Source organism: Elephas maximus, chromosome 17, assembly GCF_024166365.1.
Source record: "Elephas maximus indicus isolate mEleMax1 chromosome 17, mEleMax1 primary haplotype, whole genome shotgun sequence".
Classification (NCBI taxonomy): domain Eukaryota; kingdom Metazoa; phylum Chordata; class Mammalia; order Proboscidea; family Elephantidae; genus Elephas; species Elephas maximus.
The window spans coordinates 47,719,159-47,862,911 of NC_064835.1; the positions used below are offsets into that span (position 1 = coordinate 47,719,159).

Sequence of the window (143,753 nt, forward strand, 5' to 3'; positions counted from 1 at the left end):
AGGGCACTTTTAATCTGAGGGCTTTTGCCTTTAATTGTGGAAAATTCTCAACCAAGATCTCTTCCAGTATTGCTTCTCCCTTTTTCCTTTAGTCTCCTCTTCCAGAAATCCTATCAAACAGTTAACTGAGCCCCACAGTGCTTACCTAGTCTCAAGTTTTTTTTTCTCGTACTGCACCTGTCATTATCTCCCAGTGTTGCATTCAGTGTGAATTCCTCAGTGTTAGCTTCCAATTCAGTCATAATCACTTTAGCTGTGTCCAATCTAGAGTGTATCCTAGTTTAGAGTTTCTCATTTCCACTACTTACCATATTTGACTATTCTTGTTTAATTTCTGCATTTTTAACACATTCTTGTTCTCTTATTTTAAACTCTTTTCCTGCTGTTCCGTAATGTGTACGTCCAAACTGCTGAGTCTTCCTTTTTTTTTTTAAGTTCAATATCCTTTTATATACTTTGAATTTTGAGTATGTGTGCAGGCTCATCTTGAACAGGAATTTTTTTTAATCTCCCCCTCTCTTTACACTCCTTCCTCTTGGCTTTTTTTTTTTTTTTTGGTAGCCTCTGACTTCCAGGACCCCCTAGTCAAACCAAGCCTTACACTGGTGGCTTAAGGCTACTGTCCAGTGGCGACAATGGGCATAAGGCAGCTGTGGCCTCTGACTTGTCCTCCCACCACTGCAGGGAAGCAGCCCCATAAGAGCTGCGATGTTGGAGATGTATACAACTTTATCTGGCCTTTCTCCAAGAGAAGTTCAGACCCAAGTCCCTGTTTCAAGCAGAGAGACTGGTTCCAGCCTTCCTCTATAGGTGAAGCACTTTGGGACCCTGTAGCTACAGGAGTCAAACCCTTTGTGCCTCTGCCAACTTGAGAACAGAGCCCAGAAAGACCTTGATTCCAACCATAGTTCTATCACCACATCAACAAATATGTTTATCTTGCTTTTGAATGCAGCAACCTTCTCTCCCCTTCCTCCTTCTCCTTGTTTTACTTTTAACCATACCATTTTTTTTTTTATTGTTGTTGTTGTTGTTAACTGCTATCAAAGCAGCCCCCAGTTCATGGAGGCCCCAGATAAAATGGAATCAGATTATTGTGACCTACAGAGTTTTCATTGGCTGATATTCTGAAACAGACCATCAGGCCTTTCTTCTTGGCCTGTCTTAGTCTGGAAATTCTGCTGAAACCTGTTCAGCTACATAGTAACACACAAGTCTCCAGCGACAGATGAGTGGTGGCTGCACAATCGTCCGGGAATCAAACCTCGGCCTCCCACATGGAAGGCGATGGGTTAAAGCCCAGTATTTTACACAATCTTGGCCAGAAATTGAATGTCTCACTCTAACCAACCCCTCTCTTAATTCTTACTTTATCTCCAAACCCAACTACTTTGTAAAGCCTTTCCTAACCACTCTTATTTGAGCTGAACTCTCTCTGCCTCTTCTGGTCTCCTATATCCTACTTTTGCCTTCATTTAAACTTTACTTAATAAGCACTTCTTGAAGACCAAGTGTGTTCTAAGCCCTGTGCTAGGCACCACGGGATAAACATGAGCAAGACAAGGTCTCTTCCTCAAGGACTCAAGGGTCTGGTAGTCAAGCTAGACAGACAAACAAATCATGGTTATGCAGAATAAGTGCTCCTGTACAGGGATACCCATAACAACGATCATGAGAATGGCTTGGGACTGGGCAGTGTTTTGTTCTGTTGTACATAGGGTCACTATGAGTTCAGAACTGACTTGACGGTCCCTAACAACAACAACAGGGATACTCAATGACACCCAATGACATGGAGGAGGATATGGTCAATATTGCCTGGGAGCATGTGGAGGAAGAGGCTGAGCTCCACAGGGAGGGGATGCTTGAGGTGGACCTTGGGGAAAAACAGTTTGCTAAGCAGAGAGTAGAGGTGAGAACATTCTAGGCCAAGGGAATAGCATGTTCAATGGCACTGAGGTGGAAAGGAACAGATCCCCAAAGGAACTGAGAGCCTGTGCTTAGGAGGAGTTAGGAGGATGATCGGGAGAGGTGATAGAGCTGGAGCTTTGGAGCCAAGGAAGGGCTAGGTGTGCAGGGCCTTACCAGCAGCATTACCTCGTGTTCTCCTACAGACAGTGGCAAGCCTGTACAGGTTGAAGCAAGGGGGCTGGCATGATGAGAATTTCCCTGTGGAGGAAGCACCGGAAGAGACCAGACTAGAAGTAGGGAGCAGTTAGAAGACCATTGCAAAAGCCCAGGCAAGAGATGACAATGGCCTAGACAGCTTGGTGGTCCCAGAGATGGGGGAAAGTGAGGGTGGCAGAAGTGAGGTAAAGTTGACAAGTATTTGTGACTGTGATAATTCTAGAGTCTTAAAGGCCTTTCTAGCCCCAAACAAGCTGACTCCATCCACGGAGACCTATAACATCTTCATACCCCTGAATTGTCAAGAGGAGTCTGCAGGCAACCTCCACAGCCAGGGTTCCAAGTTGTGCCTGTAGTCTGTGTCTCCAGGGCTATGGCACAGGGCCCTGATTTGTTTCCTACCATTGCTCTGCCCAGGTATGCATTTTGAGTATGTCTTTAATTAAAGTAAATTACAGTGATTTTATTATCATGTTTTACAAAAACAAACACTGTGAGAAAAACAACCCCTACACCTCCCCCCCAAAAAAGGCCTTTAAAAAAACCCATTACTGTCAAGTCAATTCCAACTCATGGCGACTCCACATGTTACAGATTAAAAACCTGTTTAAATTCAGCATAGAAACTGGTTGCTACCTTAACCCTATCTCAATCCAGATGTTTTTAAAAATAAGGCACTTTCTTGACAGCACAGTTCTTCCCATTTCTCTGTGCCATCTCATGAAAGTGCAGCTGTGGGAGTCTGGGAGCTCACCTGGCAGCAGATGACAGACCCTCCCAGGTCTCTGCACACCTGGGCCTACAGCAAGCAAGCATCCCCAGGACCCATGCAATGGCACCTGTTCCACTGTCTGCTGCAGGGCGGATGTCATTGCGGTTACACTGAGAATCCACTGCCTTCTGTGAAAAATATCACTGGGGTCACAAAACCTCCTTGGTGGCTTCGACAAGGTGCCTTGGCATTCTCCCCCACACCTTGGTGCTCTGCACGAGGGGCTGCCACCCCCACGGCTGACTCTTTGCTTAGCTGCAAGGCTGGAAGGCCCCCAAGCCAGCTGCAGCTCACTTCCTGGATGCTGAGGTGGGCTTCTCTATCTTCAAGCATTTCACTCCAGCATCCGGCCATTGTCAGGCTCAGGGACCTGGTCCCCAAGATCCAAGTATCTGGAGGTGGACGCTGCCCCCTTCTGTGTTTCCTCCACTGGACAAGGTATACTTTTGTGTCTATTTTTAAAAAACATTTGGATCGAGGCAGGGTAAGGTAGTTACCAGTTTCTATCATCCTCCTTTGATCATCCTCCTGCTTGTATCCTTCGGCCAGCAGGGCTGTTTGACACTTCTCCCCAAAAGACAAAGCAAAATGGGAAACTGCTATCTAAAATAAGGATTGCCATCTTGGTGGCCTGTCTGTGCTTGGCTGTTTCCATGTCATTCTCATTTATGTGAGTTACTGGACCGCACACACACCATTACATGACGCCAGGGAGTCATAACCATCATTATAAAGGTGTTTTCTTCCCCAGCCTCCCTCATCTTCCATTTGAAAACGCTATGTGTTGTCAATGAGATGAGTGCATTGCATTGGCTGCAGCCACCCTGGGGATAGCAAAAAATGAGAAACTCCCTAAGGGTCCATTACGAGGGAAATTAAATGATGAAATACCATATAAAGTGTACTCATTTAAAAGAATGGGGATCAACAGCCATCCAAGGCACAACTGGTCTCTGTTCGCCTGGAGCAACAGAGGGAGAAGGAGAGTCAGGAATAGGAGGAGGATACGGAATGTGTTGCTCCTTCAACAACTGCCTCCTTTGCCATGAGACCAGAGCTGGATGGTACCCAGCTATCATTACTCAACATTTTGATCAAAGATTCTATAGAAGAAACATCATCAAAAGGGAGAAAATACAGAGCAGAATTTCAAATTCTCATGGACTTTCTGGTGGTGCCATGGAGGCCAGAGGAACACCTGAAACTATTGCCCTGAGATCATCTTTAAACCTTGAACCAAAAATAACCCCTGAAGTCTTCTTAAAACCAAACAATAGTTCAGTTTAACTAGTGAAGAATATCTGCCTTGAGCATTGTGCTCTTTCAAGATCTGTCCATATGGGATCAAACTGACAATATCAACTTGAAAGATTAGATAGGAACCTTAGGGATCAGTGAGTCTATATTAACACAGGATGAACAACTCAGAAAAGGAGGGTGAGAATGGTTGTACAACTCAAAGAATGTAACCAGTGTCACTGAATTCTACACATGTAGAAACTGTTGAATTGGTGTCAGTTTTCCTGTGTATATTCTCAACAGCAACAAAATAAATAAAATTTAGAAAAAAGTACATATATATATAAAACATATATATGTATAACAAAACAAAAATAAACAAAAGAATGGGGATCTACACGTGCCAGCATGAAAAATTCCTTCTTCTACCGTAAAGTAAGAAAGGTAAGTTGCAAAACAAGGTACACAGAGTAAAATCTCATCTTCAGGAAACAACCCCAAGCCTCTGTTTGTGCAAGATAGTGTCCGAGGCACTCACTCAGCCATGACAGTGGTTTTCTCTGGAAAGCCAATGCTTGTGAGAAAAGTGAGACGGGGCTTTCCTTGTATTCATTTTTCTATTGTCTAAAGTTTTTCAAGAACATATCCCTCTTGTAGTTGCAAAAAAAAAAAAAAAAAAAACACTTTTAAAAATGTTTCTAAGTCCATGTTCCATGGTTGAGTAGGCACCGTGGATGCTTGGTGGAAGAGGGGCACTGAAACCAAAAGAGAGAAACACTTGTCCTTCTGACATTGGAGTCTGGGCCCTGGGAGGACATTCAGTGCAGTGGCCTTAGCTCAGCTGGGGCCATGTGTGACATCTGGGGATGGCGGGCACACCATGAAGTGGAACACTGTCTTCCCCAGGCTGAACACACAGGTGGGGCAGGCACATGCAACAGACAATGCCAGGTGGCCTGACTAGAACCAAGCAGCAGCAACGCCAGCTGCACTCACCATGGGATTCACAAAGGGGAGAAAGGGAGAAGGGCAGGATGCTGGGGCTGGAAGTTCTCAGGATGGCAACAGGAGAAAAGGAAGAGGGCACAGGTGCCAAGGTCAGAAGAAGGAAATCTGCCTCTACCAAGCGTTCACCCAGACCACACACATGCCCCTGCTGAGGACACAGAGATGGATGAGGCTCAAGTCAGTGGCCTCAAGGCTTCAATAGAGGACATTTCAGGCAAAGGGAAACAGCAAATGCAAAGACGGGGAAGCACAGAGGAGCAGAGTTAGATACTTTGAGCCCCCTGAGGCTGCAGCAGCAGGTCCTGGGAAAGGCAGGGGCAGGAGACTGGGTGAAGCCAGCACCCACAGGCTCCTCAAGCCAAGCCAGGGAGTTGAGTGCCCATCACAGTGATTATCAGATGTCCTCTAGGAGAATAATTTTCACAGCAGGGTGGCTGGAGGACCGACTGGAGAGAGACTGACATGTGCGGAGGTTACTGAATGGGCCCAAGCAGGGAAGAGGCTTTGTGTTCCCAGGAGGGTTGGCGGCTGGGAGAGGGCCCTGACAAGTGTGGTCAGCAGACGACTGCCCCTTCCCCCCATGAAAGACCTGATGGAGGTGAGAAGGCCCTTTCTCGGTGGATCTGCACGAGTTCCAGAGACGGGGGCAGGTCACTAACCCCTCTTCCTTCTCAGCTCTCAGCGCCCATTTTGCAGTCAAAAAGCCCCAACGTAATAGAGTGAAAGACACTTGCTGAGGGCAAATGAAGTGGATATTCCCTTCTCCATCCCTGCCGGCTGGGACTCTTTAGTTACTTCCTCTTCGTCCTCTGTCTTTGCCACTCCCACAAGAGAGCCATTTCTCAACCACTTCCAAGGGCTGTTTTCGAGCCCTTTTCCTCATCCTCAAAACCGCAGTTCTCAACTTTCCCCGGCTGCCCAGCGAGCCTGCCTCGATGGCCCCGATTCGCGGCCTCCAGCCCCCTCACCAGGCTTGAAGGCGGCAACCGCGAAAAAGAGGGCGACTCTTTCTGTGGGGGCTTTCGGGTGACATCACATCCTCCGCGGGTCGGGTCGGGCAGCCGGCCGGAGGGCGCACCTCCCCGCCCCCGCCGGCTCCGCGCCTCCCCTGCGTCTGGGCTTCGATCCGAGCTGCTCCCGGGAGGAGCGCGCCATGGCCTTGCGCGTGACCGCCCTGCTCCTCCCGCTGGCCCTTCTGCTCCGTGAGTTTGCGACCCCCGGGGAAGGTAGGCGGGTGAGGCTGGCTGGGGCGCGGGCCTCCCTGCTCAGCTCGCTGCCTGCGGTCCACAGACGCCGCTGAGGCCCAAGGGTCAAATCAGTTCCGGATGTCGCCGAAGGAGGTGAAGGCGACCCTGGGCAAGCCGGTGACGCTGCAGTGCGAGGTGCTGCTGTCCAACGCGGGCTCAGGCTGCTCGTGGCTCTTCCAGAGGCTCGACGCCGCGGCCAGCCCCATCTTCCTCCTGTACATCAGCGGCACCGGGATCAAGAGGGTCCAGGGGCAAGACTCCACGCGATTCTCCGGCGCCAAGACCAGCAGCGGCTTCCAGCTCACCCTGAACCACTTCCAGGAGAAGGACCAAGGCTACTATTTCTGCTCCGTCTTGAGCAACTCGGCGCTGTTCTTCAGCCCCTTCGTGCCGGTCTTGCTCCCAGGTGCGGAGCGTGGGGCGCAGGGCGCGGGGCGCGGCAGGTCCGCGGGCTGGGGCTCACATCGGAACCCGCTCTTCGCTCGGACGCTCGCTGTCGAGTCTCTTAGCGCCCCTTAGATACTGTTCCCATTTTACAGACGAGGAAACTGAGGTGGAGTAGGGACTGGAGATGGCTTTCTCTGTCGGGCCGAGTTGGGCTCTCAGCTGCCGACTGCAGGCAGGGCGGGCACCAATCCGAGCTCCCGGGGCCGCAGCTCGGGCCCTGGACGGAGGCTGAGTGGCAGGCAGAGGGCCCCGCGTGCCGGTCATGGGCGCTGGCGGACCCCTGCCGTTCCCACCGGGTCCCCTCCTTCCCTTCCCCTGGCGCCGAGCTCTCCGCGGGCGGGGGCCTAGCCCGTCTCAGGAGGCGCCCGCAGGGCAAAGGCGCCGGCGTGGGGGGCGCGTGTGGAGCCCCAGCCCGACCCCAACCACGCTCCATTGCCCCTGCAGCGAAGCCCACCACCACGCCGGCGCCGCGCCCCCCGACGCCGGCGCCCACCAACGCGCCGCTGCCGGTGTCCCGACGCCCAGAGACGTGCCGGCCCCCGGCGGGCGGCGCAGGTGAGCTGGCCGCGGGGTCTGCCGGCCGCGGGGGCGGGGACTGGCGGACTGCGTGCGGGGAGTGCCCCTGCCAGAGGCTGCCTCATCCTGGAGGTGGAGGCGAGGGCTCTCCAAGTGGCGGGGAAGCCGAGACCCGGAGCGGGCAGGGGTGCCCGGAGTGGCGGGGCGGCGTGGGATGGTGGCCGGTCCTTTCCTAAATGTCAGCGTGTTCCATGTCCTCAGTGGACACGAGGGGGCTGGGCCTCACCTGTGATCTCTACATCTGGGCGCCCCTGGCTGGCACCTCTGCGGTCCTTCTCCTGTCACTGATCGTCGCCATCGTCTGCAGCCACAGTAAGTTGGAGAATCTTGGCAGGGAGGGGTTGGTCCCGCTCTGGCCTTCGCGCTGCTTGCTCCAGGCAGGCAGCCCTTGCGGGGAGACAGGGTTGAGGCTTCTGGGATTTCCGAGCTGCCCTGCTGGGCCGCACAGGCTGCTTCTTGGAGAAAGAAAGCGTGAAAGCCTCTTCCCGCCCCGCTTTCCATTTTCCAGGAGGTTTTAAGGCAGGCAGAGAGCACACCATCAGGTTTTAGGGCAAATACCCGCGGGGTAGGAGGCGGCTGGTGGCCCTGGATCAGTGCCCAGGAAGACTGGGTCAAAACCACAACCGATCTGAGGCTTGCCCTGGCCTCCTCTCCATGCCCCTTTTGCCTTCTCTGAGTCCCAGATTAGGCCGGCAGATTCTGCTCATCAGTGTTTGCAATTTTTAAACATTAATGCCTGGGAAGACTGCTGGAAAAGCAGCCCTCACCTGGGATGTCTACAGTTATAATCCCCAAAGAAATAAGAAAAACCTTATTTGAGGACTACTAGGGAGTGTTTTTTTGTTTGTTTGTTTTGTTTTTAGGGAGTGTTTTTTAGGGAGTGAGGGGAAACGCTGGTTAAGAGCTACAGCTGCTAACCAAAAAATTGGCAGTTTAAATCCACCAGGTACTCCTTGGAAACCCTATGGGGCAGCTCTATTCTGTCCTATAGGGGGGTTTCTATGAGTCGGAATCGACTCCCCGGCAATGGGTACGGAGTGGGGGGAGTCATGTTTTCCTTCTTTTTTCTTATCCAGGGAACCGACGACGGGTCTGCAAGTGCCCTAGGTGAGTCCCCTCTGAGCCCTGGTGGGTCCTGGCTTCCAGAGAAGCAGGGACTTTTCAAGAGGAAGCCACTGCAGGTGTCCTGGGGACAGGGAATGCATATAGTTCCTGAGCAATGAAAGGCAGGAGGCTAGCCACGTGGCCTGGGTCTTTGAGGAGATGGAGGCCCTGGCAGGGCTGGTGGCAAGAGCAGTGTGACTCAGTAAACCTTTATTCAGCCTGTCACCAAAAACCATCTGAGTGATCCCACTAGTTGGCCCTAGCTCCTCAGGTACCTGAGGTACTTCTTAGCTGCATCATTCCATGTGGGTTTTATTGTTCCCATAAGAACTCCTCCTCCCCCCTCACCCTCCCCTTTTTTCCCCTACTTGACTGGCCTGGTTTTTTGAGGGGCAGCCAGTCTTTTATCACTTGAACCAAATAAATAATGGCCTTTGTCTCCAATTTTCTTGTGCCAATGAAGGGCCTTGATCTGCTGCCAAGGACTGGGGTGGAGGAATGAGGGGCCAGAGGCAGGCAGGGGCAGATGAACCAGTAAGCATGGTACCTGCGGGCTTATTCGTGTTTACTTACTAATCCATAGTGCACAATTTCACATGGGTTTCACCACATCTTTGATGTAAAAAAAGGTGAAATTTTGCACTACAGACTAGAAAGTAAGCACATGCGTACCTTGCTGATGGGGAAATCCGTCCCTGGCAGGGGCAATTAGCTGTCTAGTAGCTCAGGCAACAACTCCACCCAATCTAAGCCCTGATCCTTCTGCAAACAGTCTAGAAGAGGCTCCTCTCTTTGGCCCTGAGGCAGGAGTCTGCCCTGCATTCAGCCAGCTTCTCCTCAGAGGCCAGCACTGTGATGGGGGCCACCATCTCTCTGAATCTTCAGAGCAACCTCATGTGATAGACACCATGCTCCCACCTCCCAGATCGCTGGCTCAGAGATTAGGAGACCAACTCAAGATGGCAGAGGTGTGATTACACTCAGATTGTTGATAAGAATGGCTGGATGGAAGCCTACAGCGTAATCAGTTACTTGTTTTATATGTATTTAAATTTCACATTTTGTGGCAACATTAACGTTGTTACAGTGACCTACATTTAAGGAGGAGGAAACCGAGGTTTAGAACATTTAGTGACGTGTCCAAGGCTATGCCACCAGCAAACGGCATTGCTGCAACTTCCATCCAAAGCTCTTGCTCCTTCCTGGGGGCCATGGCAGGGGCCGGAGGGGCTAAGGGTAAGCAGCTAGATTCACCAGCTCTTTTCAGTAGGTGAAAAGATTTCAGATTTTATACTTCTGGTTTGCATTTCATACTCCTTGGCACGTCTCTGCAAGGATCCAAGTTCAATGTCTTATACATGATTACTCTTAATAATGGAAATGTAACAACTTTCCAGTGCATCTGTTACAGAGGATATACCGTGGGGATAAAGTCTCTTTAGAAATGCCGAAGGACCTTTTAGCATTTTTATGACTTGGTGTGCAGATAGGAGATTTTGAAGGAAAATCATCTCTTATCTCCATCTTTCCTGTAAACTCTCATTTTGAAATGAATAATTGACTCAGAATAAAATCCTGCCATGAAACACAAGGAAACCCTGCTGGTGTAGTAGTTAAGTACTATGGCTGCTAACCAGAAGTTTGGCAGTTCGAATCCACCAGGCACTCCTTGGAAACTCTAAGGGACAGCTCTACTCTGCCCTATAGGGTCACTAGGAGTCGGAATGAACTCCACGGCAACGGTTTTTTTTTTTTTTTTTTAAATGGAACACAAAGCTGTACAGATTAAACACATTTGAGGAATCCACACACCTGAGTTAATGATCGTGGGCAGTTTAGCCTCAACAAAGAGGTTTTGGAAGACGGCCTGTGTAGACATGATGAATCAGCCGTTTTAGCAGGCTCTAGCCCAGTGCTAAATTAACACCCTTTTAAGTGTGACATCAAGTTCGGGTTGTCAGAGGGACTTTCAGATCAAGTAGCTCTACTTGGCGGATGGTGGTGGTTGGCTGCCACCCTTCCCCTTCCCTGTGATGGCGGGTGGTGGGAAGGTTGAGAATCGGGTCAGCTGATGAGTTGTCTGCCCCATTCTCTTGCCTCCGAGAAGCTAGACTGACTGGATTCAGTCAGGTTCTGGCCCAGGCACTTGCACCGTGTGAGCTTGGGCCAGTTCCCTGACCAGTGCCTCCCCCTGATGTTACTGTGAGGATGACAGGAGATGGTACCAGTAAGACCGTTAGTAGTTACCCCGTCACTCACCAAGTCCCATGCTGGTGCCCCAGGGGAATCATCCTTTTTAAAGGTTGGGGCGGGGGAGGGCTGGTCATGAACAAATACTGCATCGAAGGGGCTCTTGCTACAATGATGGTCACCCACCTCTTTTTCAGGCCCATGGTCAGACCGGGAGGCAAGATCAACTCTTCAGAGGGGTACGTCTAACCTGGATACTCGTCAGCCACTACAGGGCTTCATACTGAGATCTCCCGTCAGTAGGATGAGCACCAGCCTTTCCCTTTCGGTTTCTAGCCTGCCTTCTTTGCATATTCATTCCACTGGTATTATTTTAATGGGGTGGGAAAGGTTACTTTAAAAAAAAAAAATGTGTTTATTTTTGATTGAAGCGAAACAAAGCTACCACGTCTACAGTACACCACAGGATCACAATACCACTGTGCGTGCGCATATATTGGAGTAAAGGGTGGAAAGGGGTGGCCAGGGCTGCCACGCCAACTATGTTCTCAGAATCCTACCGGAAGAGCTGGTGGGGACCTTGGCTACGATTCAGTCCAAACTTCTCCCCGGACCATTTTACAACTGAGGAGGCTGACATCCAGAGATGGGGAACCGCTCGTCCAGCCTCACACAGCAAGTTAGGGTTGGAGCCAGAGCTGAGGGAAACCTTGACTCCCAGCTCAGGCTCTTTCCTCCGCACCACTGAGGTCTCTCTTCCGGGGGCCTCTGTCTCAGACCATAGCCACAGGGAACAAGCGTTTCATGAGCACCTACCATACACCATGACTGTGCCCACAGTTTCATAATGTACTTGAACAATAACAGACCTTATATAGTCAACCATGAAACCGTATAAAGACAGTGGGAATTCATACGATAAAGTGGAAGGGGTGAGCTGAGCAGGTGATAGGAACTGAATCTCGAAAAATAAAGTGCTCCATCGCTAAAGAAGATTTGTGAAAACCCTTGTTACTGTCGCTAATTGCTAGTTGCCCTCGAGTGAATTTCAACTCAGGGTGACCCCATGTGTGCAGAGTAGAAGTGCTCTACAGGGTTTTCAAGGCTATGACATTTTGGAAGCAGATCGCCAGATTTGTCTTCCAAGGTGCCTTTGAAATTTCTCTCCCAGTGCTTGTATTGCAGAGAGACCCAGGAAAAAGAGACCACCATTTTACAAATATGATTTGAGCCTGAGTAAAGTTGAATGGTGGAGCCCTGGTGGTGCAGTGGTTAACAGCTCAGCTGCTAACCAAAAGGTTGGCAATTCAAATCCACCAGCCACTCCTTAAACCCTGTGGTGCAGTTCTACTCTGTCCTATTGGTCGCTATGAGTTGGAACTGACTCGACAGCAATGGGTTTGGTTTTACGGGTAAAGTTGACTGGAGGGTCTTGTGAATGTTGAAATGTGAGATACCATATTCCAGAATTATCAGTGACGTCTGAGGTTTATAAACCCGCGGTCTCCCGCCAACCAGCAGAACAGACTCTAGTGAGGAGGCTTGTGAAAACTGCTCACCTACACAGGCATTTCCTCTTTCATGTTATGGCATGTGCTCAACAGGAGACAGCACTGAGATACAGAAATAGGAAGCACCCTTATTCTTTACCTCAAGTATAATCCATTGCTAATATTTTCGTATATATTCTTGATTTTTTTCCATCAATATGTAAAAGGTATGCTTTGTCTTTTTTAAAATGGGATTTCACTATGCTTTTATAAGTGGCTTTAATAAATAAACATTTATAGTAACCTTTTTTAAAAGGTGAAGAGCGTTCCATTTTGGGTTGTACCATCATTTACTCAGTTTGCTATTACCTGCCACTAAATTCTTTCACCTCCCTTCCTTTTGTTCTTTCTTGTAATAAATCACAAAAGCTACGTTCCTGAGCCTCTTCCCACTTATTTACACCCATCTGTGAACACATTGGAAACCCTGGTGGCATAGTGGTTAAGTGCTATGGCTGCTAACCAAAAGGTCAGCAGTTTGAATCCGGCAGGCGCTCCTTGGAAACTCTACTGGGCAGTTCTACTCTGTCCTATAGAGTCGCTTGCTGAGTTGGAATCGACTCAACGGCAGTGGGTTTGATTTTTTTTTTTTTGGTGAACACGTTCCTCCAAAGTGAGTCAGGTGAGACAGAAACGCCCATCTATGCAGATGAAAGAACGTGGATCAGCACACATGAGTGACACAGACACACAGACACACTCATATACTCTGGCTTCTGAAGCTGGTGATCTGATTCCTGGGCAATAATGACTGAACACATTACATTTCAACTGGGCCCTTCTGGAGGTGGGGCTGTGAGCTGATGAGGTGTCGGGGTGGGGAGCAGTGGGTAGGCAGGAGCATGGGGGTTGCTCAATTTCCTTCAGTCCCACTCCAGAAGTGGCCACTACTCCTGAGAGCTGGCCGAACCACGATGGAACCAGTCGTGGAGGCTGGGTGGCCTATGTTGGCACAGATGCTCATCCGGCCAGTGGAGACTGACTGAGTGGGTTGTGTGGAGGCTGTAGTCAAAGGCAAGTTGTGTTAGCACTTGGGTTCTTGGGAGAAAGGGCAGGCAGGGCTTTTGGACATTTAGGGAGGGGACATCTACCCACATACACACTCACTGCTACCCCCAATCCTGGCAGGCAGGTCCCAGTAACCCCTGCTAGAAAAGAAAACAGTGGGGTGGGGAGAAGAGAAAGGGAGGGAGGAAAGGACAGAAGAAGGAAAACTTAAAGAAGTCCCTAAAGTAGAATGTTAAGCAAGTCAACAGACACAGCCCTGCTCATTTATGGGAGCCCCCTGACATCAGAGATAAAGAGGGCTGTGAGGGGGCCCCTCTCAGCTGGGAGCTTCATACAGATCACACTACCTCATTCCCACCCTCTGCCAAATGGGTACCATCACCACCTCAAAGGAGGTCCCGGGCTCGTTCAGCCCCCGGCATCGTGTTGGGGGTCACGCTGATGCCCAGAGCAAGGGGGCTCGCATTGTTTCTGCTCTGCCCCCCATTTCCTGTGTGACTTGTGGGCTGCCTCTTAACTCCTCTAGACTTCTGTGATCATCAAAAGCGAGACACTGACAGCTGCCTTTTGCCGACAGCACTGTGGAGGAGGACCCAGATGCTTCTGGAGAGTGTCAGAAACAAAAGTGTCTCATTGTTATTACTCCTTTCAGCTGAATGCAGAACATCTGCTGTATTTGGTATTTTTTGTTTTTATGTTACAAGAGTCCTCTGCATCCTTTACACAGGGCCTCATGCTTTTATTTTTATTTTTTTCTTGTGGTAGGTACATATATAAGGAGCCCTGGTGGTGTAACTGCGAAGCACTTGGCTGCTAGCTGAGAAGCTGGCATTAGGAACCCATCTAGCAGCTTCGCAGGAAGAAAGACCTGGTGATCTGCCCCCTTAAAGATTATGGCCAATAAAACCCTCTGGGGCAGCCCTACTCTGTCACATGGTGTCGCATGAGTCGGAATCAACTTGAGACCACCCAACAACAAGTATATATATAGGAAAGCTTTGCCATTTCAATGTTGTTTACATGTACAATTCGTGCCATTAATTACATTCACCATGTTGTCCAACGCTCACCACTATCTTTTTCCAAAATTTTCCATTATCCTTAACAGAAGCTCAGTGTCCCCTAGGCAATGACTCCCTCTTTCCCCCTCCTTCTCGCTGTTCTCATTTTTTATACACATACTTTAAAAACATTTTTTTTTGTTGTTGTTGAAGTAAAATATACAGAGAATTGCACAAATCATAACCATACAGCTGGATGACTTGTCATGAAGTGAACACACCAAGGTCAAAAATACAACTTTACCAGCCCTCCAGAAACCTCCTTCCCACAAACAATTTTTAAAATGAAAATACTCTGAGAGAACAGAAAGCAAGAGGAAGAAGTACTCTGCATGTGGAAAAGCAGAACTGAAGGCTGAGAAACTTCCTGTGAGACAAAGACTGGCTCTTCCCCTTTCTCCCAAAGCCATCCTGCTGACCAGGAAGAGGAGGTGCCCAGAGGCCAAGGGCAGCTCAGAGCAGGCACCAGGCTCTGAGGCCTCCCTGAGAAGCAGCGCCTGGGCCGTGGGCTCAGGGATCTCTCTGGGCTTGCAGTCAGTCCCATTGCTGGGACAGGTGAGGAGGAGTGCCCCACAATGGGTCACTCCCTTCCTCATGGGAGAAACTTGTGAAGAATCTGGACCAAGGTGAAACTAGGGCAAGGGCATTCCTGTCATAAGTGACATTTCCTTTTCAACATTCAGCTTAGGTGCTGGGGCCACATTTGGGAGGCTCCAGATGCGGGCAAATCCTTACTAATTATTTTATACCCTCAGAGGGTTTCACTTACCACAAATAAAATGGCAGACAATAGTTTGGAGAATAATCAATATAGGAAAAAATATCCATTAGTGTTGGTCCTTAGGTCTGGGGTGGGGTGGAAGGGGTAGAAAGGAGAAATGAAAAGGAATCTGTAGGCCTGAGGGTCTAAACATGCTAAAGGTAGGCTGTGAATTCTGGCTCAGGGCTGGCTGGTGACCAACCCATTTGTTCCAGAGGCGGAAGGAGCAGCCAGCAGTTGAATGGTGGCAGCCTCAGGCCCAACAGTGACATTTCATTTGCCAGCTGCTAACCTGAAGCACAGGTTATATGAATCTTCATACTATTTGGAAGATGCCCACAGCACTTATTTTTGATCCTGAAAAACAGGAAGTAGCTCTGTTATGCTGTAAATTTGGTAAAAAATTGGTAGCTGGCTGCAATTCAGCTTCAATGTGGTTCATTTAACAAACATTGATTTATTCAATAAAAACAATCTATTTTTGCAGAGAAAGAAAGAGACGCAGGAACAATCTGTCACTTCTTTCTCCAGCTGTTAAATTGCTCTTGAGGAAAAAAAGAAAACCCATTGCCATCAAGTTGATTCCAACCCATAGCGACCCTACCCTATAGGACAGAGTAGAGCTGCCCCATAGAGTTTCCAAAGAGTACCTGGTGGATTTGAACTGCCGACCTTTTTGTTAGCAGCCGTAGCTCTTAACCACTATGCCACCACGTTTTCCATGCTTGAGAGAGCTCATCCTAAACTTGGCAGTCCCCCCAATCTTCACACAGTGGGTCAAGGAGAAGCAATTTTTTCAACTAGCAAGAAGCTGCCCTCCCTCCTTCCCTGGCTGTTTGTGCAACCCTTGTCTGCACACAACTTTATGACCACCTGGGGCAGGACCACTGAACCTGCTCACAAAAGCAGGCTGGAGCAGTGCTTCTCACACTTGAGTGGACTGAGGTATTTCTCCACCAGAGGAAACCAATGGAGGCCATGAGAACCTAGTGGCTAAATGCAGAGGCTCAGCTACTCATTAACTATGTGCTCTTGAGTAAGCGACTTCATATCTCGGTGCCTCAGTTTCCTCCAGGTTTTCAGTCAGCAGCTGAGCACATTAACCCAGGGACTCCTGCATGAGAGACAAGAACACCTTAATGCTTCTCTAAACAATGTGCTTTGGAGCACTGACTTAAGTGTGACAGACACTTCACCTTGCTCTACTGTTTTCATTTTATTCTTCACTCTGGTATTATCTCGATCCTCTTGTCTTGTTCATCACTGTATCCCCAGGACCTAGCATAATAGCATCCGGCACAAAATCAACACTCAGCAAACAGGAACACTCCCCTTAAGTATCTACTGTAACAGCCCCTAAATGGATCCCAGCTTCTAGCTTTGTCCCCTCCCCAACCACCTTTCATCCGCTGGCGCCAAGTGGGCCTTCAAAAATGCACAACTTGCTGCATTTCTCTCTTGAGCTCTTCAATGGTCCTCCAGTCTTCAGGGTAAGGCCATGAAGTCTTCAGCAGGCATTAAAGCCCTGCATGACACGGCCTTTGCACACCGTCCAGCTTCACTGTTCAACGCCCCTGGCCTTCTAGGTATCCCAGCCTTGCTGAGTACTCCACAGGCTCACGTTTGCCTTTGCACCCCAGTCCCCACTCCCCCATTCCCTCGTGGATAGCTTCTACTCAGGTCCAGTTTTCAGCTTAGATGTTTACTCCTCCTGGAAGCTTTCCTGTGGCTAGGCTGGGTATCCTCCCTGTGTCCCTCCATCACCCTCTAGTTGTTTAGGTCGCTGGTGGGAACTAACTGCAGTACAGGGTTTTTTTTTTTTTTTTTCCACTTTTCTGTGCTTTCCAACAGTCTGTAAGCTCCAGGAGGCCAAGGCCCCTGTGTTCTCTTAGTGCCTGACACATAGTGGGCACTTAAAAAGTCTCATGTTGAGTAAAGGTGCCAGATCGCAACATATTATTTTCTGCATTTAATATACCCAAGGCTGTTTATTAAACTAAAGGATTCTATTGCACAAGCCAATGTTTAGCATAAAGCCCTCTGCACTTTTCTAAGCTGGAAGCAGAGTTAAGTAAACCCAAGGTTCCCTGAGACATGGGAGCTCAGTAATTAGCAGCTTTAGATTAGACAATATTTTAGTGTTTACAATGTATTACATTTGCTAGCATAGAAGACTCATAGGAGCGTAAGAAACATCCCACTGTTACGAGGGAAGTTTTGTTTAGAAGAAGAAAAAATACTTTTCATCATACATGTATTGGCAGTGATCTCAAAGTAGTGCTGTGAATGGATTGTTATCATTGCATCACTGTCCCTTATTTGGGTTTTTTGAACTGTGGGTCTCCACCCTCTAATGGGTCATGAAACCGACTTAGAGTCTCGATAAGCATTAAGACAAATACTAAAAGATATGGAAGCTATCAGTAACCGCACATTGTTAGCACTGAATGCTGTTTTGTACAGATTACGCCATGAAAGTTCTTACCGGATGCCCAGGTAACAGCTAGGCCAGCCTGTCCTCCAGAAAGTGGGATTTCACTGTTTGTGGGGATATTATCGCCAAGCTTCTCTACTGGGAAGGCGGAGGGTTATCGGCTACTGTTTTGTTTCATTATTAGTCCTAATTTCCCGTTACAAAATCCCCTAGTGTGCATGTTTGGTGCTCATTCTTCCTTGTTTTGGTGGGGAGGGGTGGAAAGTCATCTTACCACACTGCAAATACAAGTTCTGCCCGATTGCCTGGATGCTTCAAGAAATACACTGATTTTCTAATAACTATTCTAAAACAGAGATCAAAGTACACCAAACAGAATTTAACTTTTCTTAATAACTCAGGTCTTCATCAGTAAGAAAACAGTCAATTTTGTTCAGTACATGTGATCCTTACCAGATACATTTTTTTAACACACACATATATATATATAACTTTTTAGATCAAAGTTTACAGAACTAGTTTCTCATGAAACAGTACACACATTGTTGTATGACATTGGTTAACAACCCCACTGGTTAACAACCCCACAACATATCAACACTCTCCCTTCCCAACCCTGGCTTCCTGTTGCCTCCTGCCTTCCAGTCCCCACCCCAGGGCTGGTGTGCCCCTTTAGTCTTGTTTTGTTCCATGAGCCTGTTCAATCTTGGCTAAAGGGTGAACTTCAGGAGTGGCCTCATTACTGAGCTGACAGGGTGTCCAGGGACTGTACGTACTCTCAGGGTTTCTCCAGTCTCTGTCAGGCCAGCAAGTCTGGTCTTTTTTCATTTTTTTTCTTTAATAGTGCTTGAAGTGAAAGTTTACAAACCAAGTCAGTCTCTCATACAAAAACTTATATACACCTTGCTATATACTGGAAACCCTGGTGGCGTAGTGGTTAAGTGCTACAGCTGCTAGCCAAAGGGTTGGCAGTTCGAATCTGCCAGGTGCTCCTTGGGAACTCTATGGGGCAGTTCTACTCTGTCCTATGGGGTCGCTGTGAGTCGGAATCAACTCGACAGCACTGGATTTTGGGTTATATACTACTAGTTGCTCTCCCCTTAATAAGACAGCATACTCCTTCCCTCCACTCTCTATTTTCGTGCCCATTTGGCCAACTTCTGACCCCCTCTGCCTTCTCTTCTCCAGACAGAAGCTGCCCACGTAGTCTCTTGTGTTTACTTGATCCAAGAAGTTAACTCTTCACCAGTATCATTTTCTATCCCATAGTCCAGTCTAAGCCCTGTCTAAAGAATTGGCTTTGGGAATGGTTGCTGACTTAGGCTAACAGGTCTGGAGGCCATGACTTCTGGGGTCCCTCTAGTCTCAGTCAGACCATTAAGTCTGGTCTTTTTACAAGAATTTGGGGTCTGCATCCCATTGCTCTCCTGCTGCCTCAGGGGTTTTCTGTTGTATTCCCTGTCAGGGCAGTCACTGGTTGTAGCTGGGCACCATCTAGTTCTTCTGGTCTCAAGCTGATGTAGTCTCTGGTTTGTATGGCCCTTTCTGTCTCTTGGGCTCATAATTACCTTGAGTCTTTGGTGTCCTTCATTCTCCTTTGCTCCTGGTGGTTGAGATCAATTGATGCATCTTAGATGGTCACATCCTATTGTTTAAGACCCCAGACACCACACTCCAAAGTGGGATGTGGAATGTTTTCTTAACGTATTTTATTATGCCAATTGACCTAGATGTCCCCTGAAACCATGGTCTCCAAACCTCTGCCCCTGCTACGCTGGCTTTCGAAGCGTTCTGTTTATTCAGGAAACTCCTTTCGGTTTAGTCCAGTTGCTCTAACCTCTTCTGTATTGTGTTGTCTTTCCTGTCACCTAAAATAGCTCTTATCTACTATCTAATTAGTGAAAACCCCTCTCCCGCCCTCCCTCCTGGCTCTTGTAGCAATCTAAGAATATTTTCTTCTCTGTTTTCCAGTTCTTATAATACTGGTGTCATACAATATTTGTCCTTTTGCATCTGAATAATTTCACTCAGCATAATGCCTTCCATATTCCTCCATGCTATGAAATGTTTCAAAGATTCATCATTGCTCTTTAACAATGCATAGTATTCCATTGTGTGAAGATGCCATAATTTATCCATTAATCTGTTGATGGGCACCTTGGTGGCTTCCGTCCTTTTGCTACTGTAAATAGTGCTGCAATGAACATGGGTGTGCCTATATCTGTTTGTGTAAAGGCTCTTATTTCTCTAGGATATATTCCAAGGAGTGGGAGTGCTGGATCCTATGGTAGTTCTATTTCTAGCTTTTTAAGGAAGCACCAAATCGATTTCCAAAGTGGTTGTACCATTATACATTCACATCAGCAGTGTAGAAGTGCTCCAGTCTCTCCACAACCTCTCCAACATTTATTATTTTGTGTTTTTTGGATTACTGCCAACCTTGTTGGAGTGAAATGGAATCTCATTGTAGTTTTGATTTGCATTTCTCTAATGGGTAATGAACGTGAGCATTTCCTCATGTATCTGTTAGCTACCTGAATGTCTTCTTTAGTGAAGTGTCTGTTCATATCCTTTGCCCATTTTTTAATTGGGCTATTTGTCTTTTTGTAGTTGAGTTTTTGCAGTATCACGTAGATTTTAGAAATCAGATGCTGATCAGAAATGTCATAGCTAAAAACTTTTTCCCAATCTGTAGGTAATCTTTTTACTCTTTTGGTGAAGTCTTTGGATGAGCATAAGTATTTGGTTTTTAGGAGCTCTCAGTTATGTAATCTCTCTTCTGCATTGTTTGTTTTGTATACTGTTTATGCCATGTATTAGGACTCCTAGCATTGTCCCTATTTTTGCTTCCATGATCTTTATCATTTTAGACTTCATACATAGGTTTTTGATCCACTTTGAGTTCCTTTTTGTTTGAGGCATGAGTCTTGTTTCATTTTTTTGCAGATGGAGATCCAGTTATGCCAGCACGATTTGTTAAATGGACTGTCTTTTCCCCATTTAACTGATTTGGGGCCTTCGGCAAGTATCACATGCTCATATGTGGATGGATTTATGTCTGGATACACAATTCTGTTGCATTGGTCTGTGTGTCTGTTGTTGTACCAGTACCAGGCTGTTCTGACTACTGCAGCGGTATAATAGGTGCTAAGATCAGTTCAGTGAGACCTCCCACTTTGTTGTTCTTTTTCAGTAATGTTTTACTTATCCGGGGCCTCTTTCCCTTCCATATGAAGTTGGTGATTTGTATCTCCATCTCGTTAAAAAATGTCATTGGAATTTGAACCAGAATTGTGTTGTATCTACAGATGGTTATTGGTAGAATAGACATTTTTACAATGTTAAGTCTTCCTATCCATGAGCAAGGTATGTTTTCCCACTTATGGAGGTCTCTATTGATTTCTTGTAGTAGTGTCTTGTGGTTTTCTTTGTATAGGTCTTTTATGTCTCTGGTAAGATTTATTCCTAAGTACATTTTACGTTCTTGGGGGCTACTGCAAATGGTATTGATTCGGTGATTTCCTCTTCAATGTTCTTTTTGTTGGTGTAGAGGACTCCAACTAATTTTTGTATGTTTATCTTGTATCCTCCCCCATGTGTCTGCCAGTTTGTTGAACTGTGGGGGCTTGCGTGTTGTTGTGATGCTGGAAGCTATGCCACCAGTATTCAGATATAAGCAGGGTCACTCATGTAGGACAGGTTTTGGCTGAGCTTCCAGACTAAGACAGACTAGGAAGAAGGACCTGGCAGCCTACTTCTGAAAAGCATTGGCCAGTGAAAACCTTAAGAAGAGCAGTGGAATATTGTCTGATATACTGCTAGAAGATAAGCCCCCAGGTTGCAAGGCACGCAAAAGATGACTGGGGAAGAGCTGCCTCCTCAAAGCAGAGTCGCCTTTAATGACATAGATGGAGTAAAGCTTTCAGGACCTTCATTTGCTGATGTGGCAAGACTCACAGTAAGAAGAAACAGCTGCAAACATCCATTAATAATCGGAACCTGGAATGTACAAAGTATAAATCTAGGAAAATTGGAAATCATCAAAAATGAAATGGAATGCATAAACATCGATATCCTAGGCATTAGTAAGCTGAAATGGACTGGTATTGGCCATTTTGAATTGGACAATCATATAATCTACTATGCTGGGAATGACAACTCGAAGAGGAATGGTGTTGCATTATCGTCAAAAAGAACGTTTCAAGATGTATCCTGAAGTACAACACTGACAGTGATAGGATAACATCCATATGGCTACAAGGAAGACCAGTTAATACAACTATTATTCAAATTTACACACCAACTACTAGGGCCAAAGATGAAGAAATAGAAGATTTTTATCAACCGCTGCAGTCTGAAATTGATTGCACATGCAATCAAGATGTATTGATAATTACTAGCGATTGGAATGCAAAAGTTGGAAACAAAGAAGGATCACTAGTTGGAAAATATGGCCTTGGTGATAGAAACAATGCTGGAGATTGAATGATGGAATTTTGCAAGACCAGCAACTTCTTCATTGCAAATACCTTCTTTCACCAACATAAATGGCGACTATACACATGGACTTCACCAGATGGAACACACAGAAATCAAATTGACTACATCTGTGGAAAGAGAAGATGGAAAAGCTCAATATCATCAGTCAGAACAAGGCCAGGGGCCGACTGTGGAACAGACCATCAATTGCTCATATGCAAGTTCAAGCTGAAACTGAGGAAAATCAGAGCAAGTCCACGAGAGCCAAAAAATGACCTTGAGTATATCCCACCTGAATTTAGAGACCATCAGATAAACAGATTTGATGCACTGAACACTAGTGACCAAAGACGAATGACATCAAGGACATTATCCATGAAGAAAGCAAGAGGTCACTGAAAAGACAGGAGAGAAAGAAAAGACCAAGATGGATGTCAGAGGAGACTCTGAAGCTTGCTCTTGAGCATCGAGCAGCTAAAACAAAAGGAAGAATTGATGAAGTAAAAGAACTGAAGATTTCAAAGGGCCTCTCGAGAAGACAAAGTATTATAATGACATGTGCAAAGAGCTGGAGATGGAAAACCAAAAGGGAAGAACACGCTCAGTGTTTCTCATGCTGAAAGAACTGAAGAAAAATTCAAGCCTCGAGTTGCAATAATGAAAGATTCCATGGGTAAAATATTAAACGACGCAGGAAGATCAAAAGAAGATGGAAGGAATACACAGAGTCATTATACCAAAAAGAATTAGGTGATATTCAACCATTTCAAGAGGTGGCATATGATCAGGAACCGATGGTATTGAAAGAAGAAGTCCAAGTTGCTCTGAAGGCATTGGTGAAAAACAAGGTTCCAGGAATTGATGGAATATCAATTGAGATGTTTCAACAAACAGATGCAGTGCTGGAGGTGCTCACTCATCTATGTTAAGAAATATGGAAGACAGCTTCCTGGCCAACTGACTGGAAGAGATCCATAGTTATGCCTATTCCCAAGAACAGTGATCCAACTGAATGTGGAAATTATAGAACAATATCCATTAATATCACACACAAGCAAAATTTTGCTGAAGCTCATTCAAAAACAGCTGCAGCAGTATATTGACAGGGAACTGCCAGAAATTCAGGCCAGTTTCGGAAGACATGGAACCAGGGGTATCATCGCTTATGTCAGATGGATCCTGGCTGAAAGCAGAGAATACCAGAAGGATGTTTACCTGTGTTTTATTGACTATGCAAAGGCATTTGACTGTGTGGATCATAAAAAACTATGGATAACATTCTGAAGAATGGGAATTCCAGAACCATAATTGTGCTCATGAGAAACCTTTACATAGATCAAGAGGCAGTTGTTTGGATAGGAAAAGGGGATTCTGATTGGTTTAAAGTCAGGAAAGGTGTGCGTCAGGGTTGTATTCTTTCACCATACCTATTCAATCTGTATGCTGAACAAATAATACGAGGAGCTGGACTATATGAAGAAGGATGGGGCATCAGGATTGGAGGAAGACTCATTAACAATCTGAGTTATGCAGATGACACAACCTTGCTTGCTGAAAGTGAAGAGGGCTCGAAGAGCTTACTAATGAAGATCAAAGACCACAGCCTTCAGTATGGATTGCACCTCAACATAAAGAGAACAAAAATCCTCACAACTAGACCAATGAGCAACATCACGATTAACAGAGAAAAGATTGAAGTTGTCAAGGATTTCGTTTTACTTGGATCCACAATCAACAGCCATGGAAGCAGCAGTCAAGAAATCAAAAGACGCATTGCATTGGGTAAATCTGCTGCAAAGGACCTCTTCAAAGTGTTGAAGGGCAAAGATGTCACCCTGAAGACTAAGCTGCGCCTGACCCAAGCCAGGATATTTTCAATCGCATCACATGCATGTAAAAGCTGGACAATGAATAAGGAAGACCAAAGAAAAGTTGACGCCTTTGAATTGTGGTGTTGGTAAAGAATACTGAATATACCATGGACTGCCAAAAGAATGAACAAATCTGTCTTGGAAGAAGTACAACCAGAATGCTCCTTAAAAGGACAGCGAGACTGTGTCTTACATACTTTGGACATGTTCAGGAGGGATCAGTCCCTGGAGAAGGACATCATGCTTGGTAGAGTACAGGGTCAGCAGAAAAGAGGAAGACCTTCAACAAGGTAGATTGACACAGTGGCTGCAACAATGAACTCAAGCATAACAACGATTTTGAGGATGGCGCAGGACCGGGCAGTGTTTCGTTCTGTTGTGCATAGGGTCACTATGAGTGAGTCGGAACCGACTTGATGGCACCTAACAACAACATCTTGTATCCTGATAATCTGCTGAACTCTTCTGTTTCAGTATTCTCGAGGATTATTTAGGGTTTTCTGTGTATAAGACCATCTCATCTGCAAACAAAAATACTTTAACTTCTTCCTTACCAATGCGGATGCCGTTCATTTCTTTATCTAGCCTAACTGCTCTGGGTGGGACCTCCAGCACAACGTTGAATGAGAGTGGTGGTAAAGGGCATCCTCGTCTGGTTCCCGATCTCAAGGGGAATGCTTTCAGAGTCTCTCCATTTAGGATGATGTTGGCTGTTGGCTTTGTATAAGTTCCCTTTATTATGTTGAGGAATTTTCCTTCTATTCCTACTTTGCGGAGAGTTTTTACCATGAATGGGTGTTGAACTTTGTCAAATGCCTTTTCTGCATCAATTGATAAGATCATATGGCTCTTGGCTTTTGTTTTATTTACATGATGGATTACATTGTTTTTCTAATGTTGAACCATCCCTGCATTCCTGGTATGAATCCCACTTGGTCATGGTGAATTATTTTTTTGATATGTTTTTGAATTTTATTGGCTAGAATTTTGAGGATTTTCACGTGTAAGTTCATGAGGGCTGTAGGTCTGTAACTTTCTTTTTTTGTGTTGTCTTTACCTGGTTTTGGTATCAGGGATATGCTGGTTTCATAGAAGGAGTTTGGGAGTACTCACTCCATCCTTTTTTATGCTCTGCAATACCTTTAGTAATAGTGATGTTAACTCTTCTCTGAAAGTCTGGTAGAACTCTGCAGTGAAGCCGTCTGGGCCAGGGTTTTTTGTTGTTGTTCTTGGGAGTTTTTAAGTTACCTTTTCAATCTCTTCTTTTGTTATGGGTTTATTTAGTTGTTCTACCTCTATTTGTTAGTTTAGATAGGTAATATGTTTCTAGAAATTCATTTCTTCTAGCTTTTCAAAATTGTAAGAGTACAGTTTTTCATAGTCATCTGAGTGATTCCTTTAATTTCAGTTGGGCCTGTTGTAATATCACCCGTTTCATTTTTTATTCGGGTTATTTGCTTCCTCTCCTGTTTTTCTTTTGTCAGTTTGGCCAATGGTTTATCAATTTTGTTAATCTTTTCAAAGAACCAGCTTTTGGTCTTGTTAACTCTTTTTCTGTTCTCTATTTAATTCTGCTCTAATTTTTATTATTTGCTTTCTTCTGGTGCCTGAGAGTTTTTGTTGCTCTCTGTTTGTTCAAGTCGTAAGGATTATTCTTTCATTCTGACCCTTTCTTTGTTTTGTAGTGTGCATTTATTGTTATAAATTGACCTCTGAGCACTGTTTTAGCTGTGTCACAAATGTTCTGACAGGAAGTGTTTTCATTCTCACTGGATTCTATGAATTTATTTCATCCTTGATGTCTTCTATAACCCAGTCGTTTTTGAGCAGGGTATTGTTCAGTTTCCAAGTGTTTGCTTTCTTTTCTCTGCTTTTCCTGTTATTGATTTCTACTTTTATTGCCTATGGTCAGAGAAGATGTTTTGTAATATTTCAATGTTTTGGATTCTGCTAAGGTTTGCTTTATGACCTAATATGTGGTCTATTCTACACAATGTTCCATGTGCACTAGAAAAGAAAGTATACTTGACTGTTGTTGGGTGGAGTGTTCCGTATATGTCTATGTCAAGTTGGTTGATGGTGACATTTTAGATCTTCTCTGTCTTTATTGAGCTTCTTTTGGGATGTTCTGTCCTTCACCGAAAGTGGTGTGTTCAAGCTTCCTACTATAATTGTGGTGCTATCTCACTTTTCAATGTCCTTAGAGTTTATGTATCTTGCAGCCCTGTCACTGGGTGCATATTTAATATGGTTATATCCTCCTGGTAGATTGTCCCCTTAATTATTACATAGTGTCCTTCCTTATCCTTTGTGGTGGATTTAACTTTAAAGCTTATTTTGTCAGAAATTAATATTGCCACTCCTGCTCTTTTTTGATTGTTGTTTGCTAGATATATATTTTTCCATACTTTGAGTTTTAGTTTGTTTGTCTGTAAGTCTAAGGTGTGTCTTTTGTAGGCAGCATATAGACAGATCATGTTTTTTAGTCCATTCTGCCACTGTCTCTTTATTGGTGCATTTAGTCCATTTACATTTAGCGCAATTACGGATAGGTATGAGTCTAGTGCTGTCATTTTGATGTCCTTTTTTTGTGTGTGTTGTAGACACTTTATTTTTCCCACTTAATTTTTTGTGCTGAGTAGTTGATCTTCATTGTCTTTTCCTCTTATTTGTTGTTGATTTTGTTTCTGCTGAGTCTCTATTATTTTCTTGTATTTTATTTTGATGAGTAGGATTCTTAGTCTCCTTTGTGGTTACCTTAACATTTACCACTATTTTTCTAAGTATAAACCTAACTTTTACTTCTTTATATCGCGTTGTCTTCCTCTTCATATGAAAGATCTATGACTACGTTTCTTAGTTCCTCTTTATTGGTTTAATGTTGTCTTCTTTTACATAATGACATTGCTGTTCCTGTTTTGAGCCTTTTTTTAATCTTGATTTATTTCTGTGATTTCCCTTATCTGGATTGACATCTGCTTGCTCTGTCCAGTGTTCCAGTCTTGGGTTGATGTCAGATATTATTGATTTTCTAACCAGAGAACTCCCTTTAGTATTTCTTGTAGTTTTGGTTTGGTTTTTACAAATTCCTTAAACTTCTGTACATCTGGAAATGTCCTAACCTCGCCTTCATATTTGAGAAACAGTTCTGCTGGATATGATTCTTGGCTAGCAGTTTTTTTCCTTCAATGCCTTATGTCAGTCATCCCACTGCCTTCTTGCCTGCATGGCTTCTGGTCAGTAGTCCAAGCTTCTTACTGACTCTTTTTGTAGGTGACTTTTCATTTATCCCTAGCTGCTCTTAAAATTCTCTATCTTTGGTTTTGGCAGGTTTGATTATAATATGTCTTGGTGACTTTAAGATCTACCTTATGTGGAATTCGATGAGCATCTTGGTTATCTTCTCATCTTTCATGATATCAGGGAAGTTTTCTGCCAACAAATCTTCAACAATTCTCTCTGTATTTTCTGTTATCCCTCCTTGTTCTGGTACTCCAATCACTCGTAAGTTATTTCTCTTGATAGAGTCCCACATGATTCTTAGGGTTTCTTCACTTTTTTAAATTGTTTTACTTGATTTTTCTTCAAATATATTGGTGCCAAGTGTTTTATCTTCAAACTCACTAATTCTGGCTTCCACTGCCACAATTCTGCTCCTCTGACTTTCTACTGAGTTGTCTAATTCTGTAATTTTATTGTTAATCTTCTGAATCTCTGATTGCTGTCTATGGATTGTTGCAGCTTATTAAATTTTTCATTATGTTCTTGAATAACCTTTTTTATTTTTTCAACTGTTTTATCTGTGTGTTCCTTGGCCTGTTCTGACATCTTGAAGAGTTCTGTATATTAATCTTTTGTATTCTGCATCTGGTAATTCCAGAAATGCACCTTCATCCAGAAGATCACTTCTTTGAGAGCTTGTTGAAGTGATCACAGTCTGCTTCTTTATATGATTTGATATTGGTTGTTGTCTCTGAGCCATCTCTAAGTTATTAGCTTATTTTATGTCCTGTCACCAGAAGGCTAGAGCTGTTATCAGGTATATGAACCTAGAGTCCATTCACTTTTCTTGTATGGGTTCAGCTCAGGTGTCCAGGTAGTTGGTCATCAAGTGTGTGGTACAGGCTCTGTCCTACAGTCTTAGAAGGGCAGGGGTGATTAGTGTGGGTACAGGTATCTGGTTGCGGCAGGGGGTCACACTCTGAACAAGGCAGGGGGCTGACAACCATCCCCTGAGTGTCTGAGAGGAAAGCGTGTCCCTGCTCCCTAGAGTGCACAGGTTGGTGGGTTCTGCAGATGGACCGTGGACACCCAATGCTTTTGGTTATAAGGACTGGGAGGTACCAGTTATCCTTGGATGTCTGTTGTGGGTGCTGGGTGACATCAGTGAAGCCATCAGTCCTTAGGTCCCCGTTGTGGGTAGGTGAGGACCCTGTTCAATAGGCAAAGCAATGTCAAACACCCACCTCTCCACTGCACAGCTGCAACAGTTGCAGTCTGCTAACAAGTGCCTATTCTCCTGACATAGGCCCACACGTGTCCATCAGGGGAAAAGTATTCAAAGTCCACAGACCATTTATGCCTGGATAGAAGCCACTTCTGTCCTGTTCTCCCCAGGTCAGTGGAGCTGACAGACTATCTTTTTCCCCAGTTGTGAATTTATTCATTCTCCAAGGCCGGGAGAATAGCTCAGAGTGTTCAGCAGAACCTATCTCAGGCCTAGGGAAATTGACAGCCATTGAAGCCGACTTGGGGGCGGAGGGGGGGGGGCGGTAAAATATATGCAGGTACTTAGCTTTTGCCAAAAGCACCGTCCTTCTCTGGTTCCGGAGGTGTGTGTAGGCTGTGCAGCTGGCTGCTTCTCCCAGAAGAAACTGCGGCCGAATGCTACCCAATGCTACCCCCCTCCCCCGCGGTTGCTCCCAGAAATGGTGCCTGAGGTTTCCCAGTGATTCAGGTCCAGCAACTCCTCTCTGCATCTGAACCATCTCTCCCTCCCCCTGCCGCTCAATCCATCTTCTGACTTTGCCTTCGATGTTCAGGACTTGTAGCTTGTCATAAATGTAACCATTCACTTATTTTTTGGGGGGTCTTTGTTGTAAGAGAGTTCACCGGAAGCATCTGACTACTCTGCCATCTTGGCCCCACCTCCTTACCTGATATTTTTAAGAGGGCAGATACTTCACAAAATGAGCATCCAAGAGGCTCCTATAATGAAAATCAGTTTTCCACAAGCCTGCCGGGTCTCTTCTATACCAACTGGGCCCTTGCCTTCCACTGTGCCTGGGTGGGACCCATACTAAGGACCCACATGGTTCCCATGGGAGGAAAACATTCTAAAATCCCAGACGAGGATGGGTCTGTCTAGAGAAATATACAAAAGGAAATGAATTCCTGGCTTCTAAAAAATTTTTTTTTTAGAAGCCAGGAATTCATTTCCTTTTGCTGGGAAGGATGACTCAGCTGCTTCTCTGGCAGTGCTGTGCCTCCCGCCCCCAGCAGCTGGGCAGCGAGCTGAGCACAGGCTCCTCCCAACCTCACACACTGGCTACCACTGTGGTGGGAACAGGGCAGGGTCTCAGCCAGCCACAGGATGGGCCTGAGGGTGCAGCATTCTGGAAGCACTAATCTCAATCTTCTCCTTAGGAACTCGGGATGCGCCAGGCCACCTCCTCTTCACACACAGCTGGTGGCCCAGTAACAGATGACAGTGACACTGATTCTTTAAGTGCTTTCTATGCAGACTTCCAACAGATGTGAGCCATAAATTTCTCCTCCCAAGCTGTACCAGCACCTTGATGCTCCCTCCTTATACCTCTGCTACCTGGCACACTTAGACAGACTGCTTCCACAGAACACTGTTTAAATGTGCATTTCTTTAATTTTTAAAAATATATACAGGAAAAGCCAGGTGTTTTACACAGGAATACACAGATTAACAAAGCATTTCTTAGTTTTCCAAAACTCTATTATATCAGTCTGAAATTTATAAATTAAATATATCAGAATTTTTTAAGTTAAAATGAAATCCCTGAAAACTACTGGATACGCTAGACTTTGTCTACGAATCAAAAGAGCAGAGCATATGAATATGGTTTGTGTTAAAGAAGGTTTATTGTTAGCTTTATTGCCTAGTTTCTACGTTGCGGCTTTATTGTGCCTTTGCAAACAGGATACATTTTTTTAAAAACTGATCAAAATTTTCCATACATATAGCTCTATATGATAGATTACAGTGCAACACTATTCTTGTTACATAATTATAGAAATACTATAGAACCCAAGAACACAGGGTAGGCAAAAAGAAATACAATCCTGAGCCATCTGAACAAGATGATTTGATGAATCCTTTTAGAGCAAATTTAGAAATCACAGAGGTGGAACAAAAATAAAATACATGCACACTGCTGTCATGAGCAAAATCCATTAGACACGCGGTCCTCCCCAGACACATGCACACACACACACACGCCTGTTTTCCTCTCCTGCTTCCTGCCCATCCCACACATTCAGCCCACCCCTTCCCAAAAGAAAAGATCAGGCACAAATCCTAGTGGACCCACAGCTGCCTGGCTGGAGAATATGAAGTGACCCTGAAGAAAGCGTGCAGGTACTCACCCACGACCTGAAACAAAGCACGTGCGCTAAGCCAACTCCAGCTGCTCTCGCCTCTTTGGAAGTAACTGGAGCATATGCCTACTACGGTGGGAAACCACAGGGGGAAATGTCTTGAAAACAAAACCTTGCTTCTCTTCCTACGTCTTGAAGTAAAATCACCCTAAAACTAATTGCCTCATCTGCTATTAAAATGCATTTGTCATTCTGCCTATTTTTGGTATTTATTTAATAGTTCAGTAAGAACAGTTCATGAACCTTGTACCTGTTTATGGTAGACACTATTAATGGTACCACATAAAACCTGCCGCAGTTGGACAGGCCTACGAAGTACAAACCTTCTGTGTGTTCCTTGCTGACATTCCCTTGGCTACAGCACCCTAGTGTTACCAAAGACAACATACACAGAGTTACGTGATGACAGGTATCTGGTCTGTGTCCTCACTTTATGCACCTCAGTGATGAAACTAACCAAACGATGTCTCCACCCTTCCCTGAAAATAACCTGAGTCAGCTGACTGAACAGAGCCACCAGCTTGGCTGTCAGCCCACTTAATCAGAGGTCGAGCTGGAAAACCAGAGGGCTAATGAAGTCTACCAGCAGTCTGTCTTGTGCAGATAACCAAGAGTTCTTGGTTTTTGCAATATCTACTGTCCCAAGGCTGAAACCACCAAAGTGGAAATAATCCACAGCATGAGGAAGGCTGAGCCTACAGTGTGGAGCCTGTGGGACCACTGGAGAGAAAAAAAGGATCCTCTTTCCCCACAGTTCAGTATGGGGTTTAGTGTCTGCACACATTAGCTGCTACAGAAAAACCCAAAGATTTAATTCATAGCTTTCTTATTTTCAATTAAATTTTCACACACTCAAAAAATACTCATACATCCTATGAATATGAGGTGGCCCTTTCCTTTAAAATTTTTAAAATTAAGAGGCACCGATACCCGTTCATCTATGTATAGAAATTTCATATAATCACCACTAAAACAATAGAAATGGCATCTGTGATCATCGCACAGAGGAGAAAAAGACTGAAAGACAACCTTAGCCGCAGATGTTTTGGGTAAGTCAGAATCTAAGGATTCGACAGTAAAGTTTCAGTGGTTCAGCAGAGTCCCATGGCCTTTGTCCACAGCTGATAAAAAGAAATGGTTCCCAAAGAAATGTAAGAAACCATTCTGAAATTCTATTTTCAATGTACACTGTTATAATTAACTGACTGTAAACACCTTGGCTGCGTCACTACCTTTTACAAGGGGAGGCAGAGACAGACATAGTGCATCCTTCCACACTGCTGAAGGGACAGCAGCGATGATGTGGTCCTGACACCATCTGTGAAGGTGCTTCTAGAACAGGAAGGACAGCACACTGTATTTCAGCATCTTTGGTTAAGGTCTGGCCTCTTCAAGTCCATCTCACCTTCAGCATTAGTCTCCAATGAGTTCTCAGCCCATGCACTTAAAGAAGGTCAGATGACATCATTTTCCATATTGTCAGATCAGCAGAATTTCAATTTTTTGGCCCTAACCCTGTCTGATTGGACAACAGGGACCCTGCAGAGGAAGCTGTATAATGACATGCTTCAGGTAAAGCGTATTCTTTAACTATTCATGTTCGGTTAAAGGAAGTTTCATGAGCTGCAGAGAAAACTGCCAACAGGATTCCCCACCCTGGAAAGGGGACAAAGCGGCTCTGGCTTTGTCTTTGGAAGTGGCCCAAGGAAACTGGGTCAAGTGTCTGGCCCGAAAACATTACCACCAGCCTCTACCTACAGCAAGGTCTGTATTGTTCAAACCCTATGTGAAGGCTAAATGTTGTGTAGGTGTTTGTGTGATAAAATCAGAATAAAGCTAAATGTGATGTAAGGAGAAATGGGTAAAAAAGATGACAGTCTGGGTTTTAATTCAAAAGAAAAAAAAATATATATATATAATAAAACAGGTTTTATACAATCAACCAGAGTATTGCCTGGAATTCTCTACCTTCTCTATGTTCTCTTCCTCCACTGCTTTAGTGAAGGGAAAGAGAATTTTATAGAAGGTTCCAACTGTGAAGCAGAAACATGGGGCAAAAGTCTGTGAGGTCGGACTGAGATTGGACAAAGCCAAGCACTAGGAACCAGGCCAATCAAGATCCCCGGCTCACCCACACAGCATGCAGCAGCCCTCAACTTAAGCCTGGCGACACACAGCAATACCTTTTCTTTCACAAAAGAATCCCAGCTCCCCCAAGTAAACGCTTCAGGAGAAACCATTCAGGCTGATAAACTCTGCAGATGCTGCCAATTTCCAATGAACTTAGCACCAAATCCATTATTCTCCTTCCCTAAACGAAGTCACTCTGTAGTTTAAAATGTGAAGCGTCACCTTCTCTTTGCTTCTGTGTTTTCTTCCTTCTTTGTTTTGTCAGGAAAGTTTTCTGATGTTGATGTTCCGTTCCATGTCAGACGAAATAAAGTTTTAAAATATTTGGTGATTTCTGTATAATATTCTTCTCGTAATGAAGTAGCCTCATGGATCTAAGTCAGCCTTTTCCATGTAGTTCATCACACAGAGAAAGACTTACACACGGCTATTTCTGGACAGTGCATTAAATGAAGATACCTTACAAGAGAAAAGATCATTACCTGTATCCATCAGAACAGTATACAGATTCACAGTCAATGAGATGATATGCTCTGCAGAAGAGAAGCACTGAATACAACAGTATACTACTCAAATACAAAAACAGCAATAAACATATTCTGCATACAGAAAATTTGCTAGCTTCTAACTTTAAAGATTTAAAGTGATGAGACTGGTAACTGCAATTTAGGACTGGAACATGCTTCTTCCCTTCCAGATACACAATGTCTGATGCTGGTACACACACACACGCACACACACAACACTGTGTATGCAATGATATACAATGCAGAAGACAGCCAAGTCCTGAAGGCAAATTTCAGAGAACAGTGCTACCAAGACCGAGAGAGCGAAGAGCAACTTAAGAACACTTCTAACTTTAGAATTTCATTTTATTGAACACACTTTTAAAGCAAGCACCTCTTAGCAATAAAAGCAAAGAAACAATAGGACTCATTCATTCCACTCTGTTCTAGTGGAAGACTTGTTACCCCAACCTGCCAATTCGTGATGGAATTTTAAACAGGCAGCCCACTGGGGCTACAAAGAGAGCCCGAACACGGGTGGTGCAAACTCCTTAGTGAGAGCTGCAGCAGAGGAAAACGGCAAAAAGCAAATTTGGAATCTATCACAGCTTTCTTCCTTAAGCAAATAAAAACACAAATTAGTTTTATAACCACAATTCCATTTATCAAACTTTTTTCTGAGTAATTTTCATTTAATTATGTATACATAACAGGGAATAACACTTCTCCACAAAATTCTCAAAGCTTACAATTATCAAGAAAACGACAAAAGTAAAAGCAGGAGAAATATTAAACACAAGGCGGGGAGGTCAACTTCTGTTTTTGCTCTTAAAAAGTAAAAAAATCACCATTTAATTAAGTACAAAAACCTGCATTGAATGACAACTGCTGGTGTATTTACTTGATCAGAAATGAAGACCAAGAATATAATAAAGCCCTATGATAACATTCATCTGGAGCACTCCCCTCAGTGTGTGTGTACTAAAATGTTGGCAAAGTTTCCGGAGCATTAGCTTATATATAAACCCGGGAGTCCTTGGTTAGCTGCATTAAATGGAACGTTCTCTTCCGAAATGCACCCACAATTCAGTTTCACTTACAAATTGCAATCTAAAGTTATTTCTTCAAAAAAATATCTGTTTGGCATCTCCTGGACTTTGTTCCATTGGACAATATGGACACTTTAATCTAAAGACAAGGGGAAAAAAAAAAATTCAAGGAACAGGACTGGTCACTCAGCATTCAATTTTCATCTAGTTATAGACAATTTTTAACAATTACACACACACACACACACACACACACACACACACCCTCTGCATGTCTGTCTTTTGCTCTGAACATTAACTGTGCTTTCCTTAATATAACTGCCAGTCTCAGAAGGGTCACAAATAAATACTACTCAAGTCAGATCCCAAACTGCAAAGCCCTTCTTCAGTGGAAATCAGTGAAAAGTATTTTGCTTTTGGGGTCTCAGAAGTAAATGCAACTTCTCCAAAGATTAGGCTGTATCTGTCTCTAAATCAATTTCAAATGTGCTGGTCATACAATCCACTCCATGGCAGCAGGTCTGATGGCAGCTGCCTAGCTCACGCCAGGAACACCTGAGATGACCCTGGAGCAGCGCACAGGCCGCACAGTGTGCACCAAGGCCAGTGACTGGGCTTGCGGGTTTCACCCCGACCTACACTACCAGGGCTGCTGCCGAGTATGCAAAGGGCACAGGCAGCTTCTTTATCAAGCCAAGGCCTTCTCATAAAAGAAGGACCTTACCATAAGAAGGCTTGAAATAAACTCCAACAAAAAATTCTCTAGCTGCCTAAGCTAGAAATATTGGAAAGAGGCTTCTGAAACTTCTTTTTTTTTAAGTTGAGCTTATTATTTATAAAAATTACAAATGTACATGCCCTTTGAATAGCAATTCTAATTCTACAAATGTATACATCATGGACAGATAAGGTCATTCACTTTAGCACTGTATAGAGAAGCAAAAAAATGGCAACATGAAAGCTCACCAATAGAGAACTGGTTAAATAAATTATCACATTTCCACATGGTAGAATACTCTGCAGCTTTTAAAAATAGAATGAGGACTCTCTATGCAGCATATAAAAGACTTCCAAGACACACCACAAATGAGGAAATCAAAGTGCAGAGGAGCATACAGCACACTACCATTTATGTGGGGAAAAAAAAAAGGGACACAGCATTGCCTCCTTTGTTAAATCACTCCGTAAAAGCTGGGGTCCTGGTGGCACAATGGCAAGTGCCCCGCTGCTAACCAAAAGGTCGGCAGTTCAAATTCACCTGCTGCTCTTTGGAAACCCGACAGGGCAGTTCTACTCTGTCCTACAGGGTTGCTATGAATTGGAACTGACTCAAGAACAGTGGGTTTGATTCTGGTTTATGTGAAAGCTAATGGCCAGGAAAGGCTTCCACCTATTATGATAAAAACAGATCATGCTTACAGATCTTATCAGCAAATCCAGGAATCAGCTTTATAAAGACTAAAGATCAGATCCTACCCACCATGCCAAATGAATAGTTAAGGAATCTACTTCTAAATCTAGCTGTATTTATCTATCCTTGTTACTTCTTATCTTTCCACAGAGTTCTAAAGAAAAGTTTTCAGTAACATTTAAAGTCAGACACTTACTTGCTACCATTAAACATTTTATTCAGGGCATCTCTTGATATAATATGACCACAGACCAATTTCATGGGTGGGTTGTTGTCTGTTGTTTGCTGACGAAGAATGGGACAGGCAAATATAGAGTGATACCAGCACTTTTTACCAAGGTCCACTTCAATCTGTTAAAAAAAAGTACAAAAGGCTACAGTTGTGTTTCAGGAAGCCATCCACATATTACTACATTTATCGAATCTACACACAAATGGAACTTTGTACAGCACTCTTCTAACTAACTCAAAGATGGTAAGTTAGGGATTCAAAGTGTTACTACTTCATGATTCAGACCAAATTCTGAGGTCTACCAGTTAGATTCAAAAAGACAAGGCAATGCTGTAGCAAATTCTCTTCACAATTAGTCAGGATATACCTACACCCAACACCCACTAGAGACCACGGCTGTTTTATAGCACGCTTAGCTAGATGATAAAATTCAGGGTAACAATTCTTTTAAAGCCAGACTAAACACGGTTTGCTTCTGTGAGAGCTGCAGACAGAGCTTCCCAGAGAAATCACTTGAAGCAAGGCCTTTCACAGTCTACACAGCAGGCTGCCCATGGCGCTTGTACAAGGTGTTTCCCTCTGCAGCAGATAGAACAACACAAACAACATCACGGAGCACAGAGGTCGGCACATGATGGAGGCTCCACAAATGTCAGCTCCAGGTTCTCTTTTTCTTCTAAATCTAAAATGGCTATCAACACAAAAGTCCATTACCCAAATTCTTTCAAGAAAATTGACAAAGGTGTAACAATAATCCTGAGAGAAAATATCATCACCAGGTCGTCACCTCCAACTGCTTTATTAGCTGGACACACAAGCTTTAGGAGACAGCTCTGTTCTGCTATGCAAATGTCAAAGACGCTCACAACATAACCAGGAAGCTGCCAGATCTTTGTCAGCACCTGCCCCGGTGGGCGAAGTGAAGGCTCCAGTTCCCTCACCAGTGTGAACCTGCAGCAGCTGAGCAGGGGGCTGCTTGTGTCCTTGTGTCCTGACCACACGCAGGCCTGAGAACACACCTGCACTTTTCATCAAAAGGAGTTTCCGATAGGAGCCTGAGGCAATCAACTGACTAGTTACCAGCTGGAAGGACAAGGTAATCACAGATAAACCTGTGCACAGGTGTGGGCAGTGAAGAAACAAGTTGCAGTCCTTCTGGGTCTGTGACACAGCCTTGACGAGAAGAATAATAATTCTAGGCAGGCGTTTTTGATCTGCGGTCAGAGGCCTGCTGGAAACGCAGAGCTTTACCATGTGGTAGCCTTTGCCACGCCATGTCATGACCAGATGATGCTCGCCACAACGAGCTGAGTACCTGCTATGTGGCCCATGTTATTCCAAGCACACCTATGCTGTCTCTAGCCTTTAATATAAAGGGAAGTACGGCCCCCATTTCAGAGATGAGCAAGCTGCTGCCTAGAGAAGCTAGAGTTGGCAAGTGATGGAGCTGGTATTCACAGTCACAGTCCTTTCCATTACAGCATTGAACACACAGCCGAGTTGGCCGCCTGACAATTTCTGCTGTCAAAGGAACGTTCTTAATTGTAACATCATGTCCTTACTTTAGCTGATATTAGAAAAATATAACCAGTGCAAACTCATGATTTCATAAATACAATAACACTAAATTCAATTAAATCAACTCACTCCTTTTATATTACAACAAAATGCTAATATGAGTAGCCTGTGGACACTGCAGAACACACTGCTACAGTATGTACAGCCCGCCCTGCTCCTGATATTTCCTTCATTAGCTTTCACAGCTACTTTAAGTCAAACTGAGCGTAAAGGTGGAGAAAATTCCTCCAGTGCCTCCAGAATGTACCTGCGCCCCATTTCTACTGTTTAATCTTATCTGTACAGGTATGTCAGGCCCTGGGTGACACAGTCAATGTGCTTGCTGCTAAACAGAAATCCCAGAGGCACCCTGGAAGAAAGGCCTGGTGATCTACTTCCGAAAAACAAGCCACAAAAAACCCCCTGACGCATAGTTTACTCTGACACACAAGGGGTCGCCATGAATTGGAATCGACTCAACAGCAACTACTACTGGTGTGTGTGTTTGCATGTGCACATTTGTGTGCATGTATATATGTACAAGAACTCCTGTCAAAAGGCTACAACAGCATCTCCTAGCTAAAAGGCAAGACGCGTATTGTAAATTCTTAACGTCCACGTTCTTCCAACAGCAGGAAAGGCAAACAGCCAACAGAAAATGGCACTCACAGGTAATTCATCTTTCTGGTTCCAAACTCCAGTGCATTGCCTCTGTTCGATCACAGCTTTGATATTAATTAAAGCTGGCAGGGCCACACAACCTGCTGAGAAACTGGGAGAGCAGAAGAAATGTCAAGGCGAGACCAGGTGTCAGACCATTTGGTCCACAGAGATGTTAATTCCTCCAGACTCCACGTGCTGGGGCCCTGGCCACTGGGCAGAGCACAGATTCCCCTGCTTTTGCCAAAAGCAAACCCAACCATTTCCATTACAAGAAAATTAACTTGTTTTCCATCCTCCCTGCCCAGGCCCTCTGGTATGTTTCCTGTAGATACTGAAAAACAACCCTTATTAAAAACAAAAAACTATGTTTACTAAATAAACCTCACCGATATGGGAGAAATTACTGTATTATAATTTCTTAATATTAAGTTAGATAATAATTACATATTTAGCATGGTCTTACAACAAAAAAATACTTTATTCTTAATATTAACTAAAACTCATTTTTCCAGTACGGTGCTTAATTGGAACTTAAATTCCTAGTAATTAAAAAATAAACATTTCTATACATAAAGAAGGGTGACTCGCTGTAGCCAGTGCTGAAAGGGAGAGTCCGTCATTAAAGGAAAGAGGCATGAAACATGATTGCAAATGCAAGAAGCAAGGATGGTGTAGGGTAATGCTACTCAGCTATATGCATCCCTCCCTAATGGAATCAGCTTTGCTCTTCCCTGAAGCATGCTGGGGATGAATTCAGGATGGACTCAGGCTAAGGTACAAGGCTGGGAGTGGCATGACTGGGCCAGTGGACAAGACCAACGAATGCCTTAGCAACAAGAAGGAAAACATCTGGGCCTGGACGTGAAGTCCCAGGGAACACTGACTGCCCAAGAACGTGGGAGAAAATGGTGAGCCTTGGTCCCAGCTGGAATGGTATATAAGCTTGGGTCCCTTGCTAGGTAGTTGTGGGAAATACTCCAGCAGGCCGCCATTGGAGAGCAGCTGCTTGCCCGTGTCAGTAAGTTTCCCTGAATAAACGTATGAATCTGGAAAGGGCTACATGTCGGTTCTTCAGATTATCTGCCAGGACACACAGCAAGGGTCTTTCCTTGCTGGAGCTGTCCCCTGACAGATGGGAAATAGCTATTGTTTTTCCAAATATGGTGGTTTTAGCATCAAGTTTGAAAGGGAAAGAAAGAGATGTTGTTAAATAGAATTTGTGGTGAAATGAGTTTCTTTATGTTGCCTATTTCCTTGGCTCTTTGGAAAAACAGCTTGAGAGATTTTTCCCCTAAACGCTGAGGAGTTACCTTTATCCTAGTTTTCTGCCCCAGAAGGTTTGTTACTTTTGTCCAGGTTGACCGGCATTTCCTGGGTAAGCTGTAAACAACCTGTGGTTTGATACTTTTTGTCTGCCCCTGGGCTGCAGCCTTCCCTGTGATTGGTATGCAACTTGAAATGACTGGTCAGTAGACTATACAAATGAAGTGTCTACAGCCTACTGTGCAAATGAAGTGTCTGTGGGCTACCAAGAGGGGATTGGTCAGTTCATGGTCCTGGTGGGAGGGCTGTGCCTTGAAATTTACAAGGAGTTTATATATAAAAATAACTAACCCCACAAAAGTCTGAGAGACAGAAAGAAGCAGGAAGAAAGAAGCAGAGAGAGGGGGCAGGGAACCTCCTAAAAGAGCTGTAACAGGGGTCAAGAGCTGTAACACTTAAGACATCAAGAGGCCCAGAAGGGGCCCAATGGCAGAGACGGTGGTAACAGAAGGCAGGGCCAAAAGGAACCTGTCCTCTTGGGGGCTGATAGATGCCTGTCCTTAGGAGGCCGAGAGGAGGACTGCACGGCTGATAGGAACTGAGAGAGCTGTCCCGCACTAAAGATGAGAGACTATGCCTACATGCTTCCTGATCCTGATCCTGAGTTGTATACCTAGTTACTTCCTCAATAAATCCCATAACCAAGTATGGTCTGTGAGTTCTGTGTGGCCTCTGAAACGGATTATCAAATGAAGCAGAGAAGCAGAGTGCCATGGGAGGGAGATGGTATCAGAATTGGTAAGAAGGTTAGAGAGTGGAAGTATGTCTGACCTCCAACTCACAGAAATCAGCTTTGGGCTCATCCTGGTCATTATCCCTCCTGAAGTTACACAGGCTCTGATGACACAATTACTACCACTCTCACCATTTTACTGAATTCTTCACTCAGCTGTACCTATGACATAACACCTTTACTATTCTCTCTTAACAGACCATATACCATCATACTTAAGATTATTTTCCTCATAAACTATTCTAAGGCATGATTATTAGAGTAGTACTAATTGAAATGGGGTAATTTTTAATGTTTTATCAAGTGAAAGGAGCGTTTTTAAAGCAAGTACGTGGTGGTGAGGAATCCACTGAGCGCCTGTGGAGTTTAGTACCACTCCCCCAACGTGCACTAAAGCTCTAGCAGTTTTACCCACCACTGCTTTTTCCCCATCTGTGCAAATGTCAACAGAGTAGAAAAGGCTCTCAGGGACTCCCAATTACACTTTGAAAACCGATGTCCTGAAACTATGTGTCACTGCCACTTATGAAGATCTAATGAAATACCAACTGCACTCTTTCCGTTATCAAAGTACTCCTGGAAACGCAGAATGACAAAAGTTCTCTCTGCGTTAAACATCAAGAAGTAGCTACCAAGTTAAGAGGAACTAACACTGTAGTACGTATTTTCATACCAAACAGTCAATCCCATACCTGACACTGAGAGGGGACTCCACAGAGAGCCCCAGGAGGGCACAGGCATCCCGTGTAAAGATGTCACAGATGTCAGCCCACTGGTTTGCGTCAAGCAGGTGAACATATGGTGAGTTCTCAATCCCTTGCCTCAGGTACACAAGGCTTCCCATCAAAACCTGAATGTCTGAACAAGAGAGGTGGCAATGAGCAGTTGTGAATGATGACACCTGAAATACAGCTTGCTTGTCGATAGCAGGCTGAGAAAAAGCAAATATACTCTGAGCTGATATAAACAAAAAAAAAACCAAACCTGTTGCCGTTGAGTTGATTCCAACTCGTAGCGACCCTACTGGACAGAGTAGAACTGCCCCATAGAGTTTCCAAGAAGCGCCTGGTGGATTCGAACTGCCGACTTTTTGGTTAGCAGCCGTAGCACTTAACCGCTATGCCACCAGGGTTTCCTCAACTGATATAGCCTAAAATAATTAACTACGTCTTTTAAAATTCTAGTCCTTAAGTTTGACTTTTCTCCCCACCCCAAATTTAAAAAAAAAAAAAAAGCATGGAGAGAAAGTGAGGCAAAGGAAAGCACGAAATATTGAACTTACAGTTTTTTCTTTCATATAGCGTAGCACGATTACCATTATCCAGAAAGGTAAAAATTAAGTCACAAACGGAACCGTCACATGTGCTTGGCTGCAGACCACACTGGCACTTGGACTCAGCTGCTGCCACCCTTGGCTCTCAGACACGTAGCTATGGCTACAAGAGCAGCTTGAGGCAAGGCAGGGGCGGGACAAGAGGGAGCCCACACCTGGCTCTTCCTCCTGTCTCCTCGCAGCTTAATATGGAATCCCAAATACCTGCAGTGTCTCTTTCCGCCTCCTCACTTAAGAGGGTTTAATGTTTTACTTTTGTTCTAGAACCAGTCGGCTCTTCTGTGATTATCATCTACAAGTGTTTTGGTTTATTAGCAAATAATATATCTGTTCTGGGAAACAAACTGCTAAATTCCACTAGTGGCTACAGCTAGATTCTACATATTGAGTACATCTGAGTTCAGACTCACCTTTTTGATGATTTAGGGCAAATGGCTGAAAATTTTTAGCATACTGTAATGCCTCTCGCTGATTTGTAGTTCCACCCATTAACAAGCTAATAAAATACAGTCTGTGTAGCTTAAATTCCAAGGAGCTGTTCTGGGCTATGAGCATTTCTCGGTTTGATACTGCCCATCTACAGAAAAAAACACAAAGGGGAAAAAATATTTTAAAAACAATTAAGAGCAAAAAACCATATAATATTAACAGCATAGGCAAGGTGTTTTAAAAATTGTTTTTAAGCTCACTACAAAGAAAAGGAAGCGATACTTCCAAATTCATTCTATGAAGCCAGCACAACCCTGATACCAAAAACAGGCAAAGACACCACAAAACAAAAATTACAGACCAATATCTGTCATAAATATAGATACAAAAATTCTCAACAGAATTCAACATCATATTAAAAAAACAATACACCACAACCAAGTAGAATTCATACCAGGTATGCAAGGATGGTTCAATATTAGAAAATCAATCGGCATAAATAAAAGGAAAGAAAAGAATCACATGATCAGCTCAATTGACCCAGAAAAGGTATTCGACAAAGTCCAACACCCATTCCTGATTTAAAAAAACTCTAACAAAATAGGTATAGAAGGGAAATTCCTCAACATAACTAAGGCATCTATGCAAAACCAGGAAATCCTGGTGGCGTAGTGGTTAAGTGCTACAGCTGGTAACCAAAGGGTTGGCAGTTTGAATCTACCAGGTGCTCCTTGGGAACTCTATGGGGCAGTTCTACTCTGTCCTATAGGGTCGCTATGAGTCAGAATCGACTCGACAGTACTGGGTTTGGTTGTTTTTGGTTTATGCAAAACCAATGGCCTACATCATTCTTAATGGAGAGAGGCTGAAAACATTCCCCTTGAGAACAGGAACAAAATAAGGATGCCCTGATCACCACTACTACTGAACACTGTGCTAGAAGTTCTAGCTAGAGCAATAAGGCAAGAAACAGAAATAAAGGGCACCCAAACTGGTAGTGAAAAAGTTAAACCGTCCCTATTTGCAGATGATATAATACTATACATAGAAAACCCAAAACACTTCACAAGAAAACTACTGGAACTAACAGAAAGAATCAGCAAAGTAGCACGATATAAGATAAACATAAAAAAGCAGTTGGATCCCTATACACCAATAAAGAGAATGACAAAAAGGAAATGAGGAAACAATGCCATTTATAATAGCTCCTAAAAAATGAAATACTTACGAATAAATCTAACCAGGGATGCAAAAGATCTATACAAAGAAAACTACAAAACACTACCACAAGAAACCAAAAGAGATCTGCATAAATGGGAAAACATACCTTGATCATAGATAGGAAGACTCAACATTGTGAAAATGACCATTCTACCCAAACTGATTTACAAATACAATGCAATCCCAATCCAAATACCAACAACATTCTTTAAAGAGATGGAAAAACTAATTATTAACTTTGTATGGAAAGGGAAAAAGCCCCGAATAAGTAAAACACCATTGAAGAGGAATAAAGGAGGAGGATTCGCACTACCTGACCTCAGAACCTACTATATACAGCTACGGCAGTCAAAACAGGCTGTTAGTGGTACAATGACAGGTACACTGACCAATGGAACAGAATTGAGAACTCAGATGTAAATCCATACACCTAGTCACCTGATCTTCGACAAGGGCCTAAAGTCCATCAAATGGGGAAAAGACAGTCTTTTTAACAAATAGTGCTGGCAAAACTGCATGTTCACCTGCAAAAAAATGAAATAGGACCCATACTTCACACCATATACTAAAACTAATTCAAAATGGATCGAAGACCTAAATATAAAGCCAAAAAGAATAAAGTTCATAGAAGAAAAAATAGGATCAATGCTAGAGGCCCTAATACACGGCATTAACAGGATACGAACCATAACTAACAGCATATAAACCCCAGAAGATAAGCTAGATAACTGGGATCTTCTAAAAATTAAACACTTATGCTCATCAAAAGACTTCACCAAAAGAGTAAAAAGAGAGCCTACAGACTGGGAAAAAATTTTTGGCTACTGCAAATCAGACAAAGGTCTGATCTCTAAAATCTATAAGAAAATTCAACACCTCTACAACAAAAAGACAAATAATCCAATTAAAAAATGAGCAAAAGAAATGAACAGACACTTTACCAAAAAAGACATTCAAGTGGACAACAGACACATGAGGAAATGGTCTTCATCACTAGCCATCAGAGAAATGTAAATTAATACCACAACGAGATCACCCTAACCCCCCGACCCCCCACCCCATCCCCACAAATTAAAAAAAAAAAAAACAGGAAATAACAAAATGTTGGAGAGGCTTCAGGGAGACTGGAACTCTTACACACTGCTGGTGGGAATGCAAAATGATACAACCGTTTTAGAAAATGATATGGCGGTTCCTTAGAAAGCTAGAAATATAAATATCATATGGTTCAGCAACTCCACTCCTAGGAATATATCCTAGAGAAATGAGAGCCGTCACATGGACAGACATATGTACACCAATGTTCACTGCAGCATTGTTCACAATAGCAAAAAGATGGAAACCTAGATGCCCATCAACAGATGAATGGATAAGCTATGGTATATACACACAATGGAGGATTACACAATGATAAAGAACAACGATGAATCTGTGAAGCATCTCATAACATGGATGAATCTGGAGGGCATTATGCTGAGTGAAATAAGTCAATCACACAAAAAAAAACAAAACACATATTGCATGAGACCACTACTATAAAAACTCATGAAAAGGTTTATACACAAAAAGAAACAATCTTTGATGGTTACAAGGGAGGGGAGGGGTGGGGATAAGAAAACACTAAATAGACAATAGATAAGTGGTAAATTTGGTGAAAGATAAGGCAGTACACAATGCTGGGGAAGCGGGCACAACTTGTACAAGGCAAGGTCATGGAAGCTCCATAGACACATCTAAATTCCCCGAGGGACCAAATTGCTGGGCTGAGGGCTGTGGGGACCCTGGTCTCAGGGAGCATCTAGTTCAATTGGTGTAACATAGTCTATAAAGAAAATGTTCTACATTCTACTTTGGTGAGTAGCATGTGGGGTCTGAAAAGCCTGTGAGCGGCCATCTAAGACTCAGCACTGGTCTCACCCCTTTGAGAGCAAGGGAGAATGAAGAAAACCAAAGATACAAAGGACTAATGGACCACATCTACCACGGGGCCTCCGCCAGACTGAGTCCAGTACCACTAGATGCCGCCCAGCTACCACCACTGACTGCTCTGACAGGGATCACAACAGACAGTCCCAGACAGAGCCGGAGGAAAATGCAGAACAAAATTCTAACTCACAAAGGCCAGACTTACTGGTCTGACAGAGACTGGAGAAACCCCAAGAGTATGGGCCCCAGACAGCCTTTTAGCTTAGTAACGAAGTCACTCCCGAGGTTCACTCTTCAGCCAAACATTAGACAGGCCCATAAAACAAAGCAAGACTAAAGAGGTACAGCAGCCCAGGGGCAAGGACTAGAAGGCAGGAGAGAACAGGAAAGCTGATAAAAGGGAATGCAAGGTTGAGAAGCGAGCATGTTGACATGTCATGGGGTTGTTAACCAATGTCATAAAAACAGTATGTGTACTGTTTAATGAGAAATTAGTTTGTTTTGTAAACCTTCATGTAAAGTACAATAAAAAAAATTTTTTTTTTTTTTGTTTGAAGCCCAGCAGCAAGAAAAAAGGGTTGGTTCTGCCATCTTGAGGATGTTTTTGGTAATATCAGTGTGTAGGCCCAGAGACTTTGTAAAGAAAGTAGATATAACACCAACTACACCTAAAAAGGCCCTTTGGCCAGTGAAAGAAGGAAAAAGTATTAATTTAGATAATAATTACATATTTAGTACGGTTTTAAACCAAGATAAGAACAATGCTGTTGTGGCACATCATATAGTTGACACTGTACAAGGCCACACTTCCAAGCAGGTATCAGCCATGAGATCTACTACTCTCTTCCTATTAACTGGCCTGTTTATGAATGAATCGAAGATTCTGAAGGGGCACTTTTTATTTTAAACTTCTGTTCCATACATGATCTGTTTCACTTTGGGGTTAAAAACTATAAACACAGACATTTTCCTTCAAGGTTCTTTTCGTCTAATTGCACAGATGAAGCTACAGCAGTATCACACAGTATATTACACTATGCCAAAATGATTTGTACAGAATGGAAGGAAAGAACAATATTCACACCTTTGAATGCCCCATATCACAGTGACTCAGGCCCCCATAGCACCAACAGGTGGGACGACCAGGTCAGGTAAGCACTAAAGCAGAAAAGTATACCAACCGGCTGTTAAAGCTGTATCAGGTGTAAAGAAGTGTTACTTTATTTCTCTAAATATATTTAAGATGTAGAAGCCATAGTATCATATTGTTCTGAAACTGGACAAATATTTCCCACCTAACCCAACTGACCAAGGACCAATGGAATCTGAACTAGGCATGAATACAAAATTTTGAATAGCTCTAATTCCTAAAAAGACCTGTCTCTTCATTTGACAACCATCATAACCACCTGCTTTAAGCAACCATTGGAGCCTGGGTGCAAATTTTACAGTAGCATTCTTATCCACGCTAGCAGTGTTCCCAGGTAGCTTATCATTAATCAATTCATGGCGACTTCTGACACAATGAAACCAGCCTTTGCTGGCAGGAAGGTTCAGTCTCCTTGTAACTACCATTTTCTTTAAATGAGGTGACTAACTTTAATGCTTTGGCTGAATGTTGGCCAAACTGGCCGGGGTTTTTTTGTTACAGTGTTCAATCCAAAGCAAAAATAAACATTCCACTGAAACCACAGGCAGCTTTCTGTGTCTAGCACACTTTAAGAGATGCTGAAGTGGTAAGTGTTAACCTTCTTTTCGGTATTCATCATCCTTTTTCAATATATTGGTGCCACAGCTTCATGCAGACCTAGGTCTCATCCTAGCTTTGTTTGCTGTCACCATTTTCAAATTTTCTAATCACATCCAAGTTCATTTCCAGCAATATCACTTGTTGCTTTGCTGCACTTCCATCTTTGTTAACCAATTCCCTCTGTCGATTTTTCTATTTTTATAAAAATCTCAGGGGTTTATCACTGGGAGATGAAGAGTCAAAACAGCTCTGCGCTTTGCTGCCTGTGTGTGGACTGATTTTTAACTGATGCAGTGACCAGTTACTGACAGACTTTGAAAGAAGTGACACAACTGGTTACGATCGTGACACACATCTGTTATTTCTGCGGTGACTTGTGGACTGAAGAGCAGCAGAGAAGTTTGTATTTTATGCAACTACTCACAGTTCATATACCATGGTAACTGGAAGGTGATCAGTGTTGCTGAGGGACTGGCCTCCATTAAATAAACCATGGTAACTGAACTTGGAACTGTACTCAGTGAGGACTTTCACAGCGCAATAGAGAAGTCGTACAGGGAGGTAAGAACACTGAGATCTTAGAGGTGGGAGGTTACTTTATAAAAGCAAGGAAGGCCCAGGGTGGCACAATGGAGAAAAGATCTAAGAGGAATTGAATAAGTCAGTTGTCTACGGCCCCACTATCTTGAAGAATTAAAGAGTCCCCCGCCCCTCCACTCTGCTTTTTTGAGACGAAGAAAGGCTGGGCTGGAAAACTAAGAGATTTATCCCAAGAGGGTAAGTTATACAAAACTGGGTAAAGAAAACAGTGGTTGGCTAATAGGATAAACTAGAGGCATTTTTCACGTAGTACTGAGTTAAAGGAGAGAAAAACAAAAAGGCTCAATGAGAAGAGAACTGAGGTGGAGAAAGGTGAGGGCCAAGAACATGTAAACACATTCAGATAATCTAATCTAGTAAAAGGCACTGCCACTGATAGTCATGTGGCCAGATGACTGCAAGCCGGCCCAGGGAGAAGATACCTCCCCCCTCCACAAAATCTGAAGTTGTGATACTATCCTCCCAACCTAGGTGCTAGCTAACTTTTTTGCGAAAGTAAAATCAAACCTAAACTGAGTAGCTGAGAATAGGTTTAAAAATTCAAGGCCCAAGCTCCAGTACCATATTTTCTACAACTATCCTAACAACCTCTCTGTCCACAGAATTCTAGGTGTTCTTTATCTGAACCTCCCATATGGCTCATCTCAATCTGTTTGGTAGTAAAGATTCTGGTCTCTTGAAGGCAGGGACCTTCCCTTGCTCATCTGGTTACCGCCTACTCTGAATGGAGTACACTGATAAAGAGCCAGAGGTTAATAGGGACAAAGATGTATGGACTTAGGTCCTGACCTGGCAGTGTGAATTTGGGCCATTTGTTACTTAATTCTCTAAAGCCTGTTTCCTTACTGTAAGGTGGGAAACTTCAAAGGGTTGTGGGCATTAAATGACAGTGCTGGGTAAAGCACTGACCATAGAGACTGGCACAAACAGGCATTCAATAATAAGCTACTCGATGTATGTTTATTGAACGGGTGAGCTCTGATGTAGCACTTCAAAGTCATGTTTTTAAGAAGATTATATTTAAAAGCCAAGAGTTACTTGATCACTTCCATGTAATACTCAGCGCCACTTTGATTTCTGTAGCACCAGCTGTCTGGGAATATGACTAGCTGCATGCTTTGGTTAATCACCTTCAAAATTTTTTGAAGTTTTCTTAGCTAGAAGTTCACACTAAATATTTGGGTATATGATTCACTGAGCAGGGATAAGGGGTAGAAGACAGTCAAAACCTTAATCAACCTGGTTTAACAACCAAATCCAAAATCTACAAGGCACGTGACAAAAATGTAGCTTGCACCAAAAGCTGAAGCCACTGTCTACAAAGCACTGGAAGATACATGACCGGAAATAAACCAAAAATGAGTTACTGAGATAACAGGGAATGGATGTACTCTGGATAATGGTATTTCTAACAGAAAACTTCTGATTTTTTAATTAAAACAAAGAAACAACTACCACTATACTATACCATAACCAACTAGCTAACAACAAATACAGTTAAATTATACCTTTACTGTGATTTTTTTTTTTTTTTTGCTCCCAAATCCCCAGTGTGGGTCATAGGAGCAATGTCAGCTTTGGAACTGTTCTTTGTTAGGATAAACACTGTAGACAAACAAAACGACACCCAGTAAGGTCACCAATGTCAATGATCTCTGCTCAATGCCAGCACATTCTCCTAATAGAGACCTTTCGGGTCTCCTCCATAAAGAGACTCTAAAACAATACTACTTACCCAGGTGACTAAGAAGCAACCCACATCTGCCCAATTATCCACCAGAAAGAGTAGCATTAATCATCCTAATTGTCAGGCCTCTGAAAAGACTTGGCACGTTACTAACTCCACATTTAGAATTTCCTTATTATTCCAAAAATAATTAAAAACAAGATTTCCCCTCCATAGTCAGCTGTTCTCCCCTGGGAGTCTCACTGCCAGGATCAGTGTATTTATGTACCTTCTCTCGGAATTTCGCCAGCCTGGGTAACACTGAAATATAAATGCATCCTGCCAGTTCCTGCAGCACACTCCTCGATAACCTTTCACAGCACCCCCTAACAGCTTACAAAAAACCTCTTTTTCTAGTCTTCTTTGGGACTAGACTCTTGGGGGGTAAAAACTGATGTTCAGGGGAATGAGGGACGTGTATTCACTCCACAGGTGTGGACAGTGTGCCTACAGCACTGGGCTGGACATTATGAGCGACCAAATCAAAGGCTTTTTAAAAAATTCAGAGAATGGCAGAAATGCCAAGACTCAAGGTTCAGCCAAAACAGAATCCTTTAACTTTGCTTTAAAATAAACTAAACCCACTGTCGCCGAGTCAATTCCGACTCAGTGATTGAAAAAGGTAGACATTTCATTTCTGAGATATTTTAATTGGTAATTTCTCAGACATGGGTTGAGTCTACCACTGGAATTATTAACATTTCACTCATTTCGTGTGATTCTTTGTCCTTCTCTCACGTGCTATTTAAAAAACCACGAATCATAGCACTATATTTTTGAATCCACTAAAAAAAAAAAAAAAAATTCCAACTTGATACAAGGTTCTTGGTAATGCAGAGATCACCACAAGTGCCTGACAGCTATCAGGGTGAACGGCTCCCATGTTAGACAGCACAGCGCTACAGGCTAGTGATTTTTTTTTTTAAGTACTTAAATATGACATTGGCTTATTTATTACCAAGTTTCCTATAACAAAATCAAGAGATTTTAATCTCAGAACCTACTATACAACCATGGTAGTCAAAACGGCCTGGAGACTGGTACAATGACAGACACATAGACCAATGGAGCAGAACTGAGAACCCAGAAAGTAAATCCATCCACCTATGGGCAGCTGATCTTCGACAAAGGGTTGAAGTTCATTGAATTGGGAAGAAAAAGTCTCTTTAATAAACGGTGCTGGCAAAACTGGATATCCAATTGCAGAAAAGTGAACAAGATCCGTACCGCACACCATACACAAAAAAACTAACTCAAAATGGGTCAAAGACCTAAATGTAAAACCTGAAACTATAAAGATCATGCAATTAAAAACAGGGACAACACTAAGGGCCCCAATATATGGCACAAATAGAATACCAAACATAACTAAAAAATGCACACACAGCAGACAACAAACTAGAGAACTGGTATCTCCTAAAAATTAAACACTAATGCTCATTGAAAGACTTCACCAAAAGATGAAGAGAGAACCTACAGGCTGGAAAAAAAAAAATCTGGATACGGCATATCCAACAAGGGTCTAATCTCTAAAATTTATAGAAAACTTCAACACCTCAACAACAACAACAACAAAAAAACAACTTGATTAAAAAATGGGCAAAGGACACGAATAGACACTTCACCAAAGAAGACATTCGGGCGGCTAAAAAACACATGAAGAGATGCTCGTGATCATTAGCCATTAGAGAGATGCAAATGAAAACTAAAATGAGATACCATCTCACCCCAGCAATAATGGCACTGATCAAAAAACAGAAAACAACAAATACTGGTGAGGTTGTGGGAAGATTGGAACTCTTATACACTGCTGGTGGGAATGTAAAATGGTACAAACACTCTGGAAAATATGGCATTCCCTCAAAAAGCTAGAAACAGAAATACCATATGATCTAGTAATCCCACTCCTAGGTACATACCTGGAAACCCGGGTGGCTTAGTGGTTAAGAGCTATGGCTGCTAACCAAAAGGTTGGCAGTTCGAATCCACCAGGCACTCCTTGTAAACTCTATGGGCCAGTTCTACTCTGTCCTGTAGAGTTGCTATGAGTCGGAATCGACTTGATGCAACGGGTTTTAGGTATATATCTTAGGGAAATATGAGCTGTGACACGAATAGACATACGCACACCCAAGTTCACTGCAGCATATTCACAATAGCAAAAAGACAGAAACAACACACATACCCACCAACGGATGAAATGGATAAACAAACGGTGGTACATACACACAATGCAATACTACATGAAATGTCTCACAACATGGATAAATCTGGAGGACAGTATGCTGAGTGAAATAAGTCAACCAAAAAAGGACAAATATTGCACGACACTACTGTTCATGAATAGTCAAGAAAAGGGTTACACACAGAAAGAAACATTTTTTGACAGTGACTATGGACAAGAGGAGAAGGGAAGGAAAATCACTAACTAGATAGAAAGCAGACATATGTTAACTCCTGTGACGCGAAAGGCAGAGCTTAACACGGGAGGTCAGCACAACACGACCAAGGCAAGGGAAGACATTGACGGGTACACAAGAATAAAGGACAATGACAGTAAATACGATAACATACACAATCCTGCAACAACAGTAATAACGAACAATAATTTATGAGTGGATACACAGGTAGATAGATATGTATGCTGAATAGGTGTGGGAGGGCATGCATATAAAGTTTGGCTGTGGATATTTCTACATACATATCAGTATGTGCAATATGCATACTTATACATATAACAGAGCACACAGGGGGCACAGCCATGAAACATCCTAGATATAACCAAACACCTTGAGGGACTGAGTTACTGGGCTTGAAGGCTAAGGACCATAGTCTTCGGGGACATCTACGTCAATTGGTACAGCACAGTTCACAAAGACAACATTCTACATCCTACTTTGCATCTGCCACCTTAAAAACAGCATCTGCCATCTTAAAAGCTTCTGAGCAGCCATCTAAGATACAACTATCGATCTCTTCCCATCCAAAGCAAAGGAGAGTGAAGAAAACCAAAGACTCAAGGCAACAAGTAGCCCAAAGGACTAACGTACCATAGGAACCACAACCTCCAGTGGCCTGAGGCCAAAGAACTAGATGGTGTCCGGCTACCACCTCCAACTGCTCTAACCCCACCTAACCATTAGTGTAGTCACTTAAAAAAAAACAGATGAGATAGTTCTTGTGTACTGATACAGATAAATATTCAAGTGTTAAGTGAAAAAAAGCAAGATTCAGAACAGTAAGTACAGTAGGCAACGATTTGTGCATAACAAAGTACACATACACTTACATATATTATGCATTTACATACTACACATAAGCTTGCAAGTGCACGCGGTATCTCCGTAAGGATGTGCAAAAAGGTCGGTGGTGACTATCTGTGCGGAGGGAAATAGGGTGACTGGGAGCCAGAAGTGGGGAGAAGACTTGCTTTTCACCGCATACCCTTTGCTGTATCTTTTGACTTTTCTAACTTGTCCATCAGATGACTGATGCTAACATAAAATTCAAATATGGGTTTCATATAAAATAATGTTTTAAAAATGTAAATCTAAAGAGGAAGGGTAGCCTGTAATGGAAGCCTAAAAAAGATGTGACTGAGACAGTCCAAGGACCATCTAAGGAAAGGAGTCTTGGTCAATAAACTGAACCGTCCAACATCTTTGCAAGGCTGTATGAGTCAGAATCGACTCGATGGCAACAGGCTTGGCTTTTTACAGGTTCTCCAATGTGGAGATAAGGGCATCAGGATATTTCAGCCCGATACCACTGAGTATTTTCTAGAACAATCTCCTCTTGTTCCAACTCCATGCTCAGCAAGTTCAGATTAAACTGTGCCTTACACATGGATCTGAGCTACTTTCAAAGCCATTAGTAGTCCAGATTGTACATACATTTTAGCATTGTAGGCTTTTATAATTTTGTAAAGCTCAGGCCTACTCTTACATATTGAAAAAAAAAAAAATAGGCTTCCAAGTCTGCAAGATTAATAATCAGATCCTAGACAATGGCAAATTCATCAAGGTAATATTACTCTTTGAGACACCTTTAGGAAGGCAATCAATGGGTTTACCGAAAAGACAGCACTTTCTTTCAAAATGTCAATAATTGGCATGTAAGTTTCGAGGACAATGTCTATTTGTCTAATATCCCCCATGTCTTGCTGACGCTGATTACTTTTGGCTTTCCTTCTATCTGCCACATGAAGGAGGGGGTCATGTTTGTTTAAGTTCCACTTCAAATAATTCTCTCATTTATTGAATGCCTACTATGCAGTAAGCACTATGCTAAGTGCCAAGAAGAATTTAAAAAATGGGTAAAGCTATCTGGGTAGGTACACAAACTCAGAAATACAAGGGCATGAACAAAGAGCAGGCAGGACCCTGACTCTTCCTTGGTCACTTTTCTCTGCCGTATCACCATTCTTTCCTGCCACCTTCCCATGGTCTCTAAGAATTTATGGTCAAGAGCTAACTAACACTCTTCAGGATTCCTTCTCTTCTAGGTTTTCCATGGTCGCTACCCATACCACCTTTTCTGTTGTTGGCTTCTGCCTCCTCAATCACCTAGGCTGCCTGGAGGAATGGCTGCAGTCTCCCATCTCCCTCTTTTCCTTCGTGGGTGCACCACAATGCTTCCTCCCACCATGTATAAACAGATGATGCTACACAGGCGGTAGGTATTTCCTTCCCATATCTGAACCAGAATTCCATAAACTGGTTTCTCGTATTTTTCAACCTGTCCATAAAATTTTCTGTTCCTTGCCCATAAAAGATGCCTAGCAAACATTTGCTTTGCATTCACCAGTAATAGGCAAGAAACAGAAAAGTATGAGTTGTAGTAATGGAATTATCTATTGAACGTGACCGTTTCCCAAATTTATGTTCTATAGAACTATAATTCTGTGGATTTTAATAGGTGTTATTTCAGAGAAAACAAGGATTGTTTGGTTAAACATGCATGTTTTTCAACTGGGTTATACAAAATTAAATGAGTGTCTTTACTGTAAGACTACTGATGGCCCACTGAACATGCTGAAGTCAGTCTCTTAGAGTAGAGTATTAGGGGGTTATTACGTATAGCACTTCCATGTACTCTTTTGACACAGCAATAGTCCCCGAAAAGCAAAGTGAGAGAATTTTTACTGTATACTTATGCCCACTGCTACCACCATGTGGATGGAACAAGTCCTCCCTTTGCGTGAAAGGGACTGGCTTGAGGCTACGATATTTACAGAACCAGTTGATATATATCATGGGAGAAAGACCTGGCCATCTGCTCCCATAAAGATTACTGCCTAGAAAATCCTACGGGGCAGTTCTACTCTGTCACATGGGGTTGCTATGAGTAGGAACTGACTCTCCTACAACATGATACAGCTTTCAATAAGAAACAGAAAGCACATAGTTAAAATGATCTTATGGGTTTTCTTCATTCCAAAAGAAAAAGCCTTAAGTACTGTGAGGGCTCAGCACACTTCCTGGTAGGCAGTAAACTCTTAATACAAGTTTCATGAAAAACCTCAGAAACAAATATATAAATTTCCCAATCACTATAAAACAACGGGCATAGAATACAATTAATGAGAATGCTGACACGACATGATAAATTAACTCCTGTCATTGATCAATTTGTGTAGAAACTGTCAAAGGAACCTAACTTGCTGTATGAACTTCCACCAAAAACACAATAAAACGTTACTTAAAAAACAAAGATAACTAACTGGGAAACCCATTACATTTTTATATTTAGGCTCCCTCACTCTCCTTTACAAATGTTTAATTATCTAGGTGAAAGTATCAAAGTAGAAAGAATGCTTGTCATTTTAAGACGTATTAGAGGCACCTGAATGAATTTATCTCCCAGGTGTGTCACAGCATAAAATCTGCTTGACAACAAAACTATACAAAGGTAATACACATCTTGCACAGTCGTACTATTTAAGTGAGATCCATCTTTAAAGACAGAGTACCTGAAATTTATATTTCTAATTTATATAGAAATTTATCACTTGCAAATTTATACAGGAATTCTACCTGTTCATCTGGGCTGGTTCTAGGACCTTGCAAAAATTTCTAAGAAATGATCAGAAACAGAAAATTAAACCATAAGAAATTAAATGATTGAACAGAAGTTGAGGGAAAAAAATGTACATTATAAAAATCAACAAGAATCTTCTCAACTATTTTTTTCCCCTGGGAACATTGATCTCAAATCCTTTCAGTTTTAAAATACCAAGGTTCCAGGGCTATGATTTCACAATATCACTACTTTTATCATTCACTTTCTTCTCTTTAAGTCATTTATTTACAAATAACCTGGTAATCCTTAAAAAGCTCTAGGACAGGGGTCCGCAAACCAAGGACACACAGCAAAAATGCCCTAGTACCTGTACACCAGATGGCCAAGAATGGTTTTTACATTCTTACAGGGTTGCAAAAGAGTAATATGTGACAGAGAGCTTTATGCGGCCTGCAAGCCTAGAATATTTACTATCTGGTCTTTTACAGAAAGAGTTTGCTGACCCTGCTCTGGGATACTATTTCTTATAGCTTACTCAGTCATTTCAGATAATTCACATCAGTGATAACAGCACAGTGATATCATCAAATTTTACAGTAGTAACAAAGTAGAGTTCCTTCATTACGATATTTGTTCTTTGTGCGTACCATTTAGTTCCAATAACGAATTAAATTGTTTTTTTAGAATGCTAGGACAAAACCAAGCACGCTGTGGAAGCTCAAATATCAAATTATTTAATATCAAGTGTATTTAAAAATAATATATCTGAAAATCTCCAATGTGCTTTCTAATTAAATTTTCTTATAGAGTTCCCTCAAAGTATTCAAAAGAAAATAAACTCAGTAACTCACTCCAGAGCAGGTCTCAGAACTCTGACTTTTAACGCTTCTAATATTCGATTTAGCTCCACAAATGGTTCTTTCTGACTTGGGTCTACAGAGAGACCAGATTCCTGAAAAAAAGGAAGAACTTTTGTTACTGGTCATCAGGGTAATGAGATCGCAGTAAAAGCACATTCTAGATTATAAAATATGGGGGAAGCCATTAAAAATAACGTCTTTCAACATGTATTTCTATGGCAGAGACTAACAAATGCCCCTAGTATCATTCTTTCCCTTTACCATTGTAGAACCCCAAGATTTTAACTGGTGCATGACCATATAGAATAAAGCTGGGTTCTGACCAATGAAATATAAGCATGCACTCTTTGCCTCTTCCAGGATACAAAGATGTGGCTGGAGCACTGGCCACTAACCTGCACCATGAGGACAGGGACCACACTCTAGAACAGCAGAGTTACAAGGAACATGGGTCCCTAAGAGCTTCGTCACAGAGCAGAGATACCATATATGCTGTGGGCTGCTATGGGCTACCTCTGATTTGTGTGCAAGAGAAATAAACTTTATCTTTATTTAAGCCGGCATTATTTTGGGTCTTTGGTACTTGCAAATACACTTAATCACTTACTTTAGGAAATTTACACGAACACACATACAAAATTCCCATAAGGTACAGAGAAAAACCTCTAAGCTTTTTCGATTTTAAACAATTTATCTGAACTGTTTAAAATAGAAAAGGCTTAGATTAGAGGTTTGGTTTACAGACTGGCTTTAAGCTATTTAATCCTCATAGGCCTTCATTTTTCTAAACGAAAAACGTTAATAGCACGCGGTGGCTTAGAACAGAGTTTGGAGTCACATGGACCTGGGATGGAATCCCCACTGCTTCACTAAGAACCTGTGCAGCTCTGGGCAGGTCGCTTACTTCTCTGGACCTCAGACTTCTCGTCTGTGGAATAAGAACAAGAATTTCTAACTTACAGCTTGAAAAATGAAGGCAGGGCGTATCTTGTGGTAAATACTTGCCACATGGCAGCTGCTACCAGCACGACTGGGTGACCAACTGTTCTGAAGGAAATCCCTGAGCTCATGTCTTACAGAAATAAAAGACAAATACTGCTCACCTGAAGTAAATTCTAGCCTGAAATTCAATTGACAAACATAAGCTGAGCCAAATCAGAAGAACAAATAAACCTCTTATTCCCTTTTCTCTTCTCTGCCATACCGACCTACCCTCTCAAAAGATGAAATGGAAAAAGTGGTATCACTTCTGACTCCCTTGGTTCGTGAACTGGGACCTACCTTCTGGGCCAGGAACAAGGAAAGAACAATTCAGGAAAGTTCTAGAACTGTAATTTTCACCAATTAAAAAAAAAAAAATTTCCTAGTAAAATGAGGTCACCCTGATAATTTAGATATTAAAAGCCTATCTATGGCTAGCAGAAGACTCCAAACCCACTCTGTGAGTAACACAGGTCCAAGGAGCTCTCCTGTCCTTCCTCACCCCCAGCTACACACTGATTACCTGGCAGAGCTCCTCAGCCACGTCCAGCATGCCTTGTCGGAAGAAGTGTTCCACCATCACCTCATTGAGGAGCCTCTGGCTGTCTGCCTGCCAGCAGCCGTCAATTCCCACACTGCTGATGTCAGAGTCGAAATTCTGAAAAAGAGCAAATGAGCCATGAACTGACTAGGATACATTGCTTTAAATGCTTTTCCCCCTATCTAAGAGAACAAATGCTCATTTAACTCTCAGATACTGCCTGACAGTACCTGACTTAAATTTATCTGTGGCCTAGGACAGGAAGGACTTTTTCCATTGCTCATTTCTAAAACCTGTCACTCTCATACAGTATTATGGGAAGAGGAAACAGGTATATTTTTAGAGGGTAATTTGGAAAAACATATAGATTTAATGTGAATAAGCTAATTTCTAGGAATTACACTACAGCAATATTTTCAGAGATATACAATGATATATGTAAAAACACAGATGGCCATCAACAGAGGATTAGGTAAATAATCTATGGCATAGCCACACATCCTTCAAGGAGGAGGATGGTCAGGCAGTTAAGAGAGCAGGCTCTGGGGCCAATCAGTCTGGGTTTGAACCTTGGCTCTATCACTGACAAGCTGTGTGATCTTGGTCAAATTATTTAAACGTCTTTGAGCCTCAGCTTCCTTATCTGAAGTCCAAAAAACAACAATGCCTTCCTTATTAGAAGGAAAGTTGCTTCTATTGGTAGTAACACCATTTACAGTCAAAAGGCGAGGTCCATTGCTCTGTATGTACTGACGTGGGAAAATGCCCATGACACATTAAGTGAAAAAAAAATTTCTACAAAAGTATGACCCCATTTTTGTTTTTAAAAAAAATTACAGGGGGCGGGGCCAAAATGGCAAACTAGCCAGTAGTTTCCGCCAATCCCTCTTACAACAAGACCCTAAAAAACAAGTGAATCGATTATACATATGACAAGCTAGAATCCCTATATATATGACAAGCTAGAATCCCTGAGCATCAAAGACAAAATTAAGGAATCTGAGCGACAGGGGAGGGAGACGGCGCAGAAGCAGCAATGAGCTGCCGAGCCCGTGAAGTGCCTCAGCTCCAATTCCTTGGCGCCATTCTTTGGCGCGACTGTGGCGGGGCTGAGGGTAGGTCCTGAGATATGGCAGCTTCAGCAAAAGAAGGCAAGCAGAGTGGTGCAACCCTGACCCTGTGGCATGTCTACAACAGGGCTGGCTGCGGCGTTTAGGAAGCGGCTGCTTCAGCAAAAGAAGGCAACCAAAGTGCCGGCACACTGACCCCCTGGTGTGACGGCCGCGGGACTGGCTGTGGAGTTTAGGACATAGCTGCTACAGCGAAAGAAGGCAACAGTGGGATGCAGCTCTAACCCCCTGGGGCAATCTTGGCGGGGACCCAGCCAGCACACACAAGCTACACACACCTCTGAAATCTGAGATAGAACAGGGCTCTGACACAAGATAAGTGATTTTGTCTAATTTACCAGGCTTGGATCTAATAGCTCCTTCTTTTTAAAGAACTCTCTTCTATCTATCTGATCCCAAACCCCTCTGCCCCAGCCGGCTTCATTAATACTTGATTTCCCTGGGCCTGAGATAGAACCTGATGTGCTCTCTGAGCCATTCTCCTGGCCTGGGAGAAGGAACAAATTAACAACCGGGGGGAAGAAATACTCTGCAGACTCCCCTAATCTGGAACCTCAAAGCACAAACAGCTCCAGTTCAGGCATAAGTGATTCAGACTTTGTCTCTCATCCCTATGTGGATCCAAGTGGCTATTACAGGTACAAGGGCAAATCTGAGATCTGACAGTAACTGTCTCAGCTGTGTGGTTGAGAGGCAGGTTCTGGAAGTCTGATACCGCTCTGCCTAGTAAACAGGGCCTTCACTTACCCACAGCAGGAGCCTGAGGACTGGAGGCTCCGTCCACGCCACCTAGCCACCCGTGAAAGGAGAGTGGTGCCTACCAGTCCTTACAGGTATATGCACTGGATGCCTAAGGTACAGCTGCAGAGCCTACCTACCAGAGTGCTCTGAAGAACAGAGATGCTCCTTCCTCAATGACTCTTGGGGGAAGGCTGTCAGCCCCCTGCCTTCCTCAGAGTGTGACCCCCCTGCCGCTACCAGAAACCACTGCATGCACCCATCACCACTACTCCTGTAACATAGTAGGTGAGAGCCTACACCACACACTAGGTAACCAACTATCAGGACACCTGAGCTGAATCTATACAAGAATACTGAATGGTCTCCTAGGCTCATATACCTGGTAACAGCTCTAGCCATCTGGTAACAGGACATTAGTGCTTCAAAGGCTCCAATAACCAAGTTCACTCACTCTAGTAGCCTATTTGGGTATATCGAAACAAAACAAAGCAAAGCAAGAAAACAGGACACAGTGAGCAAACGTAAAATAAATTAATAAAATAACGTATAGATGGCTCAGAAGCAACAGCTGATATCAAATCACATAAAGAAGCAGACCACGACTGCTTCAACAAACTCCCAAAACAGAGAATCAAGGACTCTCCCGGATGAAGATGTATTCCTGGAATTACCAGATGTAGAATACCTAAGATTAATATACAGAACTCTTCAAGGCATCAGAAATGATATCAGGCAACAAACAGCAGAAGCCAAGGAACACACAGAAAAAGCAGTTGAAGAAATTAAAAGATTATTCAAGAACATAATGAAAAGTTTAACAAACTCCAAGAATCCATACAGAAACAGCATTCAGAAATTCAGAAGATTAACAATAAAATTACAGAATTAAACAACTCAACAGAAAGTCAGAGGAGCTGAACTGAGGAACTAGAATGCAGAATTTGTGAGACTGAAGATAAATCACTTGGCACCAATATATCTGAAGAAAAATCAGATAAAACAATTTTAAAAAATGAAGAAACCCTAAGAATCATGTGGGACTCTATCAAAAGTAACAACCTGTGAGTGCCTGGAATAAGAGAACAGGGAGGGATAACAGAAAATACAGAGAAAATTGTTGAAGATTTGTTGCCAGAAAACATCCCTGATATCGTGAAAGATGAAAGGATATCTATCCAAGATGCTCACTGAACCCCATACAAGGTAGATCCCAAAAGAAGATCACCATGACATATTATCATCAAACCTGCCAAAACCAAAGATAAAAAGAAAATTTTAAGAGCAGCCAGGGATAAGCAAAAAGTCACCTAAAAGGCGAATCAACAAGAATATGTTCGGACTACTCGACAGAAACCACATGGGCAAGAAGGCAATGGGAAGACATATATAAAGCACTGAAGGAGAAAAATTGCCAGCCAGGAATCATATATCCAGCAAAACTGTCTCTCAAATATGAAGGCGAAATGAAGACATTTATAGATAAACAGAAGCTTAGGGAATTTGTAAAAACCAAACCAAAACTACAAAAAATACTAAAGGAAATTCTCTGGATAGAAAATCAACAATATCAAATATCAACCCAAGACTAGAACACTAGACAGAGTAACCAGATATCAACTCAGATAGGGAAATCATAAAAATAAATCAAGATTAAAAAAAAAAAAAAAGCTCAAAATACAGAATCAGTGATGTCGTTACGTAAAAGATGACAATAATCAATAAAGAGTGACCAAATAAAGTAGGCATACGTCTTCCAATGGAGAAGAAATCAAGGTGATATAGGGAGATGCAAGTTAGGTTGAAACTTAGAAAAACAGGGGTATATATATCAAGGTAACCACAAAGATGACTAACTACACTTCAAAATAAAAAACAAGATAAATATAAAGATTCAGCAAAAACAAATCCAACCACAATGAAAAAGAGGAACACACAATTCACAAAGAAAAACTTATCAGCACAAAAAAGTAGAAAAAATGAAACTGTGCACCACCACACGAAAAAAAGCATCAAAATGATAGCACTTAACTCATACCTATCTGTAATCATGCTGAATGTAAATGGGTTAAATGCACCAATAAAGAGAGAGAGGTGCAGAATGGATTAAAAGAAACACGATCCAGCTATATGCTTCCTACAAGAGATACACCTTAAAGACACAAACAAACTAAAATGCAAAGGATGGAAAAAAATAAATCAAGCAAACAATCAAAAAAGATCAGGAGTGGCTATACCAATTTCTGACAAAACAGACTTCAAACTTTACCACAAAGAATAAGGAAGGGCACTATGTAATGATTAAAGGGACAATTTACCAGGAAGATGTTACCATATTAAATATTTATGTACCCCATGACAGGGTTTCAAGATACATAAAACAAACTCTAACAGCAGTGAAAAGTGAGACAGACAGCTCCACAATAAGAGTAGGAGACTTCAACACACCACTTGCACTGAAGGACGGAACATCCAGAAAGAAGCTCAGTAAAGACAGGGAAGATCTAAATGCCAACAATCAACCAACTTGACCTCAAAGACATATGTGGAACAGTCCACCCAACAGCAGCCAAGTATACTTTCTTTTCCAATGCACATGGAACATTCTCTAGAATAGACCACATATAAGGTCATAAAGCAAGCCTTAACAGAATCCGAAACATCAAAATATTACAAAGCACCTTCTCTGACCATAAGGCCATCGAAGTAGAAGTCAGTAAGAGAAAAAGCACAGAAAAGAAATCAAACACTTGGAAACTGAACAATACCCTGCTCAAAAATGATTGAGTTATAGAAGACATCAAGGATGGAATAAAGAAACTCATAGAATCCAATGAGAATGAAAACACTTCCTATCAGAACCTTTGGGACACAGCAAGAAGTCAATTTATATCAATAAATGCACACATACAAAAAGAAGAAAGGGCCAAAATCAAAGAATTATCCCTACAACTTGAACAAATAGAAAGAGAGCAACAAAAGAAACCCTCAGGTACCAGAAGAAAGCAAATAATAAAAATTGGAGAAGAGTTAAATGAAACAGAAAAACAACTGAAAGAGTTAGTAAGACCAAAAGCTGGTTCTTTCAAAAGATTAACAAAATCGATAAACCACTAGCCATAATGACAAAAGAAAAACAGGAGACAAAGCAAATAACCCAATTAAGAAATAAGATAGGCGATATCACAACAGACCCAAATGGAATCAAAAGAATCATAATACATTACTATGAAAAGTTGTATCTAACAAATTTGAAAACCTAGAGGAAATGGACAAATTTCTAGAAACACGCTACCTACCTAAACTAACACAAACAGAGACAGAACTAAATAAACCTGTAACAAAAGAAGAGATTGAAAAAGTAATCAAAAAACTCCCAACGATGAAAAGCCCTGGCCCTGATGGCTTCACTGGAGAATTCTACCAAACTTTCAAAGAGTTAACACCGCTACTGCTAAAGGTATTTCAGAGCATAGAAAAGGATGGAATACTCCCAAACTCATTCTATGAAGCCAGCATAATCCTGATACCAAAACCAGGTAAAGACTCCACAAAAAAAGAAAATTACAGACCTATATCCCTCATGAACTTAAGATGCAAAAATCCTCAACAAAATTCTAGCCAAAAGAATTAAACAACATATCAAAAAAAAATTCACCACGACCAAGTGGAATTCATACCAGGTATGCAGGGATGGTTCTTCAACATTGGAAAAACAATCAATGAAATCTATCATATAAATAAAACAAAAGACAAGAACCACATGATCTTATAAATTGATGCAGAAAAGGCATCTGACAAAGTCCAACACCCATTCATGATAAAAACTCTCAGCATTTATACAAAGCCAACAGCCAACATCATCCTAAACGGAGAGAGACTGAAACCATTCCCATTGAGAACGGGAACCAGACAAGAATGCCCTTCATCACCACTCCTATTCAACATTGTGCTAGAGGTCCTGGCCAGAGCTATAAGGCTAGATAAAGAAATAAAGGGCATCCAAACTGGCAAAGAAGAAGTAAAAGTACCTCTGTTTCCAGATGACATGATCTTATACACAGAAAAACCTAAAGAATCCTTAAGAAAAGTACTGAAACCAATAGAAGAGTTCAGCAGAGTTTCAGGACACAAGATAAACATACATAAATCAATTGGATTCCCCTACATCAACAAAGAGCATGAAGAGAAAATCACCAAATCAATACCATTGACAATAGCCCCTAAGAAGATAAAGTACTTAGGAATGAATCTAACCAAAGATGTAAAAGACCTACACAAAGAAAACTACAAGACACTACTGCAAGAAACCAAAAGAAACCTTCCTAAGTGGAAAAACATACCTTGCTCATGCATAGGAAGACTCAACATTGTAAAAATGCCCGTTCTGCCCAAAGTGATCTATAGATACAATGTGATCCCAATCCAAATACCAGTGACGTTTTTTAACAAGATGGAGAAACAAATCACCAACTTCATATGGAAGGGAAGAGGACCCAGATAAGTAAAGCATTACTGAAAAAGAAGAACAAAGTGGGACGCCTCACACTACCTGACTTTAGGACATATTATACCGCCACGGTAGTCAAAACAGCCTGGTGCTGGTACAACAACAGATACGTAGACCAATGGAACAGAATTGAGAATCCAGACATAAATCCATCCACATATGAGCATGAGATATTTGACAAAGGCCCAAAGTCTGCTAAATGCAGAAAAGATAGTCTCTTTAACAAATGGTGCTTGCATAACTGGATATCCATCTGCAAAAAAATGAAACAAGACCCATACATCATACCATGCACAAAAACCAACTCAAATCAAGACCTAAATATAAAATCTAAAACAATAAAGTTAATGGAAGAAAAAATAGGAACAATGCTAGGAGCCCTAATACATGGCATTAACAATATACGAAACATTACTAGAACTGCAAAAACAGCAAAAGAGAAATTAGGTGCGCCTAAAGTCAAGGTAACACCTATGCTCATCCAAAGACTTCACCAAAAGAGTAAAAAGCTTACCTACAGACTGGGAAGAAGTTTTTAGCTATGACATCTCCGATCAGCAGCTGATCTCTAAAATCTACATGTTACTTCAAAATTCAACAACAAAAAGACAAATAACCCAATTTAAAAATGGACAAAGGATATGAACAGACACTTCACTAAATAAGACATTCAGGCAGCTAACAGGTACATGAGGAAATGCTCATGTTCATTAGCCATTGGAGAAATGCAAATCAAAACCACAGTGAGATTCCATCTCACTCCAACAAGGCTGACATTACTCAAAAAACACACAGAATAATAAATGTTGGAGAGGTTCTAAAGAGACTGGAACACTTACACACTGCTGGTGGGAATGTAAAATGGTACAAACACTTTGGAAATCAATTTGGCGCTTCCTTAAAAAGCTAGAAATAGAACTACCATATGATCCGGCAATCCCACTCCTTGGAATATATCCTAGAGAATTAAGAGCCATCACACAAACAGATATATGCACACCCATTGTGGCACTGTTTACAATAACGAAAAGATGGAAGCAACCAAGGTGCCCATCAACAGATGAATGGATAAATAAATCATGCTATAGTCACACAATGGAATACTGTGCATCAATAAAGAACAATGAATCTGGGAAATATTTCATAACATGGAGGAATCTGGAAGGCATTACGCTGAGTGAAATTAAAACCCAGTGCCGTCGAGTCGATTCCCACTCATAGCGACCCTATAGGACAGAGTAGAACTGCCCCATAGAGTTTCCAAGGAGTGCCTGGCAGATCTGAACTGCCCACCCTTTGGTTAGCAGCCGTAGCACTTAACCACTACACCACCAGAGTGAAATTAGTCAGATGCAAAAGGACAAATATTGTACGAGACCACTATTATAAGAACTCAAGAAATAGTCTAAACAGAGAAGAAAATATTTTTTGATGGTTATGAGGCAAGGAGGGAGAGAGGAAGGAAGAGGGACACTCACTAGTTAGATGGTAGACAAGAACTCACTTAGGTGAAGGAATGGACAACACACAATATAGGAGAGGTCAGCACAACTGGACTAAGCCAAAAGCAAAGAAGTTTCCTGAATAAGCTGACTTCTTTGAAAGTCGGAGTAGCAGGGGTGGGGGTTTGGGGACCATGGTTTCAGGGGACATCTAGGTCAATCGGCATAATAAAAACTATTAAAGAAACATTCTGCATCCCATTTTGGAGAGTGGTGTCTGGAGTTTTAAACGCTAGCAAGCAGCCATCTAAGATGCAACAATTGGTCTCACTCCACCTGGAGCAAAGAAGAATGAAGAACACCAAAGACGCGGGTAAATATGATGCCAAGAGTCAGAATGGGCCACATAAATCAAAAGCTACATCAGGCTGAGACCAGAAGCACTAGACAGTGCCCAGCTACAACAGATGACTGCCATGACAGGGAGCACAACAGAGAATCACTGAAGCAGCAGGAGAGCAGTGGGATGCAGACCCCAATTTCTCGTAAAAAGACCAGACTTAATGGTCTGACTCAGACCAGATGGATCCCGGAGGTCGTGGCCCCCAGACCTTCTGTTAGCCCAAGGCAGGAACCATTGTCAAAGCCAACTCTTCAGACAGGGATTGGACTGGACTGAAAAGACAGAAAATGATACTGGTGAGGAGTGAGTTCTGTGAACCAAGTAGACACACAGGACTATCTAGGCAGTTCCTGTCTGGAGGGGAGATGTGAAGGCTGAGGAAGACAGAAGCTGGCTTAACAGATATAGAAACACAGGGTGGAGAGAAGGAATGTGCTGTCTCATTAGGGGGTGAGCAACTAGGAGTATACAGCAAGGTGTTTGGAAGATTTTGTATGAGAGATTGGCTTGATGTGTAAACTTTCACTTAAAGCACAATAAAAATTTTTTTTAATTACAAATACATACTTAGGTGAAAAAAAAGAAAAACATGCCGAAGTATTAGCAGAAATTACCACTAGAGATGTGCGGCCTGGTGGGGGCAGGGGGTTGTTTCACCTTTTCCCTCATGCGCTTCTATACACAAGGAGTAGACAACTTCTGTAACAAACTAACAGATTCTTTAAAAGCATTGAAGTCGAGGGCTCCAGGTCAAATAGAGTAAGCACATTCGACCCTGTCTCTCCCACCGAATGCAGCTATAAAATGGGGACAGAACGCGTGGAGCAGTTATGTGAAGACACTGAAAAGCAGCAAATGGATTGGGGAAGATCAGAATTCTAAGAATTGGTGGTGAACTTACTATTTTTTCCCCTCCAATATCTCCTGGTCTAGATGCAGTGCCACCCGAAACCTGGACATGGACCCCAAGATGTGGACAGAGAGCTCCAGGAGAAGCTTCTAATTCTGGTATAAAGACAATGAAAGGGTTCGCCCACCGCTCAGAGAATGGGGGAAATCGCATGTTGTTTTTTTCTTCCACTGTCTTGCGCCTCTAGCTCAAGGCAGTCTACAAGTATACTAGTTTTCTACTGTGGTTTAAAACAACACGAATTTATTATATCACAGCACTGTAAATCAGAAGTCCAGTAGGTTCAGCTGATTTCTCTGCCATGGGTCCCACAAGGGCAAAATCAAGATGTGGCTGGCCTTGGCTCTTATCTGGATGCCCTGGGAAGAATCTGCTTCAAGACTCATTCAGGTTGCTGGTAGAATTTGGTTCCAAGAAGCTGTAGGGCTGAGATTCCCATTTCCTTACTACCCGGAAGCTGTTCTTAGCTTCTAGAGGCTGCCCACATTTCATGGCTTGTGACCCACTTCATCTTCAAAGCCAGCAGTGGCAGATCGAATCCCTCACACTATGAATCTCTCCAACTTCTCCTTCTGACCCTCTGCTCTCCTGCTTTTAAGGGCTCATGTGATACCATTAGGCCGACCCAGATAACCCAGGATAACCTCTGCTCAGTAACCTTAATTATATCTGCAAAGTCCCTTCACTGCAGTATCACAGGTTAGTGTCTGGCTGAATAACCAGGGGACTGGAATTTTGAGAGGGTATCTTTAGAATTTTGTCTACAACAGCAGACAACCCTGAATATCGGAGAACTTTTCTCTCCAATCAGAAGAGCTGTGGTCCGAAGAAACCTGTTACCATTGAGATGATTCCGACTCATAGGGTGGGGCAAAAACCCGTTATATTTTGTCCTCTGTCCTTCCACCACTTGGCCCAGGATACCAAACCCACTGCTCTTGGGTTGATTCTGACTTATAGTGACCCCAGAGGTCAGAGTAGAACTGCCCCATAATGTTTCCAAGGGAGTGGCTGGTGGATTTGAACTGCTGACCTTTCGGTTAGCAGCTGAGCTCTAAACCACTGTGCCACGAGGACTCTGGCCCCAGATACAACTGTGGTTAAGTGTTCAGAAGAATGAGGTAAATTAAGCCCTAGGGAACAGTGAAGTACCAGGGCAATCACAGAGATCACAAGAGCGTGGGGCTCTTGGGAAAGCGACCCCAAAAGTTGTTTATGAACTCCTAAATAGCATAGCATGGAATTTGGAAACTGAACTGGGGATAGGTCCCAAACTGGCCACTGGGTGGCGCACACACAGGACAAATCTGAATAGCACTGTAATGGCTTTGGAAATAAAGCTGACATTGAAACTACCACCCAGAGAAGACTGGTCAGAACTTGTGACCTGGATCGAATGCTTGCTAAATCAAAAAATCAACATTCTTCATAGAATTTAAATAAGACCCAGAGTCTGATATTATTCAAAATGTCTAGAACACAATCCAACATTATTTGGCATACGAAGAAGCAGGAAAATCTCAACTTTCATGGGAAAAGATGATCAGTAGACACCAATGCTAAGACAACACAGATGCTGGAATTATTAAAGACTTCAGAGCAGTTATTATAAACAAGCTCCAAGAAGCAGAAGCAAACATGCCTGAAAAAAGTCAAGAGAGCCTTAGCAAAGAAATAGGGGATATAAAAAAGACACGAATGGAAATTTTAAAACAGAAAAATACAATAGCCAAAATTAAAAAATTAACTCGATGGACTCAATAGCGAATGGAAGTGACAGCACAAAGTCATGTCATCCGAGTACCAGAAGGAAAGGAGAAAGAGTATGGTATAGAAAAAAATATTTGGAGAATACTTCCTAAATTTGGCAAAAGATATAAACCTAAAGATTTAAGAAGCTCGAAAACCAAAACCAAACCCATTGTCGTCAAGTTGATTCTGACTCATAGTAACCTTATAGGACAGAGCAGATCTGTCCTTCAGGGTTTGCTAACCAAAGGGTTGGCAGTTCGAATCCGCCAGGCGCTCCTTGGAAACTCTATGGGGCAGTTCTACTCTGTCCTATAGGGTCGCTATGAGTCGGAATCGACTCGACGGCACTGGGTTTGGTTTTTGCTATAGGGTTTCCAAGGAATGGCTGGTGGATTCATACTGTCGACCTTTTGGTGAGAAGCCCAAAAAGGATAAATCCAAAGAAATCCATGCCCAGACAGCTCACAATCAAACTGCTGAAAACTAAAGATAAAGGAAAAACCTTGAAAGCAATCAAAGAAAAGTAATGCATTCTTAAAAGCTTGTGAGCAGCCATATAAGGTACAAGTATTGGTCTCCACTCGTCTGGAATAAAAGAGAATGATGGAAATCAAAGACTCAAAGAAGAAACTAGTCCACAGGACTAACAGCCCACATGAACCATGGCCTCATGTAGCCTGAGAACAGAAGAACTAGATGGTGCCCAGGTACCACCACCAACTTTTCTGACCAGAGACACAACAGAATGTTCCAGGTAGAAAGGGAAAAAATTGTACAGTAAAACTCAAATTCCAAAAAAAAGGCCAGACTTACTAGACCAATAGAGACTAAAGGAACACCAGAGACTATGCCCTAAAATACCCTTTGAACTTAGAACTGAAACCACTCCCTATGGTCACCTTTCATCCAAATAATAGATTAGTGTATAAAATAAACAATTCACCTTTGAATAATGTGCTCCCTTAAATAATCAGCTAAAAGAGACATTCACCTTAAAACAAAGATGCGAAACAGAACAAAAAGAATGGAACTGATAATAATGCTGACTTTTATTGCGAAGAATGTAACCAGTGTCATGGAACAAGCTGTATAAAAATTGTTAAATGGGAACCTAATTTGCTGTGTAAACGTTCACTTAAAACAATAAAACATTTATTTAAAAAAAAAAGTAATGGATTACTTAAAGGGGTGTGTCTTGTCATCTAGTGCTGCTGTAACAGAAATACCACAAGTGGACGGCTTTAACAAAGAGAAGTTTATTCTCTCACAGTCCAGTAGGCTACAAGTCCAAACACAGGATGTCAGCTCCAGGGGAATGCTTTCTCTATCAGGCGGCCTTCTCATCAATCTTCCCCCAGACTTGGAGCTTCTCTGCGCAGGGACCCCAGGTCCAAAGGATATGCTCTGCTCCTGGCCATGCTTTCATGGTGGTATGAGATCCCCAACATGGTGCAGGCCACACCCCAGGGAAACTCCCTTTACATTGGATCAGGGATGTGACCTTAGTAAGGGTATTACAATCCCACCCTAATCCTCTTTAACATAAAATTACAATCACAAAATGGAGGACAAACACAATACTGGGAATCATGGCCCAGGCAAACTGATACACATCTTCTGGGGACATTATTCAACCCATGACAGGGAGCTATGGTTAGGATAACCGTAGATATCAACAGAAACCATGGACGCTAGGAAAAAAATGGCACATTTTTCAAGTACTGAAAAAAAAGAACTTTCAACCCAGAATTCTACAATTCACTGAAAATATCCTTCAGGAATGAAGATGAAATAGACACTGTCAGATGAAGGAAAACTGAATTTGTTGCCAGAAGACCTGCTCTACAAGAAAACACTAGAGTTGCCCCACAGGGTTTTCAAAATTCTACATCTTTACAGAAGCAGGCTGCCACATCTTTCTCCCACTGAGCAGCTGGTGGGTTCAAACCACCAACCTCTCGGTTAGCAGCCGAGTACTTAAGCACTGTGCCATCAGGAGAGAAGGAAGAGCAAATCCATCATGGTCTCAGGGCTTTTACTGTCCACTTCTGTTTCCTTCCCCTTTATGTTTTACAAGTATAACACACCAGTAAACCTGTAGGTCTGTTTTAAAAAGCACGTGAATTTAATTCAGACAAAATCATTTAGATTCAACTGAAATTACAACCCTAGTCAATCACTGCTTAAACACAGTCAACCAACATGGGATTATTTTAGGGCACATACAGGGACAGGCAATAAGTAACCCGCAACAGCAGCTGCAAACAATCTACTTCTTATAATGTAGGAGAGTTCTCGTATCCAAAATTAAGCACATTTTTCTTCCCTATAAAGAGCCGTCTATTCTTAGATGTTAGGCCAGTAGCCTAAAACTGAATGAAAACATAAACTAAGATTCTTCGGAATTATTCAGTGGGAAAAAAAAAAGACAACTGTGAAAGTCTTAATTTTCTTTATTCATTTTCTTTACACAGACATATTTCCTGGCCTAGTGCTTAACCTAAAAAATGGACATAATACAAAGTACCTAGGCCCCAAAGCAAGAGCTTCCACACACGTACTGAATAGACCGTTCTCTAGCGCTGAAGAAAGAACCATGAGTGCTTGGGGAAGGTCGTCTGGTTTCCTTTCTGCGCCTTAGATTCTACCTGTTGAGAGCTGATTTTATATCAGTTCGTCAGTGTCTCTGAGCACAGTATTATAGCCAGATCAGAGCAGAAGCCCAGAGGGAGGTCAATGCTGCAGGTACCCTCCCTTACTTTATTCCTCAGGCTCCCTTATTTTACTCCTCAGACGGAGGGCCATTCAAATGAATAAAGGAATGGGTATCTGAAGACGGGAGAATTTACCACAAACTCAGAATCTGCCTGTAATTCTCTAAGTATCTACATGCTGCCTAAATATCACTGAGACGTATTAAGGAAGGTCCCTCGTAGATCTGTCAACCTCATTCAAACCAAATGCAAACTTTTCAGGTTTTTACTATTCATTTATGATTATTCCTCAATCCTGTTGACCCCCAACGAATGTATCCGGTGCCTGCTTCTCAGGAGAGAAATAAAACAACTTTGGAGGACATACTAATCTTTAAAAAAAACCACTGTGCTTCCACAAAGGACAAAGCCCAAAACTCACTGTGCATTCACAAAGGACAAAGACCAAAACCCACTGGGCGTTCACAAAGGACAAAGCCCAAAACCCACTGCCATCAAGTCAATTCTGACTCACAGGGACCCTGCAGGACAGATCACGTCAAAACAGAGAATTTTATTTTGCAATATATATTAAGTCAGAACTTTATTTAATAGCTGCCACCAAACAGTAATTACTCAGATCAAACTGAAGAATTCCATGAATTATTTCCTTAATACACACATTGTTGTTGTTGTTGTCGTTAGGTGCCATCGAGTCGGTTCCAACTCATAGTGACGCTATGCACAACAGAATGAAACACTGCCCGGTCCTGCGCCATCCTTAAAAACGTTGTTATGCTTGAGCTCATTGTTGCAGCCACTGTGTCAATCCACCTCGTTGAGGGTCTTCCTCTTTTCCGCTGACCCTGTACTCTGTCAAGCATGATGTCCTTCTCCTGGGACGGATCCCTCCTGAAAACATGTCCAAAGTATATAACATGCAGTCTTACCATCCTTGCCTCTAAGGAGCATTCCGACCGCACTTGCTCCAAGACAGATTTGCTCATTCTTTTGGCAGTAAATCAATATTCAATATTCTTTGCCAATACCACAATTCAAAGGCATCAACTCTTCATCGGTCTTACTTATTCATTGTCCAGCTTTCACATGCATATGATGTGATTGAAAACACCATGGCTTGGGTCACGCATACCTTAGTCTTCAGGGTGACATCTTTGTTCTTCAACACTTTAAAGAGGTCCTTTGCAGCAGATTTACCCAATGCAATGCGTCTTTTGATTTCTTGACTGCTGCTTCCATGGCTGTTGACTGCGGATCCAAGCAAAATGAAATCCTTGACAACTTCAATCTTTTCTCCGTTTATCATGATGTTGCTCATTGGTCCAGTTGCAAGGATTTTCATTTTCTTTATGTTAGGTATAATCCATACTGAAGGCTGTCGTCTTTGATCTTCATTAGTAAGTGCTTCAAGCCCTCTTGACTTTCAGCAAGCAAGGTTGTGTCATCTGCATAACGCAGGTTGTTAATGAGTCTTCTTCCAAACCTGATGCCCCGTTCTTCATATAGTCCAGCTTCTCAGATTATTTGTTCAGCATACAGATTAAATAGGTATGGTGAAAGAGTACAACTCTGATGCACACCTTTCCTGACTTGAAACCAATCAGTATCCCCTTGTTCTGTCCAAACAACTGCCTCTTCATCTATGTAAAGGTCTCTCATGAGCACAATTAAGTGTTCTGGAATTCCCATTCTTCGCAGTGTTATCCATAGTTTGTTATAATCCACACAGTCGAATGCCTCTGCATAGTCAATAAAACATAGGTAAACATCCTTCTGGTATTCTCTGCGTTCAGCCAGGATCCATCTGACGTCAGCAATGATATCCCTGGTTCCACATCCTCTTCTAAATCCAGCCTGAATTTCTGACAGTTCCCTGTCGATATACTGCTGCAGCCGTTTTTGAATGATCTTCAGCAAAATTGTGGTTGCATGTGATATTAATGATATTGTTCTATAATTTCCACATTCAGTTGGATCACTTTTCTTGGGAATAGGCATAAATATGGATCTCTTCCAGTCAGTTGGCCAGGAAGCTGTCTTCCATATTTCTTAACATAGACGAGTGAGCACCTCCAGCGCTGCATCTGTTTGTTGAAACATCTCAACTGATATTCCATCAATTCCTGGAGCCTTGTTTTTCACCAATGCCTTCAGAGCAGCTTGGACTTCTTCCTTCAATACCATCGGTTCCTGATCATATGCTACCTCTTGAAATGGTTGAATATCGCCTAATTCTTTTTGGTATAATGACTCTGGGTATTCCTTCCATCTTCTTTTGATGCTTCCTGCGTCATTTAATATTTTCCCCATGGAATCCTTCACTATTGCAACTCGAGGCTTGAATTTTTTCTTCAGTTCTTTCAGCTTGAGAAATGCTGAGCGTGTTCTTCCCTTTTGGTTTTCCATCTCCAGCTCTTTGCACATGTCATTATAATACTTCACTTTGTCTTCTCAAGAGGCCCTTTGAAATCTTCTGTTCAGTTCTTTTACTTCATCAATTCTTCCTTTTGTTTTAGCTGCTCGATGCTCAAGAGCAAGTTTGAGAGTCTCCTCTGACATCCATCTTGGTCTTTTCTTTCTTTCCTGTCTTTTCAGTGACCTCTTGCTTTCTTCATGGATGATGTCCTTGATGTCATTCCACAACTCGTCTGGTCTTTGGTCACTAGTGTTCAATGCGTCAAATCTGTTCTTCAGATGGTCTCTAAATTCAGGTGGGATATACTCAAGGTCATATTTTGGCTCTCGTGGACTTGCTCTGATTTTCTTCAGTTTCAGTTTGAACTTGCATGTGAGCAATTGATGGTCTGTTCCAGTCGGCCCCTGGCCTTGTTCTGACTGATGATATTGAGCTTTTCCATCGTCTCTTTCCACAGATGTAGTCAATTTGATTTCTATGTGTTCCATCCAGTGAGGTCCATGTGCATAGTCACCGTTTACGTTGGTGAAAGAAGGTATTTGCAATGAAGAAGTCGTTGATCTTGCAAAATTCTATCATTTGATCTCTGGCATTGTTTCTATCACCCAAGGCCATATTTTCTTCTTGGTTTCCAACTTTTGCATCCCAATCACCAGTAATTATCAATGCATCTTGACTGCACGTTCGATCAATTTCAGACTGCAGCAGCTGATAAAAATCTTCTATTTCTTCATCTTTGGCCCTAGTGGTTGGTGTGTAAATTTGAATAATAATCGTATTAGCTAGTCTTCCTTACAGGCATATGGATATTATCCTATCACGGACAGCATTGTACTTCAGGATACGTCTTGAAACGTTCTTTTTGATGATGAATGCAACACCATTCCTCTTCGAGTTGTCATTGCCAGCACAGTAGACTATATGATTGTCTGATTCAAAATGGCCAATACCAGTCCATTTCAGCTCACTAATGCCTAGGATATCGATGTTTATTGCGTTCCATTTCATTTTTGATGATTTCCAATTTTCCTAGATTCAGACTTCGTACATTCCAGGTTCCGATTATTAATGGATGTTTGCAGCTGTTTCTTCTCGTGTTGAGTCGTGCCACATCAGCAAATGCAGGTCCCACAAGCTTTACTCCATCCACATCATTAAGGTCGACTCTACTTTGAGGAGGCACCTCTTCCCCAGTCATCTTTTGAGTGCCTTCCAACCTGGGGCACCCATCTTCCAGCACTGTATCAGACAATGTTCCGCTGCTATTCATAACGTTTTCACTGGTTAATGCTTCTCAGAAGTAGACTGCCAGGTCCGTCTTCCTAGTCTGTCTTAGTCTGGAAGCTCAGCTGAAACCTGTCCTCCATGGGTGACCCTGCTGGTATCTGAATACTGGTGGCATAGCTTCCAGCATCACAGCAATACACAAGCCCCCACAGTACGACAAACTGACAGACACGTGGGGGGTTATAAATACCAAAGTAAATTTTGGTCACCTAGAAATCTTTAAAAAGAGTCCAGTATTTAAAATTTTTCCCTTTGATTTGTTAAAAGTTTTACAACGATGCTTTTCCTGTACCTCTATTTCCGTAAGGCTTACTATGGTCACTACTACACTGACAAGAAAATCAAACTTTCAGGGTAACTCTGTCTACCACATTCAAGCTCTGTAACTTACCTGCTAGCCTTGGAAACCACAACTAAGCAAGAACGAGCATGCGTCAAGTGACATTTTCTGAGCTTCCTTCTACTACTCTCCTTTTACCGTTTAAACCACTAAGGTAGATAAGTAAACTTTTCTCATAGCTTATTTTCTATTCACATGTAGTAAAAATTAAAGCTAAGACTATAAATAATATGGTGTCAGAATTGCTTTTGTTATATCTGCATGTTCTTACTCACTGTTGCATCAGGGCTGGGGTCATTTCCAGCTTCTGTTGCTAAGTTGCAAAAATTGTTTGCACAGCTGCCTGGGAAATCAGCAACACTGCAAACCAGCCAGAAGGTGGCTGAGAAAGAGAAACATCTGTCTATTATTACCATCTTCTATTTTATTTTTCCTTTTGTATTTTTAAAGCAAAGATTTGATGCTGTGTTCTTAAAAAAGGTAGAAAGGATTCAAACAAGAATGAAAAGCAAGAAATCACACATTCAGTGGTGTGCCCCCCGGAAAAGACGTCATGACTTGCAAAGAGAAGCCTGGGACACACAGATTTGTCCAATGCCTCATGTACTTTTAGTGTCATCCATATTTATGATAAATTAAAAGTTCTAAAATCTGGAAGCTGAGGCAGAGAAGGAGTAAATAACTAAACAAAACATCATTATAAAGCTGAAAACTCAACAGATCATCCTGCCTCTTTGGCCATATTATGAGATGTTTGTTCATGAATGAGATAGGCTTTAAGTGTTGATTTTCATTGTTCACTATCTAAAACTAACCCTTTTCTGCACTACATTTTATAGGATTGTAATTCCTGAGCAGACAGTACTAACAGTACACAGTAATACTCAGTATTTGTTTTCATTCTTGTCAATTTTCTAATACTCTAAGTAGTTTTTAAAAAACGTTCTCATTCACTTTTGAAGAAAAATATGTATAAACCCAACAAAGCACTACTATTGCACCTACCCAGAATCAATTTCCCCTCTAAACACCCAGTCATCTGGTTTAGGAGTGAGGTACGCCGCAAGCAACATTTCACAGAGAACTAGATTTTGATTCCACTCAGACTAGGGCACTTATATACCTCACATACAACCCACAAAATATTCATATCCAAAAGAAAACAATGCTTATCAATAAGACAAACAACCAAATAGAAAATAATAGCCAAAAGATGAAGAAATTTACAAAAAAGGGAAAGTGTAATGGTCAGACATATGAAAAGATGTTCAGCCTCAAAGATAGCAAATTAATACAACTGGATATTATTTTACATCCACCTGATTAATTAAAAATTTTGAAGTCTGATGATACCAAGTGCAGGTGAGAACCGGGTAAACAACTGCTAAACATGTCTGGTAGGACCACAAATCGGTATGACTCTTTTAGGAACAATCCAGCAATATCCAGTAAAGCTGATGGTGAGATGTATGTGTGCCCTACGAGGGAACAGTCCCACACTCTGCCCTATGTCACACAGGAGTGCCCTGCAAACTGAAGAGTGGGAATAAATTGGGTAGTGCGTCATATCAGCATTTTGTTAACGCAGTCTAGATTTTTAGACATTCTGCTATCTCCCCTGGAAGATATTCCTGCTCTACTTTGGTCTTCATAGTTAAGATAAAAGTAGGTTGTGCCACGTTATGGAAAGGCTAAAAGAAAATGATAAAGAGTTTAAAACTCAAAATGCATGTTGATAAGTGCTCACATTATAAACAGAGGGGAGTAATTTGGCATGGTCAGAGATATTCAGCCCCTCCGCTGGTCTTTAAAGACCCTTAAAACGTCCCATAATCTAACCCTATGTCACATTTGCATTCCTGTCTCGCACTACTATTGTACACACCTTTTTACTCTGGTCATTTTGCTTTCCCTCCTGCCTCCTTATCTGAACAAAGAAAATTGTTTGAGTGACTATTTTATTAATTCTCCCAAGGACGATACATAACTCTTACCATTCTAGCTGCACAGGAGAGAACTAACTCATATATACCGTAGGTTGAGAAAGGCTCTCTGAAGTCTTAAAGTCACTGTTTTAACCCCAGCTCTGCCACTCACTTACTATCTCTGTGATTTCAGGCAGGTTACTTTTCTAAAGTCTCAGTTTTTACATTTGCATCTGGTGACAGCAATTCTGGACTTACAAAGTGTTGGTGAACAAGACCACGGAGGAAAAGCTGGACCTTGGCCATCAGGTCAACAAATAGTTATCAACAAAATAATGTGTTTCATTCTCTTCAGAGCAGGAATAAGAAAAACACAGGCCTGTGGCTTAGAGCTAATGACGTAATTGTAACAGATGGCAGAAAAAATATCAGCTCATTTGCTCTGTGGTGAAGGATGGTCAGACTCAAAACGGCAGAACCAACACTGTTTCGCAGGAGCTGAAGCCCAATAGGAGTGAAGGGACCCAGACAGCATCTGGCTGCTTGTCTCAGTCAGAACTCCTGGTTCCTACAGAAGAAATCTTCCTTTTGGCCCAAGCAAGCTGAATCTAAAGAAAGGCTCGGGGAACCAGAAGTGGGCAGGAGGGTAACTGGGCCTCAAATGATGCCCTCTCTCCATCTCTTGCCTCTACTTCTCTTGGTACCTCAGTTTTGTTTCCCACAACAGACCTGCTTCTTTTAAGGGCTATTAATCACTCCCACGCTCACATATTCCCAGTCCCTTTTTCCTGAAGAGCTCTAATTAGAAAGATCCTGGGGAAGAATTCTGAGGTGGCTGTCCTGGACCAAACAACTGTGGGCAAGGGAGTGGGCCATATGATTAGTCTGGTTGGGTCAAGTAGATTGGGCCCATCCTCAAACCGAGCTCTGTGGTCAAAGCAGACAGAGTATTAAGAATATGGCAGCTCCTACTCAAACCACCCACCACCTCTCATACTGGGGTGAGTTGGGTGTTGTTATGATGCTGGAAGCTATGCCACTGATATTTCAGATACAAGTGGAGTCACCCATGGGGGACAGGTCTCAGTGGAGCTTCCAGACTAAAAAAGAAAGGCCTGGTGATCTACTTCTGAAAATTAGCCAATGAAAACCTTATGGATCATAACAGAACACTGTTTGATATAGTGTTGGAAGATGAGCCAAAACATACCAAAGATTGTGAAGAAGGCACAGGACTGGGCAACATTTTCTTCTATAACCTGTAAGGTCACTATGAGTCAGAGCCAACTTGACAGCAACTAACAACAATGCTCAAATAACTTAAAAAGGAATATTTTTCATCTTGACCACAAAGACATGAAATATTTTATTAAATGCCTTGCAAAAGTTTAAAAGTTTGGAGCCCTGGTGGCACAGTGGTTAGGAGCTCCACTGCTAACCAAAAGGTCAGCAGTTCGAATCCACCAGCAGCTCCTTGGAAACCCTATGGGCAGTTCTACTCTGTCCTATAGAAAAAATAGTCGCTTTGAATTGGAATTGATTGGACAGCAAGCTTTTAGCTTTTCTTTCTTTCTTTTTTTTTTAACAAAAATTTAGATACATTGTTGACCACAATTTCCTAGAGGGCTCACTAGTAATTCTGGGGGGGAGGGAAGGTCGGATGAGAGTTAGTTGAATACGTTTTATTTTATTCTTAGGGAACGCATTCTTGGCTTTCCATCTTTTTTTTTTATAACTTTGTCAACTATTCCTTTTTACTAGTTCTAAAAATTCCATCCAGGATAGATACCAACTTAACTGTCTGTATTTCTGAACTCAGTTTACCTTTCTTCTTAATTGGAGTAAACTTTCTAGTCTCTACCATTTCTTTTTTTCCTTCCTTAACACCTACATTCCTCTACTACAGAAGGATTCATTCATTAATAACATAGTTTTAAAGCTGGTACATATCTGACTTCACCCACTCTGTCTATTCCTTAAGGCTAAACACAAGACTATCTGTCTCTGGTATCTTTTCCTCTTATAACTCAGTCATAGCTACACAAAAGGAATCCCTGAGTGGAGTAAACAGGTAAGCACTAACTACTAGCTGAAGGTTGGTGGTTCAAACCCACCCAGAGGTGTCTCAGAGGACAGCACTAGCAACTTGCTTCTGAAAGGTTGCTTCCTTGAAGTCTATGAAGAAGTTCTACTCTGCTAACAACGGGTCGCCATGAGTCAGAATCGGCTCCACAGCAACTAACAGCAACAATAACCTACATAAAAAAGCAGCTCCAGACTGCCATCCAAACTATCTTAACATATTGTTTCACTTTTTAGTGTTATTCCATTCATTCTTTAAAACAGTCCGCATTTTGCCTTAGATGCTCCACCTACTGGCAGATGGGTTTAGGAATTTCGGTTTTAAAAATTTTTTTATCCGTTATTTTTCCCCTTAAATATTATCAGCCTAACTGATCTCCTAGTGTAGCACGGTGTTTAAGAACACAGACACCTGAGTGACATCTTGCTCCAAACCTCGGTCCACTACTTTCAAGCTGTATACCTTGAGTATTATCACTTCATCTCGCTGAGTCCTGGAGCCCAGGTGGCGTAGTGGCTAAGAGTTCAGCTGCTAACCAAAAGGTCAGAGGTTCGAATCCACCAGGCACTCCTTACAAAGCCTACAGGGCAGTTCTACTCTGTCCTATAGGGTCGCTGTGAGTCGGAAGCGACTCCACAGCACACAACAGCAATGTATCCTGAGAAGTAAACGTGTGAGGCAGTGAACTCAGAATCTAGGACAGTTACCACTCAGTAAGTGACAGCTATGGTCTTCCTATCCCTGACTGCTCCTTTGTCTAATTTCACCTGTTCAATGAGGCCAAGCAAATCCTCAACTGTTTTTATCACTGGCTCCTTTTCCCCTATTCTCCTGCTGGATGAAATCCATACCCTTCAGGTCTTCCATTATTTGCCTTCCTCCAATCAGATCTTTCCATATGCCTGACAGGGACAGATACTCTAATCAACTCAGTCCCTAAATCTCTAATTCAAGTCAAGATTATTCTCAGTTGTTCTGCCCCTTTACCACCCTGATAGAAAATCATACTATTCTGCTGCTCTAAATGTGACCCATTCTTCCAAAAACCAAATTTAACACACACTCCACACACCTGGATTCACCAAAAGCACTTGATTCATATTCTGCAGAGTAAGCAGTGCCCACCCAGGCAAACTTATTTTATATCGCCTTAGAATTTTTCTGGCTATTTACATGTATAGAAAGCATCCTTAGATGATCAAACTAAACTGGGATGTTCTAAACCACATATATTACGTTTTTAGCTTTTATCTATCCCATGGCAGATTTTGGACATTTATTTTAACCATATAAAATCATTTCTATTTACTTTTCTTAAGCAGTGAACACACACACACACTGTCAAAAGACTACATAAAATACTGAATAAAATGCCCTACAGAATTCTGTATTTTCTAAAAATGAGGGAAGAAATTCAAAATAACCCAACATAGTTTTAGTAAAAACTACGTGTTTACTAAAAAAATATTTGTCATAGAACCCAAGGGTTGATAGTATTTTAAACAGTGGTCTTATAGTGGGCATCTGAAGTTAGCTAACACATTTAAGCAGAAATCTTCAACTTTTTAAGTTCCTTTTGCAATACTTAGAAAATAGAAAATGGCTTAGCTAACACCACAAATTTCTTTTCTGTTTACATTCTCAGAGAAGCAATGATAAGAGAATTTTAAAACATGAGACATATTGAGCCATTACAGGCCGAAAAGTTTAGCACATCAAAATTTATTTGAGTTCCTCACTCTAAACCATCTTGCTCATAAAGGACCCGCCTGCTGCTCTGACTGTCTTCCTCTTGTGAGGGCGGGACCGTGTGTCTGTAACATGCTGCTCAGAGGCTGCTGGATGGCATTCCACCTTCTTACTCAAGTCTGTCTGCTGTGGTATTTAAAAGCCTTGTGCCGCAATGGCTTCAGCATCATCCTGTTTGCTCGTCACCAGTTCACATGAGTCTGCCCAGCATTTATATAACAGGCTGCCGCCCAGCATTTATATAACAGGCTTTGCCCCAGAAGCTTGTATAAATTTACCAGGTTCAAACTAAGAGTTGGAGGACTTCACAAGTCAATGGAGGCTTTTGTGAAAACAGTCTGCACAGAATTCCTCATGTGAGAAACCCATTCACACTGTCTAGGTAATTCTGGAGGAAAACTGCTTCCTTTACAGCTAAGGCAAAGTAGTGGCCCAAACAATTGTGTCTGCACTGGGGGAGAGCACGCTGAAAGACAGAGACCTGGGCTAAAGATCCAGGCTTTCCTCTGTGACCCTGGACTATAACTCAACAAATACTTATCATTATCAACTAAATAACGTAGTGTCATGTGATGGATCAGAATTAAGAATTTCAGGGAGAAGGGGAAAATTCAGGTCATCTAGTACCTAACCTACTTTCACAGGAACAGGAAAAGTATTTTGAAAGAAACCACAAAAGAAAATCACTTGAAAAAGCTCTTATAACTTCCCTCGTTGTTAGGTGCTGTCGAGTTGGTTCTGACTCATAGCTACCCTATAGGATAGAGCAGAACTGCCCCACAGGGTTTGCAAGGAGCACCTGGTGGATTCGAACTGCCGACCTTCTGGTTAGCAGCCAAGCTCTTAACTACTACGCCACCAGGGCTCCAATACATGAAAAAATATCCTTGAATGTTATCCTTGAAGTAATGAGTAAACCATTAGGAACATTCACCCTCAAACACATCTCCAATCAAAAAAAAAAAAAAAGCCAGAAAGTAGGAGATCATTCACTATATATGTGTTCCCCTGGTGTGATAGTTAAGTTTGTGTGTCAAGTTGGCTGGGCCATGATTCTCAGTGGTTTGGCAGTTATGTAATGATGTAGTCATCCTCTAGCCTAACACCTGACCCATGGACTTGGGACTTGCCAGCCTCTACAACTGTGTGAGCCATTTCCTTGAGATAAATCTCTCTCTCTCTCTATACCAATGCTTCACTGGTTGCTATGAGTTGGAATCGACTCGACAGTAATGGGTTTGGTTTTGCTTCTCTAGAGAACCCAGCCTAAGACACCTGGTATCCACTCTCAAAGCAACAGTCTCATTTTTGGCACCAAATATATCTAAATGCTTTGCCTCAGAGATTAACCAGACTGATGGACAAACCTTATGAACATCTGTAAAGACCTGCCTGCTGAATCAGGAGGAAGACATGCTCAACAAGCCACCAGTAGCTAGGGAGGACAATCCTGGACACTTCCAGAACAAAAGAGGGTCCTGATAACAACTGTGACAGAAAATAGACAAAAGCTAGGAAACGTGGAAATATGGTCACCCTACCAGTGGCAGATTGTAAGGATAGCAACGATTATGAGAATGGTGCAGGACTGGGCAGTGTTCACTCTGTTGTACATGTGCTGGTATAACAGAAATATCGTCAGTGGATGGCTTTAACAGAAGTTTATTCTCTCACAGTTTAGGAGGCTAGAACTTCGAATTCAGGGTGCCAGCTCCAGGGAAAGGCTTTCTTTTGGCTCTGGCGGAAGGTCTTTGTCTCCTTTCAACATCTGTGGGCCCAGTATTCCTTGGAGACCTCCATGTATCTTGGCATCAATCTTCCCCTGGGTCTAGCAAGTTCTCAGTGCAGGGACCTCCAGTCCAAAGGATGTCTCTGCTCCCAGCTCTTCTTTTTTGGTTGTAGTGAGGTCCCTCTCCTCTCCACTCATTTCTCTCTCCTATCTTTCGTAAGATAAAAGGTATGGCTCAAGCAAGGGTGCGACTTGAGCAAGGTGGTGACTTGAGTAAGGCAGTGGCTTTAGGAGGGGCATAATTTGAGTAAGACTATGACTTGAGTCACACCCTTTAGTAAGATACACCCCACCCTAATGCTCCCTCATTAACATATAGAGGTTAGGATTTACAACACCTCACAAAATGAAGGTAATTACATCCAATCACAAAAAGAAGGACAATTGCACAATACTGGGAATCATGGACAAGCCTAACTGATGCATATTTTGGGGGGACACAATTCAATTCATGACAGAATCATACAGTTCTGACTTACCAAAAAACCTACTGCCATTGAGTCGATTCCGACTCATAGTCACCCTACAGGACTGGGCAGGATAGTTCCCTAGGATTTCTAAAGCTGTAATCTTTATGGAAGGAGACTGCCACATCTTTCTCCCATGGAGCAGCTCGTGAGTTCAAACAGCTACCCGTTTGGTTAGCAGCCAAGCTCTTAACCACTGCACCACCAGGGCTCCTTAGCTCTGACTTAGGCTGCCTCAAATACTCAAGTTTCTCAATGCTAATGCTCTACAGGATAACTTCTAACAGTTGGGCCCACCCAGGAGTTAGACAGAGCCACTCTCTGGATTCCAGGATCCTCTATCCATGTTACAGCTATCATTCTTGTGCTTACATAGACCAAGCAACTCTAGGACTGCTTAGGAGGTGCTTATGCCACAAAGCCCTCTCCCAAACATTCTTCTTATCCTCCTAGAACTTTATAATGTGTGAACAGAAATGCCCATAGCCAGTCTCAATCTCCATTATGGCTGAAGTAGTCACAGATATCACACTATAACCTTGCACTACTTCCCTTAGGGTCTACCAGGACCATGAACTCCATTGGCAAAATTTGCTCAGTCCTAAAAATAGTAACTGCTTGTAAGTTGACCACTAAGTTAAAGATTGCTTATTCAAGAGATGTCACAAGAAAAATCACTCAACAAATGTGACCAGCCTTATTGGCTAGCAACCCAGTCATTCACACCTAGATGGTAACACTGGAGAAAAGAATTGGCACGCCCACAGGAAGACAACAAAGGTGAGGCTGTTGCAGAGGAGACAGGTGCAAGGGTGCTACTCTAATTATCTCACATGAGAGTCACAGCCAGGGGATTACTCAGGAAGTATGAAAAGTTACTTCCGTAAACAAACTCACACATACGGGGTTATAATCTCTTTGGAAACTTACTCATCATGGCCCAAGAAAGCTTGAGTCATATAAGATGGATAAACAGCAAGACTATAAAAGAAAAGGGCTTTGTGTGTGTGTGTTTTATTTTTTAAATAACAGCAATGGGCAACTTCAGTAAGAATAACAGTAAAACTAGACCTGCAAAAGTGAAAGGAACGTCATAAAATAATTCAGGAAAGCTAATGTTATCAAAGTACTGACATCTGATGAAGGGTGATGCTAAAAAAAATACAAAATACTTAAATAACATACCTTATCAATGGCTTTTCCAACCCGAGAAACACTGCTGTGAATGTCTTTGTGGTCTGAGGCCAATTTTTGAACAGTATCCTTTATTCTTTTACAGCATTGTGTCAAAACAAGTGAAAGTGTCCCTGATAATTCAGCATCTTGGCCTACAAAAAGAGAAAGATCAGTTACTCACAAAAGCAAATCCCAAGATGGCAAGTTTCAAATAGGTCCTTTGGAACGCAGAAGAGGGAAAAGAAGTAGTTGTTCACAGATGATGCTTTTCAAGCGAGCATTAGGAAAGATACCTTCATTTTTTATTTTTGGAAATGAGAAAATTTTACTATAAAGCAAACTTATTTTGTAATTATTAAAATCAGCACGGGTTGTGAATAATACTGCCCAGCATTTTTCAACCCAGTTAAAGTAAGCTACTCAAGTCATTCCCAAAATATTTTGGTTGTTACTGAATTTCCAAAAGAGAGATGATTTGGTTTAAATGCTTTATATTCCATAAAAAAAAAAAAGTAGAAGCAAAAGCTAAACCCCAAACTTCTCTGGATACCATGATGTGTAGAAACAGCTAACACAGCAGCTCTGGCTGCTATCCTTAGAAAGCGATGCTTGTAAGGCTTGTCCTTGGCTGGCATTGGGGAACTTGGATTTGGGACAGGTTCCCACCACCCTCAGAGTGGCTCACCGGGCCTAGACTGTGCATACAACATGGTTTATGCTTCAATACCTGCTTTCCTTACGGGAATCTCAAATTTTTGTATATGCTAGGCCAAGGGTGTCCATTTGACCAAGCCCCAGTAAAAACCTTGGGCACTGTGTCTCTGATGAGCTTCCTTGATGGGCAACACTTCACTTTTGCTGTCACAATTTGATACTGGAGGAATTAAGTACATCCTGTATGATGACTCCATGGAGAAAGGACTCTTGGAAGCTTGCTCTAGACTTTGCCCCATGCGCCTTTTCATTTTTCCCTTTGCTGATTTGCTTTGTGTATGACTACGTGCTGAGTCCTGTGAGCCTTCTTAGCAAATCACTTAACCTAGGGGTGGTCTTGGGGACCCCTGACACAGAGGATAATCAACTAAAAGTTACTACGGTTTACATCAACCTCTTTCCTGTGCTCCAGTGGTAGAAAGCTCGTCTTCCACAAGGGAGACCCAGGTTCCATTCCCACCCAATGCGTCCCATGCACAGCTACCACTCATCTGTCAGTGGAGGCTTGTGTGTTGCTATGATGTCGAAAACATTTGAAGGGAGCATCTGGACTAAGATAGACTAGGAAGAAAAGCCTGGAGATCAACTCCCAAAAATCAGCCAATAAAGGCTAAGATAGACTAGGAAGAAAAGCCTGGAGATCAACTCCCAAAAACCAGCCAATAAAAACCCTATGGATCACAATGGTCTGATCCATAACCCACAACTAATCATGGCGATGGCACAAGACTGGGTAGCATTTCATTCCATTGTGTACAGAGTTGCCAGGAGTTGGAAGCAACACCTCCCTCCACCAACCTTGTTCCTCACCAGGAAAAAGCAGGGAGGAAATGAAGGAAGAGAACAAATCCAGTCCTAATGTTTGCTAATTACCTCATATACAGTATCTACATATCCCTACCTGTAAGCAACAGGCCCAGTTTCTGAAATCCTACCCAGTATTACACAATATTATATGGTAGTAGTTCTTAATTTATATTGGAATCACAAAGAAAAGCATACAAGGTAGAGGGGACATAAGCCCTACTGCACAAATATACCTGGACTATTCAAGGAACAACAAAGAGGCCAATATGGTTGGAGTAAATTTCCGGAAAAGTAAATAGCAGGGGAGGAGATCTGAGAGATAACAGGGGATCCTGGTATTGTAGAACCTCTTCAGCATTGCAGAACTTTGGATTTTACTTGGAATGAAAGGGAGATCTGCTGTAATGCTCTGAGCAGAAAGGGGACGTGAGCTGACTTAACATTTTAATATGGTCATTCTCATTGATGACAGAAATGAAGGACAGAACCAGGGAGATAAGTTAGGAGGCTGTGGCAGCAATCCAGATGATAGTGGCTCTGCCCAGGGTGGTATCTGCAAACGTGGTGAGAAATGGTTGGATTCTGGATACATTTTCAAGGTAAAATCAACAGGATTTCCTGTTTGGATAAAGGGGAAGAGAAAAGGCCTGAATCAACCAGAAAGATGGCATCCTCTTCATTTAAGATGAAAAACACTAATGGCTGAGCAGGGGTGAGGTGGTGAGGAGAGAGAAAGTTTAGTTTTAGGCTTGTGAAATTTGAGATGTTCAACAGTCGTTGTCATGCAGTGAACTGTATCCCCCAAACTATGTGTTGGAATCCTAACCCCTGTATCTGTGAATGTAATGCAATGACCTTCCACCGTTGTTAGGTGCTGTCGAGTCGATTCTGACTCACAGCAACCCAACAATACAGCGTATAACTGCCCCATAAGGTTTCCTAAACTGTAACCTTTCCGGAAGCAGATCACCGGTCTTTTCTCCTGCAGAGCCGCTAGGTGGGTTCAAACTGCCCTTATCCTAAGTACAACTGTAGAAAATGTATACTGCGTGCATCCAAAGCCAAATAACATAATTTAGCCTAAGGGAAAACTCGATACTTCAGGAAATTTTCAGAAGCTGCCCAAAAGGTGCTCTACACTAACTTTGGGCCAAAACAGCCTAACTGCTTCAGCAGCTCTGTGCTGGCCATTCTCCATCTTTCTTTACCTAAACCTTACCTAACCTGTTCTTATCTCCTCTGTAAACTTCTCTGCCCACAGTCTTCTGATTTCCTAATGAACTGTCCTCTCCACCACTCTCCTGGCACTCAATCATATACTCATTATACCATTTAACAAGTTCATGCATATATGCCATCATCAATCTCAACTAGACATAAGCTCCCCAAACTGTATACCCCACAGCCTTTCATTATTTGTCCTGCACATTTGCAGGTACTATTAATATAAACATTTACAGTGATGGTAAATAAAGTAAAAGGACGGTTAAAAAGAAAGACATGTTCAACAACCGGTGCCGGGACAGCTGGATATTTACATGCAAAAGAATTCCACTATTCTGGATTGAACCACATCCCCCAAATATATGTTGTAAATCCTAACCCCTATACCTGTGGTTATAATCCCATTTGGAAATGGGTTTTCTTTGTTATGTTAAGGAGGCAATATTAGTGTAGGTATGTCATAGATCAATCTCTTTTGAGATATAAAAGAGTAGATTAAACAAGCAAGAAAGCAGAGGTGAGGGAAGACAGGGACCAAGCCACATGAAGATGAAGCTGAAAAGAGACAAGGCCCTTCCTTGTGGATAACTTCATGGAGAAGAATCAGCATGAGTCCAATCCCCACTTCCCACTTTTCAATCACCTCCGACACCAGTCGCCCATGTGGCTCACTCTGCTCTCTAATCCTAGCCACCCAGAACTAGAGTAGGTCTCACAGGTTAAAATAACACAGACCTTTAGACTGCCAAATAGGCAGACGCTAACTCTTTTAAGTTTGCAGCGTTTGCACAACACCCTCACTTTCGCTTGTTGGCTCCCCCTTCTGCTTTGGGTTCAATAATTTACTGGAACAACTCACAGAACTCACAGAGAACACTATACTTATGATTACAGATTTATTACAAATAGGATAATCATAAGGAAGAGAAACATGGGCGAGGCAGTCTGGGAGGTTCCCAATGCAAAGCTTCCATATCCCAAAGAGGACAAGTCACCCTCCTTTTGCCAACCAGGAAGCTCTCTGAGGCTTTGTGCTCCCAGCTTTTATTGGCCAGTCCTGTATGAGAGATTAAATCATGCCTCCTGATGCTAGCTGACATAGGCCTCCCAGGTGAGTGTCTTCTGGTCTGGCCAGCCCCCACTTGCCAGCACAAATCCTCATGCACAGCCTGGAAGTCCCAGACCAAGGCACCCTAATTACTCCAAGGACAATAACCAACTCTCAGTAACCAAAGACAGAGGCCACCTTACTTTGGGGAAAGTTAATTTCTTTACCCCACAAGCACCTTTTATTTTATAAACAGATTTTAGGCACAATACTCTCAGAAGCTGGAACAGTCTTGGCCTCCCCTGAAATCAGACATTCATCAAACTAAATTACCTGTTGCTGTCAAGCTGATTCTGACTCATAGCAACCACACAGGACAGGGCAGAACTGCCCCACAGGGTTTCCTAGGCTCTAAATCTTTCCGGAAGCCAACTGCCACATCTCTCTCCCACGGAGGGGCTGGTGGGTTCAAACTGCTGACCTTTTGGTTAGTAGCCTAGCGATTAGCCACTGCACCACCAGGGCTCCTCCACACTAAATTAAACATATTTAATTCCAAAACAGTTGTAGAGCCTAAGCTCCTCCCTCGGGCTTTACTGCCTAACCATTTCAGGATTCATGTCCACTAGTTTCAGAGAAATAAGGAACTACAAAAACGTTTGTTCCTGCAGCATCTTGTGCCTTCCCATCAGGGTCTAAATATCCGTCTACTGCCCCCACAAAATTACTTGAAGAAAAGTGATTGTCTAATATCTAGTGCCCAATACTGTGTCCAGCACATTCTAGGCATTCAGTAAGTATTCACTGACTAGACAAACATAAAAATATTAAGTTACATGTTAGATATTCTCAATGTCAAGCCCAGCACGGGGCCTGTCTGGTGCTGCTTACCCTGAGCCAGCACCCTCTGAAACCACCAGCAGCGTCGTGTTCAGCAGCTTGTTCACTTCTACTCTCCTGGGGAATGTTCACTGCCAGCTACACAACAGCACTGCAGCCCGCATTTCCCAAACGCCAAACAGATCAGTTAACACACACACTCATACACACACATTCCGAGTGTCGAATAAAACATGTTTACAAAATAGTCTCTCCAGGTTTCTTCTCTATTCCAAATAATGATTTACCTCCGACCCCAGTCGGGGGTAAAAAACCTGAAACAACTTAGGTAAAGGCTTGGACTAAGAGTTCACAGGCTTGTTCTGACTCAAAGTCCCTTTTGAGCCACCGTTTCCTTGTGTGTAAAAAAAACCACCCCAAAGATACGTCACTGATGTAATGAAATATATCCTGACTCTACTATGTAATGTATTTCTATAAAAATGCATCCTAAATCAGAACCTGGGAAGGCAAAACAAACTTGGACTTGGCCTTGTGATTCCCACAAAATTAAAAATTATAAAACCCCTAATTATACCTTGATTATAAACAAACTTCAATAGTTTCAGCATTTTGTATTTATTTTTATTGTATTCTTTTCCTTCATTACTGACTACATGGCTTAAGACAATCACATGTCTAACTCTGTGACAAGATTCACTCACCATCTGGCCCACCTTATAGAATTCAGACAAAGATACTACTAAGACTGAAAACTATGTTTCTCATCCCTACTCAGTATTTGCACTTTTAATTTTCTGTCTGCCACTCATTTTTTATGATATCAGGGAAAAAACAAAAAACCCTCAAGTAACTGACACACACACTGCTGAAGAAAGTGCTAGTAAAATTAAACAGCTGGCTGGGAGGCAGCGTCACAACACTGTAGCTTGAAATATCTGTTCAGCAGATAAGGAAAGTTCTAATTTGGTTTGTAAAAAGCAGTTTAGAGGTGTCAATTATATCACGAAGTCCACGTTGCTCAAAAGTGAAACACATGAGAGATGAGACCCATCACGCATGAGCACACTCTATTAAAGGGACGGCAAAGCATGACACAGAAATGCACTGAGGTGATGATGATAACGGTGATTCCGATTTCCAGAGAGTCTGAAAACGTCACCACCCAGTACTAGGATATTTTGGTAGAAATAAACACACAGTAGTATGTCCCAGAAATCACTGAGACCTGACTTAACATTTTTTATGAATATCCTGGAGAAAGGAACAATTTAAAGCATCCAAGTTTATAAACGTTGTATATATTGCATATGGACTCTTCTGAGTTATTAACTCCACTCTCATAACATGGGCAGAGATTTTAAATTTAGAATTAAATGGAACAAAATGGCACACAAGTCTTGATACAGATAAACATAAAAAAAGATCCATTTAGGAAACATAATCCTAACTATACCTAAACGAAGACTCAGACCCCGTAGCTTTATACCCCAGAAGTCATTCTAGACTAGTTCCTTTAAAAAAAAACACACACATAAATAAAATCAAAAGAGCCAAAAGAATATTATGGATCACTAAGAAGGCTATAATGTATAAAAATTCTGTTATCCACTTTTACATAAAAGTTTTAATATCTTATTAAACAAAATGAAACAAGACAAAGACAACACAGAGGCAAAAAAAAACTGAAATCAAAAGGAAGGGAGAATGATCTTTGGATTTGATTAATATTTACTAAGCGCTGGGTGTCTGTGTCAGCAGTGTTCAAGGCACTTTCCCACGTTATCAGTTTCTACAGAGATTAAGAAATTTTGAGTGAGAATAAAGAGAAAGGATAAAAGGGTCTAAGACTGATCCTAAAGAAGTCAATGACAAGGAGAACATGGACACGCTTGCAACGTACTAAAACAGAAAAACCTGAAAATGCAAGGTTGGTATTAACAAAGGCCAAGAAGGACTATTCCATACTGGGAGTAGCAAACTAAACTGTGGCCTGTGGAAGTTTGGGGTGTCTTACGAGGCACGTTAGCAACTAGAACACAGAAGCCACTCCACAGAGATTTACTTGGAGGAAGGAAAAGGCACAAATAGAACATACTCATCTTCTTCTAGAGGCGGTACGCGCTGAAAGCAAAGCAACTTTTTTCAGTACAGAAATAGGTGGCAAATCTGTAAAGATAAATACAGCATTTGGTGGTAAACCCCTGACTTCTCAGAATGGTGAATTCACAGCTAGGTATTCTGATTCCGACAGACCACTGCACCAAATCACAGGCTGGTATGCTGCAAAACCAAGTGTGAGAGAAAAACAAAACGAGGTTTACTTGTTTAAGAGCTAATTACACGGTATGGGCTGACAGTGCTCCTGGAGCACACAGCTAGCTCAGTGACCCGCACGTCGAAGCGGTGCAGACTGCAAAGTGGACTACGAGGCACGAACTGGACAGAGAGAAGAAAGGGGTGTAGGCCCAAGGTTTCAGATGCCTGCTAAACAGTCCCATTTTAGAAAGCCTACTCATGACTTCCTCCAAAGTAAAAATACAGAGACTTACTTAAGCTCTAGCATCTACCTACCTCTGGGATGAATGGCTGAACCACTTAAGATTTCTTTTAGCACTGAAATCTGGATTCCACGTTTAAAAATCAAACTTGGATTTCTACTTTCCCCTCTCTTAAACTTTCTGTTTTCCTCCTGGTTCCATAATTGCTTTGTTGTCACTCCCACTCAAACCTTGGATTAATCCTTGATTTTTCTAGCCCTCTTCCAGCTCCAACCACACACCAAGTCCTGGTAGTTCCCACACTCAGGAGACCCCTGGCACCCATGCCTTTACATTTCTGCCACCAAGACAGGCCCTATTTCGGCAGATTTGGTTGATGCCATAACCTTCACTATTCTGCCTCTAGCCAAACCTCACCTCCAATCCAAGTATTGTTAATAACTGGTCTCAAAGCATGTCCCTGTCCCTGCTTAAAATGTCTTCTCCCCAAAAAGCCATTCAATGTGTCCCCAGTCTATTACTTTCCCTGATATTTATGGCTCTGTAAAACCGTATTCCAATTTAATTTTTTTATTCTCCAATTCTTTTATTCTATTTCTCCCCACCCTGGACCTTCACTGTTCCCAGACTACTCTTTGCACCTCTGTTCTTGCCAGTCTCTCCTCCTGCACTCTTATTCTATCTCCTGCCCCAACTCCCTACCATCCACATCTAATCCCTGCAATGAAAACTTCCTGCAGGTAGGAGTCTCCACCTAGTTCAGATTCTACCCCTTCTTGGCTGTACCACTCATTCGGCATTTGGCTGATATGTATGGCCTGGCATTTCAGGGCATTGGTCTTTTCTGGTTTGTTTTTAAAAACTCTTGTCTCCCCGACCAGATAGAAAGTTCTTAGGAGATGAGAATGATTTTTCATCCTTTTAACTCCCACAAGATTTAGCCCAGTTCCACACACAACTGGTGACTAATAACTGTGGACTAGATGATCTAAAGTTAAATTAATGTAACAACCCTCGTGCAGTTCTTTCTGAGGCTCCCTCTCTTTACATTTCTCTGAATTACTATTTGCAACAACCAAAAGCATGTTACCTACTGTGCTACAGCTTGGTTTTTTTCCCTCAAATGTAAGCGTCTGATCTCTCCAACCAGCTTCAATTCCTTGAGGACTGTGCCATATCTTTTGAGTGTTAAGCTACACTTACCACAACACTGCTACAATGCTGGGCAGACCACTGGGCACAGAACAGTATCTAACATACACTAGTAACAAAGACAAACAAAGTATCTCAATTTAAACACTGCTTAAAGGCACAGACCTTTAAAATAACAAGTGTTCCCTGTCTTACAAATTTCAAAGCCAGTCCACATCTATTATCTATTTAACTCTGTAAGGTAATTATCAGTTCACTGGAGAGGAAACTGGCTAAGGGAGATTGCCTAGGAGTAAAAGGGCAGAGCAAGGTCGCAAACCCAGATCGCCTGAGCTCAAGGACAGAATCCTGGGCACTCTTCCACGGGCGCAGACTCGTCTTTGTGTCTTCTCATCTTCTCAACTAGCCTCCAAGTTACTGGAGGACTGGACCACGTATAATGTTTCTTTTAAAAGAAGTCTCTCCTTTGTGGGCAGCTCCTGCCTGGAGAAGAGATGGAAGGGCAGAGGAGGTCAGAAGCTGGCCAAATGGACACGAAAATAGAGAGTGGAGGGAAGGAGTGTGCTGTCTTATTAGAGGGAGAGCAACCAGGAGCATATAGCAAGGTGTATATAAGTTTTTGTATGAGACTGACTTGGTTTGTAAACTTTCACTTAAAGCACAATAATTTTTTTTTTTAAAGTCTCTCATCTCCTCCCATGTGTCTTTGTATATCAATAATAAGATGACATGGATTCCTAGATACAGCACTCACCAGAGATAACACAGAGTCAGATACTGTGCCCCAGAAAGAGAAGAAAATCACTATTTAGGTCTCCACTGTAAGTGGAGATGCTGTTAGGTACTGTCGAGTCCATTTCGACTCACAGCGACCGAACAAGACACTGGCCGGTCCTGCGCCAACCTCACAATCATTGCTGTAAATGTTCTGCTGCTTTGCATGAGGTTTTCACTAGCCAAGTTTTTCAGAAATAGACTGCCTGGTCCTTTTTCCTAGTCTGTCTTAGTCTGGAAGCTCAGCTAAAACCTATTCAACAGGGGTGATCCTGCTGATATTTGAAATACTGCTGATAAAGCTTCCAGCATCACAGCAACACACAAGCCATCACACTACGATAAACTGACAGACACGTGGTGGTACGTGGAGATAGACTTAGCAAAATAAACCTTATGGACTCCTCAAACAGTGTTCCTAAACAACCATTCTGAGTCCAGCCCTGTAATACTCAAACCCAGATAAAATGAAGGCATAGTTGTAAAAGCCTCAAGTCCTGCTGGAGATTCTAGTATCTGTTCCTTGAAGTTCTGGGCTAACACCAAATCTGAGCGGAAGGACCAGAAGTTTCTGTCACAATTCTACAAACTCTTGGTGCTTTCAAAGAAATGCCCAGAGGTTAGAAAGCATCATCTCCCTGGTATTTGTCAACTTCTAGAAGTCCCATGGGGTTTCAAGCGCATAGCTCAGGGCCAGGGCTCTCTACCCTCAACTACTTTTGGGGGACATTTTCAAAGACTCCAAATGCCTTGCAGATGAAGATGCAGGGCCCAAAATACGAATAGTTTTTAATATTCCAAGTGAACAGTGTGCTAAAACATCATTTTTACTACCCTAACAACTGGTGCAATGGTTGAGAGCCTGGTGCTAACCGAAAGGTCGGCAGTTCAAATCCACCAGCCACTCTTTGGAAGCCCTATGGGTCAGTTCTACTCTCTCCTATAGGATCGCTATGAGTCAGAACCAACTCTACAGCACATAATAACAACAACTAAGAGACCACAACATGAAAACAATGGAAATCTATTAGCTCCTGTAAGACAGTATCTTGAGGCGTCCCTGGGTGGTGCAAATGGTTAAGTGCTCAACTACTAGAGTTGAACCATTTCAAATCCATCCAGAGGCACCTCAGAAGACAGACCTGGTGATCTGCTTCCAAAAGGTCACAGCCTTGAAAACTCTATGGAACACAGTTCTACTCTGACACACAGGGTAGCCATGAGTCAGGTCCAATTTGACAGCAACTAACAACATCAACATGACAGTATGATAGAAGTACTGGTGAGTTTCTCCCTCATCAATATTACTGCACAGTATTTAAAGGACTTAAGAGATAAAATAACCTTAGGAAAATGATTTTATTATGCCAAGCATTAAAACAATTTCAAATAAGATGTCAAAGGCAACATGAATCAAGTTGTATTCTGTAGTCTATAGATTAAGTCATACTGACAACTCATTACTGGAATTATACTAACGTTATAGTTAAAACCAAAAACCAAAACAAAACCATTGCTGTCAAGTCGACTCCAACGCATAATGACCCTATAGGACAGAGTAGAACCACCCCATAGGGTTTCTAAGGAGCGCCGTCCTTTTGGCTAGTAACTGAGCTCTGAACCACTGCACCGCCCGGGCTCCAACATTATGCCTAGGTAAGGCAAAAGCTGAGAGATGAAGATTGGGCTCATCAAGAAAACATCTCTGAGGACATTACTGTTGATGTAACTTGTAGCTAGCTGCTCGACTGCAGCAGGCATCTATTTTGTCTGCGCAAGTTTTCCTTCCTAGAACTTCCTCCTCCTGATGGACTGTGGATCACATGGCCACACATCTCCTGACACAGGTGAGCACAGCTCAGGGTGGCCAGAGGATCCCAAGCCCCTAAACCCAGTGACTGATTAAGGGAAAGATATACGACCAAAGCCAGGGCAATAAGGATACTCCCTGGGAACTTTATAAGAAATGCAAAAAAAAAAAGGGGGGGCGGGGGGCATGTTCCTGTCTTTGGGATCACTGGCATTAAGAATGACATGAGCACCACAGGCCATCTTTACCTCCACATGGAGAAGGCTCTTCTGAGAATAAACCCAACCACAGAAAACACAGCTGAGAGAGGACGAGAACACACCTGTCCTGACAACATTTTTTGTGCCCCTGGAACCAGCTTGGCATGACCCCAGCCTATTTAGTTACATGTCAACAAATTCCATTTTAATGAAAGCTACTCTGTCACCTGCAACCGAAAGAGTTCTAGTAATATGCCAGTCTAAATGAATAAGGTGCCAGTTAACAAAGAAGTTAACTCCTAAATGAACCTGAAAAGGAATGACTAACAAAGTTAAGTCTGCTTCTAAACCCAAGTCAAAACACCAACAGTGCCCTATTATTCACATCATCTAAAAAAAGCCCATTTAGCTTGGTAACTGGTAAATTCTCCTCTTATAATAATCAAACAATGTCATCCACACAAATCTCTATTTCTGATCTACTTCCCAGCTAAGCGTAGATGTCACATTTTCTTCAATTCCAAAACCTGAAATTGTTATTCTCTCAAGAGTGCTAGGGTTCAGCAAGGAGTCTGGCTAATGAGTGTGAGAGGACCAGGCTACATGGCCTACCTCCAGGTCTACCAAAAAACAAGGCTAAATCATTGAACAAAGCACTAGCCCATCAAGCCTTGATTCTTTCACATTCATCCAGTACAACACATTTAACACTGGCAGACTGAAAGCAAAGAACATTTACAGATATAACTAAGCATACTTTCCAACACAAAGGTAAAAACATATACAACCCAAGTTCTTGAATAGAAGGTTATACATATCATGTGACCCTAGACCTCTGGTTTCCGCCTACTGATACAATACCATACCACAGAAATGAGTTTAAAATGGAGCCCCTCCATCATTTGTTTTTCTTTCATTCTCAATTGCCTACTTATCTTTTCACTTGTCAACCTCAAATTTTAAAACAGGAAGCAATTCTGCAACTAGTAACTAAATTTTCACTGGCTTCTTTGATTCACCAAAGAGATAAAGGGAGGGGCAAAGGCAGGGACTAAAATTTCACTGAGTTTTACTACTAGGAGTCAGGCAGTCCACACACACAAAAGGAGCTTTAGATGCTAATGCGTGTTGATCACTCCCACAAGTGAAATTCTCTTCACCAACTTGCAAACTGAGATAATACTAAGCCTGTATCAGGGTAAGTGGAACTACATATGCAATGCCTTAAGTCAAAAACGAGCAGTGACAAAACTATCACTTCCCTGAATTCTTTGAAAAAAATTTCTGGAAACTGGCATCTCTGTGAGGTGGGCAACTAGATAGCCAAGAAACAAGTAGGAGGGAGACTATTCACTGGTTTGTTTGAATTTACACCATGTGACTGTATTATCTACTCAAAATAAATTTAGAAAATTCCTCCAGTCACTTTCAAAAACCACATTGGAAGTCTCTTATAATTGCCCAAAAATAACCAAAACATAATACTGCACACTGTTATTCTTATAAAAATTGTATCTTTCCCCAGTACACCTTAAACATGTCCTAAAACTTTTATCCATTTGTTTCAGCCTCATCTACTTCTACCCAATGTAAATTTAGCATAAGCAGCATTCATGATTTATAGTTCTTTTCTGTTCTCCCTTTCACCATAGAAGTGCTAATGGAAACAAACACACAAGTATTTCTGTCAATAGAAAACAAATGTTAAAAAAGGATATAATCACAAGTTACATCATCAGAATTTATCCATACTATTTATCCACTAACCAAGGGCTGTCCAAAAGGTGGTTCCACACCACTGGTGCGAACAATTTCAGCTGGTATGTCAACTAATATTTTAATAGTTATGAATTTATTTTTAATACATAGTTTATTACATCTAAAACGCCAAATCTGACTTCACAAATATCATTGCCGAGAATGAGAATAAGGCTACTTAAAGAAAATGGTGACTCCATCTGAAAAACACAAATGGCACATGTGTGAGTGGAGTTTGAGAAGCACCAGCGCACCATCCAAAGTAGATCCAGGGTACCCTGGGAACAATCACCAAAGAGCATCAACCACGCTGAATCTTAAAGTAGCACAGACTTCGTGCTTACAGGGAAACTCTCACTGAAAGATTGAGACAGCTAAATGACAGGAGCACTCTCCTCTGTGAAAAGTTGGGAGAAATTAAGAGAACCTAACGTTCAATCAAAATAATGAAGGATAAGAATCAGAGCTGGTTTTTAAACATCAGACCTAAGTTCCTAGGAAAGTTTCCTGATAACAAACAAAGGTGTCTAAAACAAATTCCTGCTTTGACAAGTCCTCACAATTATTTTAGCCACCGGGGGTTGATGCTAACTTCTCTAAAACAAAGGCCACAGTCACATTCCCCTTCAATAAACAGACCCTTCTCTCTTATGGAAGGTACTTTACCTTCCATCTTCCTCCTCTCAAACCCTCAATCTCTGACCTTGTCCCTAAAAAAAGAAATGTTCCTTTCACCTACCTAAGTCTAGGCCCTTCACTCTCTTCCTCCACTGGTTCCGTCCTTTCAGTATTTAATAAGGCAAAGACAAAGGGAGGAGAAAAAAAAGTCTTGAGCAGCCTTAGATCTCCTTATGCTTGACTTGCATCATAATTTTCTTCATAATCCCTCATGTCTTAGGCTGGTTTCTCTAGAGAAGTGAAACCAATGAAGTACACACACACACACACACACACAGATTTATCTCAAGAAAATGGCTCACAGGGCTCTAGAGGCTGGCAAGTCCCAAGTCCCTAGGTCCAGCGACAGGCGGGAAGCTACTCCTGACTCACATAACTTCAGGGGCTCATGAACGTAAGATGAGCGGTACAGACGGCAGCCTGCTGGCTTACAGGCTGCAGAGGCTGATGAATCCCAGGATCAGCAGACAAGAGGGCAGGCAACTGGCTCAAGTCTCAAGAACTGAAGGTCAGATGATGACAAGCCAGATGCAGGATGCTGAGCAAGTGAGCTTTGCCAGAACACATGTGCGTGTGTGTGTGTGTGTGAGAGAGAGAGAGAGAGATTCAGGCCACACCCTCAAGGAAACTCCCCTTACAACTGATTGTGTGTGTGTGTGTGTGTGTGTGTGTGTGTGTGTGTGAGAGAGAGAGATTCAGGCCACACCCTCAAGGAAACTCCCCTTACAACTGACTGACTGACCATACCAGATCATATCATGAAACATGACTACCCTGTTACAGAGCTGCCAAACCACCAAGAATCATGGCCCAGACAAATTGACACCTACTTTAACCATCACAGTCCACCCCTTGCCAACTTGGCACCTGTACACATCCCCATAAAATATACACAATCTAAATAAAGACAATTACAAAGTTACAGTTGCCCCTAACATGATATAACCAATGTACATACAACAGAAAACGCACTAGTGCCATTTATACCTTATAAGTAAACAAAAATATCTGGTGCACACATACAAGGAAGAAATAACCCATGACAGTTACAGTTTTCATTTCTGCAATTGGTCATGTGGTCATAACTGGTATTTAGAACTACCTTCTTCCTCCACCCATTCCATACTCCCTCGACCCTCAGCAAGCACCTCAGCTGGTTGTGGTCCTTCACATGGTGGGGTGACCCAAACCTCCATTCCTGAAGGGTCTGGGCCATTAGTAGTCATGTTGGAATTGGATGCTCTAATTTTCCACTGACTTTAACAAAAGGGCATGGTAGTACTAAGAGATGCCCTAAGGGATCTCCTGTATTCCAGACATATTCTTTTTCACCTACATTATGCAACATCAATCCAATTTCCTCTTGGTAGCCAGAATCAATCATTCAAGCCAGTATGGATGACTACCTTCTTTGCGTATTGATCCAGAGACATGAGGATCCCAAAGTGGCCAGGTGGCATTCTTTATTTTCAGTTCAATGGAATCTGCTTTGTCTCTCCTGGTGGAAGCATTCCCCCCTTCAGAACTAAGACCTGTAAACTCACAGAACATAGTGCCGCAAGGACAGGAAGCAAAAATTTTGTGAGTGGGTCACTAGAGTTAATAGTGAGTGGTAACACGCCCATCTCTACCCCTTGTCTCCTAGAACCATGTATCCTGGTCATAGTGGAAACAGCACCATATGTTGGATGCTGGTTTAGAGCATATACAGCCTCCCAGAGAACATCGCTCCAACCCTGCAAAGTGCTGCCACGTAGCTGATGCCATTAATTGTGTCTTTAGGAGGCCATTCCATCATTCTATAAAGCCAGCTGCTTAAGAATGATAAGGAACACAGTAAGACCCGTGAATTCCATGGGCATGGGCCCACTGCCGCACTTTATCTGCTGTGGAGTGAGTCCCTTGATCTGAAGCAATGCTGTGCGGAATACCATGATGATGGAAAAGGCATGCTGTGAGTCCAAGGCAGAGGCACTGTGAGCAAGGAAGGCAAATCTGTACCCAGATGAAATTGCTGCCCTTTCCTGATGGAAGTGGTCAATGTAATCAACACGCCACCAGGTGGCCGGCTGATCACCTCGAGGAATGGTGCCATATTGGGGAGTCAGTGTTGGTCTCTACTACCGGCAGATTAGGCTTTCAGCAGTGGCTGTAGCCAAATTGGCCTTGGTGAGTGGAAGTCCATGTCGCTGAGCTCATGCATAACCTCCATTCCTGCCACCACGGCCACTTTGCTCGTGAGCCCAATGGGCAATGATGGGAGTGGCTGGGTAAAGAGGATGGCTGGTTTCCACAGAATACGTCATCCTATTCATTTCACCGTCAAAATTCTCCTATGCTGAGGTTACCCTCTGGTGACCATTCAAATAAGACATGATATCTTCACTTCTTCAGCCCATTCAGAGAGATCTAACCACATACCTCTTCCCCATATCTCCTTGTCATCAATTTTCCAATCATTTCTTCCAAGTCCCCAACAATTCAGCACACCGCCGGCCACAGTCTCTGAATAACTACAAAATTGCACATCTGGCCATTTCTCCTTTCAAGCAAAGTGAGTAACTAGGTGCACCACTCGAAGTTTTGCCCATTGGGAGGGTTTTTTTTCACCATTGTCCTTCAGGGAGCTCTCAGAAGGGACTGTATTACTGCAGCAATCCACTTTCAAGTGGTGCCTGCATATTGTACACAACCGTGTGTAAACCAGACACGAGTTTTCTCTTTCTCAGCTGATCATAAAGAACTCCCCATGAGGCCATAAATGCAGACTGGGAGAGGGCAGGCAATGTAACAAGAGTGGAGACCATGGGCATTTGGGCCACTTCCTCATGCAACTTACTTGTGCCTTCAGGTCCTATTCGAGCCTGATCTCATACACACCACTTCCATTTAATGATGGGAGTGCTGCTGAATACGTCTGTCTTTATGATTCCGTGGATCAGACAACACTCAGTTCATAATGGGCAGCTCGGGCCGCATGGTGACTTGGTGTCTCATGGTTAAGCATTTAGTCTCTACTGAGCCCCAGTAACCAAAAGCTGTTTCTCAAAAGGAGAGTAATTATCTGCAGAGGATGGCAGGGCTTTGCTCCAAAATCTTAAGGGTCTGTACTGTGATTTACCAATAGGGGCCTACCAAAGACACCAAACAGCATCTCTATCTGCCATGAACACTTCAAGCACCATTGGATCAGCTAGATCATACGGCCCAAATGGCACAGCGGCTTGCACAGCAGCCTGAACCTGTGACAGAGTCCTCTCTTGTTCTGGGCCCAACTAAAACCAGCAGCTTTTCAAGTCACTTGATAAATCAACATACCCGAAGAGGGGTATGTTGCCTCTAAAATCCAAAGAGACCCACCAGGTGTTGTGCTTCCTTTTTAGTTGTGGGAGGGGCCAGATGCAATAACTTATCCTTTACTTTAGAAAAAATATCTTAGCATGCCCCATACCACTAAAAAAACTGGACCCCAAAAATTCCACTGAGATGGACGGCGCCTGAATTTTTGTTGGATTAATTTCCCATCCTCTAGCACACAAATGCTTTACTAATAAGTCCAGAGTCATTGACACTTCTTACTAGGTCCAATCAGCATAATGTTATCAATGTAATGGACCAGTGTGATGCCTTGTTTGTAAAAGAAAGGCAGTCAAGGTCCCTGTGGACTAAATTACTACAAAGGGCTGGAGAGTTGATATACGCCTATGGTGAAGGGGTACTGCTGGCCTTGCCAGCTGGAGGCAGACGGTTTCTGGTGTTCCTTAGAAACTGGAATTAAGAAAAATGCATTAGCCAGGTCAACAGCTGCATACCAGGTACCAAGAGATGTATTAATTTGCTCAAGCAATGAAACTACATCTGGAAGAGCAGTCTCAATTGCAATCACTACCTTGTTAAGTTTTTGATAACCCACCGTCTTTTTCCAAGATCTACGTGTTTTCTGCACAAGCCAAATAGATGAGCTGAATGGGGATGTGGTGGGAATCATCACCCCTGCATCCTTCAAGTCCTTGATGGTGGCAATAATCTCTGCAATTGCTTTTGGTTTACTATTTTCCTAGGTGAGCAGTTCTAATGGCTTCCACTTTGCTTTCCTACCATAATAGCCCTTACTCCACTTGTCAAGGATCCAATGTGGGGGTTCTGGCAGTTGCTGAGTATATCTATTCCAATTATGCATTCTGGAACTGGGGAAATCACTACAGGATGGGTTCAGCAACCAAATGGATCCACTGTGAGCCAAGCCTAAGACTCCATTAACAACCTGACCTCCACATACTCCTACTCTGACTGGTGGGCCACAGCAATGTTTTGGGTCTCCTGGAATTAGTGTCAGTTCAGTCCAGTATCCAGTAATCTCTGAAAAGTCTATTTCCTTTTCCCCAACGAACAGTCACTCTTATAAAAGGCTGTAGATCCCTTTGGAGAAGGCTGGGAGAAAGATTAATAGTATAAAATTTTGGCACTGTAGTGAGGTCCTTCCTCTAGGGGACTGAGCCTCTCATTCATTCATGGGACTGCGGGTCTATAAACTGGCTCAAGTCTGGGAACTGATTGAGGGCAATTCAAGTTAGACTTTTGTTGACTTGATCTAAAATTTTTCTGCTTGTACAGATAAAGTACATATTTAGTAGATTTCCCATCTATTTCACTCCTAGGGATACCATGACTAAATAGACAAAGCCATAAATCCATGAGGGAGACTATTCTTATTACTGCTTTGACTCAACTGTCCATTACAGTAACCATGCACACCTTGTCTTTGCTGACTGAGTGCCATCACTTGGTCCCTACCACCACAGGGTCTAATCAGCCCTAATGTAGTTAGACATCTTAATTCAGTTAGTGACGTTCCCACTATCAAAACTGACTTACATAAAGGATGTAAGGATGCTTCAAGGATGCTGGGCTCTTTGCACAAATTTGTTCTTCACTGTTGTGGTAAAACGTGTGTTTTCTCAGCACTCTATGTGTGGGTCTGTTGGTCTAAAGTAATAAATCCACTGTAACATGCCAATTTCCCTAAGCCTTTGAACGCCTTTTTCTACAGTATACCAAGGTAGGTCTCGTACTCCAACTTGATTTAGTGAGGCCATTGCATAATCCATGTTTCAGCGAACCAACCAAATAAACTATTAGATCCTTTCCTAACCTCTCAAGCTGAAACACTGAACGAAGAATCTGTGCTTAGTGAGTACACATCAATAAACTCAGACTGATCCAACTTTATGTTCCTTGCACCATTATCTCACACCCTAAATAGCCATTTCCACACATATTCCCCAGGTTTCTGTTTGTACATATTAGAAGAGTCAAGCAGTTCTTTTAGAATGTAGCATACCTCCTCCTGGGTCACACTTTGTCTTTCACCTTTTCAAGCTCACTAGAATTTAAGTCTACTTCTAGATCTTTTTTTTTTTTTATATAGGTCTAGAAGCAAAAATGAATGGTGGGAGTGGGTCCTGGGAACTCAGCAATATCTTGAACAGCATCTTCCTCAGGTGATGCCCAAGGCAACACCCCAGGCATTGTCCCCAGGTGGTATCTCAGACAAAGATTCTTTGCACAACTGGGTTAATCTCATCAGGTGTGGGTGGAAGGGATAACAATTTTCCTGGGAGGGTGGCTTAGGAGACAAAAATGGAGTAATTTCTCCACATGGGAGTAAGAGGGCTAGTTCTGTTGATAGGAGTGATTCAACAGAATTTAGGGACCCAGTTTCCCCAGCTTCCTGATTATCTGCCCATATGTCCCCATCCCAAGTTTGAAATCCCATTTTTTCCCAGTCAATACCCTTACTTTACCTTCAGGCATCATTCGAGGTTGGGAATTCAACTGGCATTATAATTCAGCCACTCTTACAATAAGACTCTGGGTTTGATTTTTGGCAATATGAGCTCTGTTACTGCAACAAATGAGGCTTTTCTTTCTGGCACAAGTGGCAACATTAAGGTCTTTTATGGGGCACTTGAGCTGATTCTGAAGCCCTGAGCTCATCCTCTTCTTTACACTGTCTAGCGAAAGTAGGACCAAACAACCAGCTTCCTGTACTTCTCATTCTGACAAAATGCAGAAAAGTATGGAACATGCAATCACCCAGAGCTTCATTTCTCACCAATACTTGACCTACTGTTGGTGATATTCTGTGTATTAATATTGCCACTTCACACCATGGACAAACAGCATCCTCTTTACTACTTGATGAGGAGTCATCAGCACCTTTAAGATTAATGAGATTTGAGAACTAACTCATGATTTTGCTTCTTTAGAACCACTCTCAGTACCAAATGTCTCAGGCTGGGTTCTCTGCCAAAGTAAACCCAATGAAGCGTGTATACAGAGAGATTTATCTCAAAGAAATGGCTCACATGGTTGTAGAGGCTGGCAAGTCCCAAGTCTGGGGGTCAGGCATAAGGCTGGAGGCCTCTCCTGACTCACATAGCTGCAGGGGCTGATGAACCCAAGATCGGCAGGTCAGATGGCAGGTCAAGATCAGCATGTAAGACAGGAGGCTGCTGGCTCACAGGCTGTGGAGGCCAATGAATCCCAAAATCAGCAGGTAAGTCAGGCCACTGGCTCACAGGCAGGCCACTGGCTCACAGGCTGGGCAATGGCTCACAGGCTGGGCAATGGCTGACGAATCCCAAGATTGGCAGGCAATACTGCAGGCAGCTGGCTCGAGTCCCAAGAACTGGAGGTCAGTTAATGATGAGCCGGAGGCAGGATCCAGAGCAAGCAAGTAGGCTTTGCCAGAACTTTCATATATATACTAGATGCAGGCCACACCTGCAAGGAAATTCCCCTTACAGCTAATGGGATGATCACATCACATCAGATCAGGGAGAATAACGACATCATTATATAACTGCCAAACTACATCATTACGTAACTGCCAAACCACTGAGAATCATGGCCCAACCAAGTTGACACACAATCTTAACCGTCACACCTAGTCATCAGGCTTGTTTTAACAACTCTAGTGAAAACTGTTAAGCATAGATGGTTACTGACTCCCGATAACCAAAGAGCCATTGACCAACCACTCCTTTTCTAAGCCCCTGCCCTTTCGGTTTCTGCTGGCTCCTCTTTTGCCTTCCACTCTCCAAGGGGAGTTCAGGGTTGTGAGTAGACCCTACGGTCTTTTCTCCCTGCGGTCTAAATGATCTCCTCCTCTCTTCTGTAGAAATGACATCATAAAACAGTTTTAGACATTACTTTTCTCTCAAACTCCATCTATGCATCTCCAGCCAATAGAAAATTTTAAGATTTCTCTCTATCTTCATTATGCCCTTCAGATCTTACATATCCAAAACCGAAATCACCACAGCATTCCCAGGATTCACACCACTTCAACTTTGTTTCCCCATCTCTACCAACTATATCATCATCCAATAAGTCAATCAAACTTCCCTTCACAGGCAGCCACCAGGTCTGCTGGTTCTTCCACAGTAACATTTCAACTCCCTTCCTTTCTCATTCCACCTCCCACTAATGTTGCAGGTTTGCTTCTTCCCTGGACTTGAAAATTGACTGCTGTGTCCAAAATGAGATGTTGTCATCATAAGACTCCCTTACCACTGAGTAGCACTTGCTCTCAACTAAAAGGCAGTCCTGGGAAGGGAAGGTATAGAAGGAGGAAAGGGAATCTTGGCTAATGGCACCACCCTCATCTCAACTGTCACAGTATCACATCTCTCCCCAGCTAACCAAACCTTCCTTTACATAAATTTGTTTCGCCCACAAGTTGAGTAGCCTCCCAAACCCAAACTCTTAAATAAACCCACTAAATGAAAAGTCCTTTACTTCACAACCAAAATCATCACTCTGATTCCAGGTGAGTAGTGCCGCTAAAGACGGTTCCATTCCCACGACTCTGTCGTAGGTAGGTTCGGATATAAGTCGCTTATCTTTTGTTTTCATCATTATTGCCTTTTATTATCACTCTTTTTAAATCCTACCTTTGAACGCATGCCAGTGAACATGTGGGTATGACAGCAAATTATAAGCTCCAGCACTGTATGTAATTCACATTAGTAACCATTAGATGCAAAATACAAAACAACACAGAAACATCTGAGATCAGTTGGTTCTAGGTCCTAACTCAAACACATCCTAAATTGGTGACTACCTGTCTTTTAAAGTAAAGACACCAGATCTTTCACGTTATTTAAAGAAAATGGCGCGGGGGGGGGGCTTTTCCAAACAGCTTCCGCAAGTTAACTGGCAAAGTATCTGTCCCCAGGGCCTAGGACAATAACGAACTAACCCGGGTAAAACGACTTCTATAGGAAATCTGTTTTCTGAATGGTAAACAAGTAAAAACTTGACTAGATAGGGCGAATAACTAGGAACTTAAGCCACAATTTGATTCAGGAGAGTTTTCTGGGTTTTGCCTGCTCCTTATCAGTCTCATCACAGACTACCCTGGGAGAGCTTAACAGTTTGATTCAGCCGGTTTCCTAGGAACCAGGTCAGTGGTGCTTCAGAGTTCAACAAGAGCTGCTTCCACACAGCAGTCAAATTATAAAGTTGCTGAAGCAACTGTTCAGTTAACCTCCAGCTAAGGATAACACTCGACTTTCTAGTAAAAAAGACAACGAAACAAAGTTCACCGGCTAAGGGTCTGGGGTGGGGTGGAGGAACGGGCTTCCTGCGCTGACCCTCTTACCACCTAGACGCACTTCCCACCCTCTGGACCGCGCCGCGGGGACAATGTGGGCGCCCCAGGGCCGGGCGGGAGCGAGGGGCGCCCATCCCGGGGGGCGGCAGTTTGCAGATGCCACGGACGAGCCCCCCCACGCACGTTTAACCCGCTGGAGCCCGCGGCTCCCAGTCGGCTTTCCGGGCGGATTCCCGATTAACAGCGATCTCCCGGCAGGCTGGAGGTAAGCCGGGTGAGATGAGAAGGCAAGGTCCCGGGGGCCTGGGGCTCTCCGCGCCTCAGGGGCGGCGGGCGCCGGACGGCTTTGGGCCCCCCACGGCCTGGGGCGGGCCGGGTGGGTGAGGGCTGGCCCAGCCGCGCGCCCACCGGGCCGCCTACCGTGGCTCTGCAGGATCTCGTGCTTGAGGCCGCCGGTGTAGTCGATGAGCTCCTCCAGGCCGCGCTCGCACAGCTGCCCGTAGCCCGAGAACTTGTGTAGCACCTTCTCCAGCTCGCGCTCCACCGTCACGCACTGATCCATGCCGGAGGCAGCGGTGGCGGCGCTCGGCTCCTCGGTGCCCGGGGCCCCGCAGCCGTTCGGCCCGGGCCCGGCCGAGGCCGCGTCCTCCTCCTCGTCCCCCAGGCGTGCGGCGCGGGCGGCTGAGGCGGCCGAAGCGACGGGAGCGCTAGCCGCGGCGCCGGGGGAGCCCCGTGCAGCCTGTGTCCGCCTGGCCCATGGCGCTCCGGCCCCCCGCGCGTCGCCGCCGCTCCCGCTCGCCCCTCCCCGAGCCCGCGTCCCAGGACCCCGCTCGCCGCGTTCGGGTGCCCGCGGCCGCGCCGCCGATTGTTTTTGTTTTCACGGGAACCGACCGATGACCTGGTTCTCCCGGGCGGCACCAAGCGCCGCCGTCCGAGGGGGGGCAGCCACCCCAGCGAGGAAACGAAGCGGCGCGGGCCGTACCAAGAGCACTCTCACAGGGGAGCAGGCCGGCGAGCGCGGGCGGAAAGACGCTACGGGCGTCCGCACGCGCCGCCGCTAGAGGTGTGGGCCGTACCACGCGGGAGGCGTGGAAGGGAGAGGGCGAGGGTGGAGCGAAGATCCAATTGGTCCGAGGAGCCGAATAGGGAACTTTGGAGACAGCCCCAGCGCTCGCAGCCAACAACTACGCGCTCCGTAAACAAGGGGGTGGGAACTACCCGTAGCCACAGGCCCCAGAAACAGGAAGGCAAAGCAATGGGGGCAGGGAATACGTAGGAAACAAACGTCCTCCAGTCCCTGGCCAGAGCCTGAAACTTCAGCCAATCGGGATTGAGAGGCCAAACCAATGGTCTCGCTGTTGGAGGGGGTAACTTGGAGAACGTACCGAGAGAGAAATCTTTTCTGGAAAGCATGAGGGAAAACAAGACAAAAGCAAGAAGAGTTATTTTCCACAGGGCTTCACACTAACCACAATTTATTTCATCTTTCTGTCATTCCTAAGGGAAGGAACATCGTCATTCCCAAGTTGTGGAAGGCAGTCCAGCTGCCCCTGAGGAAAGGCCAAGACAGGCCGTTCGGGGGCGGCGGGTGCCAGAGGAGGGGGTCGGTAACGGAAACGAAAGGCGAGGGGGGCGCTGGCGACGACCGAGGGTAGCCGCTTGCCGGCCGGGAATGGCCTGACGAGGACGCCGCGACCGTCGGTGCTGCGTAGACGCTTGATACAGCCGACGCGGCACATTGCCCGCTCCCGCGGGTTTTGGCCCTTGGCCCCTCGGCCTGCAGCCTCTCGTGACCCGTCTCTTCTCCATGTGCCGTGAGCCGGGCAGCTTCGCGAATGGAAGGAACACGCATCGCAGAGCCGCACGACCAGGACGCGGCTTCTGAGAGGCTTTATTTCGTCGAACAGGACCGGGTTACTCCCCTTGCGTAAACCCTTGCTCAGGCTTTTCGCGGCGTCTCCATACCCCCTTGCTTTCCACGCTTAAGCTGCACTAACCTTGGTGTCGGTCCTACCAGCCTGGCTGGTTCCTGCCTTAGGGCCACTGCGCTTGGTCATTTCCTTCTGGAAAACTCTCTCCTGCCTTTATTATCCTAAAGTTCCCCACTCATTGTCCCTCGGAGGGGCCTCCCAGACCAAGCTAACGGCCTCTGCCTTCCCTCACTCCCTCCCCAGCTGCCGTCTGTTTTAGTCATCTAGTGCTGCTATAAGAGAAATACCACAAGTGGATGGCTTTAACAAACAGAAATTTATTTTTTCACAGTAAAGTAGGCTAAAAGTGCAAACTCAGGGCGTCAGCTCCAGAGGCAGGCTTTCTCTGTCGGCCTTCTCATCAATCTTCCCGCAGACTAGGAGCTTCTTGGCACAGGGACATGGGGTCTAAAGAATGTGTTCTGCTTTCTAGATGGTATGAGGTGCCCCCTTTCTGCTGGCGTCCCTTTTTAGCTCTTGAGAGATGAAAGGCGATGTAGACCACACCCCAGGGATGTGAGCTGGTAAGGGTGTTACAATCCCACCCTAATCCTCTTTAACTTAACTTGAAATTACAATCACAAAGTGGAGGACAACTACACATTATTGGGAATCATGGCCTAACCAAGTTAACACACATATTTTGGGGGGGGGCATAATTCAATCCATGACACGGTGTCGTATCTGTTATATAACCAGTTTTGTTTTCTTCGCATCACTTATCAAAACCTGAAATTGCCTGATTCATGTATTTTTTTAGTTCTCTGTCATTACATCAATAAAAGCTCCATGATGATGAGCAACTTGCCTGCCTTCCTTTTTCTGTGCCTAGAACAACATGGTTGGCAATTATTTGTATACAGCTATAAAAAAAAAAAAAATTTTTTTTATGTGTGCGTCTATTTTTTTAATTAAGGTGATAACTTTTTTGAGCCTTAGTTTTTTATAATTTGGAAATAATAACTACTTAACTAGATTATTAGGGAGATTAAGTGAGATAATATGTGTAAATGCTCATAACAGTTATACAATCCAAAAAAACCCCGTTGCTGTCAAGTCTATTCCGACTCAGAGTGACCCTATATTATTGTCAGTTCTTGAGAATAAATCGTAGATGGCTACGCAAAGTCATGGAATCATGTTGATCTAGTCCCCAGTTCTTTCATTCATTTCTTGGTGATTCTCAAGGACAGCCTCAAGTGTCGCATTACAGATCTTTCTTCTCCCCCCCATGCCCCACTTTCGTTTCACCCCTCTTTCTTGGCAGGTGACCCTGATTCCTGCTTCACTGAAAAGGTTAAAAGAAAAAATCTAGCTCTAGCACCCTCTGCTTGAGTGGACATTCACCTAAGGTTCTTTCCTCAACTTTCTCCCTTTACCATCTGTCCTCAGAGAACACGTCACAATTGCCAGTTGGACAGTTACTTCTGTGGATAACCTCACCAGCCCTGATAATGCTTCAAAACCTCTAGCGTCATGCTGCCCTCAACCAGCAAGTCATTATCTAGAGGATTCATGGTCACCTCCAATCAACATGTCAAAAACAGAATCCATAATTTTCCTTCCAAAACCAACTTTCCTGCCACTGATGCTCAATTTTTGTCACCATTACTGTCTCTTCTGGGTTCCTCTGCCACTTCTCCATCCTCATCTCTAACTTGCTGATAGGATTCTTGAAAAGCTTTTCTCCATCAGATTTCTTGACTCCACTAAACTGGTTCCATTGCCATCGATCTAGATCATTCTCAAGATCCCTCTGCTTCATCTAATGCCTTCGTTCATCCTAGAATCATTGGTGTTCCCTTTGTCTTCATCTATATCCCTAAAGATCCAGATTATCTCACTCTTGTATTCATCATGTCTTGTCTTCATTAGTACCGTTTACATGTTTCCAAGGCTATTAAAATTGCTTCTCTTTTACCTGCCTTTGGTCTCTTACCCCTACAGTACCACCAAATGAATTTTTTTTTCCTGTCAAAGGGTTGTTACAATAATTAAATGAGATAATGCATGTAAGGCACTCGATGTAATGTCTGGCACGTGGAAAGAGCTACTGATTATTCTGTTCAGTAGCTCCCCATTACCTACAGCTTCAAATCCTCTCAGCTGGGCTGCATGATCTGCCTAGTGTAGCAACACATCACCGTTCCCATCCAAACACTAGCACTTTTACATGCATGCATCAAAACACATTCACACTTTCAATGTGAATTGAGCACAGCTCGTTCATGTATTTTCTTGTCCTGTAATGTTTTTCTTCATTCTCAGCTATTCAGATGCTTCCCTTTCTTCATGTAACAGGACAAGTCACACATTACTGATATTATCTAGAACCTAGACCTGCACTGTTCAATATGGTAGCCACCAGCCACATATAGTTACTTGGAACTTAAATCAAATTAAAAATTCAGTCTCCTGCCTGGAGGGGAGATGAGAGGGTGGAGGGGATTAGAAGCCGGCAAAATGGACATGAAAAGAGAATGGAGGGAGAGAGTGGGCTGTCTCATTAGGGGGAGAGTAATTGGGAGTGTGTAGCAAGTATATGGGTTTTTGTGTGAGAGACTGACTGGATTTCTAAACTTTCACTTAAAGCACAATAAAAATTACTTAAAAAAAAAAATTCAATTCCTCTGGAGCCCTCTTATAGCCACTGTGGAAAACAATTTGGTGGTTCCTCAAAAAGTTTAACATATGACTCAGCAATTCTGCTCCTACATACATTCCCAAAAGACGTGAAAGCAGAGACCCAAATAGATGCCTGCACACCAATGTTCATGGCAGCATTATTCACAAGAGCCAAAAGGTGGAAACAGCCCAAGTGTCCGTCAACAGATGAATGGATAAACAAAATGTGGTATATACATACATTGGAATATTATCCAGCCATAAAGAGAAATGAAGTTCTGACACATGCTACGACATGGTTGAGCCTTGAAAACAAGCTGACTGAAATAAGCCAGCCACAAAGGGACAAATATTGTATGATCCTAGTTATACGAAATATCTAGAGTAAGAAAAGGCATAAAGAGAAAAGTTTATGAGTGGTTACAAGGGGTGGGGGGGGGGAGGAGAGAGAGAAATGGGGATTTATTGCTTAAGTGGTTAATGAGTTTCTCTGTGGGGTGATCAAAAACTTTGGAAATGGACAATGGTGATGGTTTCACAACATGGTAAATGTAATGTCACTGAATTATACACTTAAAAATGGTTAAAATGAGCTAACAGATACATGAGGAAATGCTCACGATCATTAGCCAGCCATTAGAGAAATGCAAATCAAAACCACAATGAGATTCCATCTCACTCCAACACGGCTGGCATTAATCCAAAAAACACAAAACAATAAATGTTGGAGAGGCTGTGGAGAGATTGGAACACTTATATAGCGCTGGTGGAATGTAAAATGGTACAACCACTTTGGAAATCGATTTGGTGCTTCCTTAAAAAGTTAGAAATAGAACTACCATAGGATCCAGCAATCCCACTCCTTGGAATATATCCTAGAGAAATAAGAGCCTCTACACAAACTCATATGTGCACACCCATATTCATTGCAGCACTGTTTACAATAGTGAAAAGATTGAAGCAACCAAGGTGCCCATCAACGGATGAATGGATAAATAAATTATGGTATATTCATACAATGTAATACTACCAAAACCCACTGCCACCGAGTCGATTCCAACTCATAGCGACCCTATACTATGCATTGATAAAGAACAGTGATGAATCTGTGAAACATTTCATAACATGGAGGAATCTGGAAGGCATTATGCTGAGTGAAATTAGTCAGTTGCAAAAGGACAAATATTGTATAAGACCACTATTATAAGAACTCAAGAAATAGTTTAAACAGAGAAGAAAATATTCTTTGATGGTTACGAGAGGGGGGAGGGATGAAGGGTGGGAGAGGAGTATTCACTAACTAGATAGTAGATAAGAACTACTTTAGATGACAAGAAAAACAACACACAATACAGGCGAGGTCAGCACAACTGGACTAAACCAAAAGCAAAGAAGTTTCCTGAATCAACTGAATGCTTCTAAGTCCAGTGCAGCAGGGGCAGGGGTTTGGGGACCATGGTTTCAGGGGACATCTAAGTCAATTGGCATAATAAAATCTCTCAAGAAAACATTCTGCATCCCACTTTGGAGAGTGGCATCTGGGGTCTTAAACGCTAGCAAGTGGCCATCTAAGATGCATCAATTGGTCTCAACCCACCTGGATCAAAGGGGAATGAAGAACACCAAGGATACAAGGTAATTACAAACCCAAGAGACAGAAAGGGCCACATAAATCAGAGACTGCATCAGCCTGAGACCAGAAGAACTAGATGGTGCCCGGTTACCACCAATTACTGCCCTGACAGGGAACAAACAGAGAAACCCTGAGGGAGCAGGAGAGCAGTGGGATGCAGACCCCAAATTCTTGTAAAAAGACCAGACTTAATGGTCTGACTGAGACTAGAAGGACCCTGGTGGTCATGGCCCCCAGACCTTCTGTTGGCCCAGGACAGGAACCATTTCCAAAGCCAACTTTTCAGACATGGATTGGACTGGACAATGGGTTGGAGAGGGATGCTGGTGAGGAGTGAGCTTCTCGGATCAGGTGGACACTTGAGGCTATGTTGGCATCTCCTCCCTGAAGGGGAGATGAGAAGGTAGAGGGGGTTAGAAGCTGGTGAAATGGACACAAAAAGAGAGAGTGGAGGGAGGGAGCAGGTTGTCTCATTACGGAGAGAGCAATTGGGAGTATGTAGCAAGGTTTATATAAGTTTTTGTGTGAGAGACTGACTTGATTTTGTAAACTTTCACATGAAGCACAATAAAAAAATTTTTTTAAATGGTTAAAATGGCAATTTTTTACCACAATAAATGTTAATATTAAAAAAAACCCTGTTGCCATCGAGTCAACTCTATCTCATAGCGACCCTATAGGACACAGTAGAGTAAAACTGCCCCACAGGGTTTCCTAGGAGCGGCTGGTGAATTTTAACTGCCTACCTTTTACCTTTTGGTTAGCAGCCGAGCTCTTAACCACTGTGCAACCATGGCTCCAAAAAGGACACTAGGAAAACACCTCATAGGTTGTTGTTGTTGGTTACCATTGAGTCGATTCAGACTCATGGTGACCCCATGTGTGCAGAGAACTGCTCCATAGGGTTTTCACCACTGTGACCTTTTGGTAGAAGGTAACCAGGCCTATCTTCCGTGGTGCCTCTGTGTGGGTTTGAACTGCTAACCTTTTGGCTAGTAGTCAAGCACTTAACCATTTGCGCCATTCAGGGACTCCAGCATAGTACAGTAAATATATATGTAACAGATCTTTTTCCATTTCAACATTTTTCACATATACAGTTCAGTGACATAAACTTGTCATATCGTTCAACCATTACCCTTCTCCATTTCCAAACTATTCCATCCACAATTTAAAAAAAATTTTTTAAATCAAGTGATTTTTTAAAAAAAAAACAATTCAACTGCACTGGCTACATTTCAAGTGCTCATTGATCATGCGTGGCTGGTGGCTACTGTGTTAAACAGCAGAGAAGGACCATTTCCATCACCGCAGAAATTTCTAGTGGGCAGTGCTGATCTAGACCATGGTCAGTTATCAGCCTTCCCTTTAACTGCTGTAGGACTTCTCTGCATGAGTCACTTCATGTCTAATTGCATACTGCCCCCATATTTTTAGTTAACTTTCTAATATGTACCTTGTCTGCTCATCTAGATAACTAGCTCCTAGATCAAGACTGACTTCTTCTTATTCTCTCCCATGACTTAACGAGCACAGAAAAAGTCCTCTAAGTATTTGTTAAAGGAAAGAGAATAAGAGGGAGAAGAGGCTGTGAACTTGGCCAAGAAGACAGAAGAGAGGAAAATAGTATCTGTAAGGGTAGAGGCTTTGACTTTCCCTTCTTGCTTTGTATCAGCCCTTCCTATCTAGTGCATACCTGCTTTAAGCCTAAACATTGATTTCTCAGACAATGGTCTCTAGAAACAAGAGGAGAAAAGTTCAGTTTGCAGAAGGACTGCAAATTATTTTTCTAAAATTGCATTTCACAACACAACAGAAAACTGACACACACATAATCCAGTATGAAATGGACTCCTCCCCCGCCACCTTCTGTTTAGCTGGGAGAACCTTTAATTTGCAGTCATTCCAGACTTTGCCCTGGCCCTTCTCTCCACTCCAGGTTTGATTCTGTAACATTTAAGTAAACAATCAAAAAAAGGAAAAAAAAAATCTTTTGTTTTGTGGACAAAAACATATTCACTGCAGGAAAATTAGAAAATGTAAATAACTCAACAGAAATAAGAATCCCCTGAAATCCGAGCATAAAAAAATTTTTAAAACCAGTTTTAAAATTTGGAGGGAATGTCCATAGTTTTTCCTGTGCAGGCAGACACTCCATATGTACATTTTCACAAAAGATAGCTCTTGTTACATGTGCTATTGCAACCTGCTTTCGCTTCCGCTTGACAACATTTCTTAAACAAAAAAAGAAATGTTTTCAGAACTGCTTTTGACATCTTTTTGAGATGCTTAATAGCTGTTACACCTAGCTAGAGCTTAGCGTTCACCCTTACTCAATAAAAAAAAATACCCACCACAAAAAACCCCAATGCTGTCGAGTCAATTCCAACTCATAGCGACCCTGTAGGACAGAGTAGAACTGCCCCATCAAAATGATCTTTCCACTTTGACTTAGTTTTAGAGAGAGGCAAGGTAGAAAGATTCAAATTTCATCTTCCAAATTTGACAAACTATAAAAACCAGTAAAACCAGTTACCATGGAGTCAATTTCGACTCATGGTGACCACATGTGTATGAAAGTAGAAGGGTGCTCCATAGGGTTTTCAGTGGCTGATTTTTTGGAAGGAGAGATCAAGGCATTTTTTCTGAGGTGCCTCTTGTTGGGCTCGAACTGTGAGATCTTTCAGTTAGCAACCAAGCGTGTTAACTGTTTGCACCAAATAAAAGTTACCGAAAAATGTATATTTATGCAAAATATACTTTCATACATGGGCAAGAAAGACTATATTTATAATTAGAATTGTGAAAGTACATCAGCAGAATTTGCAAAGGCCTGGTGGAAAACACCTAACTTACTGACTTTAGCCAATGGCCAATATTAAAACTAAGAGTAAACTGACAGAATGTATTCTTAAGAAATAATGAATTACCAAGAAAAATTTCATCCTTTTTAAAAAACATCAATTTTCATCATTTTCAAGCACCCCTCCCTGCCAAATCTCCATCTGAGACATTTCTGGAAATTGCTGCCATGACCAGTTAAGAAATGGTGAAAGCAGACTACTAGCAACAAATATTGATCTGGGTGTTTTCTACTCCTTTTCTATCGTGTGGTTTGGAGCACATTGACACTTAACGAATTCCTGTTTGCTGGCTGGCTGGATGATACATTAATGACCTACGATTGCATAAGCAATGTTGACAATAAAGCCTTTCCCCTGTATCCACCAACCCCTCTTTCAACTCTGCTAATGATGTTTAGTAGATAGCCTCTCTTCAGTAACGAAGCCCTCCTCCCTGGTGTAGCCTGTATTACTTTGTGAGGACATGGAAGTTCTAACCTGGTTGCCTACCAGTGAAGTTACCCCCTTGTGGACTTCCATGAGGATAGTATATAGGCACTGTCTTAGTACCCGGCCTTATACCTTCCAGAGCTGTGCCCTCAGCCTTTATCTTTTCCTTCTGGCATCTGGTGTGTCTTTCCACACTTGTTTCTTGGCTCTTTTGTGTAGCAGGAAGGGTACTAGCGCGGTAACCTGAGCATAATTAATTCAACCCCTCCCACCCTCAGTTTTCTTATCTATAAAATGAGATGCTTAAAATAAATGACCTTTAAGATCTCTTCCAGTTCTAAAATTACGGAGATGACAATGCTTATTAGGCAGCACGTTAGGTGCCGCATAACCAAACAGGAATGGAAAGATGCTCTCTGCCTGTTTTTGAAAGCTTTGAGTCTGAATCATTACTTCCTGATTACAAAAATGCTGTGAGTGTTTTTCGTTTCACTTATTTATCCTTAACAATAACACGGGCAGTCCCTGGATTACGAACGGGTTCCATTCCTAAATCTGTCTTCAAGTAAAATTTATACGTAAGTTAGAACAGTTAGGTATGGTTCATATCTAAGTTCAGTTAGTCAAATGTTTGCCTTAGTGTATAGTGTACCTTTCCATGCATAAAAAACACTAAAGAAACACTAAAACATCTTTAACATAATAACTAATAATGTTTTGATGTGCTTCGCAAAATAGCACCCATTTGTTATTATGAACCTTTGTATGTACCTTGAATTTTTAATATAATAGGCTTTACAGGGATTGGTTCATAGCTACAGGTTGTACGTGAGTCAGATGTTCGTAACCCGGGGACTGCCTAAAAAAAATAGCTACAATTTATTGAGTGCTTACAATGTGCCAGGCATTCTTCCTTAAATGTGTGATTATCTAAACCCTCGAAGCAACCTTTTGAAGTAAATATCATTAGCCCTATTTCACAGGTGAAGAAACTGAGTCACAGTGGGACTAAGTAATTTGTCCAAGATCACATAGCTAGTAAGTGTTGGAGTTGGGATTTAATTCTAATCTGACTCCAGAACTCATGAGCCACTGTACCTCAAAAAGACAAAATTATGTTCCATGTTTACTTGATAAGCATGGGATTTCCAGTAGAACAAAGGATCATTTACTCTAGATAGTTTGGTTTGGTAATAGGAGCCCAGAGCTAACGTACACAAAAATCACAACATTGCCACTTACCAGCTTTTTAACCTTAGGCAAGAATCTTAACCAAACTGAGCCCTTTTAAAAAAAAAAAAATAAATAACTTCTATTCCACCTACCTTACAAGGTTGTTGAGAGTCTTGTATAAAATAAAGTGCTCTGTATAACATTAAATCCCATAGAAATGCAGGGTGCTATTATTTCCTCTTACTATGTATGCTTTTTTTTTTTTAAGTTTTTAAAATTTTTTCTAAAATATAACACAACATTTGCTGATGCAACATTTTTCAGGTGTGTGATTTAGTGATATCAGTTACATTAATCATGTATACAGTTGATTTAGTCTGTTTATGTATCTTACTATGCATCTGTGCGGGGCAGGGTATGGAGTATAAATTGCTGAAGTAGAAGATTCATGACTTTTGACCCCCTGAGAGATTCCAGGTAGTAAAATAAGTTTAAAAACAGTCTTTTGAGGGAAATTATGATTTCACCAAGATGGAGTAGTCCCATTTCTCTAAGGTCCTCCCTAAAAGACCCTGGACATAGCACAAACAAACAAACTCTGAAAGGTGGAGACAAAGGCAGGCTGCCTGGGGAGACCTCGGAACTTGAGGAATGACGTGGCAGTAAGTTCTCTGGATTTCCTCTCATGTATCCCAGCACCACCAACAGGCACAGACAAAAGAAGCTCGAGAAAAGTGTGTTATAGCCTAGCCAAAGAAAAAAAAAAAGGATGGGGAAAATGAGACCTAATGACAGAAAGCCTTATTGCCAGTGCCGACCCTACCAACCAAAACAGAAAAGCTACACACACACCTCAGCGTGATTTCAGCAGACCAAGCAGGGAGTTGATGCTCCAACCTACCCTCTGACCCTGCAGAAGTGGGTGACAGCTCTCTGATTCCCCTGCTGGATGGTGTTGGTTGGGCTGAGTGGGGAGCTGATCTTCCACCCCCTGCCTGGGTGAAGTAGGTGGTACTCTGATTCCCCCACCAGGTGGTAAACAGGGAGCTGAGCTATACCCCCACTCAGAGGCAACTAGGAGGTGGGAGCCAGTGTCCCACTTTTCCAGGGAAGGTGTCAGCTGGATGAGGGAAGATCTGAAGTTCCACCCTGCCCATTTGTAATAAAGCAGTGTGAGTCAATGCTCCATTTTTGCCAGGGTGATGTTGGTGAGACAAGTGAGAAGCTAAACACACACACTCAATGGCCAGTGTGCTACACCTCAACAGGGGGACTACCTACTAAAAAAAAAAATTAAATAGGATCCAGAGTCTCATAACATACTATCCAAAATACCCAGAATACAATCTTTTTTTAAAAAAACAAAACAGGAAAATCACAACATGAATGAGAAAAGACAACAATCAACAAATGCCAACACTGAGATGAATCAGATGTTGGAATTATCTGACAAGGATGTTAAAGGAGCCATTATAAAAAACGCTTCTCTGCAAATGTTCTACAGTCACTTTGGTGAAAAGCGTCTGGGGTCTTAAAATCTTGTGAGTGGCCATCTAAGATACTTCCTGGTCTCACCCCATCTGGAGCCAGGGAGAATGAAGAAAATCAAAGACACAAGGGAAAGATAAGTCCAAAGGACTAATGGACCACAACTACCACAACCTCCACCAGACTGCATGCAGTACAACTATGTAGAACAAAATTCTAACTCACAAACAAAAAAGCCAAACCTACTGGTCTGACAGAGGCTGGAGAAACCCCAAAAATATGGCCCCGGACACTTGTAGCTCAGTAATGATGTCACTCCTGAGGTTCACCCTTCAGCCAAAGATTAGACAGGCCCATAAAACAAAATGAGACTAAATGGGCACACCAGCCCAGGGGCAAGGATGAGAAGAGGGGAGGGGACAGGAAAGCTGGTAATGGTGGTGAACCCAAGGTCAATAAGGGAATAGTGTTGACATGTTGTGGGGTTGGCCACCAATGTCACAAAGAACATGTGTATTAATTTTTTAGTGAGAAACTAATTTGCTCTGTAAACCTTCATCTAAAACACATTAAAAAAATAAATTAAAAATGCTTCAACAATTATTTATGAATTTTCTTGAAACAAATTAAAAAATAAAAAATTCAGCAAAGAAATAGAAGTTATTTAAAAAAAAGAACTAAATGGAAATTGTAGAACTGAAAAATACAATAAGTAAAAAAAAAAAAAACTTGCTAGATGGCTCAATAGTAGAGTGAGGATGACAGAGGATATAATCAGTAAACTTGAGGACATGTCAATAAAAGTTACTCAACCTAAACAGCCAAGAGAAATTAGTCTGGGAAAAACAAATGAACAGAGTCCCAGAGACTTTTGGGATATTAACAAAAGAGCTAACATTCATATCATTGGTGTCCCAAAAGGAGAGGAAAAAATGAGGAGGGCTGAAAAAGTATTCAAGGAAACAATGGCTGAAAACTTTCCTAACTTGGCAAAAGACAAGTTAAACAAACCCAAAATAGGACAATGCCAAAGAAATCCATACAAAGACATAATTTAACCTCTGAAAACTAAAGACAAAGAAAACATTTTGAAAGTAACCAGAGAGAAATAACATGTTACTTATGGAGGAACACTGTGCTGTTATAACAGAAATACCACAAGTGGATGGCTTTAACAAACAGAAATTTATTCTCTTACAGTGTAGGAGGCTAAAAGTCCGTATTCAGGGTGCCAGCTTCAGGGGAATGCTTTCTCTCTCTCTCTGTCGGCTCCGGGGGAAGGCCCTTGTCATCAATCTTCTCCTGATCTAGGAGCTTCTCAGTGCAGGAACCCCAGGTCCAGAAGATGTGCTCTGCTCCCAACGTGCTTTCTTGGTGGCACGATGTCCCTGTCTCTCTGTTGGTTTCTCTCTTTTATATCTCAAAAGAGATTGACTTAAGGCAAAACCTATCTTGCAGATCGAGTCCTTCCTCATTAACACAACTGCCTCTAATTCTGCCTCATTAACATCATAACCAGCAGCCCTAGCACTGAACCACTTCGCCACCAGGGTTCTATGATTAACATCATAGAGGTAGAATTTAACAACACACAGGAAAATCACATCAGATGACAAAATGGTGGACAATTACACATTACTGTAAGTCATGGCCTAGCCAAGCTGACACATACTTTTGGGGGACACAAATCAATGCATGACAAACAGCAATTCGAATGATAGTGAATTCTCGCTTGAAACAATGGAGGCCGGAAGGAAATGATACAATATGTTTCAAGCACTAAAAGAGGACAGTTGTGTCCCCAGAATCCTATGTCCAGCAAAAATATCCTTCAGGAATGGAAGGGAAATCAAGACATTCTCAGATGAAGGAACACTAAGAAAATTTGTCACCAGCAGACTGACCCTAAAAGAATGGTTAAAAAAATTTTCTAAGTAGAAAGAAAATGATAAAAGAAGGAGCCTTGGAACATCAGGAATGAAGAGCACAGTGAGCAAGAATATGGGCAAGTAGAATTTTCTTCTTGAGTTTTCTATATTATCTTTGATGGTGGACACAAAAATTATAACATTGTCTAATGTGGTTTTAAATATATGTAGATGAAATATTTAAAACAATTATACACAGGGAAGACAATGACATAAAGAGAGGAAAGGTTTCTATACTTCATTGAACTGGTAAAATGATAACACTGTTAGACTGTAAGTATGTATAACACCTAGAGCAACCACTGAAAAACTGTACAAAAAGATACAATCAAAAACACTATAGATAAATAGAATTCTAAAAATGTTCAAGTAACCCCCAGGATGGCCAGTAAAAGAAAACAGAGAAATGAAAAAGGACAGATAGGAAAAAAAAAAGTAAAACGGCAGATGTAAACCCTAAATGTAAATAATTTAAAGACACTGATTAAAAGATGAGATAAGCAGGGTGGGATAAAAAGCATAATCTAACAATATGCTGCCTCTAAGAAACTCACTTGAAATGTATAGGTAGATTGGACATAAAATAATGGAAAAAGGTACATATGCAAACATTAATAAAAAGAAAGCAGGAGTGGCTATATTAGTATCAGATAAAACAGACTTCAGAAGAAAATGACCAGAGACAGAGATGGACATTATATCATGATACGAGGGACAATACAGCAAGAAGAAGACACAGCAGTCCTAAATGTGTATGCACCAATGACAGAACAGCGAAACGTGAAACAAAAACTGAAAGAACTGAAAAGAGAAATAGACAAATCCCCAGTTATAGTTGGAGATTTCAACACCACTGGTGCAGCAGTTAAGAGCTACGGCTGCTAACCACCATGTCGGCAGTTTGAATCCACCAGCCACTCTTTGGAAACCCTACAGGGCAATTTTACTCTATCCTATAGGGTCGCTATGAGTCAGAGTCAACTTGATGGCAATGGGTTTGGTTTTTGGTTTATCTCAACAATTGTTAGAACAACTAGACAGAAAATCAACAAGAACATAGAAGAACATCATAAATCAGCAGGATCTAACTGATACTTATAAAACATTCTACCCAATAAAAACAAAATGCACAGTCTTTTCAAGTTCCCACACAACATATATTAAGACCATATCCTGGAACATAAAATAAACCTCAAGAAATTTAAAAGAACTGAAATCATGCCAACTATGTTCCCCAGTCACAATGGAATCAAACTAGAAATGAATAACAGAAAGGTGACAGGAAAATCTCCAAGCACTTGGAAACTAAACAACACACTTCTAAATAGTCTATGGGTCAAAGGGGAAGTCTCAAGGGGAATAAAAAATATGTGGAGCTAAATGAAAATTAAAATACAACATATCAATATTTACAGAACACAGATAAAGTAGTATTAACCACTCTGCCACCAGGGCTCCATTAAAGTAGCACAGAGAGGGAAATTTATAGCACTAAATTAGAAAAGAGGGGTAAAATGCAAAAAAAAAAAAAATTTAAGTTCCCACCTCAAGAAACTAGAAAACAAATAGCAAAATAAACCCAAATCAAGTAAAAGGAAGGAGATAGTACAGGTAAGAGCAGAAATCAATTAAACTGAAAACAGAAAAACAGTAGAAAAAATTAATGAAACAAAGAGCTGGATCTTTAAAACAATCAATAAAATTGACAAACCTCTAGCAAGACTGACAGAGAAAAAAAAATAGAGAAGACACAAATTGACAATAACAAGAATAAATCGGGGGATATTACTACAGACCCTACAGACATCAAAAAGTTTAATAAAGACTACTATGACAACTCTACACACATAAATTCAACAACTTAGACCAGGTGCTCAAAAACACAAACTACCACAACTCACACAATATAAAGTAAATAATCTGAATAGCCCTGGTGGCACAATGGTTAAGTGTTCAGCTGCTAACCAAAAGGTCGGTAGTTCGAATCCACCAGCTGCTCCTTGGAAACTCTATGGGGGCAGTTCTACTCTGTCCTATAGGGTCGCTATGAATCGTAATGAACTGCATGGCATGGGTCAGGTGGTGCAGTGGTTAACCAAAACTTCAGTGGTTCAAGCCGCTCCACTGGAGAAAGATGTGGCAGGCAGTCTGCTTCTCTAAAGATTAAACCCGTTGCCTTGGAGTTGATTCCAACCCATAGCAACCTTACAGGACAGAGTAGAACTGCCCCATAGAGTTTCCAATAGTGGCTGGTGGATTTGAACTTTTGACCTTTTGGTTAGCAGCCGTAGCACGTAACCACTACACAACTAGGGTAAGCCTTGGAAATTCTATGGGGCTGTTCCACTTTGCCCTCTAGGGGCACTTGGAGTTAGAAGCAACAGCAACAGGTTTTTAGCTATTAAGGAAATTGAATACATAATTTAAAACTCCCCCAAAAGAAATGTCCAGGCGCAGACGGTTTCACTGGAGAATTTTACCAAACCTTTAAAAAAGAATTAATACTAATTTTACACAATCTCTTCAGGTAAGAGGAGGGAATACTTCCCAATTCATTTCATGAAGCTGACAAAGAAAGTACGCCAAAGCAGACTACAAATCAACGCATATCCAATCAGAAAATGGGCAAAAGCCAGGAACATACATTTCAGTGAAGAGAATATACAGATGGCAAATAAGCATATGAAAAGATACTTAACATTAAAAGTGATTAGCAGGAGCCCTGGTGGTATAGTGGTTAAGAGCTTGTCTGCTAACTAAAAGGTAAAAAAAAAAAAAAAAAGGTAGGCAGTTTAAATCAACTCAGCCACTCCTTGGAAACATTTTGGGGCCGTTCAATAGGGTTGCTGTGAGTTGGAATCGACTTGAAGGCAATGGGTTTTTTCTTTTCTTTTTTTTTTTTTGGTTTAATGCTTAGAAAAAGGTACATTGAAGTCACAATGAGACATCACTACATGCCTATCAGAATGGCAATAGAGTATGGTGGTTTCTTATAAAACTAAACATGCACTTACCGTGCAGCCCAGCAATTGTACCCTCTTTAGGCATTTTTCCCAGAGAAATGAAAACTTATGTTCACACAAAAACCTGTACAGAAATGTTCATAGAAACTTTATTGGTAATAGTTTCCAAACAGTAAACAATCCAAATGCCCTTCAACGGGTAAATAGCTGAATGTAGTACACTCATACCCTGAAATATTTCTCAGCAATATAAGAATGGACCGTTAATACACACAACCACTTGGATAGATCTCAGGGGAATTATGCTGAGTGAAAAAAGCCAATCTCAAAATGTTCCATCCATATGGTCCTATTTGTATAGCATTCTTGAAATGACAAAATAATGGAAATGGAGAATAGTTTGGTGGTTCCCAGGATTAGGAAGAAAAGAGAGAGGGAGATACAGTTATAAAAGCACGAAGGAGTCTTGCAATGGAACAGTTGTGTCTTGATAGTGGTGGCCACATTATTCTTACATGTGATAAAATTGCACAGAACTAACCATACACGACTGCATGTAAAACTGATGAAAAGTGAATGAATTTGCTGGATTGTATCAGTGTTAATTTTCTATTTGTGATGTTGTGCTGTAGTTAAATAAGATGCTACTTTATGGATTGAATCATGTCCCCCAAAAATGTGTATCAACTTGGCTAGGCCATGATTCCCAGTATAGTGTGGTTGTTCTCCATTTTGTGATCTAATGTAATTATCCTATGTGTTGTAAATCCTAACCTCTATGATGTTAATGAAGCAGGATAAGAGGCAGTTATGTTAACGAGACAAGACACAATCTACAGAATTAGGTCATATCTTGAGTCAATCTCTCTTGAGATATAAAAGAGGGAAGCAAGCAGAGAGGAGAGGGACCTTTCACCACCAAGAAATAAAAGCCAGCGATAACAGCGTGTCTGTTGGATACAGGGACCCTATGCTGAGAAGCTCCTAGACCAGGGGAAGACTGATGACAAAGACCTTACCCCCCCGAGCTGACAGAGAAAGAAAGCTTTCCCCTAGAGCTGGTGCCCTGAGTTTGGACATCTAGCATCTTGAACTGTGAGAGAATAAATAAATAAATAAATACATACATACTTGTAGTATTTCTGTTACAGCAGCAGTAGATAACTAAGACAGTTATTATTGCAGGAAACTGGGTGAAGGGTATGCGGGATCTCTCTGTATTATTTCTTAACAACTACATGTGAAACTATCATTATCTCAAAAAAAAAATTTTAAGTGGCCTTTTAAGAATAATTATGAAAACGAGGGGGAAAAGGCAATCGCTCTGTTTCCATCCCTAATTATTTTGCCTACAGCCTCTTCTCTTTGTTTTTAGTGTTGCCTGGTTTAATTTTTCCAGTGATTAATTTTGTATTATGTTTGAGTCTCTCCATTTTATTTTCTGTCCTCTTCCCCATTTTTTCTGTCAAATAATGAATAGATTATTCTGATCTGATGCAAGGCTATTTAAAGATACATTTAAATATAGTAAGGTGATTGTAGTTCTCAGAGGTCTGGCTGATCTTCTTCACACCCCCGCGGGCAGTGGAGAGCATTACGGTTGCTGGGTACTCTGCAGTGGACAGTGGGCGGGCAGTGTGTAAACAGTGTGCTACTGTTGCCACAAAACACAAATGCCTTCATTACTAATCCTCTAAATTACCTCACTTGTTGAAGCCAGTGAGGTAATTTTTCTGCTCAACTCATTCAAGTCTCTGTCATTGACCTTGGTTCAGAATCAGGCATTGCTCTTTTCCAAAAAAACTAATGTCGTTGTTAGATGCCATTGAGTCAATTCCGACTTATAATGACCCTATGCACAACAGAACGAAGCACTTTCTGGTCCTGCACCATCCTCACAATTGTTGCTATGCTTGTGCCCATTGTTGCAGCCACTGTATCAATCCATCTCGTTGAGGGTCTTCCTCTTTTTTCGCTGATCCTCTACTTTACCAAGCATGAAATCCTTCCCCAGTGACTGATCCCTCCTGATAACATGTCCAAAGTATGTGAGACACAGTCTTGCCATCCTTGCTTCTCAGGAGCGTTCTGACTGTACTTCTTCCAAGACAGATTTGTTCGTTCTTTTGGCAGTCCACGGTATATTCAATATTCTTTGTCAACACCACAATTCAAAGGCGTCATTTCTTCTTCAGTCTTCCTTATTCATTGTCCAGCTTTCACATGCACAAGAGACAGTTGAAAACACCATGCCTTAGGTCAGGTGCACCTTAGTCCTCAAGGTGACATCTTTGCTTTTCAACACTTTAACGAGGTTTTTGGCAGCCAATTTGCCCAATGCAATGCATCTTTTGATTTCTTGACTGCTGCTTCCATGAGTGTTGATTGTGGATCCAAGTAAAATGAAATTCTCAACAACCTCAATGTTTTCTCCATTTATCAGGATGTTGCTTGTTGGTCCAGTTGTGAGGATTTTTGTTAAGGTGTAGTCCATACTGAAGGCTGTGATCTTTGATCTAGAATTCAGAGAGGACAGTGTTTGTCAGTATAAATGAAGGTCAGAATATGAAGAAGACCACAGTAACTGATTATAGATATTCGAATGGCATAGTAACATATGTCCATAGAAAGCACAATGCTATTTTGTGCCCCCATACCTTAGCATGTACTGTTCTGTCTTCCTAGAATGCCTTCCCCTCCATCTTTTAAATCCTACTTAAGTGTCAGTTCCTCTGTGAATCTCTTGACCCTTTTACCGTACAGATATAGCCATTCCCCTTTTTTTTTTTTATGGTACACTACTTTTACATAAAGTGTAGATACTTGAGTTGTGGTATATAAAATAGAAAGAGGTAGTATAGTATAGCAATTAAGAATTTAAACTCTGGCAGCAAACTGTTTTTTTTTTAGCAAACTGAGTTTGAATCCCAGCTTCACATTTACTAGTTGTTAGATCATGAGCAAATTATTTAACCTCTGTTGCCTCAGTTTCCTCATCAATTTGTGGGGATAATACTACTACTTAGCTCATAGAGCTATAAAGATTAAATTAATATATATATATTTATATATATACCTACACACAAACATATGTAAAATGTTTAGAAAAAAAAAAAACCATTGCCATCGAGTTGATTCCAACTCACAGTGGTCCTATATAGAGTTCTGTCCACGGACCACCAGTCTCCTGAAACGGCACTTCTAGAACTGCCCCACAGGGTTTCCAAGGAGTGGCCGGTGGATTCAAACTGCTGACCTTTTCGCTAGCAGCCAAGCTCTTTAACCACTGTGCCACCAGGGCTCCATGCTTAGAAAAGTACCTGGCATATAGTTTGCACTGTCTGTTAGCTATTATTTTAAAGTATATAATTAGTTCATCTATTTAGACCATAAACTATTGGAAGGCAATGTAAGTTACCTCTTGTGGCATAACAAATTATTCCAAAACTTAACAGCTTAAAACAATAAACATCATCTCATGGTTTCTGTAGGTCAAGAATCTGGGAACACTTGGCTGAGCCCTCTGGTTCAAGGCCTCTCACAAGGCTGAAATCAAGGTGTTGATAGGGCCTACAGTCATCTGAAGTCTCAACTCAGGGAGGATCTGTTTCCAAATTTACTCATATCGTTGTTGGCAGTAAGACAGGGAACAGAGGGGCCCCCAAATCTGCAATTCACATAAACAAATTAAAGTAACAAGGTAACAGGAAATGGGCCAGGGGGCAGAAACAAAGCCATTCCCCAGAACAATGGGGCAGGGTATCAGAAAACAGCCTGAAAACTTCCTTAAAGTTGTCTTTCAGAATCAGCCAGATGAAACCAGCCCCAGGGACATGTGCAGAACATCCACTCGTGACCGCTGTGTAACCTTCCACCAGGGGCAGTAAGGGGCTGCAGCCGCAGCTGGGGAATCGAGGAAGCGAGAGACTGCGCAGGCGCAACACCACATAATAAGTCCTGCTACAAATCCCAGAGGCCTCCGGGACAGGAGCCATCTAAAAGGTATCTCAGAAAGTTGCTGCGCGTGCACCTAAGTTAACATATCCCTGCCCAGACAGGTCACTTGCCGGGAAACCCTGCTTATACCTAGGAATAAACATAAATCTTTTCTCAACCAAAAGCCTTTAAAAACCCATGCAAATCCTTTGTTCTGTGAAACGGGGTAAGCATTGCCTAGGCCCTCCTTGTCTCTGCTTGCAAGCCTCTTCAATAAAGCTTTGCTCGTGTCAAAAACTCTCCATGCCTTACCTGCTCATTCTTGACCAATGAGAGGCAAGAACCTCATTTAATTGAAGGCGTAGAGACACCAGCAACAGCAGGATTCAATCCCTCAGGGGTTATTGGGCTGAGGTCTCAGTTCCTCACTAGCTGTAGCTCTGAGGCCACCCTCAGCTCCTTGCCTCTGAGGCCTTTCCATAGAGCAGCTCACAACATGGCAGCTGGCTTCCATCAGAATAAGCAAACAAGAGAAAGAAAGAGAGGGTAGGCAAGACAGATGTCAACCTATTTTTATAACTTAATCTTAGAAATGACATCCATTACCTCTCCTGCATTCTATTTGTTAGAAGCATGTCACTAGGCCCAGCCCACTCTTGAGTGGGCTTCATTGGAAGCCATCTTAAAGGCTGCTTAGCACAGTCTGCTCTCTGGTCCCCTGTGATCTGCATTCCTTCTGTATGTTAAATAAGCTCACTGCCTTCCAGAGTTCCCAAAAGCCTGATCCCATTACAACTGGGGAGTAAATCTCACTGAGAGTTGAATAAAAGGAAGGGGTTAATATTCTTTGTTATGAAAGAAGAGTATAGAGTCTCATATAGCTAAAACTTAAGCTATGTGAATAAAATTCTATAAGTAAAAATATAATAAAGAATAAAATTTTTCTTAGTTGTTATTTGGAATGCCCTGAACATTTTTGAAAATTTAGTAACTATACAATTTTTAAAACATTCATAATTTTATTTTATTTCCATGTTTGAGTGTGAAGTTGTCCCAAGAGATCAGAAGATAAAACCTAATTTTACATCTTAAATTTCAACGATAAGTTCATCCATATAATGTTTATCTTCTCTGTTTACAATTGAATTCATGATGCCAAGGAATGCGAATAATTTCAACCCCCTGTTCCAAATCAACTCCTAATCTTGGTTGTCCAGTAAGGTACAACCCACTAAAACACATTATTGCACCAAAATAGAACTCTTCTATCCAACCATCTCCAGGACGTTTCTCCAGTTTCTAGCTGGAGGCACTTTCAGCTTTAGCATCTACAACCTACAATATGAAAGGAATGCAGGGTAGGTAGATCCCATACCACTTGACTACCTACTCTCTTCTTCATGAAGCACGTTTTTCTTAGACATAAGCGAAAGCCCCAGAACCAACTGCTTTGTCATGGAGCTTCTGGCTTGGATCAACGACAGCCCATTTGAAACAATACATTGCAGAAGGGACGGGGTGAAAGGATTTCTTTTCAGTGATGCACGGAGTTCTGTGCCTTTAGGCAAACTGGAAGAATTGAACGTGAAGTCTGACAGGCCTTCTCAAGGTGTCAGGCCTTTAAGGCACAATGGTTAAAATCTATTTTTCCTGATTCTCAGCCCACGTTCTCTTTTAAAACTTTGGACTTTTAAGACAAATGTCAGTTTTTAGATAGTTATCGAAGTAAGAGAAGATTCTCAAACTACTTCATTTATCACAGCGAAAAATCCTGGTACCCTCTTCTTATTTACTCTTGCCAAAAGAAAGTACTAAAGTCCTTCAGTAGGGATCTTTAGGATACTTGTATTATTTTTCAAAAGAAATTATGAGGAATAATATTCACAGGAAATTAAATGGTATATTATAAATAAAAACAAATTCTGTCCATGGACCGAAACAGCACTTCTAGGATCTCCATGTACTGCTCGCTTACTGGATCCACTGACCCATTTGTTCTTGAAACCACTTGCCGGCATAAACCTTCAGTTCTGACCTAAATTGGCCTTCTCATTTTCTGTGTTTACACTCTTCTCACATCTGTCTCCACCTCCTGCTGAGCTAATTGTCTTTATCTCAATTCCCTTAAGTTTGACCCCACCCCTGAGAGCCCAGTTTAAGTCTTCCTTTCTCCTGAAGCTCCGCACATCACTGGAGCACCCCTGAAGCTCCTGCTCCTGTGGATTTCTCTTGTAGGTAAAATTGTCCCTGCTTATTTTGGTTCTTAACCAAACTTCTCTTTTTAAAAGTTATCATATAATCTTTTCATGAGCACATGTCCATCACAAAGCTGTCACTTCATGATACTTCATGATACTTGTCTTGCAACTTTAGGCCTTTGGAGATTAACAAATTGTAAAGTGGGCATTAGTTCCATGTACAATGCTACCAAGTGGCGGTAGACAGTGTTACATATTCTTGGGATTGAAAGGTACAACCAAAAACCAAACTCGTTGCCATCAAGTTGATTCCGACTCATAGCGGCCCTATAGCACAGAGTAGAACTGTCCCATAGAGTTTCCAAGGAGTGACTGGTGGATTCAAACAGCCGAGCTCTTAACTGCTGCGCCACCAGGTGAAAGGTGCAACAGGAGAATAATTTGTCTTTCCTGAATTAAAGGGTTGGTTTCTGTCTGACCTTGTATCAAAATTAGATTTCCAATCACAGTACAGAAATAAGCTAAAACAATTTGCAATTAAACAGGTGCCTAAAGATGATATTTCTTTAGAGCGTCTTACTAAAAATTGTGTGTGTATGCACACATGGACTTCTTTCCTCATGGTTTCTCGGTTATTTCTTTTTTTTATTATTGTATTTTAAATGAAGGTTTAGAGAACAAACTAGCCTCTCATTAAACATCCAGTACATATATTGTTTTATGACATTGGTTAACAACACTGTGACGTGTCAACACTCTTCCTCCTCAACCTTAGGTTCCCTGTTACCAGCTTTCCTGTCCCCTCCTGGCCTCCAGTCCTCATCCCTGGGCTGGTGTTCCCCTTTAGTCTCATTCTGCTCTATGGGCCTCTCTAATCTTTGGCTGAAGGGTGAACCTCAGGACTGACTTTATCACTGAGCTAAAAGTGTGTCACAGGGGCCATACTCTCAGGGTTTCTCTAGTCTCTGTCAGGCCAGTAAGTCTGGTCTTTTTGTGTGTGTGTGAGTTAGAATTTTGTTCTACATTTTTCTCCAGCTCTGTCTGGGGCTCTCTATTGTGATCGCTGTCAGAGCAATCAGCAGTGGTAGCTGGGCACCATCTTGTTGTACTGGACTCAGTCTGATGAAGGCCGTGGTAGTTGTGGTCCATTAGTTCTTTGGACTAATCTTCCCCTTGAGTCTTTAGTTTTCTTCATTCTTCCTTGCTCCCAAAGGGGTGAGACCAGTAGAGTATCTTAGATGGCCACTCACAGGCTTTGAAGATCCCCAGATGCTACCTACCAAAGTAGAAAGTAGAACATTTTCTTTATAAACTATGTTATGTCAATTGTTCCTCGAGACCATGGTCCTCAGCCCTCAACCCAGCAACTCAGTCCCTCAGCGGGTTTCCACGACCTTGCCTTGTACAAGTTGCACTGGCTTCCCCAGAACTGTGCACTGTCTTGCCCTTCAAAAAAGTTACCACTTATCTATTGTCTATTTATCTTAATTATTTCTATAAACTCTGATTTTCAAATTTCCTGAGTTTTTACTTAGACTAAGTCCTTTTGTGGGCGGTTTGTCAAGCTTGCTACCTTTTTTGGCAAGAGCTTTCCGTGATTGCTTCCTAAGGCTTGGAAGTAGAGCATCTGCGTGCTTCCAAACTAAATTGCTATAACAGTAACGGTTGTTTTCACTCTTCTTTGGGCAGCTTCTCACATAATTTTCTAACCTCTCCCTTACTTTCCTCTCCAGTCATTTCTCCACGTAAAATATACAAGACACTGTTTTACAGTCAGGCACCAAAACTTCTTGTGTATTTTCCACCAAACAGCCACTTAGGAAAATTCATTTTAATTTTACCCTCTCCCCCATCTCAGGCAGGGAACCGGTTTAGCAATTTTTATTTACTGACCTAAGTTACCAATTTAACATCTCTTTTGCCAGTCTTCCTTAGCAAATCATAGTGTGAGTGGCAGGGAGGAGGGCGTTGGGGGGTTGCTTCATATTAGGTTTAAAGTCACAGTATCTCTTTCAGGGGAATTGGAAAAGAACTGGTTTCATCGTACTCTATAACTAAATTGTACTTTCTTGTTAATTTTCTCTACCTTGCACCTCTGCAAATTTAGCATCAGTGTTTAAGTAGTTTATATATTTAAAAAAAAAAAAAAAAAGAATTAGTTCTCCAGATCCACTTGGAGGCTCCCTTTTACTCAACAACAGCAACCACTGGACTTCATAGAGCAGTCCCCTACGTGCTTTCCATGGGTTAGTATTTAACACTCACACCAACCTTAGGAAGTAGACACTATTCTTCACTCTATTTTACAGACAATGACTTGCAACACAGAAAGATTAAATAATCCTATCAAGGGCTTCCTTCACAGCAAAGCCTAAGACAAGGCTTCTGGATGAGCAGTTTATTTGGGAAAATATTCCTGGTAGCAGGAGTAAGGGACAGGAGGAGTGAACTGGGAAGAAAAGAACGAACACAAGGATGTGTTACTGAGTTGACTAGCACTACAGAAGACTGTTTGCTTGATCCCAAGGGATCGTCTAAGACTTTTGAATCCAAGGAAGAGAGAAGACAGAGTTATCCATCAGCTACCTGTCTTTCCCAAGAAAGGTGATCCAACTGAATGTGGAAATTATTGAACAATATCATTAATATCTCATGCAAGCAAAATTTTGCTGAAGATCATTCAAAAGCAGTTGTAGCAGTATATCGAGAGGGAAATGCCAGAAATTCAAGCCGGGTTTAGGAAAGAACGTGGAACCAGGGATATCCTTCCTGATGTTATATGGATCCAGGCTGAAAGTAGAGAATACCAGAAAGATGTTTAGCTGTGTTTTATTGACCATATGTGGATCATAACAAATTATGGATAACATCGTGGAGAATGAAAATTCCAGTACACTTGGTAGTGCCCAAGAGGAGCCTGTACACAGATCAAGAGGCAGTTCGAACAGAACAAGGGGATACGGCATGCTTTGAAGTCAGGAAAGGTCTGTGTCAGGGTTGTATCCTTTCACCATACCTATTCAATCTGAAACCCTGGTGGTGTAGTGGTTAAGTGCTGTGGCTGCTAATCAAAGGGTTGGCAGTTCAAATTCGCCAGGCATTCCTTGGAAACTTTATGGGGCAGCTCTACTCTATTCTGTAGGGTTGCTATGAGTCAGAATCATCTTGATGGCCCTGGATTTGGGTTTTTTTTTTATTATTATTATTCAATCTGTATGCTGAGCAAATAATTCGAGTAGTTGGATCATATGGAGAAAAATGGGGCATCAAAATTGGAGGAAGACTCATTAACAACTTGCCTTATGCAGATGACACAACATACCTTGCTGAAAGTGAAGATGACTTGAACTTACTGATAAAGATCAAAGACCACAGCCTTCAGTATGGATTATACTTCAACATAAACAAAACAAAAATCCTCACAACTGGACCAGTAAGTGACATCATGATAAATGGAGAAAAGATTGAAGTTGTCAAGGATTTCATTTTACTTGATCCACAATCAACACTCATGAAAGCAGCAGTCAAGAAATCAAAAGACGCATTGCATTGGGCAAATAGGCTGGAAGAGATCTCTTTAAAGCCTTAAAAAGCAAAGATGTCGCCTTGAGGACTAAGGTGCTCCTGACCTAAGCCATGGTGTTTTCAATTGCTTCATATGCATGCAAAAGCTGGACAATGAATAAGGAAGACCAAAGAAGAATTGATGCCTTTGAATTGTGGTGTTGGCAAAGAATACTGAATATACCATGGACTGCCAAAAGAACAAACAAATCTGTCTTGGAAGAAGTACAACCAGAATATTCCTTAAGAGCAAGGATGGCAAGACTTCATCTCACATTACTTTGGACCTGTTATCAGGAGCGACCAGTCCCTGGAGAAGGACATCATGCTTGTAAAGTGGAGGGTTGATGAAAATGGAAGACCGTCAATGAGATGGATTGACACAGTGGCTGCAATAATGGGCTCAAGCATAGCAACAACTGTGAGGATGGTGTGGGACTGGGTGGTGTTTCGTTCTGTTGTGCATAGGGTCACTATGACTTAGAATCAACTTGACAACACCTAACTACAACAACCTGCCCTTTACCCCACTGCACAAAATTTTGCCCCCAGTGCATTAAGTGCCATACTTCCAAACTGCAGCTGAGTAGGAGTTGAGTGGAGTCCTGTAGACATACCCAATGGCATGTCAGAAAAGCCCCAGGAGAGAAATCAAGAGGTATGTGGCTTGGAGGCTGTCAGGCTACATCTGTCCAGGCTTGCATAGAATTGGCCTCCATACCAGTGATCAAATATGAGGAGGCATTGAGGGCTTTTGCAGTGCACGAAAGGTGTCCTACTGAAGATCATACCACTAGCATGGTGGAGCGTAGAAGACTTGGGATTGGAACTTAAAGCCCTGTGGGAGCTCTGGCCAGAAACATGTCATTCCTGTTATAGTTCACTCTTGTTGCTAATGACACTGGAGGTAGGAGGGGGTAAGCAGAGGGCCTGGGGAGTGACAAGTGTTTTTGACTTTAATGCCTACATTGGAACATACTGTAAGTACACAACATCTCATAGCCCCTGCTGGACATCTCATCTTGAGTTGTCAGAGCAGCAGGGTCTCCAAGAGTCACACATAAGTGCTGCATGGCCCACAATCCCTGGGGATGGGTTGCACACCTGCATCTGCAGAGCTACTTGCTGGGGTGAGGTGGATGGTGGGCAACAAGCATACAGTAGTGTGGGGACTTCTATGACAGCACAGGTTTTTTCCCTCATACCCACTGTCTTAATCATCTAGTGCTGCTATAACAGAAATACAAGTGGATGGCTTTAACAAAGAGAAATTCATTCTCTCACAGTCTAGTAGGCTATAATCCAAATTCAGGTTGTCAGCTCCAGGGGAAGTCTTTCTCTGGAGGAAGGTCCTTGTCTCAATCTTCCCTTGGTCTGGGAGCATCTCAGCACAGGCACCTCAGGTCCAAAGGACGCGCTCTGCTCCGTCGCTGCTTTCTTGGTGGTACGAGTACCCTCTGCTTGCTTCTCTCTTCTATACCTCAAAGAGATTGGCATAAGACACTGTGTAATCTTGTAGATCTGCTCAATATAACCGCCACTAATTCATCTCATTTCATCATAGCGATAGGATTTACAATACAGGGAAATACATAAAATAGTGAACAATCACACAATAGTGGGACTCATGGCCCAGCTAAGTTGACAGGGGGTCACAATTCAATCCATGGCACCCCCTCCTTGTTAGGTTGCTTCTCATTTGATCCTTTCAACACACAGGAGGTTTCTAAGTAAGCCCAGGCTCATGTTGCCTGCCACTTCAACTCCTTATGGACTAGTCATGGCTTCCTGATAAAATGTCCCACTCCCTCCCCGTCTCCTTGGTTATTGCCTGCTGTCTTCTGTTTTGCTTTAATTTTTTTTTTTTTTTTTTATGTTTAGTGGCAGCATGTGCTTTGAACTCAGCCTTCGGTCTGAATACCAGTTCTGCCCCTTACTAGCTCTGTGACTTTGGCAAGTGACTTTCTCCATCCGTAAATAAAAACAGACCTTGTCCTGAAACCTGAAAACAACCCCAGGCCTTGTTGTCAGTCAAGGTTCTTACCACAGCACAGATTATGCTTATAAGGATTTGGCTCTGCAAAACACCAGAGCATTTCTAGAGCAAATAATGCAGAACCATCAGTGCCTTTCATTTATTCTGTAAGAATTTGAGAAGGCAACACTCCAGGTGTTAGGGACAGAGTAGTGAAGGAATCAGGCAACAGTCCTACACTTCAGGAGTTTGTATTCTAGTTTTGGGGTGCCAGACCATACACAAGTAAATGAATTAATTAATAATGGGAATAAGTGCTATGAAAGAAGTAAAACAGGGCACTGTATAGAAAGTGGCTGAGGAAAGGAGCAGGGCAGGAAGTAAGCTACTTTAACCAGAGGAGTTATGAAAGGGTTCTCTGAGGAAGTGACACTTGAACTGTGAAGGGTGAGAACAGGCCAGCCTTATGTATTAGTTATTGTCTTAGCTTCCTAGTGCTGCTGTAACAGAAATACCACAAGTGGATAGCTTTGAAGAACAGAAATTTATTTTCTCATGGTTTATGAGACCAGAAGTCCAAATTCAGAGCACCGGCTACGGGGAAGGCTCCTTCTCTGTTGACCCTGGTGAAGATCCTTGTGTCTCTCAGCTTTCGTGGTCCCGGTTTTCCTTGGTTCCTTGATGATCTTCGTCGTCACCCCCATTTGTACTTCTTGTCTCTATTTCTATGCTGTTCACATGACTGCATTTAGGATACACCCTACACCCACATGGCCTCATTAACATAACAAAGAAAACCTTATTTCCAGACAGGATTATGTCCATAGGTGTAGGGGTTAGGATTCCAACGCATATTTTGGGGGGACACAATTCAATCCATAACAGTTATCTACTGCTGCATAACAAATTACCCCCAAATTTAGCAGATCAAAACAACAAACATTTATTATCTCGCCATTTCTGTGAAGAAATCAGAGCATGGCTTGGCTGAGTGTCTGTGGCTCAGGGTCTTTCACAAGGTGGAAATCAAGACATTGGGTGGGTTTGCAGTCAACTCAAGGCTCTCCTAGAGGAGGATGGGCTTATAACCTCACTCATGTGACTATTAGTGGGCCTAAGGTCCTGGCTAGCTCTTGACTGCAGATGTCAGTTCCCTGCCACATAGACCTCTCCACAGGGCAGCTCACAAGAGGTGACTGGCTTCCCTCGAAGCAAGCCAACTAGAAAGTAAGAAAGCACTCCAAATGCAAGCTATTGTCTTTTTGTAGCCCATCACCTCAGCTACATGCCATTGGCTAGAAGCGAGTCACTAAACCCAGCCCATACTCGAGGGGAGAGGACTACACAAAGGCATGAATACCAGGAGGCAGGGATGATTGGGGCCATCTTAGAGGATGTCAACCACACCACGCAGAGCTGGGAAAGAGTGTCTGAGGCAGAGGGAACAGCAAGTACAAACTGAGGCGGTGGGGGAATTCTAGTTGTGTTTGAGGAAGTGAAAGGAGGCTGATGGGCCTAGTGTGTACTGAATAAAGTACAGAAAAAACACGATAGGAGATGAGGTAGTCAGAAGGCAGACCATGCAAGGCCTGATAAGAAGTTTTGTTTTTTTTTTTAATTTTTATTAAGCTTCAAGTGAACATTTACCATTCCAATCAGTCTGTCACATGTAGGTTTACATACATCTTACTCCCTTCTCCCACTTGCTCTCCCCCTATTGAGTCAGCCCTTCCAGTCTCTCGTTTCGTGCCAATTTTGTCATCTTCCCTCTCTCTCTATCTTCCCATCCCCCCTCCAGTCAAGAGTTGCCAACACATTCTCCCGTGTCCACCTGATTTCATTAGCTCACTCTTCATCAGCATCTCTCTCCCCCCCACTGACCAGTCCTTTTCATGCCTGATGATTTGTCTTCGGGGATGGTTCCTGCCATCAGAAGTTCTGGGGAGCATTGTCACTGGGATTCCTCTAGTCGCAATCATACCATTAGGTGTGGTCTTTTAATGAGAATTTGGGGTCTGTTGATAAGAAGTTTTTATTTTATTCCAAGTGCAGTGAGGAGTCAACCAAAGGTTTTAATCAAGGGAATACATGATGTAATCTAACCACTTCACGTTTCCTAGAGGTCCCTTTGGCTGCTGGTTGATAGAGGACAAGAGGAAACATGGAGCCCAGTCAGGAGACAGAAGAAAAGGACTAGGATTGAGAGCTGTGCAGATACAGATAAATGTAGGAACCCAAACTCTATAGTGGAGGTAGCCCTACCAAGACTTGATAGAGCAAATGTGGAGGCTGAGGGAAAAAGTCTCCTTTGATCAAAAAATTTTAATGGTTCACAATTTCCTACCTAACTAAGTACAAAGACCTCAGGGTCCTATAAAATATTCCCCAAGATATCCTACCAGCCTTAATTCTCACTGTGTGTGCTGCACCTGGGGTACTGTCCCCACCATCTCCATCTGTCAAACTCATACCTTTTTCTTCAAGACCCTTCTCAAGTGCCACCTCCCATGTGAAGCCTTTCGTGATTTTTCCTTTAGATCCCTGTTGCTCCTTGCCTGATCTCTTTTTAGTATTTATCGTGTCCTCTCTAGTATCAGTAGTTCATGTCTGGATTGTAAACTCCTTGAAAATAGGTACTCTGCTTTCCTTATTCTTATAACCCATGCAGCACTTAGAGCTTGTGCACACACAATCGGTGCCCAATTGGTATTTGTCAATTTGGATTAAACTGGGAAATAAGCAATTATAGCAGCTTTAGTTGGCTGCAAAGTTTTCCTCAGAGATAAGATAATAATTTTCCTTTCGTTGACACCAAGTTATAATTTTCCTATCACAACTCACAAGTTTAGAAATCTTGCTCTCCAAATACAAGAAAAGTACCTATCATACGGTACCTTTCATGTGAAAAAGAAAGGATCATGGGGAAAATATACTGTTCTCCTCATTTTTGCAAAAAGAATAAAGGATGGATAAACCAGAAACTTTAGCTAACTGCAAAGAATGTATGGGAATAGGATGGAAAGAATGGGGTAAGGAACAAATAGAAAAGGATCAGCAAAAGAAATCCACAGTCACCAGAAGAAAGGAAATAATGAAGATCAGAGCAGAAAAAAATGAAATAGAAAAATCAACAAAACCAGAAGTTGGTTCTTTGGGAGGATCAATAAAATTGACAAACCACTGGCCTAATTGACAAAGGAAAGAAAAATGAGAAGATGCAAATAAACAAAAATAAGAAATGAAATGGGCAACATTACAACAGAAACAACTGAAATAAAGGTCACAACAGAATATTATGAAAAATAGTGCTCCAACAAATTGGAAAACCTAGAAGAAACAGACAAATATCTAGAAACACTTTACCTACCTAACACGAATACAGATACCATACCATACCTACTGCCATCGAGCCCATTCCAACTCATAGCAAACTTGTAGGACAGAGTAGAGCTGCCCCATAGAGTTTCCAAGGAGCACCTGGTGGATTCGAACTGCTGACCTGTTGGTTAGCAGCCTGAACTCTTAACCACTACACTACCAGGGTTTCCCAAATAGAGATAGAAAATATAATAAACCCATAATAAAAGAACTGCAATTAATAAATGTAGATGGGCTGATGAAAACAAAAGATCCCCAAATGAGGATCAAACATTCTACCCAACAATAACAGAATATACATCCTTTTCAAGTGCACGTGGAACATTCACCAAGATAGATCATGTTTTGAGTCATAAAACAAGTTTCAATAAATACTAAAAAATTCAAGTTATGCAAAGAAAGTTCCTTACCACAATGGAATTAAATTAGAAATCAGTAACAGAAATATTCTTTTTAAATCCCTAATATTTGGAAACTAAATAGCACACGTTGGCTGCTAATCAAACGATTGGCAGTTTGAATCCACCAGCTGCTGTTTGGAAACCCTCCGGGGAAGCTCTACGCTGTCCTATAGTGTCGCTATGAGTCAGAATTGACTTGACGGCAACAGGTTTGGCTTGGTTTGGTTTAAATAACATACGAGCGAAAGAAAAAATCAAAAGGGTAATTAAAAATTATTTTGAAGTGAATGAAAACACAACATATCAGAATTGTGGGAAGCTGCTTGTCTTAGTTATCTAGTGCCCTATAACTGAAATACGACCAGTGGATGGCTTTAACAAAGAGAAATTATTCTCTCATATTCTCTCACAGTCTAGGAGGTTAGAAGTCTGAATTCAAGGTGCCAGCTCCAGGGCAAGGCTTTCTCTGTTGGCTCTGGGGGAATGTCCTTGTCACCAATCTTTCCCTGTTTTAGGAGCTTCTCAGCACAGTGACCTCAAGTCCTCAAGACACATTCCCCTCCTGGTTTTTCATTCCTGGTAGCATGAGGTCCCCCATCTCTCTGCTCATGTCTTTCTTTTATATCTCAAAAGAGATTGACTCAAGATGCAACCTAATCTTGTAGATTGAGTCCTACCTCATTAACATAACTGCCTCTAGTCCTGCCTCATTAATGTCATAGAGATGGGATTTACAACACATAGGAAAATCACATCAGATGACAAAATGGTGGACAATCACCCAATACATGGAATCACGGCCTAGCCAAGTTGACACACATTTTGGGGGAACGCAATTCAATCCATAACCCTGCTAAAGCAGTTTCGAGGGAGAAATTTATAGCATCAAACATCAACATCAATATCAAAATAGAAGAAAGGTTTCAAACAATAACATCAGTTTCTACTTTAAAGGCACTAGAAAAAGAAGAGTAAATTAAACCCAAAGTAAGAAGAAGAAAGCAAATAATAAAGATCAAAACAGAAACCAATAAAATATGTAACAAAAAACAGTGTAGAAAATCAACAAAACCAAAAGCTCGTTCTTTAAGAAAATCAATAAAATTGACAAAACTCATGCCAGGCTCATTAGGAAAAAAAAAGAATACACCAATGACAAATAATTAGGAATAAGAGAGGTGCTATCACTTCTGGTATTACAGATATTCAAAAGATAATAAGGTTCCGGGATAAAATGAATGCTTCAAAGGTCAGCGGAGCAAGGGCGGGAGTCTGGGGAACATGGTTTGCGGGGACTTCTAAGTCAATTGGAAAATAATTCTATTATGAAATCATTCTGCATCCCACTTTGAATTGTGGCGTCTGGGGTCTTAAATGCTAACAAGCGGCCATCTAAGATGCATCAATTGGTCTCAATCCACCTGGAGCAAACGAAAATGAAGAACACCAAGGCCACACGACACCTAAGAGCCCAAGAGACAGAAAGGGCCACATGAACCAGAGACCTACATCATCCTGAGACCAGAAGAACTAGTTGGTACCCGGCCACAATCGATGACTGCCCTGACAGGGAGCACAGCAGAGGACCCCTGATGGAGCAGGAGATCAGTGGGATACAGACCCCAAATTCTCATCAAAAGACCAAACTTAATGGTCTGACTGAGACTAGAGGAATCCCGGCAGCCATGGTCCCCAGACCTTCTGTTGGCACAGGACAGGAACCATCCCCGAAGACAACTCATCAGACATGAAAGGGACTGGTCAGCGGGTGGGAGAGAGACGCTGATGAAGAGTGAGCTAATTATATCAGGTGGACACTTGAGATTGTGTTGGCAACTCTTGTCCGGAGGGGGGATGGGAGGATAGAGAGAGAGAGAAGCCGGCAAAATTGTCACGAAAGGAGAGACTGAAAGGGCTGACTCAAGAAGGGGAGAGCAAGTGGGAGTAGGGAGTGAGATGTATGTAAACTTATATGTGACAGACTGATTGGATTTGTAAACGTTCACTTGAAGCTTAATAAAAGTTAATAATAAAAAAAAAGATAATAAGGGAATGTTATGAACCACTTTATGCCAATAAATTTGACAACTTAGATAAAATGGACAAGTTCCATGAATGACAGAAATTACTACACTTAAGAAAAAACAGATCACCTGAATAACCTATATCTATTAAAGAAAATTACAGAATTAAAAAATACTCCCACAAAGAAAACTCCAGACCCAGATGACTCCATGAGTGAATTCTACCAAAAATCTAAGGCAAAAATAATACCAATTCTACACAAGCTCTTCCAAAAAAATAGAAGTGAGGGGACTAGCTCCCAACTTGTTCTACAATGCTGGGGTTAGCCTTAAAACGAAACTAAACAAAGACATTATTAAAAAAACAAAACAAAACACTACAGATCAATAGTTCTCATGAACGTGAAAAAACCAAACCCGTTGCCATCGAGTTGATTCCGACTCATAGTGGCCCTATAGGGCAGAGCTGAACTGCTTCACAGGGCTCCCAAGGAGCAGCTGATAGATTTGAACCACAAGCCTTTTGGACTGCAGCTGAGCTGTCTTTCTTCGCAGATGATATGTCTATGTAGAAAATGTATGGAATCTATAAAAAAAAAAAAGCTACTAGAACTAGTTGAAATTAGTAAGGTTGCAGGATACTAGATCAACATGGAAAAATCAATTGTATTTTTCTATACTACCTGCTACCTGCAGGGCAGTGAATTACTTAATATGGACCTTCTAGCCATTTTTTTTTTAGCCATAGTTTTTGTGACTCCTGCACAATGTTTAGTGGGACTGTGCAAATTAGGTGCTTGTGGCCCACCAAAGGCATTGTACAGCTCGCTGCTAATGCAAATAAGGTGTATGGAATCTGTGATGCTTAAGGTTATCTGTGCCACTTGGCTAGGCCATGATTTTCAGTGGTTTGGCAATTATGTAATGGTGTAATTTGGCAGTCATGTAATGATGTAGTCATCCTCTTTTGTGATCTGATGTAATTATCCTCCATTTTGTGATGTGTTGTAAATCCTAGCCTTTATGCCTATGGTTATGGTCCCATTTGGGAGTGAGTTATCCATTATGTTAATGAGGCAAGATTATGGTGGGATGTATCTTGAGTCACCATCCTACTAGAGTGCGTAACTCAAGTCATCGCCCTTAGCCCAGCCACCACTCCTACCACCTTAATTTAAGTCACACCCTTACCTGAGTCACATTTTTTATCTTACAAGAGATAAAAGGAGAGAGAAGTGAGCACAGAGGGGGAACCCCACCACCACCAAGAAGAGACAGAAGTGGGGCATGTCTTTTGGACCCGAGGTTCCTGAGCTGAGAGCCTCCTAGACCCAGGAGACAGAGAGAGCTGTAACACCAGAGACAGTGAGAGACAGCAAGAAGCAGTGGCAGAGAACTGGCAGCAGCAGAACCAGGAGACCAGCTCAAGATGGCGTGGTGGGCCTCCTGGCCTACATAGCGAGGGTGGCTACAGTGGGTGTGCTGACCCACTGGAGTGAAAGAGTTGAGCATCTTTGGGCAGGAGGCTTCCTGGCAGGGTGGGGTTCCTCTGGGCACTTGTCGATGGAGCTAGTCTTGCCAACCTATGGAGCTAGAGTGCTGAGTGCCTTCAAGCCAAGGCTTACTGGTAGAATGGGGTGCCCCTGGGCACTTATTGGCAGAGCTAAAGAGGTTTGTAATACTTGCCCTAGCAGGGCAGAAGCCAGGCCTAGGGGCAGGGGGGCCAAGGGGCCGAGGGCCGAAGAGAGAGGCCTGCCCTGGGGCACTGCTGAGAAGCCACTAATCTGATCAAAGAACTGTACCCTGAATTGTAACCTGTTACTTCCTTAATAAACTCCATAATCATGAGTGTTGTCTGTGAGTTCTGTGTGGCCACTGCAACCCAGCAGAGAAGTAGAGAGTGCCATGGGAGGGAGGATTGGTGTCAGAATTGGTAAAAAGGTTGGAGGGTGGAGGTATATTTGACCTCCACTTCATAGGAATCAGCTTTAGGCTGATGCCGATGGCAATTCTCCCTCCTCCTCCTGAAGTTAGAGGTCAGATGCCTCCACCACACTGTTTTTACACTAGCAACAAATAGTCAGAAATCGAAATTAAAAATACCATTTACAATATCATAAAAATATGAAATAGCTAGAAAAAACTTGGCAAAAGAAATGAAAACTCTGTACACTAAAAACTACAAAATACAGAAAGAAATTAAAGAAGACCTAAATAAATGGAGAACTATTCCTTATTCATGGATCAGAAGACTCAATATTATAAAGATGTCCATTGTCCTTACATTGTTTTATAAATTAAACGTAATCCCAATCAAAATCCCAGCAGTAGTTTTTTGTAGAAATTGTAGAACGGGGAGAGTGGGGACGGAGGTGGGGCCCATGTTCTGTTGTTACTCTCTGTCCCTAGTGGGGACCTGGACTCAAGCCCAGAGGGGGTTGGGGTTGGGCACATTCCCATGGCAAGGCATGGCAGTGGTCCCTGCCCCAGGCTGGCAGCACCACAACTGTTTGGTGGGTGACTCACCAGGGGCAGGCCTTTTGTCCACTCCCAGTCCAGGTACTGAGCTTGCTGCGTTCCCTTGGGGGCCAACTGTCTGCTATGGGTTGGGGCTGTGGGCCCATGGGAAAATGAGGTTGACTTCCCACACCCTGGCCATGCACCATGCATAGATGTGTTGGTCTGTGGCTAGAGGGGGGGGCCTGGGCACTTGTAAAGATCTGCACTTGCCCTTTAAGTATTCCCTGCCCAA

At 42.4% G+C, this 143,753-nt stretch overlaps 2 protein-coding genes across 2 annotated transcripts; one reads left to right on the forward strand and one right to left on the reverse strand.

Annotated features, from left to right (window-relative positions):
* The first annotated feature begins 5,988 nt into the window (after positions 1-5,988).
* Positions 5,989-12,636, forward strand: CD8A (CD8 subunit alpha). The gene is made up of 6 exons (XM_049857349.1): positions 5,989-6,348; positions 6,437-6,799; positions 7,285-7,395; positions 7,618-7,728; positions 8,493-8,523; positions 10,908-12,636. The coding sequence occupies exons 1-6, from the start codon at positions 6,300-6,302 to the stop codon at positions 10,957-10,959; spliced, it is 717 nt and encodes a 238-aa protein (XP_049713306.1). The 5' UTR covers positions 5,989-6,299; the 3' UTR covers positions 10,960-12,636.
* Positions 12,637-29,399: 16,763 nt separating this feature from the next.
* RMND5A (required for meiotic nuclear division 5 homolog A) lies at positions 29,400-107,517 on the reverse strand. The gene is made up of 9 exons (XM_049856764.1): positions 106,873-107,517; positions 84,336-84,478; positions 57,478-57,612; positions 55,965-56,065; positions 41,851-42,017; positions 40,800-40,965; positions 38,058-38,160; positions 35,796-35,950; positions 29,400-34,327 (listed from the first exon to the last, which is right to left on the reverse strand). The coding sequence occupies exons 1-9, from the start codon at positions 107,012-107,014 to the stop codon at positions 34,264-34,266; spliced, it is 1,176 nt and encodes a 391-aa protein (XP_049712721.1). The 5' UTR covers positions 107,015-107,517; the 3' UTR covers positions 29,400-34,263.
* Positions 107,518-143,753: the final 36,236 nt, after the last annotated feature.

Excerpts from the sequence above, each read along its gene's own strand:
- CD8A (XM_049857349.1), top strand. The coding sequence starts at position 6,300 with ATGGCCTTGCGCGTGACCGCCCTGCTCCTCCCGCTGGCCCTTCTGCTC. Across the intron at positions 6,800-7,284 it reads CGTGCCGGTCTTGCTCCCAG|CGAAGCCCACCACCACGCCG; the intron begins GTGCGGAGCGTG and ends TTGCCCCTGCAG. Across the intron at positions 8,524-10,907 it reads CGGGTCTGCAAGTGCCCTAG|GCCCATGGTCAGACCGGGAG; the intron begins GTGAGTCCCCTC and ends CCTCTTTTTCAG.
- RMND5A (XM_049856764.1), bottom strand. The coding sequence starts at position 107,014 with ATGGATCAGTGCGTGACGGTGGAGCGCGAGCTGGAGAAGGTGCTACAC. Across the intron at positions 84,479-106,872 it reads CGAGATCCTGCAGAGCCACG|GCCAAGATGCTGAATTATCA; the intron begins GTAGGCGGCCCG and ends CTCTTTTTGTAG. Across the intron at positions 38,161-40,799 it reads GAGTCCCCTCTCAGTGTCAG|TTTCTCAGCAGGTTGTGTGG; the intron begins GTATGGGATTGA and ends CTGCTCTCCCAG.